General features: G+C 39.0%; 3 protein-coding genes across 3 annotated transcripts; 2 read left to right on the top strand and 1 right to left on the bottom strand.

Annotated features, from left to right (window-relative positions):
• Positions 1–7981: 7981 nt before the first annotated feature.
• LOC127658137 (guanine nucleotide-binding protein-like 1) lies at positions 7982–22574 on the top strand. The gene is made up of 12 exons (XM_052147254.1): positions 7982–8139; positions 11313–11466; positions 11614–11750; positions 14913–15064; positions 17906–17977; positions 18299–18491; positions 18606–18704; positions 18815–18997; positions 19111–19289; positions 19409–19583; positions 19961–20101; positions 21135–22574. Exons 1-12 carry the CDS (start codon positions 8067–8069, stop codon positions 21383–21385), a joined length of 1809 nt encoding a protein of 602 aa, XP_052003214.1. The 5' UTR covers positions 7982–8066; the 3' UTR covers positions 21386–22574.
• A 12464-nt stretch (positions 22575–35038) lies between these two features.
• Positions 35039–96563, top strand: LOC127658470 (epithelial discoidin domain-containing receptor 1-like). The gene is made up of 18 exons (XM_052147793.1): positions 35039–35397; positions 62506–62658; positions 64474–64576; positions 69637–69865; positions 69960–70107; positions 79221–79323; positions 80896–81082; positions 84176–84425; positions 84959–85072; positions 87262–87428; positions 87997–88198; positions 89737–89850; positions 90540–90838; positions 90986–91119; positions 93834–94031; positions 94115–94379; positions 95465–95614; positions 95689–96563. The coding sequence occupies exons 2-18, from the start codon at positions 62562–62564 to the stop codon at positions 95827–95829; spliced, it is 2901 nt and encodes a 966-aa protein (XP_052003753.1). The 5' UTR covers positions 35039–35397; positions 62506–62561; the 3' UTR covers positions 95830–96563.
• A 10644-nt stretch (positions 96564–107207) lies between these two features.
• LOC127658472 (uncharacterized) lies at positions 107208–112759 on the bottom strand. The gene is made up of 9 exons (XM_052147795.1): positions 112699–112759; positions 112239–112559; positions 111826–112128; positions 111229–111267; positions 110624–110686; positions 109042–109125; positions 108714–108757; positions 108423–108439; positions 107208–107640 (listed from the first exon to the last, which is right to left on the bottom strand). The coding sequence occupies exons 1-9, from the start codon at positions 112757–112759 to the stop codon at positions 107619–107621; spliced, it is 954 nt and encodes a 317-aa protein (XP_052003755.1). The 3' UTR covers positions 107208–107618.
• Positions 112760–144179: the final 31420 nt, after the last annotated feature.

Below are 144179 nucleotides of genomic sequence, written 5' to 3'. Positions count from 1 at the left end.
AAACATGCAATGCAGTTTAGATACAGAAAGAAACAATGTGCATTGTCCAAAAAAGTAACTTAAACAAAAAAAACTATTATTGATTCTAAAATGACCCAAAAACATGCATGCATGCATCAGTAACTTGAACAAATTCTTGACACAGTTTCTTCTTGTCAAAGTTATCCATTCTCTCTCTGTGAACATGACAAACAGCCACACTGTTGAGTCGGGTTTGTGACATTGAAGAGCGCAGCCAGGTCTTCAGGCACCTCAAGGCACTGAAGCTTCTCTCTGCTTCAGCAGATGAGGCAGGAACAACGAGCAGCAAACGCAGAAGTGCCTCAACAAGAGACCACGGACCTAGGGAACCATGTTCCTCATGATTTCTGACACTTCTAAGCAGGTTTTGTAGGTGTAATTGGAAGTGAACATGGCCAGCTGCACCTTTAGGGACTGGAACTGCAGCTCTGGATACAGGTCAACCACGTCATCAACTTGACCAGAGAGTAGGAGTTTCTCCAGCTTGACCAGGTTTTGTAGCCCTTCCTGTTCAAACCGCTTTGTCAGCTGTGTTGTTACAATGTCAAGGACTTGGAAGAACTGTACACGGTAGTATTCCTGATCTGTGGATGGAACGTAGGGCTCAGCTGGGCCAGCATGTCTCCTCTGTGGCTTTCGTAAGTATGGCATCTTTATTGGTTCGATGTCCAAAGACGTAACCAGATCAGTTACGCTGGTGTAGACTGTGATGAATGCTTCTTCTGTTCGTTGGCTCTGAAGTGTTTTTTCACACAGTAAACTGCACTTAAGACCGTTCTTGGCCCTCAAGCTGGGAGTTAGCTAACGTTAGTTAGAAATTCCATGGGACTACCGCTCCTTTCCAGCTTCATGGATTTGCGCTCTGGCCTGAGCAGGAATGGATGGACATGCGCTACGTTCAAACCTCGAAGTGTTGGAGAGGAGGTTTTATTCATCCATGTATTAGCCATAGCGCTAACAGCGTTAGTTCTTCAAGTTTTAAAATGTTTCAACTTTAAGAGAAGATGTTGATCAACGGTACAGGTAGGGGAATTTTGATATAGCATATTTGCACTGTGTTTGATTGAGTTAATTGTAGCCGATTAATTAATTTACAGATCAATAAAAAAAATTGTCTTTGTGTGTGTGTGCGTGAGAGGGCCTGCATGCCATCTTATAGTTTTAAAATAGTTTGGATTTTGGTGTGGGTTTTTTGTTGCAAATCCCAAATTTTATCTGGTGTTATTAGATGCAGATATGTTGGGTGCTTATGGTTTATTTTCTTTTACATATGTAATGAATTTCATTGTAATCATTGACTTATCGCGCTGCTGTTTTCTACTGTATGGTGCTTTGGCACTGTTCGGTTGAGCTGGTGTTGCAGGGGTGGATGTGATGACTGTTACACATGTAGTCGACATTGTGGAGCGTTTTATGTTATGAGTATTTTCGTGTTGTTGACTGGCCTACGCTATGCCCATTTTGGATGTGCCGTTATTAAATATGTTTCCCGTCCTGCCGTAATTTTTCTTCATCTGATCTTTTGTCCCCACCACTTTTCAACACAAACTGACGCCCGTGTGCAACAGTAATGTCCTTTGCCAGTCACAGGGCTGTTTAAGTGATGCACTACTTGTGGCTGTTTTCAGAGATGGTAACAGACGTTTTATACTTGTGCTACAATTGTGTGGCCTGTGCTACATTGTCCTGATGACCTGATTGTAGTAAAAATAAATTAGTTAGAGCTATTCAAATACTTTGAATAGTGACTGCTAATATTATTTATAAAATACTTTCTTTATACACTCACCTAAAGGATTATTAGGAACACCTGTTCAATTTCTCATTAATGCAATTATCTAATCAACCAATCACATGGCAGTTGCTTCAATGCATTTAGGGGTGTGGTCCTGGTCAAGACAATCTCCTGAACTCCAAACTGAATGTCAGAATGGGAAAAAAAGGTGATTTAAGCAATTTTGAGTGTAGCATGGTTGTTGGTGCCAGACGGGCCGGTCTGAGTATTTCACAATCTGCTCAGTTACTGGGATTTTCACGCACAACCATTTCTAGGGTTTACAAATAATGGTGTGAAAAGGGAAAAACATCCAGTATGCGGCAGTCCTGTGAGCGAAAATGCCTTGTTGATGCTAGAGGTCAGAGGAGAATGGGCTGACTGATTCAAGCTGATAGAAGAGCAACTTTGCCTGAAATAACGACTCGTTACAACCAAGGTATGCAGCAAAGCATTTGTGAAGCCACAACATGCACAACGTTGAGGCGGATGGGCTACAACAGCAGAAGACCCCACCGGGTACCACTCATCTCCACTACAAATAGGAAAAAGAGGCTACAATTTGCAAGAGCTCACCAAAATTGGACAGTTGAAGAATGGAAAAATGTTGCCTGGTCTGATGAGTCTCGATTTCTGTTGAGACATTCAGATGGTAGAGTCAGAATTTGGCGTAAACAGAATGAGAACATGGATCCATCATGCCTTGTTACCACTGTGCAGGCTGGTGGTGGTGGTGTAATGGTGTGGGGATGTTTTCTTGGCACACTTTAGGCCCCTTAGTGCCAATTGGGCATCGTTTAAATGCCACGGCCTACCTGAGCATTGTTTCTGACCATGTCCATCCCTTTATGGCCACCATGTACCCATCCTCTGATGGCTACTTCCAGCAGGATAATGCACCATGTCACAAAGCTCGAATCATTTCAAATTGGTTTCTTGAACATGACAATGAGTTCACTGTACTAAAATGGCCCCCACAGTCACCAGATCTCAACCCAATAGAGCATCTTTGGGATGTGGTGGAACGGGAGCTTCGTGCCCTGGATGTGCATCCCACATATCTCCATCAACTGCAAGATGCTATCCTATCAATATGGGCCAACATTTCTAAAGAATGCTTTCAGCAGCTTGTTGAATCAATGCCACGTAGAATTAAGGCAGTTCTGAAGGCGAAAGGGGGTCAAACACAGTATTAGTATGGTGTTCCTAATAATCCTTTAGGTGAGTTAGGTCTAGGCCTGTATTTTGCCCATATCTGCTCTATAACTACACACAGAGTGTGAAAGTGCAAACACAAACAAACACAGTCCACGGTTTTCCACTGCAAAACTTCGCGAATCAGCATCAGGGATATATACAACCCTCATATAATCTTTTCATCTTTTCATTGGCTACACGACCCATTGGTCAAAAAAGATCTAGCTTTTCAATGACCTTCTTTATCCAGAGACAAACATGGATAATGCAAATGTTTACGTCACTTGTGTTGACTGTCCTGTTTGGCTATTTTGAATGACTACCCAATCACAACTGCACAGAAAATCGATGGAGGGCTCATTCAGTTCGTAAGACCCTCCAAAATATCATGTTTTGTGTCACCATATCACCATTGTGTCCTTGAGCAAGACACTTAACTCCGGATTGCTCTGCGGGGATTGTCCCTGTAATAAGTGCACTGTAAGTCGCTTTGGATAAAAGCGTCTGCGAAATGCATAAATGTAAATGTAAGCAGACCATTCCGTCCCCCGGTGGAGGGCTGGGAGGAGAACCTTCAGTTAAAGGTATTTTCTTTGCCGCACCCCCTTCGGGCTGCGGTTCACAAATTCTCAATAATAGAGCAATTTCCTCTCTCTCTGGGTCACCTGGCTCGCAAATGCCGTCCTCACAGCAACCCGGTGCCACACTTCAGCAGTCCCCGCACCCTGGACATGGACCCCCCGTCTCCGGACCCACGACGGCTATCCCCGGCCAGCCGGTTCTGACGAGTCCAGAGGACGCCTACACGGGACCTCCTCCTCAGTCACTAAACCATCCCCAGCCGGGTGTGCAGAGCAAGATAAGTGCTTCAAGTCTTCTCTCAGCACCAGAGCCTCGGGACGCGCTTTTGCCTCTACCACTACCCGCTGCGAAGCCTCGCGAAAACGATCGTTCCCTTAGTGCCCCTCGCATGGAGCTTGGATGTGTGGCTTTCACTTCCCAACCAGTCACGCTAGTTGGCCAGGACCATCCGACTCTGCTACGAATTCAGCAGAGGAATTCCCCAACCAGACCCACTATGGGTACTGAAACTACTCTGTACTGGAATAGGTGCTCCACAGGATGGGCCCCTGTGTGGATTAATCCCCCTGTGTGTATTTTCCATGGTACGGTCCACTTAGAGCAGACCCACGTCTCCCTTGTGCAGTCCCCGCTGCCCCCCGGTCGCCGTGTTGTAGCAACTCCTCCCTCGCAGCAAGTAGGATCTACCACTGCGCCATTTTCCATATGTGGCCTGAAAACCCATGTGATGTATTTCACCACTCTTCACATCCCCTAGCCTGGGCAGGTGTGGTCTCCACGGGGTCTTCTCCCCCTGAAAGAATAGGAGTTGGAAAAGAACGCCTTCCCCGATTCGTGTGATAGCGTTAAGATGGCCCAAGCTATTTAACTCTATGCGAGAAACATAGAGAGAGAAAAGGCTCGGCTTGCTCCCATGCTTGGCACATCACCTTGTGAGACAGCTACGGAATCGTGTCACCACCAGTGCAGAGCTTGCTCAATACTGGCAGCAGGTTGTGTGAGTGCATCTACACACACAGTGAGGCGAAGACTTTTGGACAATGGCCTGGTGTCAAGAAGGGCAGCAAAGAAGCCACTTCTCTCCAAGAAAAACTTCAAGGGCAGAATAAAATTCAGCAGGAAGTACAAGGATTGGACAGCAGAAGACTGGTGCAAAGATATTTTCTCTGATGAAGCCCCCTTCTGACTGTTTGGGACATCTGGAAAATCAATAGTCCGGAGAAGAAAAGGTGAATGCTACCATGAGTCCTGTGTCGTGCCAACAGTGAAGCATCCTGAGACCATCCATGTGTGGGGCTCTCTCACAATTCTGCCCAAAAGCACTGCCATTAATAAAGAATGGTATCAAAACATCCTGCAAGAGCAACTTCTCCCAACAATCCAGCAGCAATTTGATGTTGATCTGTGCATTTTCCAGCATGATGGAGCACCATGTCACAAGGCAAGAGTAATAATGATGTGGCTCAGAAATCATTACATTGAAATTAAGGATCCGTGGCCTGGCAACTCCCCAGATCTTAATCCCATAGAGAACCTGTGGTCAATCCTCAAAAGGCGAGTGGACAAGCAGAAGCCCACAAATTGTGATCAACTCCGAGCATTAATAAAGCAAGAATGGATCACCATCAGTCAGGATTTGGCCCAGAAGCTGATATCCAGCATGCCAGAACAATTTGCAGCAGTTAAGATGAACAAGGGTCAGCACTGTAAATATTGACTTTTTGCATATACTGAATGTTTTTGCCAATAAAAGCCTTTAAAACTTATTAAATGCTTATCTTTGTTTTCAGTATACCACAGAAATATGTGAAAAAAATAATCTACAAATACTGAAGCAGCAAACTTTGCAAAAAACAAAATGTATGTCACTGCCAATACTTTTGGCAATAACTGTAGATCTTGTATGAAGGCACTCCCCATATGTGTAGCTACGCAATGTCAAGTGTACTGAGTCGTAAGGGAACTACTGTTGAGCTGTCTTTTTACACAAAATAAATGTAGCTTAAAACTGAAAAAGAGCATTATGTCTGTTTTTCCTTTTAAAATGTTTTTATCCTCCCATTCAATGAGGGCAAAATTTGCCTTCTTTATCTTTTGCACACAGGAGCCAGATACTTGCACAGATAATAATCATTAGAAACGCTGAAAAAATTATTTGATGATGTTCAGGATTGAGAACGATGTAGAACCAAACACTGTCAGGATATATGCATAGGCAAGTTCAATGACAATTCACATAATCTTTTTACCAATAAACGGAGAATAAAAGCAAATTGTCCTATGTATTTTCTTTGAAGGTTAGATTTTCATCATCATTTCATTAAGACTGTGCATATAAGGTGACATCACTTCTGTAACAGCTTCTTTTTTTTTTGGAAGTCTGTAGTTTTGACTACACCCAGCATCTAAGCAATTGAAGCCGCACTTCAAGCACTGGTTAAGAGTACGCCGCTTATACAGTACATGTAAACAGGAATGCAGCTTTCTCTCAATAAGCCGCGTTCTCGCAATAGGCTGCTCTCTGGTGTACATGTAAACACACTCACTGTCTGTAAATATTGTAATGCATCAAGAGTTGTCTGCTTGGTCAGACATCCAAGTAACAGAATATGGATGATAGAATGAATCACGTGTGGTTAACTTTGTGTCCAGACTTGAACAAGTGATTGCAACAATATAGTTGTCCCAATTGGCTGAATCCATTGAATTGATGCTCATGATTAATATCTGTGTCCAACATACCACCCCTGGAGTTGTGAGTTCGAATCCAGGGCATGCTGAGTGACTCCAGTCAGGTCTCCTAAGCAACCAAATTGGCCTGGTTGCTAGGGAGGGTTGAGTCACATGGGGTAACCTCCTCCTGGTCACTTTAATGTGGTTCTCGCTCTTGGTGGGGGCACTTGATGATTTGTGCTTGTATGCTGTGGAGAATAGTGTGAAGCCTCCACAATTGTCTCCGCGGTTGACGATGATGATGATGACCTGGTTGACATTCTAAGAGCGTGGAGGCATCTGAGATTCGTCCTCAGCCACACGGCACTATGCCACTACGAGGAGTTACAGCACATTGGGAATTGGGCATGCCAAATCTTGGAGAAAAAGATACATAGCTATATTTGTGTGTGTCCCACATAATTTAATTTCCATGACAGACAGCACCACTAGTCAAACAATTGGGAAACATATTTATTTAATATGTTATTGTTTTACTTTTGAAGGGGTCACATAAATAACCTAGCAGAGGCAATACAAATAACTAAATAAATAAATTAAAAAATTAGACAGAGGAACTGATCAGTAACATTAAAACCACCTGCTTATTGTTTAAATCCCCCTCGTGCTGCTAAAACAGCTCTGACCCATCGAGGCATGGACTCCACAAGACCTCTGAAGGTGTCCTGTGGTATCTGTCAGCAAGAAGTAAGCAGCAGATCCTTTAAGTCCAGTAAGTGTGGCAGGGGGCATTATCCTGCTGAAAGAGGCCACTGCCATCAGAGAATACCATTGCAATGCTGTATGTGGTCTGCAACAATCGTAAGGTAGGTGGTTCATGTCAAAGTAACATCCACATGAAATGCCAGCACCCAAGGTTTCCCGGTAGAACATTGCCCAGAGCATCACACTGCCTCTGCTGGCCTGCCTTCTTCCCATGGTACATCCTGATGCCTTCTCTTCCACAGGTAAACAACGCACATGCACCCAGCCTTCCACATTATCTAAAAGAAAATGTGATTAATCAGATCAGGCCACCTTCTTCAATGGTCCAGTTCTGACTCGCACGTGCCCATTGTAGGCACTTTTGGTGGTGAACAGGGGTCAGCATGGGCACTCTGACCGGCCCCATACGCAGCAAGCTGTGATGCACTGTGTTTTAACACTTTTATATCATGGCCAGCATTACGTTTTTCAGCAATTTGTTCTACAGAAGCTCTTCTGTGGGATAGGGCCAGATGGGCTAGCCTTCACTCCCCATCATCAATGAGCCTTGGGCACCCATGATCCTGTCGCCATTTCACCGGGTGTCCTTCCTTGGACCACATTTGTTAGGTACTAGCTGCATGCCGGGAACACCCCACAGCTGTTTTGGAGATGCTTTGACCCAATCGTCTAGCCATTACAATTTGGCCCTTGTCAAAGTCGCTCAGATCCTTACGCTTGCCCATTTTTCCTGCTTCCAACACATGAAATTCAAGAACTGACTGTTCAATTGCTATCTAATATATCCCACCCCTTGACAGGTGCCATTGTAACGAGATAATAAATCATCAGTTATTCACTTCACCCGCTGTCACTGGTTTTAGTTTTAGGGTTTAGATCAGTGTATATTTATAACGGCGCCAACAGTGCTCAACATGTTAAGTTTATAATGGTAGAGTCCACCCCTTCAGTGGGCGGCGTCATCGAAAAGTCCACGAGAGTAGCTTCACAAATGTAAATATTGAGCGAACAGAAGATACGTCCTCGCGTTTTTCTTATTTTAGCTAATACAATCATGCCACGCAAAAAGCATTTTAGTATCAAGCAGAAAAAGAAGCAGCTCCAGGTGAAACGCGAAAAAAGGCGAGGTGGGTAACTTGTTTTAGCATAGCTGAGTTAGCGCGCGACGAGCTGAACGCACTGAGAGAAACGAGCGTGTTTCCAGACACGTCTCGCGTTTTACTTTAAGCACGCGACTCAATATTTTATCATTTATATGTGTAATGTGTCTAAACGTGGCTAAGTTCCATGTAACAGCATGGGTCTTACATTATGCAATTACGCAGATTTAAGTACTTTGTTTGCGAAGTTACTGTGGAAGGATGTAGACAAACTTACAGACATCAATGCGTTCTGTCATTTTTGTATGTAGCAAACAAGAATGGTCTCTGAATTTCTCCAACAACAGCACAAATGCGTCGTGTTGAGCTTGGTTGTGGCTGTATACGTCTGCAGCAGACTGTCGTGCACACAACAGCTGACAGGTTGGAATTGAAACACCCGTGCAGTTATTTGCTGGTCTTGAGATGTAACATGCCCTCAGTAATTTTATGGAGAGAGTTAGAGAATATGCAATTTAGCAACTTAGTTTGCGATTGTATTATGCGGTTAAAAAGTTGCGTAACACAAAAACAAAGCGATCATATACACGGACGCAGGTTGAGTTAACTGCGATTCGACTGCAGATCTGTTAGGTCTCGAGTCTAGTATAAAGTAAAAACATTGGGATTGAATGTGAAGTGGTATGTTGTCAAATGAAAAGCAGTAAAGCTTCCAATAGGCCTTCGTGTTTTGATGTGAATCTGAGTTCATTTATACTGACAGAGATGCTGTCATGCTTAGATTGACAGCAGACATGTGACTTTGTAAATCTCCCCACACAAATCACCCCTAGACACATGTTTTTATTGAATATGCGTTGAAAAATATTTTTGTTAACTATCTTTTCACCGTAAAACCCACAGTCATCAATTGTCATAGGAGTTGTAATGAAAAAAGTTTGTTCAATTTGGGAGAACATGGATGGAAGCAAGGGCATAGGTTTGGTTTGAAAGTTGCTATGGACATATTGCAAGGAGGACATTATTCAAAATATTGATATTAAGAATACGAGAGTATAGTGTCTATAGGCACCTTATTTTCCATTTGTCTAGCCCACCATATTAAATATTAGCCTGTTTTTTTAACTAGCACTTTTATGATCCTCTCTACTATGATGTTCATCTCTAATGTGCAAAAGAAAACTTGTATTGGCTAAATGATTGCTATACACTGTGTGCAGAAAATATGAAATATTAGTTAAAAAGGCAAACATCCTTGTGCTGACATAGACCGACTCATTTTGACGAGCTGCTTTCTCGACTCTCTCACACACTACGTCATCTTAGAAACTCACACAGACATTTGGGATGGCAATCAGTTGTCTGTGCATTTAGCATTTTAAAATCCTGCTCCTCTAATCCACCCCCTTACCTGTCGCACATTCAAAGGCGTCTTCCCCAAGAGGGCGTCAAATCAGAATCTTCAATTGGGCTGCATACAAAACTCAGGATGTTTATGACTTAGTCTGAAAGGACTGGACCTACGATACAATTGAAAGTCCTCCCGTGTAATCTTCAAAGAATGATTAAAAAAGCCCTTATACAGCAAACACAAACATCTTTTATTGGTGCATCCCGAACAGCTCTAAGAAAAGTAACAGGTGCCAGGAGACAATGCTTTTTTTGCACCCCTTCTAAAGACGTCGTACAATAAATTACTCATGGATAATTATTTAAATAATAACATATTATAAAGTTTAAGTATTTTCTTGTCATTTGTAAAATTGCCCAAATGTCAGCACATTTTTGGTTTTCTGAAAGATGATAGTGACCAGGGGTGGAAAGAGTACTGAAAAATAATACTCAAGTAAAAGTACTGTTACATCTTAAATGTAGTATGAGTAGAGTAAATACTTATAAATCTTTATAAAGGCCAAGCATAATTATAATTTTTTTTTATCATCTCTACTTTCCTGGTAATTTATTATATCAATTAACAAAAAAAAACAAACAATATTATTATTAAAAATGTCACTGTTTTATTCTATTACATTAATACTTTTAAAGTTACTCAAGTTATTGGGCCAAAAGTAGTGAGTGGTTTTCTCATTTCCTTGTTATCTGTGTTTTATTAATAGTCTTTATATGACATAGCGTACTAGACAGTGCTCAATTCGGATACATGTACACTTCAAGTCTGACATTTTGATGCAAATACGCTTTTTGTCTCACTGTTCACGCTCACTTTAGACCAAACCGACTGCGTTTACATTAATGCCTCATCAAGACGGGCATTGGCGGAATTAAAAAAAATTATTTGACCATTTATGTATATAGCAATTGTGCTCATACATTAGCCACCTGTCAATCAAACAACATGCAGCTACAGACATCAGGAAATACAAATTCAATCATTTATGTTTTATCTAGATCAACCAGTGGTTGTCTTGCTATCGCGACCAATGTAATGAACACCCCTGTTCTAGATAGAACATAGGCTAAGTATAGAAAATGACTCAAAAGCTTATCATTGATATCGATCTCTTTTTTTCAGATAAACATCAAGATTGATTTATCGCCCAGTTAATAACATTGCATTAATCTCTCACATCAACCCAATAATCTCCCAAATTAATAAGCTAAATTAAAGGCTACATTACAGACACAGAATCTAGTAAGTAGAAATATGAAATTTACCTCGATATGTTTCTTCAAATTAGAGGCAGGATCAATGCTAATATCTGGCTTGAGCAAGTTAAACTCACATGACACGATCATGCAATTGGCCTTTTTCACTGCGAAAAGCCCTTTCAGGTGTTGAACTGTGCTTGAGGCATCCCCCACAGTTGGCGCCAGACCTACAGCTGCTGTTCAAGTGTGTGATTTAATTTGACAGGAGCCATGAGACTCTCTCTAGCCAATCACATTGATAGATAAAAATTCAATCAGGACGGGGAAGTAGTAAACACAAACGGTGGGAAAAGAGTGCAGTAAAAGCATAAATATATTATAGCACTTAAAATTAACTCAAGTAAAAGTATAAAAAAAAAATCTTGAAAAAGTACAATTCCTGGGAAAACTACTTAATTACAGTAATGTGATTATTTGTAATTCCTTAATTTACACTCCTGATAGGGACATGTTCCTGTCATCCCTACCTAATTATACATCTTTGGAGGAAGTATAGGATCTTGTTCACAGAAACGTTTGTGTGTGTGTAGGAGAAACAGGTTCAAGTCACAGTAGCCGTAATGCCAGCGTAGAGAGAGGACTTGGCCGAGACAGACAGTCGGATACATCAGACAGCGAGACGACGGATATTAGGAGGATCAACCATCAGCCTGGCACCCGAGACGGTAGATATGACCCCAACAGGTGAGTTGGGACAGGTGAAACAGTCAGTCCAGTGTTGTCTTGTGAATTTAGCATGAGATATTTTGGCAGGCAGGCATGTGTCGTCCAGGTCATTAATCTATTAACGGACCATTTTTTTATTTTTTTTTTTATTCTCCCTTTCTTCAGATTCCGTCTGCACTATGAGAAGGAGAGCAAAGAGGAGGTCGAGAGGAGGAAGAAAATAGCGATGGAGAAAATCCTCAAGCCAGTGGCAGAAAAGGAGCTAGAGATGGATATAAACCATTTCTACCCAGAAGACAAAGGTATTTATATTCCAGAGTATTTTATACGGGGGTAGGGGCGCATGTATCGTAGCTGTACAGTGTAGAACTTGTATTAAATAAACCTTTATTTTGAGGGAATTGTTTTCACAAGTCTGAGCAACTAACCAAAAATGCATATTCATATTATACCATTGGATAATACTGTCAGTCAGTTACATAAACTGTGTCAAACTAATTTCAAAGTACAGTGCATTGTGTGACTTTATCAAAAAGATGAGTGAACAGACTTGTCAAAAATGCTGCGTCTGCCTTCATCTTTCTGATTACATTTTTTTGGGGATCTTTAAAAATTTGAGAACTGCGGGTTTAAAGGTACAGTTCACCCAAAAATGAAAATTCTCTCATTATTTACTCAACACATTTGAAGAAAATCAGTAAAATATATTCGCTCAGTAGGTCTTAAATGCAAGTGGATGGTGACTTGAGATACGCGAGAACTGACGCACGTGCGCCACAGACAGAAGAGCAGCACAGGTTACAAGTGAGGAGGAACAACACAGTACAGTAGTTCAGTTGGTTTTGGTTTAGATCTGTATTTATCTGTTTCTTTACTCACAATGGTGCATTTGTGTGCTTATCCTGATGTCTCAACAGAGTGAAGTACGTGAGATTACGTTGGTTTCATGGCAACGGAATACTTCACTCTAGAGACTGCTTGTACTACACCATCTCAGAAGTGTTGGATTATAGTTAAAAAGTTCTTAAATACTGTTGAAGTCAGAAGTTTACATACACTTGGATTGAAGTCATTAACACATTTTTTAACCACTCCACAGATTTAATATTAGCAAACTAGTTTTGGCAAGTCATTTAAGACATCTACTTTGTGAAGGACACAAGTAATTTTTCCAGCAATTGATAACAGACAGATTGTTTCACTTTTAATTGACTATATCACAATTCCAGTGGGCCAGAAGTTTTCATACACTAGTTATTATTTTCATATATAAGTTAATTGTGCTTTTAACCCTCTGGGGCCGACAGACGCGCTGGCACGTATTGCTGGATGTTTTCGTCATTACAGCGGAAACAACTTAAAATTCTCCGTCATTTTGGGGCATACAGATAAGTGTAAGACATCGTTAGAGACTATAAAAGGTCTACTTTTATTTGTGTACACTCACAATAACAACAGAACCTTGTGCTTTTGTAAAATAAAGAAAAGCTGTCTCTGTGTTTATGAGCATATTTCTGAAACACGTCACAAAATGAACTGAAACTCTGCGAATACTTATCACACAAACATGAAACATATGTCTAAAGAAAGCTTAAGATTTCTACTTTTAAATAAAATAATTGAAATTTAAAACAAATATTCTCCTGCAATGTAATCTGTATGAAACGAAGCACTGTACATTTTTTTTACAGGCTTAGCTCATTATAGGTAATGTGGTCACACCCACCAGCAGAGCGCGCCATTCATACGCTAATGTGCTGAGACGATCATTGCAAATGGAAAACGGCCCAACAGTGTTCAGAGGTTTACAATTGTAACAATTCATTCACTTTACTGCACGTTTGTAAGGATACACATGCGAGAAATCTCCTGGATAGTAAGGAAGAGAAAGAAGAATTCTCCTCAGAATAAGAGCAGGACTCTGATGAACGTTTGTATTTTGAAGAGAGACTTGATCCAGCCGAGGATACAATTTCGGACGAGTAAGTCATTTAGTTTTCTTTAGTTGACATGCTATTTTATATAAACGTACATATTTTACTAGTGGGACTTGCCAGCCAGGATTCAGAGTATTGACATTTGAAATATGTCCTAATAAGCTGACATGACTCCACAGCACAGGGCTCCTGCCCTTTGAGCATCTAATCATTTCATGGAATACAGTTAAGTATGTAAACACTCAGCATCTACAGCATTGTATCATATGACACAAAGATATTTTATATTGTAGAATAATTATAATAATAATTATGCAAACAAACAGGTAAAATATTAATTATTAATATGCTATTTTACCTGTTTGTTTGCATATCTCATATGGACCTGTTTTTCTTCATTTCTACCTTTTTATTTTGATGAATTCTTATGTTTATTGGTGCTCCGTTTCAGTTGCTTGTTTCCCTGCAAAGTGCAAATCTATGCTGTAATGTACTGACTTACTGTACATTGCTTTGCAGGTATATTATTGTAATTGGTCTGGTCACCCTAATGTAGATTCTAAAGTGCAGTACAAAATAATTTCTTTTTTTTTTTTTTTAGACAAATGGGAATGCAAACTATATATACTGTTTATCAAACCTCCGATTAATGGGTTATTAGCTGTCTTCTTTCGGCTTTCTATCTTGTTTCTGAACAGAAATCTAAATCGAGCAATTCTGTGATTTAGCAACTAAAAACATCCATTTGACCCAATGTTTCAGTTTTGGAGCCAATGGCTCCTAAGTAATTTTTTTTTTTTCTGGATCCCTGCTGTCTGTAATTTTTGGAGCTTCAAAAGTTGGATCACCATCCACTTGAATTAAGACCTACTGAGCTAAGATATTTCTCTATTTTTCTTAAAATGTGTTCTGGTGAAGAAAAAGTCATAAACACCTGGGATATCATTGAGGGTGAGTAAATAATGAGATAATTTTCATTTTTGGGTGAACTATACCTTCAAATGTTCTTCAGGTACAATTAAAGTCAAGTTTCCCCACAACCATGGAAATTAGAGAATTGAAAAAAATGTTGTTTACCAGGCCTTGATGAGTCAAGTAAATTAATAAAATCTCAAAAGTCACAGACATTTCTTTAGTGAATATATATAGTTTTTAATTTGCTCTTAAATATTTAATGGGCTAGATATTGCTCTTGTGTAGAGTGTTACATGCTTGCGAGCTATAGTGATGTCTGATTCGTCAATGAATCGCTTTTTGGAGTCGGTCCTTTTCAATTAATTGGTTGAAATGTTTCACAAATTGGTCAAAAAGAGGAATTTGCAAATCAGTCTGAATCAAGATTATTTATTAAAATCTGTGTCCAGTAATCACAAACACCTGGAAAGGTCATGGAAATCAATTGGTCAGAAAGGGTGGGAACCCTGAAAGGTGTATCAGATTAAAATCATGTTCTTGTGTTTATCAGTACAACTACTTGGAAGTAAGTTCTTGAAGTATTTTACTCCATGTCATTTTGTCTAATCACAGGCCTGAATTTCCCTCGGCGGCCCTCATGGAATTATGGTATGCGGAGAGAGGAGCTACTGTGGAAAGAAGAGAAGTCATTTCAGGAGTATCTGGAGGCTCTTCATTCTAAGAACCCCGCTGGTACCCTCAGCCACTTTGAGCACAATTTGGAGGTGAGACAAATTGCATTATAAAAGACAGAACTGAGGCACTCTGAGAAATAGTCATCTTCATCGGCAACCAAAGTGAGTTTGCTGCTGATTATATGCAATGCAATAGTTTTTAATGAGTGTGAGCATCTGTTTGGCCAGATACCCTCAGGAGCAAACAGTGTTCATTTTTCCAATTAAAATGAGGCTTTTGTGATTCCAGTTTGTTTTTATCAGCTTTCAGATACAAGAGACTAAATTGCACAGATCATTTTCAGAGTCAGACAAACATCCTTTGGATTACAACTAATATATATTGATAAATATCATGCAGAGAGAGCCTTGGACAAAAAACCTTCTAAACCTTCCTTTGCTAAAGTGGGCCAAAGAATTTCAAAAATGTTGGCTTATCTGAAAGAATGTAAAGAACAGATTAAGGGATAATAAATTCTGATTCAGAAAGCCTTAACGGGATAGTTCACTGAAAAATTATCTGAACATGTATTCACCCTCATGACATTCCAGATGTGGATGACTTTCTTTCTTCTGTACAAATGAAAATGTTTAGAACAACTTCTCATTTCTGTAGGTCCATACAATACAAGTGAGTTGTGTCCAGAACTTTAAAAGCCTTTGGCTTGACTCACAACTCTCTTTTAGGTGTCATATCAATTCTGTTGTAAAAAAGATTAATTGTAATTTACGAATATTGTATCGCTCTATTAACTGTTTCACTCAAATGATTAGACTAAGAATTGTGTCACAGTTAATATTTCCCATATTAGACTATGCGGACGTTGTCTATCAAAACACATCAGAATCAAATTTGAAGGCATTGAATGTTGCGTTCAATAATATATGTAGATTTGTGCTGAGATGTCCTTTTACTACTCACCACTGTGTAATGTATGACTCACTGAACTTATTATCACCAAAAGCCAGAAGACAGTATCACTGGTATCGGGTCATTTTCAAATGTGTGTATTATAATTATCCTTCTTATTTGAAGGAATATTTACTTCCATATAGACCCAGCTATAGATTGAGACACACTGAATGTCTCTCCTTCACTGTACCAAACATTTTCAAAGAGAGTGGTAGACGTGCTTTTAAATTCAAAGCCCCCTCAGACTGGAATAGCCTGCCCGGGTCTCTGAGATCTGTCACATCATTGTGTTCCTTCAAAATATCTCTCTTTACTTACTTGCAAGCAAACTGTTGCTGCAAATGTTTTCCTCATGTGTGACTGGACTTTGTTTTTTTATACCCCTTATATCTGGATACTTATTTTATTTTTATTATTTTTTATTTTTTTTTATTTTATTTATGTGTACATATGCGAGTATGGGTGTAGGTGTGCGTATACATTATGTATGTATAGACATATGTTTATGTAAGGGCTAAATGTTGTCATGCATCTTAATACTGCAATATGTTTTATATATGGATTTGTTTCCAATAAGGAGTTGGTGGGCCTGGTGGGCTGGGCAGGCAGGGCGAGGCGGGATGAGGTAGAGCTTTAGTGTGAATGAATGGATATGTATTGTATTATCTTTGTCTTTGTCTCGAGGACCCCCTCGAAAACGAGATGTTTCATCTCAAGGGGTTATCCTCAACAATAAAATTCAAATTCAAATAAACAAAGGAAGCTTAAAAGTAATCCATACCACTCCAGTGGATAAATCAATGTCTTATGGAGAAATATGATAGGTTTGGGTGAGAAATGGGTCAATATTTAAGTCTTTTTTTTACTGTAAATCACACTTTAATATTAAGCAACATACTGGTTGGGGCTTGTCAAAGGTGGAGATTTACAGAAATATAATGACTTGAATATTGATCTGTCTCTCACCCACATATATCATAGTGCTTTTGAAGACCACTGGAGTCTTATGGGTTACTTTTATGTTGCCTTTATGTCTGTTATGGTCCTTCTGGATTCTGGCCACCATTCACTTGCATTGTATGGACGTACAGAGCGGAAATATTCTTAAAAAAAATCTTTGTGTTCTGCAGAAGAAAGAAAGTCATACACATCTGGGATAGAATGTGGGTGAGTAAATGATGAGAGAATAACAAATTTTGGCTAAACTATGGCTTTAATTGAACTCTTTCAAATAAATTGCTAGTATGTGCCTTACTTTGAAGCTTATAAGAATGATGATAATTATCTTCAATTGCCTGGTCCAGTTCTGAATGTCAAAACACGCCCGACCAAATAATCTGAAGGAAAATTAATTAAAGCTGCTATAGCAAGCAGCCCCCTCTGTTGGTCAAAATAAACATCACATGGTAGTCTTTGCTTCTCGGGCTTTCTTGCAATGTAATATTTCACTATGAATGCCGTCTCGAATGCTCGGGAAAAATGGGGACAGCTCCAGTTGGAGACAGGCCACCAAAAACCAGGACTGTCCCCGGAAAACATTTATGAGACAAATGGGAATGCAAACTTCTCAGCTATATATACGGTTTATTAAACCTCCGATTAATGGGTTATCAGCTGTCTTCTTTCGGCTTTCTATCTTGTTTCTGAACAGCAATTTAAATCAAGCAATTCTGTGATTTAGTGACTAAAAACAATTTAAACTAAAAGCCATTTGACTCCTTAATGTTTCAGTTTAGTAGCTGATGGCTCCTACGTAATGTTTTTAGTCTTGAGCCTTGCTGTCTGTCATTTTTGGAGCTTCAAATGTTGGATCACCATCCACTTTTAAGACCTACTGAGTTAAGATATTTTTCAGTTTTTCTTTAAATGTGTTCTGGTAAAGAAAAAGTCATTAAAAAAACAATGAAAAGGTTTTGACTATTGACTCTCTCTCTCTTTTTCTCTTGCTCTCTCTCTTTCTCTTGCTCTCTCTCTCTCAGACATGGAGGCAGCTGTGGAGAGTAATGGAGATGTCTGATGTAATTCTGTTCATTGTGGATATCAGACACCCAGTGAGTCTGTGACTGTAAAATCTCTTGAAACTTTTAGTAGTTTTCAAAGGATCATCAAATTTGCATAATGATTACAACAAATGTGAGAAGTCTTAAATAAAAAATTCCTTAAATTACCACTAGATGGGGCCAAAGATTGTATTCAGAACAATATCAGACAACAACACATCTGCTTTACATTATATTTTTTGGGGGGGATATTATGGTATGAGAAGCAACAGTTTAGAGTGCACATGGTTGAGGTGTATTTTAGATGCATTATTAATGGTGTGCAATAAGGCATCCCTGCCATTCAATACAAATCTGTCTTTCTGCCTGTAGGTGCTGCAGTTCTCTCCTGCTATGTATCACTACATCACTGTTGAATTAAAGAAGCACATCATCCTGGTACTCAATAAGATTGACTTGTGTCCGGCACCTCTGGTGTTGGCATGGAAACACTACCTGACGAAACAGTTCCCCTACCTGCACTGTGTCTGCTTCACCTCGCACCCAGGACAACCCTACAGCACTGGTGAGATATTCTTTTCATTTTAGTGCTTTGTGTATGACCTGATAGATATTGAAGATAATGGAATAGATTATATATGTTCCCCTTATTCCTGCTCTGTTTATGCTCTCTCTGCAGTTCTACAGAAGAGGAGGATGAGGAAAAAGACAGGATATGACCTGGCAGGAGGACCAATTCACATCATGAGGGCATGTCAGGAGATCACAGCAGGAAGAGGTAAGACACAACTTTTTCCTGACACTTCTCAAAAGTATTACATATCAGTAACTGAGCATTCTGCACTGGAATACTGGATTGTCTGTGATGATGAGGATTGTTGTTTACAGTGGATTTGAGTAGCTGGGAAAAGAAGATCCAGAGGGATGCTGTTGCTGTGGGAACAAACGAGGATCGGCCTGATGATGAATTGGAATCTGTGTTGGTGGAGCATCATAGTGATGTTGCCATGGAAATGAACAGCCCCACGCAAGAACTTTATAAAGACGGGGTACTAACAATAGGCTGCATAGGTAAAACATCTACTAGATTAAGTTTAGTTGTTCAAGATCAATGACAGTTAACTGCCATGTTAGCATGAGTTCAGGCTTTAAGTATATCGTCTTTGATGTTTGCACTTTTACAGGTTTTCCTAATGTAGGCAAATCTTCAGTACTGAATAGTCTGGTTGGCAGGAAGGTTGTGAGTGTGTGTCGGACACCTGGCCACACAAAATATTTCCAAACATACTACCTCACTCCCACTGTTAAACTGTGTGACTGCCCTGGGCTTGTCTTGCCCTCCCAAGTGAACAAGCAACTACAGGTGAAACATCCCATTTACACTAAGGATTGATGTATAATACTGCTTTATTTATGAAAGGTAATTAAACCTGGTTTGTGTTAATGCATGTGTGTGTGTGTGTGTGTGTCTGCTCAAATCAGATCCTGGCTGGTATATATCCTGTGTCTCAGCTGCAGGAGCCTTACAGTTCAGTAGGGTACTTGTGTGAACGGACCAACTTCCTCTCTGTATTAAAGCTGAGACATCCTGACCAGAGCCCAGGAACACACCATGAGCCCAAAACACAGGACTGGACGGCATGGGATGTGTGTGAAGGTGTGTGTGCTGTTTTGATGTCACAATAAATTGTGTATTAAAAAAAATATTTCTGTAGACTGTTAAAATATTCCCATTTGTTTTGCAAGTGGCACAGATCCATTGTGTTGAATATTGTAAAATACTTGGGATTATTATAACAGAAAGAAAGTTATTTCTTTCATTTATTGTGCTGCTTTATACTTCGATTAGACACCTGTTTTAATGTTGTTGGATGTGCATACATTCTCATCTTGCTGTTCTGATGTTTTGAACCATTCTTTTCAGATTTAATGTTCGACTGAAGGAAGGAGCTTAGGCAATTTAAATGATATAGTTTTTAGTGTTTTCATGGTTCAGTGAAGTGCATGCTCAAGTGTCATTTTTCCTTTATTCAGCCTGGGCTGAGAGGAGAGGGTATAAGACTGCTAAGGCAGCCCGTAACGATGTCTATCGAGCAGCCAACAGTCTCCTGCGGTTAGCCATTGATGGACGACACTGTCTATGTCTGCAGCCACCGGGATACACTCAGAGCAAAGGTCAGTGGTCAAATCACCACAGATATGTTTTGGTCATCTTACAAGTCTGCGTCCACATTGAACATATGGGATTCAAAATCGAATTTGAACTTAATTTGACTTTATTGTAAATTAAATTTTACAGTTAAACCTTTACTGTAAGATTCAGCACTATTTCTAGGGCAGTAAACAAATGAGGTATTTTGTGGCATTGCTTTTGTTAATGAAAAGTCTGATTTCCTTGTTCTCTTTGGAACACTCAAATCATGCTGGGATAGCATGGATCATCCGGTTTTGCACAAACTTGTGGAGTTCATGCCAGCTTAACGGAAGATTCCGGGATCAATACAAGTTAAGCTGAATCGACAGCATTTGTGGCATATTGTTGATTACAACAAAAATGTATTTAGACTCGTACCTCCTTTTCTTTAAAAAAAAGAAAACCAAGGTTACAGTGAGACACTTACAATTGAAGGGAATGGGGACAATTTTTGGAAGGTTTAAAGGCAGAAATATGAAGTTTATAATTTTATAAAAGCACTTTAATTCTTCAGTTAAAATTTGTGTAATATTTGAGTTGTCAAGTTGTATAATTGGACATTTTTACAGTAATTTTAGGGTTTGTTGACATTGCATCATCATGGCAGTGAAGTTGTAAAATTGGCTATAACTTAACACAAATATAATGGCTATACTTTTGAAAAAGTTAATATTTTACCATTCAAAAATGGGTCCCCATTCACTTCCATTGTAAGTGCCTCGCTGTAACACTTTTATATATAAGTCAAAATGTATTTTTGTGGTAATCAATGTTATGCCACAAAAGCAGTCAATTGAGCTTAACTTGTATTGAACCCAGAACATTAATTTAAGTGCATGCTGGTACTAAAGGAAAACATCAAATATTAAGAAAGATTGTTATGCTGATAAAATAAATTCGAATTAATAAAACTGGATTAAATTAGAAAAGGAAAAAATGGTTTGAAAGACTTTTGAATGGTACTGTATTTGAAAACATGTCCATGATTTAAGGTGCATTAACACTTGCCTCCAGATGACTGGGAGTCACACCCTGACCTGTCTGAGATCATCGCTCTACAAGGAACAACGGAAGAAGAGGAGGAGTGTGGTGAGAGGGAAGACGAGGAGGGTGAATCCAGCTCAGAGCTGGAGGAGGAGCATGATCGAGATGCAGATGATGATGAGGACGCTGATGGAGATGATGAAGATGATACTGTGAAAGCTGACAGGAAGGGCCTCACTATCAACATGTTCAGTGTGCTAGGAGAGAAAAAATGTGTGTGAGGATGGGTTCTGTCATTCCCCCCTCATACATTCCTGTTGTCATTATCATTCAGAATTGCCGCTGATCACTGACTAGCAGTATCTTTTCTTTATACCCCTCTTATTTCAGTCTGCGATGTGTCAGTCAAGTGACTGTATAATGTTTTGATTTTAAATGCTACACATTTATTTCTTGATTGACACTCCTATTGCACTTATACAGCAACACAACATGTCCCCCATCTTTGCATAACAATGCCTGTTTTTGCTGCAGTATAAAGCAAAACAAGTTTTTTTCCAGCATCCCTGTGCCTCTAGCCTCTCTGTTTTTCAGCTGAGCATTATTATCAGAATGCTTTGAAAACATTTTTTCTCTCCTGCATGCAGCCAATTTTTCTTTCTGAGAGGGCAGAGGGATTGTCCGTTCAACCAGTGATTGTACAATCAGTGTAACTAAGCAGGCATTGATTCAATACAATCACTTATTTATAATAAATCTGATTTATTATATGGCAGTAAAGCAGCCAGACACAGACTATTGAATACAGAGGGAATTATTGAGATCGAAAAGAAGTTATGGACATTTATAGCACTTTACAAGCAAAAGATATCCAGCACTCTTTTGCTATTGAAAACTTTAATTTCTGAGATGATGCAGTGGCCCCCAAAAATATTTGGACACTTAAGGCACACTTAAGGTCAATGGACTAGATACAAAATATCAAACCAAGTGGCATCTGTAAGCAAATGATGCTCTAGCTTTTCTCAGATTTAACTTTTTTGTATGTGTGAAGCCAGCTCTATTTAAGTTTACACAGATGTTCTTCCTAAGTATCACCAGGTGTAGTACATCACATTTACTATGGACATGTTCCACAAAGTTTCACAACCAGAAAGTGTACAAATACTCGGTCTTAATTTAATTTGAAACCTAACAAACTTATTTTTGTTAAATGTTTTGCTTGAAGAGTATCCTTTTGCATTATTTATTTAAAATAAATGCCACTTGGTTTGATTTTGGTTTTGTTATATGATGGCATTCATACAGTAAGTGCTACTGTAATTACTATGTGGGTAATGAAGTGAGGTTGTCATTCAGGGTTGCAGTGGGAGTGATTTTGTGCCACAAAATGTTCTAGACTATGCAAAGTTTATAGAGATATCAGAAAGCCTTTTATGTTTGTTTTATTTATGAGACCGAAGAGATTGTGTGTGTATGTATGTATGTATATATATGTATATGTATATATGTATATGTATATGTATATGTATATATATATATATATATATATATATATATATATATATGTATATATATATATATATGTATATGTGTATATATATATGTATGTATATATATATATATATGTATGTGTATATATATATATATATATATATATATATATATATATGTATGTGTATATATATATATATATGTATGTATATATATATGTATATATATATATATATGTGTGTATATATATGTATGTGTATATATGTATATGTATATATATATATATGTATATATGTATATGTATATGTATATATATATGTATGTATATGTGTATATATATATGTATGTATATATATATATGTATGTATATGTATATATGTATGTATATGTATATATATATATGTATGTATATGTATATATATATATATGTATGTATATATGTATATGTGTGTGTATATATATATATGTATATATGTATATGTGTATGTGTATATGTATATATATATGTATATGTATATATATATGTATATGTATATATATATGTATATATACACAAACACACGCTACTCAATTGTGCAAAACTGAAGCTGGAAGATCGGTACTGAAGACAGATAGATTGTGGACTCGGGTAAAGGTGATGATGTGTGCAGAAATACCAATACAAGGCTGCAGGCGTTCAGTTTTTTAGCCTCTTGTCCTAAATGCCCCAGCTTAGGGATTTCTTGCGGGTGTTTTTGTTTGTGGGGGTGTAATAGTGTGTGAATCATCATTCTTTCTTTATTGAGAAGTTATTAAGCTTGACCGAAGCCACTGCAATAAAATGTAACCCTGATGACCCTATTCACCTGACTTGTTGCTGTCATAAAAGTACACAAGAGGACACTGCTACCAACATCTTTACATAGCACTATGTTGGCAGAGTAAACTGATGATAGTGTTTGCATAATAGAAGTTAAACTCTAAGAGCAGAGTATTCATTTAACATTAGGAAAGACTTGACTGTATGTTCCACTATGTATGTGACACTTTGAGCTAAAGTCTTAATATATGATGCTCATGTTGTGGTCCAGAAATATTTCGAAAATAAGAAATGCATTTAAACTTCAATTTACAAAAAATGGTTGCTTAATGAATACACTTCTCGTATGATGAACATGTTATTTTCTGACATCAAAGTCACTTTGATGTTCTTTATGTAGTACAAGCCTAACATGTCTAAGTGGTGTAATCATCCAGAGACAGTAAAAAAAAAAAAGTCATTACAAGTTGAAATTCTTGAACAAATAAATATTTTTCATAAGTATTTCTATTATATATATATATATATATATATATATATATATATATATATATATATATATATATATATATATACATACACATACTTTATTTGGAACACTATGGTTCTAATGAACTGTCCAATTGTGCATTCTGATATGATATTCTGTTCACTACATTGTACAGAGTGTTTATCTGAGTCACCGTAGACTTTCTGTCAGCTCAAACCAGTCTGGCCATTCTCCGTTGACCTCTCTTATCAACAAGGCATTTCCGTCGCAGAATTGCCACTCAGTGGATGTTTTTTGCAACATTCGGAGTAAATTCTGGAGACTGCTGTGTGTGAAAATCTTAATGGAGCTCATATGGGAGATCCTGTAAGACTATTTGAAAAGCATGCCTCATTAAGTTGTGATTGAAAGAATGTCAAGAGTGTTAAAGCTGCTATCAAGGGAAATGTGAAATCTTAGAGACTGCATGATTCCCACATTTCCATTTGTGTTATTTCATAGTTTTGATAACTCATAGTTTGAGTATTCTTATCTAAAATGGTCATTCTAAAGAATGAGTTGGTGTATCCAAACTTTGAACTTGTACTATAAATGAGCTTTACATTAACATGCTTCAGAAATATATTTGACAATCACAGGCGAAATGACTTAAGAGATGAGGTCCCAACGCACTTCATTAGATCAACTAATATATTGTTAATAATGTTTCTCAGTTTAAATCACAGCACCATTATCATATCTAATTTGACTATTTTGCCACAATCAAAAACATGTCAAGCACATGTAAGGTCCTGCAAGAGGATTACATTATAATCCAGTTCTAAATAAACTAGAAAAACTATGGAAGCAGTCTTGTGGTTTCGGGTGTTACTTTGAGAGCAACAGTGTCTCGCAATCATAATCTGCTCATAATAACCAACACAAATGATCGTTCCCCTCTGCGAAACAGAAAAACATAACTAATTAATTTCTGAAGTTTGTGTAAAACTATTTCGGTTAAAAAATGCTGTTAACTTTGCATTACTCTCATATTTCACTCAACCGTGACCTCATAAATTATCCAAATTAAATTCTGTGGTCTCTTAACAGGAGTCATCGGTCATGCTTGTGCTGCCCATATGTGTTGCATTAGTGTAGAGCAGCCTACTTTTCACATTACGTACATAACAAATCTGCAACAGCCTTCAAGCCACTAACCAACAAACGGTAAATTAATTAGTCCTAATGAACCAGTGTGGCTTTGAATAAAGTCATGAATCAAAGATCTTCCATTGTTAAAGTCTGAGTTCTTATCAATGTGAGTCACTGTGACAGTAAACACACCACAGGTCACATAAAGGTTAATCAGAAACAGACACAAATCTCTTCTGCTTGCTAGTATGAATCAGTCACATTTGCATGTGTGGACATCTGGTGATACTGGCAGACTCTGGGAGCCTACTACTCACACCACCGAAAGTCAACATAAAGTAACTCTTATAAAACTGAAAAACACTTGATCTTCTCTCAATCACTTGAAAGGATAACATGCCCAGTTGATTTCATATCACTCCCAGTAAAATGCCACTTGAGGTAATAATGCCAATTAAAGGGATAGTTCTGTCATCATTTACTTACTCCTATGTCATTCGAAACCCATATTTCAGCTGTTTGGCAGAATGTTAGGGACAGTCTCGGTTACCATTTTTTTTTCGTGGTATGGCTAAAAGATGCAACAAAGTGAATGTAGAAGTATGGACTAGTTTGCTTCTGCATTTGGAGGAAGTGCAGAAGTGGTAGTTTGTCTTGACCTCACAGGCTCTGAATCATCTTGCTTAGGTATGAAGAAGAAACTCTGGTCTGGAGGAATGCTGGGTGTTAATACGGGCACTGAAGATCTGAGGAATGCCACTGGTCCTATAGCGCCGTAATATTAATAGTCAACTAATGACTAAATTGATTTGATAAAATTAGGTTACACCAACAAAAGTCATTTTTATAGGTTAGATCAAATAGAATAGAAACAATCTTGACAGCTTGACTTAACAATTGAAGGTGACCATTTAAAAAAAAAAAAACTGTATCAGCAAATTATTTTTTTGTTTTAGTTGGGGGCTGGATATGGCAATAGAGGGTATTAGGTGTCCTGTTTTCTGCCCAAATTGAATCTGTTTTCTCTACAGCAAGCCAGGGAGCCCAAACTATATGCTTGCACACAATAGGATAAACATAGTCTAATAACTTCAGACAGCAGTGGCAAATATACTATCATAGGAACTATAGAGTTCACCATTATGGCCTTTGGTTATGTGTAGGACCTTATGTAGCTTTTGCAGCTTAAAAATGTGTAGATTACAGCACAGACATATTGCAAATCACTTTCTGGCAGGGCAAAATGTTCTGAGGAACTGGAGTGTGTGAGTGTGTGTATAAATTTTAGTCTAAATATGCCTACTTCCCAACTAAAAAGTATGTCAGAATTCTCAGTATTCATAAAAAAAAGTAGGTGAAAAATACCCGGATGATCTATACATACCCTGAGATTTTGAAGTGTGCATCCAGTGGACGCAGCTATAGATTCGAACAAACTTGTTGAAATGATTATGTTGACAAATGGAAAACTGAATTTTTAATACATTTGAAGTGCACCTTATTTTTTAAAAGGCACATTAATTGGACAAATCATGTTTTAATCTAATAATGTCAACTGTGTGTGTGTGTGTGTGTGTGTGTGTGTGTGTGTGTGTGTGTGTGTGTGTGTGTGTGTGTGTGTGTGTGTGTGTGTGTGTGTGGTAATTGCATATGTGTTTTGGGTGGTGTGACTGTTTGCGTCTCACCATGTTTGTTGGAGTATATGTGTCAATAGATATTTTTAGTCTGGGCTGTCTCTACATTGCAATGACACCCCCATTCCACACTCACTCTCACTGTGGAGCCAGATAGAACAGGACAGTTATGCTGTCACTTATACAGTCTATGCAGAATTAGAACCTCACTGCTCATTATCCATGGAGATAGATTGAAATAGGTCTACAATGTGTTGTTGAAATGTACCTATCTGATCGTCATGCCCTGAATGAACCATTATTACCAGCAGACACTACATTGTTAAGCACTCATAGACTCCAGGCAGAGACAGAGAATAACAGTAATTTGCAGAGAATAAAGTTCTGTCTGATGTGGAGAGGGAGGGAGAGAGGGAGAAAGGGAGGGAAGGAGACAGACAGATTGAGAATGAGAACCCATAATTAGGAAAGACAATGAGATTCTAACAAGGAAACTAATGAATTAGGCCACAGACTTTCCCAAATCACTGCTGTTGGCATGGCATGCATACAAGACAAACATGTTTATTCACAGACCCAAAACAATGAGAGAGGCGATGGAAGAGAGGCAAAGGATGTGATGTGAAACTGAAAATGATAGTTGACTCAACAATGACAATTCTGTCATGATTTACTCAACTTAATGTTGTTCCTAACCTGTATGACATTTTAACATCCATGGAATTATCAGAATGTTAGTCTCGGACACTATTCACATTCATTGCATCTTTTTATATACAATGAAAATTCATTGTGACTGAAGCAAACATTCTGCCAAGCATGAAGAAATACAGCATGAAGAAACGTCATGCAGGTTCACATGAGGCAAATGATGACAGAATTTACATTTTTGGGTGAACCATCCCTTAAATTTGTGCTGTATTTGCAGCCTGAACTCTAGCAACAGATTTAAACAGACACCCAAATACTAGATCCTCTCTCTGAAGGTGTCTCTTCACCTTCCTCTTTCCATGTAAAGAGAATCAGAAACCCTGAAGGCTTATGCAGAGAAACAGCAGAATAGTGAGCAGAATAATAGAAGAGTATGTGGGACATTAAATCCCCTACAGAGTCTTTATGAAGCATATACTGTGAGTGGTCAACCAAAGTACAAACATTTAGCCACGTGACACAAACTCAAGACAGACAGAGACAGACACAAACACAATTACCGTCTGCTAAATAACACTGGCGGTCACACTCACATTTTTGTTGTATTTAGTCATAGAGATATTCCTTAAAAAGAGCACATAACTATTTAGAAACATTTCAGAATTAAAATATACAACATAAACATTATATTCTCAGTTTTTTGTATACTTTGTTTCTTCCCATTTACTACATTTCTAATTATACATTCCACTCCTTTCCATTGACACCATTTTTTTTTCTTATTTTTCTTTCTCTTATTTTTTTTGTTGCATTTGTTTTTCTTCCAGCTGCCACACATATATGAAAACTGTTTTTTAAAAAAAAAAAAAAAAAAAAGTAGATATACATAAACACATTGCATATGCATAGTTAAACAGAGATTGTAGGACTGACACCCTTTCTGACCCCCACCCAGAAACCTGCCTGTGGCTGCAGCCTGCTCCCATGACCTCTGACACTTTTACTTCTCTAAAAAGTTTGAAGAAAGTAACCTAAAATGGTCAGTATATTCAAATGCACATAGTAATTTCTCTGAAATTCATGTATATTAATAATGCTACCTTAATCACTGGCTGCACAGAATTACTGTACCTTTAAGATTATTGCCATGGACCATATATTATGCAACCCTTGGATAATTAAGAATTCCATGACAGAGTATGTGACACATAGTACTAAGTATATACTATATATAAATGTGGTATTACCATCTGATACATTCTCTGAACCATTGTACTTCGAACACCATCAAACATACTATGGTATTCATACGGGGGCGTAGCAGCCAAGGGGGACATTGAGGACATGTCCCCCACATTCTTTAAAAAGGTGATTTTGGACCCCCACACTTTTCCAAGCTAAACTCAAACCGAGTCCATATGGTGGATTTGTATACAGTATTCTTTTGCATTTTTGTTACTTTGAGCTGATTAAGCAACAATTCAGCCAATCACAGGTGAGTTTCATGAGCTGAAAACAACCCTTACATAATAGGCCATCAGTCAGACAGTCTAATCAACATGGCCCCGTTCATTTCTACAAAGATGGTTTCAACAATACTAATTTATCCATGTTTTTTTATCTACATTGATGTTGATCTAAATTAATAATCTAGAGATGAGGAACACACAAATGAGAGTTATTTATCTGTATATCATTTTTTATTGGCAGCATTACATCAAATGCACTGCAGAAAATAACAAAGGACAATCCTTCTTTTAAGCACACATTGTAAGTGGATTTTATATCAGCACCTGAGTCTTTATTAAGTTATTCTTTTAACATTATATTTGTGAGGTAATAGTTTCATCAGTTGTTTTTACCAATTTAAGCAGATTACCAGATCTGTGTTAAATATGTAAAGCTATTTAGAATATCAGCTCCTGTTTTTCACCTCTATGTTGGTGTGCAGTCGACAAACTGTAGGTAAAAAGATCTGCTGTGCTCTTAGAACACAAGACTATTATTGTTGTCTTTTGATAAAGGTCATTCTCAGCAGCTCACAAACCGTGGGGAAATGATAGATTTTCTTTGTTCGTAAAATGCTTAAAACCTCTATAGATACAAATTTTAAAGATTAAAATGTTCTTTTGATCTTTGATTAATTGACTAATTTATTTCACACAAAACACTTTTTTGGAATCATCACCAGAAACGGTCACTCACTGAATCATTAAATGGATCTGAACTCATTTTGGTGAACATAGTAAAAACACTCAAGCCATTTGGATACATTTATCCCACAATGCACAATGAGTAAAGGTTTTACTGTGCACATGCTCAATTGTCATTATTGTAACTGATTAAATAATGAATTCAGAACCAGCTTGTGCTCAGTCTTTTAATGTCATGTGTGAAACAGATGCAAACGTCTCCACAAGATGCCCTTTATTTTTGCAGCTAATTTTGCTAAATTTTGCAATACTTTAATTTTTGAAATACTACAACTATATTTAATTGAACTATATTTAAAGTAAATAATATGTATATATTAATATAATGCTTTTTTCCTACTTATATATTAATAGATACTGTAATATATTAATACTGCACTGTAAGTGTTGGGTCTATGCAAGCCACCTACTGACAGCTGTGCCCCCCCCCCCCCTTTTAAAATGACTGCTACGCCCCTGTGTTCATACACATACAAAAAGTGGTAACCTGCAATTTATAGATCAGGGATCAATTTCTTCTTGATTTAACCCATAAAAATGACTTTTGTTGGTGTAATCAAATTGTCATGTTCAGACAGATTAAATAAAATTTTTGACTTGAAATAAACCAGATAATTTAGAAGTTCCCATATTTTTAATTTACTTGACAAAAGGTTTTTTTACAGTGTACCACATAAGATTTTCATGCTATGACTGTCATTTAGCCAATTCATCTGCTGTATTAGATGTGATTATAAAATAACACCGGGGGAATCTCCTGTCATTGTCATTGTCTGTCATACACATGAGACAGAGAGACAGAGAGAAAGAAACACACACACACACACAGAACAAAGTCCAAAATCTCAAAAACACTCACACACACTCCCTCAGTCACTCTCTCTCACCCTTTACACTGTCTCCGTGAATCATCTCTGTCTTTTATTCTTTATGACACTTTAGAGAAGCTTTGTGTAAACCCAGGGCCCCTGATACTGCCATTTTTAAAGAGGACACCACACAGGGCAGAACAGGTTTGTGTTTGTGTGTGTGTGTGGAGGTGAGAGAAGATTTATGTGTGTGACATTGAGAACTCATTGATAAGAGAGGTAGCATGAGGCATGCAGTGAGAGAGGGAGAAATGAAAAGATTAGGTGCTTTAGTAAGGGAACGAGAGGAATGCCAGTTTCTGTCACTTCCCTAAATTCTGCGGGCCTGACATTGTGAGATTGATCAGTCCGCTCTGCCCCTCAACAACTGTGGTGTGTGTTTTGTGTGTGTATTGGCGGAGAGGGGTGCATATATGGATGCATGGATGTACATATGTTCTGAGCTTCCTCCCTTCGTCTTTGAGAATCTACATTTAAATACATCAATCATAGAGATTAACTCTGTTTTTATTTAATTCAAATATATGATAATATGATGCATTACAGGCTTATCTCGGGGTGAAACTTTAGTTAACAGGAACTTATTGTCTCTGTTTTGCTATCCAGCTTCAAAGGATAGCCCACTCAAAATTTTAATTCTGTAATTTACCCCAGATGTTGTACCAAACCTATATGACTTTCTGTGTGAAAACAATATCCTGGCCATTCTTTACCATATGATGAAAGTGAGTGGACTGGGACTGGTAAGGTTAAAAAAAAAACATTGCAAAAGAATCCTAAAAGTATTCCATAAGACTCATTCATAATTTTTCAAATAATCTGAAGCATACAATTAATTTTTTTAATGAACTATTCCTTTAACAAAGATATCTCTGGTCAGATTTACCTCCTATTCCTCTCTCTCTATCCCTCTATATCCTTCACAGTGAATTCCACACAGGATCAGGCCTGCTTTTCATGCTTTGCTGCATCAAGGGATGGTGGGTGGTGGAGAGAAGGAACGAGAAAGAAAATGTGGCTGTAGAAGAGATCTGTTGAAAAAAAAAGTAATTCGCAACACACAAAGCTAGGCCAGTAGGATAGTGGTTAATAAAAAAGGGAGGGAGTAAAAAACAGAGAGGAAGAAGTGATAGCTTGCCAAGAGCCATTTCACAAGTTAAGCCTGTGGCAAAGCAACCCCTGTTTCTTACACTGTAGAAACGTTATAGATCCTGTTTTCCTGTGGCATCCTGGTAAAATGAGCTCTGCCCAAGGACATGCACTCTGTGTTTTATTGTGCTGTGGTAAAAATGGCCTGCAAAGTATTGATTTTCATTATAAAACATGAAAGATAATTTGCATCACTTGAAACATCTCCCCTTCAGTCAATTAAATTTCACATTGAAATATGAGTTGATGCTTCTCAACTTAATTAACCACAGAATTGCAGAAATTGAATCCATCAGCAAAACAAACTAAATGAAATGGGAGCGAGAAGAACCAAGCGGTTGGCATAACCATTACATGTGCGTGTGTGTGTTTGGGTGGTTTACAAGGACTTTTTTTAAGGTTACAAACTGATAAATACAAGGGTATTATGCTGTAAATGTTGTTTATGAGGACATTTCTAGTGTCCCCATAATTCAAATCTCTTAAAAACATACTAAACAATGTATTTTGAAAATATAGGTTTAGGGGTAGGGTTAGGAGATAGAATCTATACTTCATACAGTATAAAAATCATTATGTCTATGGAGAGTCCTCATAAGGATAGCTGCACCAACATGTGTGTGTGTGTGTGTGTGTGTGTGTGTGTGTGTGTGTGTGTGTGTGTGTGTGTGTGTGTGTGTGTGTGTGTGTGTGTGTGTGTGTGTGTGTGTTCAAGAGCTATAGTTAATCATATGCACAGTCAAACCAGGCCATGCACCGTTGTTCTTTCGGAGCAAAGAGGACAAAAGAAAGAGTTGAGAAAAGTGAGTTTCCCTCTTATAAAACAAAATGGCAAGTCACAGCAAAATTTCAAACAGGACCCTTTTGACAATTTTACTCTCCACACTCTTTCTACTGTATCTTTCTCACCACACCTTTAGCTCCATGCCTAAGGTGTTAAATTATCTCTTTTTCTTGTTGTCTTAAATGCGTTCTTTTGCTCTCGCTCTCACTCTGCAAATACTTTCTGTGCCATAAAAAGCAATAACTTTGCACAAACACACACACACACAAGCTCATACACAATGCTTGCGGTCAATGCACTTTGAGAGATAATATTGACATTCTAGTTAGACTGCTGTCTAACTCAGTCCACTATATACCTAAGTGTTACTGAATAACTGCCAACAAGTTTCCAATTCCCATCTCCTTCAAGGGATGGGCAAATAGCAGCACATAGCTGTGGAATAGTTCTCTCTTTCATTCATCCACCCTCGTGTACCTGTCCTATTTACCTTTAATATCACTTTGCACTGACATTAAAGCAGCACACCCATTTAAATCTCCTGTGTATGAGTATAATCTAACCTTGTACTTGATCTTTCTGATGCTAAAGACATTTCTTTTTCTTTAATCTTCCCTCTTATTTGACCTCATTGTCTCAGATAGCTCAGGTTTTTAGTCTGTTAAAACACTGTATTTACTGTCTGGCCTGAGGACATAATGGTATATTGTTGGAATCTTACTCTGTAATAATGCAATCTTTTAAAACTACAAAAAGAGAAGTATCTTGACACACACATCTAGGGTATTTGCATCAATATGACCCGTAACATCAAATTATTGAATTTATAGGAAAACTGCTAAAATAACTTTTTTTATGTTAATCAAACTCCTTTAATAATAAATGTCTTCTTTCACCCAAAAATGAAAATTCTCTCATCATTTACTCACCATCATGCCATCTCAGATGTGTGTGCATTTCTTTCTTTTGCAGAACACAAAGGAAGATTTTTAGAACATTTCAGCTCTGGAGGTCCATGCAATGCAAGTGAATGGTGACCAAAACTTTGAAGCTCAAAAAGCACATAAAGGCAGCATAAAAGTAATTAATACAACCTTATTGGTTAAATCCATGTCTTCAGAAACACAATTATAGGTGTGGGTGAGAGATCAATATTTAAGTCCTTTTTTACCATAAATTCTCCCCCCTGAAAGTGGAGATTGATAGTATATGGACTTAAATATTGATTGGTTTCTCACCCACACCTATAATTTTGTTTTTGAAGACATTGATATAACCACTGTGATCTTATGTATTACTTTTATGCTGCCTTTATGTCTTTTTGGTGCTTCAAAGTTCTGGCACCATTCAGTTGCATTGTATGGACCTACAAAGCTTCTAAAAACCTTTGTTTGTGTTTCGAAATAGCTTATAAGAAAAGTTTAAATGGATTAAAATGGCGATGAAATGCTGTCTTGTCACAGCACCTAAAATACACACTTTCCCTTATAACTCGTCAACATTTTAACCTAGCATCTTCATATAGGACAAACAAATCCTTGGACACATTATGAGCTATAGATACTTATTTTTCAGTTTTATTTGTGGCAATAGACCTTAGGCCGCTACAAGGACAGTGTAAATATAGTACGGCACACAATCACGCCAAAGACTGCGCCATCCTGGGAATTTCACCCAGGGAACTAAAGGACCAAATCTCTTACTCAATGAAAGGTCGGAGATATGAAAAACATTACAAAAATATTCATCTTTATTTACAAAATTTAAGACAAAACTTTAAAATGAAAAAGGACTTAGCCAAGGTGCCACTGGAGTTTATAAAATAATTATAAACCTACAACAATTAAAGAACCTGGGGCTTTCCGGCAGGGGCGGGCTACCAGAGATTATATCACACAATAGAGAATCACAGCATTCACAAGTGCACACTCACACCCAAAATCAGAATTTCAGTGACTAGCACTGCACACAGTCACCACCCCCACTGTGAAAGTATAAAGCCGGCCTTCCTGCCTTTGGCACCCAAGTCCTGTGAACACATAAAATTAACACATTAGTGTTCAAAGTTTAACACTACAAAACATTGGCACAACTTGGCTAAATTCACATTAAATGTACCAAAAAAACAAAAGAAACAATTAAACAAGAAATTACCTACAAAAATACTACATGCAAACAGTGTCACCACTCCAGTGGTTCTTTAAATGTTTAAGGTTATTTACACGATTTTTCCTAAGGCCCCACGAACCTACAGGCCAACGACCCTGCTCACAGCCTCATTTCAATTGCCATTAAAAGTCAAATATGGCGCTAATCTGAATATGGTCTATACAAGTGTTCCAGTGGATTTTTACTGTACTGTTTTTTAAATAAAATAAAACAAAAAGTTTTACAGTGGACACCGGGAAGGGTTAACAATATAAATCCTGTTGTTTCCTTTCCAGTAATATTACATTTCATATTCCCCGGCCCAAATCTTCGCGTTCCTGTATCACTTAAAAAAAAAGGTCTCTCAGAGGTCCGCGTCAAGTATCGTCTACTGCCAGGTCACGTGTTCTTTCCATTACTCGCTGCGGATTGGTCAATTACCTCATGCAATATTCAAACAGGCACCTGATAGAGGCCAGCCATTGGACGCAGCTAGTGCAGTAATGTAAATGAGCACATGGTAACTTTTGCAAGCCCTGAGGGGAAGAGAAACAGAGGGCTAAAACCAAGAGAGGAGTTGTGATTGAGAAATAAATACGGTCGTCCATGTAGTTTGCGCTTGTTTTTCCCCCTGCGTAATAGAGTGGAAGGATCTAACAGAACATTGTTAAAACTTGTCGAGTGTGGGACGTACAACTTGCCTCCTTTAAAAAAACTTTCTGCCTGTCTTTCGCATTCTTGATTCAGTTTATCCATTTGGTGCTTTACTGGGTAAAAGCATAACTCATTAGGCTATGCCGGACTATATTTGCCCCCTAGTGGAAAAACAACCTGCCAAAATTAACCACTTGGATTAAAAAGAAGACCAGGAGAAAAAAGGGGGATATATTTTCACGTGTAGAAACTTTGAGGCTTGCTGACATACTTCTAGGTAAGTTATCAATAAATACATGGAATACTTGTTTGCTCACAGGCTGCGTGTATATAGATATATATACACACGTATACATGTGTAGTGTATTTATCCGGAACATGCTGTCATGCATGTTTGGTGTGTAAATGCACCGTGGATTCTCGGATTACGATTGTCCATGTTGTATCGACCACCGCGTGAAAACTCCATTTAATTCCAGTAGTTTTTAAGATATGCTGAAATGTGTCATGTCGTCGCTCGAATTAACTTCACCGTCTTTGTCTCGTATATGGCAGCCAGAAGTCCCGGTGTGTGAATGCATGAGGACAGTTTGGATGCCTGCCACGGTACCGGGGAATGAGCTCGGTCTGTCGCGAGGTGCTGTTTGTTTGTGGTCACCGTGAAGTTGTTATTAATATTCACACCCGCTCGCTTAATTTAAAGGGTTCCTGGTTATGATTCCTGGCTGAAAGTATGGTTTAATGACAGCATTAGTTAGAGTAGATACTGTGAAATCGCTTTTAAACTGATGTTGTTCATTCTGGTGGTTTATTTACCCACCTGTGGCCCTGGCATTACACGTCAGATAGTATTTATCAGTTGCCGCGATCTCGCTTTTAGCTGTAATTACATAGCGGTCTCAAAAAACACGCTAGACAGACGTGTAAAAACGTGTAATAAGTAAAAAAAATAAAAAATAAAAAATAAAAATAATAATTATATATATAGGCTATATATATATATATATATATATATATATATATATATATATATATATATATATATGTAAAAAATGATCAGACCTGCACGTGATAGCGCACTACAACTACTTTACTATTGCTCATGGTATCTGATTTGCAACTTGCAAATGTAAATAACGGTCAACCACATTAAGCCACCTGTCATTTCATATTTCTTTAACAGCCTCTTAAAAGTAGCGTATTAGAATTATAGGGTAGTAATGTTGCGCGAAGTTGAAATAATCAGATGTGGATGCATAAAAAAAAGCCCCTGTATGAGCCCAATAAAACTACAATTTTAAAGATTCAAGCGCCCATGTGGTTTCTGTAATTCTGCGAACCTTCCGCGCGAGAGGTGACCTTAGACAGCGCGAGACCCAATGGACGGACCTGCTGCGTCATTAGAGTGAGATAATACTGTGTGACTAGAGACCACGAACCCACAAAAGTTATTAAAGGGGTGGTTCACCCCAAAAATGAAAAAATCTCTAATTTACTCGTCTTCAAGCCGTATGACTTTCTTTCTTTTGACTTCCAGCAAACAAAGGTTTTTAGAAGAACATTTCAGCTCTTTTGGTTCATACAAGGCAAGTGAATGGTGACCAGAAATTTGAAGCTCTAAAAAGGAAATAAAGGCAGTGTAAATAAAGCATTATGATAGTGGGTGGGTTAGAAACAAATCAATATAAATGTTTTTTTTTTACAAAAAATTCTCCTCACTTCCCAGTAGGTGGCGATATGCAGGAAGAATGTGAATAGCCATAAACAAAAGAATGTGAAGTGGAGATTGATAGTAAAATGACTTAAATATTGTTTCTCATCTACACTTGTCGCATTGCTTCAGAAGACATCGATTTAACCATTTAAGTCTTATGGATTACATTTATGCTGCCTTTATTTCCTTTTTGGTGCTTCAATGTTCTTGACACTTCACTTGCGTTGTGTGGACCTCCAGAGCTGAAATATTCTTCTAAAAATCTTTATTTGTGTTCTGCAGAAGAAATAAATTCATACACATCTGGGATAGCATTGTGTAAATGATGAGAGAATTTTCAGTTTTGGGTGAACTAATCCTTTAAGGCTGTGAAATCATAATAAGTTAATATGGGATCTCATTTAAACGTGTCCGAAGCTTTCAGTCACTTTGTGTTTTATATTATTTATTTTATTTTTGCCTTCTTGTGACTGCAATGGCAAACAGGGACGTGCACAGGCATTTTTGGGGGCAGGGGCTCAAGTGGAAAAAAAGGGCACTTTGCATAATTATTTAGTAAAAAAAAAAAAATTTAAACAAAACATAAAAAATATTAACACAACTCTGACTTCCTTACCAATTTATTTGAATTCCCTCACACGCACACAATATATATTAACAGATTTCGTTTGACTTGGTGGCTGTATAGATTCCTAAAATAATTCCCACTGGTTAAATGCTGTTTAAATAAGGCTAATATCATTAATAATTTAACAATTACATTTACCAAATAAATCCAATTAGAATAGAAAAACCAACATACACGTTCAGTAAGACACTGACTAATTGTGATATTACAAGTGACCTAAATAGGCTATGTATTTTTTTTAAAAACATCCTCACCATCAGCATTGGTGTGTTCCACCTCAACATGTCCGATGAGGATGTTTGTGGGCTGTCCATCAAGCAGGATGCGGACATACACCATCACACACACTACTTGACAGGCATTTCGGTGTCTCCATCATTGATGATTGAGATGTACTGAGCTGACGATACTTTATCTGCGGTGTTCTCGCGGATGGTATCTGCTATCACGCCGATGATGTTGGCACATGACTTGTCATTTGCATACATCATGTAGATTTCAACACTGTTCATTTTCATGAGCTGCAACATGGGTTTAAATTTAGTAAAGGTGAGCTCTTCTATGGCGGTGTTAAATTTCACGTTCAGCTCTGCCAATTGAGCGGAATGTCCGGCAGCATCCTGGTGATTAAAAGCTTCAACAATCGAACCTGATCCTGAATTCTTTGGCACACACTGATTTTGGCATTTCTTGTGCTTGGCACACTCTGAGTGTTTAATTAAGCTCTTGCGCTTAAAATGTGTGGATTCAGTGGCGAAGGCAGTGTTACCTGCAACCTCTGTCACACAGACAGAGAGCCTTTTTTATAGTGGAGCCACTCGAAGTCTTTCAGCCACTCACTCCGAAAACTGTAAGCCTTCTTTTCTGCTGGTGGATCCAGATTCACCACATGATCGCCATCACCAACTTCAGGCGTTACATTAGCTGTAACTTTAGGCGGCTTACAAAAGAAATCTCTCAGTGTTCTCTATTCATCTTCTCTCTTCAGCTCTTAACATTTTGCATGCTAGTTAGGTCCCTGTCACGTGACATGGAGCACGGTGAAAAGGAATGATTGACGGCTAATATTAACCAATCCAAAATCTGCATTAGATTTAAGAATGTAAAGATCAAGAATGTAAAGTTAAATTGGTTATGTAATGTTGAATGTAGCGGATGACTGGTCACTGTATCAGCTCACAGCAGGCACATAGTGCAGTAATTAGCGAATATTTTGTAGAGAAATGAAAACCGGTTGTGTCCCAACAATTATTTGCTTTCGCACAGATGCTCCCAAATATATTTTGAGGATGCCCAGATGACATTTCGGGAGCATATGCGACCAAAATGGTTGCAATTTCGAGACTTGTATCCTATTCACCTGCAGTGTCTTGACAAATAAAGCAAATTATCTAATTTTAATTAGTTAACACCTAATTTGCATATCAATGTGGCGATTGTGATGACGTTATTAAACACAAATTTGACTGTATTCACCTGTAATGTCTCCAATAAGTACAGTATATCGGCCTGTATGGCCATGATATATTGCCTTAGCTAGACTTTAGCTAACCTATTACATTAGCTAGTAGCTCATGAGTCATGAATGTTAGCAAGACACAAGTTAACTATATTTGCTTTTGGCTAATTAGCTGTAAAGTCGAAGCACTGTACATGATGCGGAGGGAAAAAAAAAACACTCCAGAAAAAAGGGCACTTTCTCTCGAGGAAGAAAAAGGGCAGGTGCTCAAGCCCCCTTTGATGTCTATGTGTGCGCGTGCCTGATGGCAAATACAAAGTTATAACTGTTGTAAACATTTGCTAACAATAATTATAATAACTATGGTCTTTATTGGAGAAACAATGTTTATGGAAAATGTATTAAGGGGTATTTCTCTAAACAGAGGTTTTGGAACTGAGGAGAAAAAAAGAAAATGCTCAAAAGTATGCTCAAATGCATGTTCTGAAGAGATGATGATAAATGCACCATGTAGCTGAAAATTCCCCCCTTCCCCATTTTCCATCTCCCATTTCTCCTCTCTGCTCTCCCCGTGTTTGGAAGGTTTTTTTTGGAGACTTGTGCATAAAGGCACAAAGAAAAGTGCAGTGAGTTGTGCTGTGTCACCAGAGGAGGGGACCAAGTGTCAATTTGATGTACAGAGGAGTGTGTGTGTGTGTGTGTGTGTGTGTAAGCAAGCACACATTGAGCAAACATCTCTGAGGGGACGAATGTCTTGATTTGGGCAGTGTGGGCTTTATCATAGCCCAGAGCTCTGTGTGCTGGGGCCTTATTACAGGGAGGTTTGTCTTTTCTATAAATCACTTTTTTCTATTCACCTGCCTTTATCTCATCTTGGCAGTTCTCCCCAGCCTCATCTTCATCCTTTAACCTCACAATGAGTTGTTCTTCACCGGTACTGTATCTACGCTATTTTGTCCTCACGCTCATATCGCTGTAAACGGAAGAATAATCTGTGAGCTCCCCAGTAGCGTGTGATGTGAAGTAATAGTGTGATTGAAGGAGAACTGAAAGTGATAGGGAGCGACATGAGTGGCATACCAAATGGAAACATCCTCTGAGTTGGAACTAACGTCTTATTTCATCTATTAAATTTCCTTTTGACACGCCCTATACCATTCTCTCTCTCTTTTTACTTCTCATACCTTAAATGTGCACTTCATTCTCCTGAGCAATCTGTCTTCTTTCATATCACACTATGTTTGTCTCGTCTCTTCCAGCCCTGTCTCCAAGCTGTCGCATCTTCATGTTGAAATAACTTGTTTGTCCAGCCAGCCATCACTACATCTTTCAGTTCCGTCTCACTTTCTCTATCTTCATTTTCCTATATTTGCACCCCTTCCAGATTTGCTTCTTTTGTACAAGACTTAAACACTTTCATCAGGAGTTTTTTTTTAATCTCTTTGTGTCCAGTTCTTAAGCCTAATTCTTTAATAGTGCTTATGCATTCATAATGCTTCCATAGACCTTTAGATATTATTTTTTTGTGTGTGTGATTCACCTTTTTAGCTATAGTTGTTACTCTTCATGTATTTAGAGATGCTGATTACCCCTGTGTTGTAGCTTGGATTAATGAGGAAATCAATGTTGATGGCTTGTTTATATGAACCCTGCCGGCAGTGCTGTTTACTTTCTGAGAAGCTTCTTGAATCATTCTTGCATAAGGGTTCGGCATTCATTAATGACTTACTTCAAGGAGTAATCGCAAAGTGAAACATTACAGCCAGTTCTGCTCACAGCAGCCAGCTTTAAACAAACTTGCTGTCTCAGAACTGCAGTGAGATGGACAAACTAAACTCTTGAGTGTTTTTCTGAATGATTCACCCATGCTGGAAGAAATTATACATTACCAAACACAAAGTGGACAGACTGTTTTGAAACATAATTAGATGAATCGATAACAGAAGTAGCTCCTATATGTAAATGGCTTGATGCAGTCTTTAACAATTATCTTAAGCCACGTTATGTAATTTAAGTACTGAGGGAAACTCATTTGCATCCCTATTCTTTGTAATGTAATAGTGTTTTAACAGTGAAAAAAGATTTGCATTGAGAATCTGTACCATATCCTACCCAGCAGTGGCGGATTATGACTAGCAAGGGCCCCGGGCCAATTTTCTTTTTAAGTTGAGATCTAAGCAATCAACTTTTTTATTGATTTAAGTTTCTTTTAATACCTGTTCTGTTATTTACAGTCAGATTAATTTAAACACACGGCACAGATGTGGTAAAGAAGCCACTCAACCGAAACACAAGCCACTGTTCTTAAAGAGACAGTACGTTTGTCATTCATAATGTAAACTCAATGTAAATACTACCAATTATGCATACAAAATGCTTATATTTAAAGGGGCCATATTAATGATTAAATATTTTAACTTCCATCAAACACTTTAAATATTGATGAATTTAACAAATACAGTAGGTTCTATGCAGTGACGTGCGGTGATGTCTTAAAGAGGCTAGGCACTGAGTTATGAAAGCCAGATTACCTGATTTATTGTTTAAGCTAATAATACGTAATAACAGTGAACGTTACGCACAAGCGCGGCATATCAAGAAATTTAAAAATCAGGATGAATTATTTGTCAATAAAAAAAAAAAAAATCAGGATGTATATCGTGTACTCTCTCTCTCTCTCTCTCTCTCTCTCTCTCTCTCTCTCACAGACACACACACACACACACACACAGTGAACGTTAAGCACAAGCGTGGCATATGAAGAAATGTATGTATTTTATATATGTGTTATATATAATATATACGATTTTGTTATTATATCCTCATTAGATATTATTATACAAAATTCAGTAGTCAAAACACAGAACATATAACAGAACATAAGTTGTTTATTTTTTACAACATTATGTGCTTATTTGTTTATGTGCAATCTTCATCTTTATAACAGAAGATACAATACAACAATCCTTTACCTTTTCATTGTGGTAGGTTATATTCAGCTTCCTTTGCTCGTCAAGTGCAAGGTCGATCCGAGATTTTCCAAAGATTTTCAGTGTAATTTGACACTGGATGTGAGCTGACGACTTTTCATGCTTGGTTAAAGCTGCGGGCAGTTTGTTCAAATCACAATATCCCGCTAAAGTCCAAACAGTCTGACTGGTTGAAAAAAGCAGGCAGGGATAGCAGTACAGCCGCTGATTGTTAGCACAGCCACATAGCCAATCTTTTCTTACATACCAATCAGTTTGAAATGATCGGATACTTTTTGGGCCCTTTTGCTGTACTAGTCCATCTAAGGCTGGCGTAGACCTCCCTCTTGCAATTAACTCATATTTGGAATTAAAATCGAGCTTGGAAAAAATTCTTAATTCCGTGATTACAGCCGGTGCTGTCATTTTGATTTTGAATTTGGCGGGGATTAGGCATGTACTCTAGCTGTGGTGTAGTGACGTTAGCTACGCAAATGTCCAGGAATATCTCGATTTTAATTGGTCCATGTCTGATACGTAATGGAGATGATTACGGGCATAACATATTTACGTCAAAAGGCACAGCAGATTTGTGCTTTTTGCCGTACATGTTAAAGAATACAGGATCGAAGTGCGCATGCGCAACATGGGTTTTCCGCGTGTCGTCTGCAATGAATGGACCGTAAAAGCACTGCTTATTCTACCATTTGTTTTTAGTTGATTATGCGTGTTACGCCCCCGTGGCTCAAAAGGGACACAACAAAATTGGGACACACGAGAAAGCCGAACTTTTAAAGAAAGTTATTTATTAACACAAGGAAAATTATACAAAAACTGTGTAATGTAACAGTCAGGAGTCAGTAGTGTCATGCTAGGTGACTGTGTGGAAATGTAATGTGCTGCAGTGTCGTAATGCATGCAAAAGAAACATAACCAAACGAATATCAAATCAAATCAAATAGGTCGTTTTCGTCTGCCATCCATCTTGCTTCTCTTAAAAGGGGAAAAGGGAAGTTGGCAACAGGTGTCACCGATACAATCAGGTAGAGGGCGGAGAAATCAATCCAATACTGGGGAAAACCCCATTAAAGACACAGGTCGTCACACTCCTCCCCTTAAAACAGGGGTCTGTCAAGAATCCCTGTAAACAGACAAGACAATTGAGCCAAAAAGACCCATAACTTCCAAGAAGCTAAGGACCAAGAACAGCAGCCAGGGCAAAACAAAAACAAATAAATAAGTTACACTACACATTAAACATCAATCATAGGGCACGTGACAGGGCATCTGCCACAACATTTTCAGACCCTCTGAGGTGCCGAATGTCAAGGCAATAGGCCTGGAGAAACAAGGACCAACGTATGAGCCTTTGGTTTGGGCAGTGAAGAGAATTCAAAAACGTCAGTGGGTTATGGTCGGTATAAATGACAACGGGTTGACTTGATCCAACATAGATGTCAAAATGCTGTAATGCCCAAATCAAAGCCAAAGCCTCTTTTTCCACCACAGAATAATTCAGTTGGTATGAATTAAACTTGCGCGAAAAGAAACTGACAGGCCGAACCACCCCGTGCTCATCAGCCTGTTGGAGGACAGCTCCAGCTCCAACCTGACTCGCATCAACCTGCAAAGAGAATGACCTTTCAAAGCAAGGAGCAGCAAGAACAGAAGATGAACACAATAGAGATTTAACATTTTCAAACGCTAGCACACAATTTGAAGACCATATTTGAAGACATACCAGTTACGACAAAAAGAACGGTAGTAACCCACTAAACCCAAAAAGCGCATAAGCTCTTTTTTGGTAGTAGGCGCAGGATACTCTTGAACAGCTTGGATTTTTGCATTCAACGGTCGGACTTCACCATTTCCGACCACTTTACCAAGGTATGTCACAGTGGCCTGAGCAAAGTTACACTTTGCCAAATTCACAGTCAAGCTGGCTTCCGACAGACGACTCAAAACTGCATGCAAACGTTTTAAATGCAAGTCCCAACTGTCACTGAACACAACAAGATCGTCCAAATACACAGCACACCCGTCAAGGCCTGATACCACACGGTTCATCAGACGTTGAAAGGTGGCAGGAGCATTTCGCAGTCCAAAACTCATGACTTTGTAAGAATAAAGGCCTGATGGAGTGACAAAGGAGGAGACTTCTTGAGCTCGCCGTGTCAAAGGCACTTGCCAGTAACCTCTTAGCAAGTCAAGTTTAGTCACATACTTAGCCGAACCTACCTGGTCAACGCAGTCTTCCACCCGAGGGAGTGGAAAACAATCAGGTCTTGTCACAGTATTGACTTTTCGAAAATCTGTACAAAACCTTACTGACCCATCAGGTTTTCCGACTAACAGACAAGGAGATGCCCATTCTGAACATGAAGGAACAGCAATCTCATTTTCCTGCATATACTTAATTTCTGCTTCCATCAACTCTCGTTTTTCTGGTGACACACGATAATAACGCTGCTTGATAGGGGAAGCATCACCCACATCAATATCGTGCTCAGCCCAGTCCGTTCGAGATGGCGTATCTCCAAATAACTCAGGGAATCTCTGCAAAAGGGTACTCAACTCTGCTATCTGCAAAGGAGACAAATGGGCAAGAGTAACATTTAGTTTTTCCAGAGATTCAGAATTATTTAAACGTCCACGTAAAATACCATCATCTGGTTCTTTACCCTCACTCTCCCTTTGCCCGGAACAAAGGCCATCTTTAACATCTGAAACAGCAAAGAGAGCAGAATGAACAGAATTGACTTCAACACTAGACTTCTCATAATATGGTTTCAGTAAGTTCACATGATATAACTGGGTTGACTTTCTCCGATGTGGAGTTGCAACCTCATAATTTTCGTCACTCAGTTTACGTTTTACGACATAAGGGCCTTCAAATTTAGCTTCGAAAGGAGAAGCAAGCAAAAGACGCGACACAAGAACCTGGTCTCCTGGCTCAAAAATACGACGTTCCACTTTGCGGTCATACAACCGTTTCATGCCTTCCTGTTGTTTTTCAAGTTTATTTCTGGCCAGTGTTCTAGCCTGAATCAACCTCTGTCTAAATCCATAGACGTACGACAACAAATTTTTTGGCGAGTCAGAAACTTTGACCTCATTTTGTAGCACAGCCAAAAGCCCACGAACTTTGTGACCAAAAACTAAATCATTAGGACTAAATCCAGTGCTTTCTTGCACAACCTCACGTGCAGCCAGTAGTAACCAGGGCAAACCCTCCTCCCAATCTCTATCCAACTGTACACAATAAGCACGAAGGAGAGACTTCAAAGTTTGATGAAATCTCTCTAATGCTCCTTGGCTTTGTGGATGATACGCACTAGCAAGATTATGTTTGATTTTTAGCTGTTTTAGAACTTGTTGGAAGAGATGAGAGGTAAGATTAGTACCCTGATCACTCTGAACGATTTTTGGAATGCCGAAAAGTGACATGAATTGTGACAAAGCTCTTACAATTGAGCGTGATGTAATTGTACGCAACGGATAGGCCGAAGGGAAACGTGTGGCCAAACACATTACAGTAAGCAAGTATTTGCTTCCCGACTTTGAACACGGCAGAGGACCCACGCAATCCACAATAATGTGTTCAAAGGGGTCGCAATTTGCAGAAATCGGATGTAACGGAGCCGGTTTCAGTTTTTGATTCGGCTTACTAGTTACCTGACAAACGTGACATGATTTTATGTATGCTGAAACGTCACGTTTTAAACGTGGCCAAAAAAAATATTGCAAAACACGATCATAGGTCTTACGCACCCCAGAATGACCCGACTTTTCGTGTGCGACTTCCAACACAACATGCCGAAATTTTGTGGGAACCACTACCTGAACAATAGGATCCCCAACAAAATTCTCACCATGAGGACTCCATTTCCTCAACAACAAACCATCTTGTACGAAATAGCCTCTAGCCATATCTGGTACATCACTATCATGAAGTGCAGAGGTAATCAGCTCAACCAAGGAGGAATCTGAGTGTTGTTCTTTACTCAGCTCATCTGCAGACAGAGGAAAAGACAGAGCAGACAAATCAGGTATAGGCAAAAAAGTACCTAAAGTATTTAACTCTTTTCCTTGAGCCTCCAAATGCTCAACATTTTTAGTCATAGCGCGAGTTACAACACCCACAGGGTCTACAACCATTTTCTGCTGAATCAGCTCTCCACTAGATGAAACCATAGGAGCTGGAGATGCATTTGCCCACACCCGGTCACCTGCTAATTTATTTCCCAAGATTAGATGAACACCCTCAATTGGTAAAGCAGGACGCAATCCCACTACTACTTCACCAGTCACTAAATCAGAGTGAAGATTGACTTTATGAATAGGAACTGTTAACGTATTTAAGCCCATTCCTCGAACTAAAACACTATCACCCGTTTCAGATTGCGCTGAAAACGGTAAAATGGATTCCAGAATGAAAGAATCCATAGCTCCCGTATCACGCAGAATTCTAACTGGAACTTCAACTCCATCCGACAATGACACTCGGCCTTCTGTAATGAAAGGAGCATAAGTGGACAAATAATCATTAAACAGTTGAATTTCATTAGTCTCAGCATCACTCAAACTAACAGAATTTGCAACTGCAGCAGGCTTAAACTTATTCACATCAGTACGTTTATTTTTATCCTTAAGTATAGGGCAGTCCGCTTTCCAATGCCCTTTTCCCCGACAGTAGTTACACGTTTTAGACGGATCAAACTTCCCTAAAGAAATGCGACCACTCTGTGTAGTATCTGTAAAGCGATTTGTGCTCACTTCACGTGCTCTCCAACCAATAGCGATATTTTTGTGAGTGAGCACAAAATCATCCGCCAACGACGCTGCCTCCTCCGGAGACTGAACTTTATGCTCACTAATATACGTCGCAATTTGATCAGAAACGGAAACTTTAAACTGTTCAACTATGATCAATTCAAGCAAATCCTCAAATGTTCTAGCATCAAGCGAAGCACACCAACGTGTAACATGTCGTCTTAAATCTCGCACAAACTCTAAATGAGTCTGCCCCTGACTCTTTTTACACAACCTAAAGCGTTGTCGATATGTTTCAGGTACACACTCGTATACTTTCAACACTGCGGACTTAACAGTTTCATAGTCTCTACACTCCTCTGTACTTAAAGCAGTAAAAGCTAACTGCGCTTTACCAACTAATACACTCTGCAACAACAAAACACAGTTTGCTTTAGACCAACCTTGTATCTCAGCGACACGTTCAAGCATAGTAAAAAAAACATCCGGATCAGCCTCATTAAATTTAGGAACAAGCTTTAGACTTTGATTCAGCGGAAAATTCCCACACGCACCAACAGTTGAATCGCTATCAACGATACCTTCATTAATGAGCTTCAGTTTTAAATACCCCCAGTCCACTTTTGCTTTTTCCAATTCAATTCTACCCTGATCAGACCTTTGCTTTATTTTCTCGTGTTCCATTTGTAACAATAATAACTCTTTTTGTTGGTCAAAAGTTAAAGCAGACTGTACAGTCAAACTTTGTTCGTGCTCATCACGTTCACTCATTTCAGCGATCAAAATTCTCTTGTCAATCAATTTATTTTTCAACTCAATTCTAATACTACTTTCTTTTATTCTCTTATCACTAAGTTTTATTTCGTAATATTCCGCGATTTTTAAAAGTTGATCTTTTGTGCATTTATTTATCAGAACGTGACAAGGCGATTCAACAAATTTTTCAACATTAGCCATAAGCAAATAACCCACAGACTGAAAGAAACCAGATGTGCAATAAAAATACTTGGAATTTTACCCACTATCTAACTTTTCAGAATAAGTCTATCTACCTACCTAAAGCCTAGTCTTCATGCGGATACTGGCGGGGGGAAATTAAGCACGCAAGCCCAGTGGGTGGAACTGCAACTGGTTAAATCAGCGACAATTCTCAACACCATGGAAGTGCTCCCGAGACAACCGCTACTACCCACGTTCACCACAACACTACAAAAATAACAAAACCGACATGTCTCAAAGGAAACACATCGCTAATCCTAGCAGGACAAAACTCCAAGTCAAAACAAACAATATTGCACAAAGGCAACTTACCAGTCGATGAATTCAAACGACGACCAAACAACCGCACCAAATGCTTTCAGGTGTCCCAAAACGCACTTTTTGTGACGTCTAATTATTCAAATTGGGTTTCCCCAAAACGTCACGACTAAACAACCAATCAAATCGTGTTCAAAGGAATCGGAAACAAAACACGATGAAACAAACAAAATCAAATGTTTTCAAACCACCGACGAAATATCAAACAAAGGCAAACATAGCTATGTCAAGGACACGAACGAGGACGAGCCCCCATTTGTTACGCCCCCGTGGCTCAAAAGGGACGCAACAAAATTGGGACACACGAGAAAGCCGAACTTTTAAAGAAAGTTATTTATTAACACAAGGAAAATTATACAAAAACTGTGTAATGTAACAGTCAGGAGTCAGTAGTGTCATGCTAGGTGACTGTGTGGAAATGTAATGTGCTGCAGTGTCGTGATGCATGCAAAAGAAACATAACCAAACGAATATCAAATCAAATCAAATAGGTCGTTTTCGTCTGCCATCCATCTTGCTTCTCTTAAAAGGGGAAAAGGGAAGTTGGCAACAGGTGTCACCGATACAATCAGGTAGAGGGCGGAGAAATCAATCCAATACTGGGGAAAACCCCATTAAAGACACAGGTCGTCACAATGCGTAACTGCTACATTTGTCATCATAACGTCTAAACAATTGGAATAACACACATATTGCATATATAAATCACAAGAATAAAAAGTAAAAATACAAATACAAGTTTATTATTTAATAAACATTTTATTTTTGAATTTTGGCAGGGTAGGCAGTGCCTAGTTTGCCTACCCAGACCGCACGTCAGTGGTTCTATGTAAGGGTGAAATTCTGCAATATGTTTTCAAAATCATCTGAATGTTGAGGTGCGTTCCATTCAGAAGTGATTATCCTTATACCCTTTTTCCTTCAAAGACTTTACCCTCCATTTTGAGAGCTATGAAGGGCTAAAAGTTGTGAGGCTCAAAAATAGTGGTCATTTTTGGTGAAATTCAGTTTGGAACAATCCTTCAGCTTGGCTACTATTATTATTCTTCCATCAAAAAGCCCTGCGAATGCATCATTTAAGCCTTTTCAAAGTGTCCCCTAGATTACATTACAGTGACAGAATATTTAATTGAGCTACGAGTTTTGTAACGTTCGTAATTTCAAACTTCAACTGTCAAAACTTTAAAGCCCTGTTAAGCGATTTTAGCATTCTGAAAGCTGATTTATATTTCTCGATCGATCGATCAATCGAGATATATCAGTGAACAGGATTGCTCGTGACATCAAATCAGTGAAGCCACTGTGCCTTCATATTGCTATGCCCAATCATTCCAATGTTCCTATTGAAATCATCTCATTTCAGCATGTAAACATTAATCATTCAATCACGTTATATCTGAAATCGGCATACACATACCTAGAATGCAAATGTCCCACATATGTAATTATTTATTTATTTAAAGACTGAAATGTTTCCTGTTTCTTGAATGCCTGACCGAGTTATGTATATCTACTGTATATCAAACAGTATCCACCTCTAACAAACTTAATCGGTGAACAAATCAGCTGAATGTAAACAACTTCACTGAAACTGAGGTAAGATACAAACAGACATTTTCAGACTTAGTTTTTGTGATAATCGAAGTGTTTGTTCAGAGTTACTTGTCTTATGTTTTTTTTATCAAAAAGTGCCTTGTTCTCGCTGTCACTTGAATAAGAGCACGCACTCTCTCCCTCTATCAAACACGCAGCGGATGCACAGAGAGGGAGACATGCAAAGCAAAGTTGGTTCAAATTAAACTGATACGCTAGATTTAAATGGCATACGAACACGTATTTATAACACGAATAACTACAGAGAGCACTTCAATATGAAAACAAGCAAATCCCAGGCATTTAAGCCGATTTAGAAATCCTGGTCTGACTTGTGGACAGTTTTCCAACTTTCTGTGGTTCTAGTTGTTCTGCACTGATAGACTGAACACCGGGGCAGGTGAATGCTCCGACTTCACGACCGGCATATATCTTCTCCCTCTTAACGAATATTATCCATAACAAGCAAATCAAACATTAAGCTTGATTGTCACTAGTGGGCGAAATGGAACAGTCGTATTTCAGGTCGGAGAAGGTGAAACGGGTGTTTTCGCATATCAGTCATTGACGCTTTATAAGAGTTTCAGCTTACTAAGATGGTCGCTCGAACAATTCCAGTTGCTTCACCTCCTGCTGGCAGTTTAATGCCTCCTACATACTACACGACTTTCAAAAACGTTGGATCGTGGTACCATTCATATTACACAACTGTCTGTTTTGTCATGGAAGTTGTGGGGTTTTCAAATTACATGATGAATCCGCGATAGGTGTGAACACATTACAAGACATTTCACTGTTGACGAATCCCCGATGACTCTGCCTAGACTCCAAATGACGTTTTATAACAGAGTACAAAAGAAGTGATACGAGATACGAAAACAAATGCATGATCACATGTTATGCATTTCAGAATATGATGTGTATGTTTTTAATCGCCTAAAGGCATCAAATATTTTATTGGTTACAATGAGCTCCAATGTGCCAATGATTTCAGGCTTTTGTCGCAAGCAAAAAAAATCATGTAGTGTAAACTCGGCATAACGCTGCATCAGCGATCCAGTTCTATTTATATATCAGTGGTTCTGAAGCTTTCACGTGATTGAGCCGTTGAATTATCCACGCCCCCTCATTCCAAAACCCCAGCCTCCAAAGAAAATTGAGACCAAAACCAAGCAAAAGAGCAGCATTGTTTGTTCCTGTGGCTGTCAAATTCAACAGTGCCACAATAGTGCCCTCAAATGAATCATAGCCTCAGTGATCTGCTTCAAATACAACACTATGAGAACAAGCAAAATGATCGACAGATGAAATGCGTCAATGTCCGCGGCCAGCAGACACATTTTTGTTTGCTGTTTACAAAGTCTACAGCTGTCACAGAGTCCGGTGAGTTATCTCAGGACACTTATTTCATTAATATCTTCAAGGGAGTATAGGAACATGTTTTGCATACTTTTCCATAAACTTTTAATCTGGTTTAAGATGCTTTCTTTCTTTGCTGTTCATTGTGCTTAGCTTTGCAATATGCTTTCCCATTTGAGCTGTTCTCTCCATTTCTTACTTTCCCTCACTTTATGCTTTTCTCTTTTTTTTCTAATGCCTTTCTCTTCTTTTCACCTGTTTTAAATTATTTGACTTCTATGCCATTTTCTAAAGTTTGTGCGCATCTTTTATTGTTTCTTGTCGAATTTGTTCTCCGTGGTCTAAAGCCAAAGTGTTCTAACACTTTATAAGCAGTTGGACAATGGAGCAGTAAAGCATCCATTTCTGGGTTATTTTTTACAACACATTTCTCTCTCAGCTCCTTTCTCTACTTGACATTTCACACACAGGTAGTTTCTGCAATGGTTAAAGTGTGTGGATTCACTTTGCTGTTTGTGTGTTTGTACTCGTGTGATGTGCGTCAACTGGTCATTGCAAGATATACACAGATCTGTCACATACTGCAGTTTCTCTCAAACTCTGTTACAGTTTATTTAAACTGTTATATTGTGTTGCAAAACTAAATCTATCCCTGAATGTTTTGGCTCCCTGTTCAAATGGCCTGGGTGTACTATGGGAACTATGTACTATGTCAGCTATGGAGTGAGTGTTTGTAACTAGAAGAATTCAATTAGACAGAGCAGAAGTGTACCTGGAAGGTCAAATCCATGTAAAGTCTGTTGAGTGTGTGTTTTTATGTAGATGAGGTGCAAAAGGGAAGGTTTCATTTGGCCCTCTCCAGACAATTCCAGTAAAAGTTACTCCTCTTGTAAAGTGACTAAACATTCCTGCCATTATTCAACCTTCATTAGCTTTTGTTCATTTTCTGTTCTCTCTTTTTTTTTTTTTTTTATCTGGTTCCCACTAGGGCTTAGTGATCTTGTTAAATAATTAAATCTCTTACATCTATAACCTTTCAGCCTTTTTGCACTATTACAAAAATATATCAATATGTATTTACTCTTAATAGGGGCTTAATAGGGGATGTTTTTATTTTATTTATTTATTTATTTCAAATAAGAGGAACCATCAAATTTAACAAACATCTACTAATGTCAAGATGAATTGTTTAATACAAGTAAAATACTGTAAAAAATCTATTTGAAAAAACAAATGCATGTTTTCCATATATTGTTTTCTCAAATTGAGCACGAGAAAAAAGATTGAATAATTTACATAACAATATATACTGTTGTTAGATATTTAAGCTATAATACATTTCAATACATAAATGCCACGTTGAGACTTCTGCAAACATTTTGCTAGAGATGAAGCAAAAGACCTGCCGACTGTAACGCCGTTTTTTATAATGATGTTTAAATAAGCAGCACATTTACAATGTTGCTTATTTGAAATCGTCAGTAAAAGCGTGTGTTTGTTCAATATTTCGCTCTGTCCTAGTTGCTACTCATTTCACTCTGGCTCACTCTCCCTCATTTGCCCTCTCTCTGATCTCTGACTCTTCTCCTGTTCATTGACTAAGTCATTCATTCTTATATCCCCTTCTTTCCAGCCACAAGTTTTTCACTAGTTAACGTCATCTTGGCTGGACTGCCAGAGGAACAGCTCATCTGTGCGGCTGACGCACTCCGGCAACTGACGCACACCCGAGTCATGATTTGAAAATCGTGTGCCCAAGTGTAAAAATGCTGCCTTCAAACACCACTCACAGATTAAAATGGTCAAATTCAGCAGTGTTGTGATTTTGTGAGGTCAGACTCTTTGATCCAAAGACTCATAGTGGGCACTGAGTAAATCCCTCTTATCTGATGTTTAAAGGAAAACATCAAAACAATGGCGCTGAGGCCTCAGTCTTCTCAGAGCGGCTGTTACTCACCACTTCTTTCTTATGCCAGTGTGAACTCAAACACTGTTTCAGTCATTCTCTGTAGATTTGGACAGAGTGGCTGGAAACTTTGCATCTGCTTGGCAGATTTAGCAGGACCCACTCATAATAACACACTCACATGTGCACAAAGGCGTGAAGTATGATACAATCAGTGCTGTAATTTAAAACTGGCTGAATACAGTTTTTGTGGTGATGAAATGCCAGAAAATGCTAAAATAAAAGCATTTATGATAACAGTAACACACACACACACACATATATATATATTAGGTACCTTGGAAGTACTCTATACAGTTATTAAATACAAGGTTTTACATAATACATCCAGCATTTAGAGTTTTCACGTTGTGTTCAATAAAGATGAAAACTAATATTTTTTTGTGTGTGTTATATAAGCAGACCGTGTTTGTCTTTGTTGCGACTTACAGTAGTTTATGATCAGATTAAAATATTCGACCAATAGAAATCCATAGTAAAAGCAAGGGTTCACATACATTTTCCTACAACTGTTTTTTGGAAATGTTTGCAGGGATTTGTCGGAATCTTGGCTTAATGGCTAGAGCATAATAAAGAGCATGTTCGTTAGGGCTGAAACGATTCGTCAACGTTATCGGCAACAGCGAAATTCTTTTAATTGTTGAATAGTCGTTTGATTTCATTTAACGTAACATGGTATCACATTAAACTCCAATGATGACGCACAAGAGAGCAGCACTGCAGTTCGCTCACAGTCCAGATGCACTCTAAACTTTCCAAACAGCTTCAGGTGATGTAGATCGCAAAGTATGAAGGAATTATACAAAAATACTAAATATGTAAATACAGAAGCACTCTCGTTGTCGAATAAGTTTAGTAAAGAGCTCCGAAAGGAAACACCCTAGTGTTACATCTTAAATGCAGTTTTAATGCGTTATAGCTTTAATAAAGTTCAAATAATACGGAAACAGGTCATGTAATTAACAACAAACTCAGAAACTGGCAATTCTCTGTGTCAGTGCCTCTTCTCTGAGCTATGCAATGTGTCCCGATCTGAGGGGGAGAGACTGAAATTGCATCCGGCTGATACACACTCGGTCACGTGGACGCTCATCCCTCGAGCGCACACACTTAAAGCAGCTAGATTATAATGTGATGGCTCGTGACTTAATTGAATCATAATATTTGTCACTGTCCATTTCTTATTGTGAAGAAAATTCACAGCTTTATTAATAAGAGAGAGTTTGTTTTTTTTATGTTAAAGATGGATTTAACAGAAACTTAACAGAAGTGAACAGAAAGGTGGGAGATGGTGGTCTTCGCCCCATTATACACGGCAACAAAATACGTTTATGATTTGTTTTGGCTTGTTTTCCAATAAAACATATCTAAAACTCATTTAAAACCATGTACATTTACTTTAGAAACTATACTGCAGAAGAAAAAATTTTTTGAATATAATATTAAAAACACTAAAATCCTTAAATTATGCATTTACCTGAGAAGCAGCATATAAGATATTTAAACTTGCTTTTAGAGAATAGAGCTTGAATATACGTATATTTTGTCTTTACTGCACTCGCAGAAGTATAACCAAGTAAAAAAAACACTTATATTTCAGATACATTCTCTTAAACCAAGTCTAAATATCTTATATGTTGCTTCTCAAGTAAATGTATTGGTTTTAAAGATTTTTATTGAATTTTAAATGGAAAACAAGACAAAAACACTTTAGCAATAGATTTTTTTGAAGTGATTTGCTTTACTGAATTTAAATTAATAAAAAGTATTTTTCCCTTTAATTCAGTTAATGTCATTTATAGGCATTTTTAAAAGATGATTTTGTCCTCTTTATTGTTAGTAAGCATGTTTAATACAACCTTTTAAGTTGGGGCACAAGCTGAATAATTGATTAAGAGCTAAATATTAATCATTGCAATAATAGTTGAATAGTCATTCTAATAATCGTCAGATTAATCGATTATCAAAATAATCATTAGTTGCAGCCCTTATGTACTCTGCCCATGTTGAGCTGTGGTGTACATGCAAGTGGCCCAGGTTTGAATCCTTTCCCAGTGCTTTGTGTCCCTATAATTTTCTTTCTTCTGTCTTTTTACTTTGTGAGTGCAAATTGGTAGGAATCCATAAAATTAAACGGCATTCAGAAATTTTCTCTTTTTATCTCTAACAAAATGAAATGGATAATTTATAGATGACTACACAGCATAGCTAGTGATAGTGATATATTTGGGTGATAAATTATCATTAAAACTGTTAAGCAATTTCCAAGTCATGTTTCACCCCAAGAGAGAGAGAGCGAGAGAGAGAGAGCGAGAGAGAGAGAGCGAGAGAGAGAGAGAGAGAGAGAGAGAATTTAATAATCAAAAAGAGACCTATTTTTAGGACCATTAAAAAGTATACATAAAGTTTACATCATGATAATATTATTGTATTTTCTTTGCTTATTTTAATAAAAACATAACATTGTCTGTAAACAAAGTTTACTGATGGAGTACTAAACATTGAGTACACTAATGCATTACAGTAATTAGATTGCATTATTTTGCCTGTGGTGGTTGAAACGGTGCGGATGCAGTCATGATGGTAATTGTCAATGGGTGATGGTGTGTTGCTTAAGTTGATGTGATAGCTCCTATGGGGTTGTGTGACGGGTATAAGGGAGTCACGTACACTTTTGCCTTATCAACAAGTGTAACACTGACAGATCATGGTGTGTGTGTGTGTGTGTGTGTGTGTGTGTGTGTGTGTGTGTGTGTGTGAGAGAGAGAGAGAGAGAGAGAGTAAGAATTTGCTTCAGGCAAGTCAGTTAGACCCTTTTTGTTTAGAGGGTTTTTGTCAAATTGAGCTGAGCTGACAAATTTGCTGTGTGAAATTCCCCAGAGCAGTATCACACAAAACGAATGAAGCCCTGAGCTGGTCTGACCTCAACTGTGTCATCCTGAGTTATGAGTTTCATTGTTAATTAAGAAGGAATGAGGGGCTCTGATTGAGTTTTGATGTATGTAAGTGTGATGAGTCTTTTGAGTGTTTTTAAGGTCTGTTTTAACTGAACGCAGTACATATGGGCTTCATTTCACACTAGTTCCCTCCCACTGGACTGAATTAGCTTTTTTCACTGGTGAGGTTTAGCCCATTCACTCAGTCCTACAGGAAGATTAGAAGATAATACAGTTGCATACATGACCAAAAATATGTAGATGCCTCAAACACCACTCTATATGTGCTAGTTAAACATTTAATTTTCAAACCTTTGCTGCTATAACGGCTTCCAATCTTCTGTGAAGTCTTTCCACTACATGTTGGAACACAACTGTGGAGCTTTGCTCTCATTAGCCACGTTTACACTATTGGGCCAAATGAGGGCATGCTTGTGCATGGCAGGGTCCGTTGCTTTCCCTCTGTCACTTCCAGGGCTTTATTGTGTCTCCTTGGGGCCAATGGCCAATAGCCTTTTGCCTGCCAATTACTCTTTTGGCCACAAAAGGCCAGCTGGGCATTGAGGTGGTGTCAATTTCAAAGGCGGTCAGAGTCAGGGGTATCAGCAACAAGATCACAGAACGTGCAGGTTGTGTGTCCAAGTGCACAACGGTACAAGTTTAGGAAAATGTTAAAAAACTGGCACAGTACAAATCCATTAAAATGCACAATGGACAAAGCGGTACCCAAAGGAAGAACTTTCCAGGGTTCGAGATCATGGACTGTATGCTGGGACATCATCTTGCTGTTAGTGGAGAAACCACTCGGGATATCATGGCAGTTACATTTGGTGAGTTGTCAACACCAACTTATCTTGCCAGCTAGCTTATGTTTACATATGATATAAACTTGATATTCTAGATAACTAAATAACAACATGATACTTCAGCTTGAGCTTTCTTCTTGCTTGTGAAATGGGCTGGGTCATTGGTTGTTGACACCAGGGCAGCGTATTAAAGGGTAACTAAACCCCTGCTCAGAGTCTGACTCCACCCACTAGCAATATTTGAAAAATGCTGGAAAAGTGGGCAGACCCCAGCGGGGATAGAGGGGATGAAACGAGGGCGGGGCTGAGCGGGGGGGCGTGCACCTGAGACCCGTAGTGACAGCTGCTGTCAGACTCTAAAATGGAGAGTGACTGGAGTGACGCAAGTAGCTTTGCCACGGAGCGGTCTTTTGAAGTCGAGGACTTTTCTCCCCCACCTTCACCTGAAGTGGAGGAGGGTGAATTGTATTACTAATGTTATTATTATTCCTCACACGGTCGCAAGACGACATGTACATGAATCTGATGAGTTTTATCGAGTTGATGTCAATAGCGTGTGCTCTGTAGGCATATTCATATTTTGCCGCTATGTGAAAAAATCCAGCAAAATGCGCCGGTGCGTTTGTCGACCCCAAAGGATTAACTTTAGCCTAACCATAAATTGTGATTCAAATATATATGATCACTCACCTCAAGACCTCAAGCAATCCCGCGTAAAATGCAGTTTGCCCACTCCTCCAGCTCTAGGCGGGAACTCGCGGTCTTCCAGCCCAAGGACATGCAACCACTGGCGCCTAATTTCCAAGTCTGCTGGAAAGCTATACAGTCCAGCAGTGCTGTTGCAACCAGCAACACTACACCTACGTACCATCCTGACCACTGTACTAAATACAGATAATCTATGCTAACTTGAAGCTATCCTAACTGACGCAATACTATGCTACTAACTAACTATGCTTCTAACAATACTACACTAACAAATATGCTAATTAACTACCTAGGCTACACGAAATAATCTAAATAACTATATAAATGCTATGCTAAATAGATGCTAAAATACTCTATCCTGATCGTTTTCAATACTCGCAATTCCAACTCCTGACTCGCTACAGTGGTTTTGACGAAACAAGATGGTTTTTATACTGCCATGGGCGTGGTAGCTCGTACCAAGGGCGTGGTGAGTTGGAACCTGCTTACGTCAGCTCTCACCGCTTACGTCACGAAGTACCGCAAACAGCCAATAGGAAAATTCAACTGCAGTAGCCACCGTTCAACCTGAAGAGGGCAGCACTCAGACGTTTTTACACCATATATTGTAGAATTAAAACACTTTATACACAAATGTCAAAAAAATTACTTGAATCAATGACCAGTACTAATAAAGCCCCATTCTTACAGATCATTAACTAAAAAAAGTTGGTTTAGGGTTTATTTACCCTTTAAGGATGGGTTTTTGGGCAACACTGCAGGATTTTGGCCCGATGTGTAAACGCAGATAGATTTTGGTCTCACAACTCAAGGTTTGTGGCTGTTGGCTCCTGCTCGGTTGATAGCCCTGTCTCACTATTCAGACACAAGACCTTCATCAAGGTCATGTACTGATGTTGAGCAATGGGGTCTTGCTCACAGTTGCAATTCCTTTTCATCCTAAAGGTTTTTAAAGGAATTTAAATTGTGGACCCTTGTTGCAAGAGTTAAGAAAACCCATTGTTATAATTCTAAGGCCAGTAAGGGTTTTCTTAGCTTAAGGGGTGTCTTTTATTGAGCTCAATTTGTGCACAGAGAGATTGTCATGCTGGAGCAGAAAAGGGCCACAAAGAATGTTCATTGTGCGCTATAGCAAGGTTTGTCTGCACTAAAATTATTGGAATAACCAAACCTGTAAAATAGAAAGGGGGTTCCATATACACTTTTGGCCATGTAATGCACACAGCAGATGTCCTTCAAGAAACTGACACAGGAGTTTTTAGGGAAAATAATCTGATCAAACTGAACAGAGACATTTCACCACCTTTGAATTTACAGCAATACTAATTTCCTGATTTGTACATTATACTGCCCCCCCCCCCCCCCTTTTTTTCTTTTGCAATGTTTGATGATTTGATTAATTGAAATTGTTGATGTTGTAATGTTACGCTACCATAATTGCCCATATTGTCAACAGACGTGAGAGGGATTGTAATGCCAACTGTAATAAAACCAAAACTTGAGTTACAATACCATATTATTTGGCACACACAGATTCCCTTCCCTTCTGTTTCCATTGGTTTTATAAACACTTGCACCCTGTATGTGTTAGCCACTGCCTGCCTCGGTCTCAGAACAGCTGCACTGTCTGCTGCTTTCTCTCTCTCTCTCTCTCTCTCTCTCTCTCTCTCTCTCTCTCTCTCTCTCTCTCTCTCTCTCTCTCTCTCTCTCTCTCTCTCTCTCTCTCTCACACACACACACACACACACACACACACACACACAGCACTATGTAAAATATTGCATGCACACAGTCCATTAAGCTGGCTCTTTTACATGGCTGCTTCGTCTATACCTTTTTTCCACACCTCCTTTCAGATTTTCGATCTCTGTTAAACTTTCTTTGTCCTTGTGTCTGCACAGCTGTGCATCAGCTGTCTATCTCTCTCTCAGACTTCAGAACTAGCCCTGTCACTGCATGGGGACAGCTGCCGCCACCACACACACACACACACACACACACACACACACACACACACACACACACACACACACACAGACAGACAGATATCCCCTCATTCCATGCCTTCCATATGCACATGTAGGTACATGTAGCTGTTGGAATGGCAGTATGTTGTGTTTGGGAAAGTTTTTAGACTGATGGACCACAGTGTAAGTGAAGTGTGGTGGTATCAAGGGTTTATATCTATTCCATCCAAATGGCTTCATCAGTGGAGATTCCCCTCATCACATATTATGATATCATCATAGGGTGAATTTAGCAAAAACTTGCCTAGGTTAATGTTTCGTGGCAAATTCAAAAGAAAAATGTATAAATTACATTTTGCTTAGAGAAAATGAATTTTAAGGATCATTAAGTTTTTTTGGATCTACATTATTTTCATGATAATTAATCACATTTCCACCATTCTCATTGCTGTATGCATCTGGATGTTTTACTTTTGAGTTGATAGTAATTCTCATTATTCTCAATGATGATTCTTATTCAATTCTAATTACTGTTCTACAGTAAAGAAAAACATCCTTATTACATTTTAAGTAATCATCATTCTGATTAAAATCAAAGGCAGTACAACAGATGCTACCATGATGTGTAAATACTATAATGATAAAGTTTTAAATTAATTACAATACTGTAACATCACTTGGAGGCCATATTTTCATATGCTTGATTGTCATGAAAATAAAGTCACAGTGCCAATAGTTTTCATGGCACAAAAAAAAATCTTTATTTATGCAATACACACACACACACACACACACACACACACACACACACACACACACACACACAATTGAAGTCAGAGGTTTACATACACCTTGGCCAAATACATTTAAACAATTCCTGACATTTAATCATATAAAACAATCAATCCATGTCATAGGTCAGTTACTAATTCACTAATTTAATAATGTGAAATGTCAGAATAATAGTAGAGAGAATTATTTATTTCAGCTTTTATTTCTTTCATCATATATCCAGTGGGTCAGAAGTTTATATACACTTTGTTAATATTTGGTAGCATTGCCTTTAAATTGTTTAACTTGGGTCAAACATTTTCGGTAGCTTTCCACAAGCTTCTCACATGCTTTTTCAGTTCGGCCCACAAATTTTCCATCGGATTGAGGTCAGGACTTTGTGATGGCCACTCCAATAACTTGAATTTGTTGTCCTTAAGCCATTTTGCCACAACTTTGGAGGTATACTTGGGGTCATTGTCCATTTGAAGACCCATTTGTGACCGAGCTTTAACTTCCTGGCTGATGTCTTGAGATGTTGTTTCAAAATATTCACATAATTTTCCTTCGTCTTGATGCCATCTATTTTGTGAAGTGCACCAGTCCCTCAAGCAAAGCACCCCCACAACATGATGCTGCCACCCCCATGCTTCATGGTTGGTGTGGTGTTTTGCGACGTGCAAGCCTCACCCTTTTTCCTCCAAACATAACAATGGTCATTATGGCCAAAAGTTCAACATTTACAATTAGACCAGAGGACATTTTTCCAAAAGGTAAGATCTTTGTCCCCATGTGCACTTGCAAAGTGTAGTCTGGCTTTTTTTATGGCAGTTTTGGAGCAGTGGCTTCTTCCTTGCTGAGCAGCCTTTCAAGTTGCGTCGATTTAGGACTCCGTTTACTGTTGATATAGATACTTGTCTGCTTGTTTCCTCCAGCATCTTCACAATGTCCTTTGCTGTTGTTCTGGGATTGATTTTCACTTTTCACACCAAACTACATTCATTTCTAGGAGACAGAATGTGACTCCTTCCTGAGCGGTAGGATGGCTGCGTGGTACCATGGTGTTTATACTTGCATTCTATTGTTTGTGCAGATGAACGTGGTACATTAGATGTCCTAAACGACTTGCCAAACCTATAGTTTGCTAATATTAAATTTGTGGAGTGGTTAAAAATTAGTTTTAATGGCTTCAACTTAAGTCTGACTTCAACTGTGTGTGTGTGTGTGTGTGTGTGTGTGTGTGTGTGTGTGTGTGTGTATTTTTTAATATATATATATATATATATATATATATATATATATATAATAATTATTATTTTGCTTTTTGTAAAAAAAGTATTAACTGGACAGCCTTGATGGCGAGATTCATCTTGTGTTGCAGCCTGTTGATGTGGTCTAACATTAATGATATTACCCTTTACTTTTCTTCATATTTTGGTTGCAGCCTGCAATTGTTCACACCCTATATAAAAATGAACCTTACACATGTATAGTGGCTAATTGAAAAATATTGGACTCATTTTACAGATGCTCAGCATAGCTGTACATAAAACATCAAATATCTTCTGATTGTCAGAGATTGCATCATGTCATGCAGTAGTTTTGCATTTATTTTGGACAAATTTCTTGTTGCTGTAAACTTGCCACATCATGCCTGTGTTACAGTGCCATGTTCTGTCCTCACAGTGTTAAAATTAGTACTGGGGGTCTGGGTAACTTAGCAAGTATTGACGCTGACTACCACCCCTGGAGTCACGAGTTACATTTACATTTATGCATTTGGCAGACGTTTTTATCTAAAGCGATTTTAAAGTGCACTTATTACAGGGACAATCCCCCCGGAGCAACCTAGAGTTAAGTGCTTTGCTCAAGGACACAATGGTGGTGGCTGTGGGGATCGAACCAGCGACCTTCTGATTAACAGTTATGTGCGTTAGCCCACTACGCCACCACCACTCCAGTTAGAATCCAGGTTGTGCTGAGTGACTCCAGCCACATCTCCTATCTAAATTGTCCCGGTTGCTAGGGAGGATAGAATCGCATGGGGTAACCTTTTCTTGGTAATGATTAGTGGTTCTCGCTCTCAATGGGGCGTGTGGTAAGTTGTGCGTGGATCGCGGAGAATAGCAGAGAGTCTCCGTGGTGCCATACACCACGAGACATGTGATAAGATGCGCAGGCTGACTATCTCAGAAGTGGAGGCAACTGAGACTTGTCCTCCGCCAGCCGGATTGAGGCGAGTAACCACGTGACCTAGAAGCAATGGAAATTGGGCATGCCAAATTGGAGAGAAGCGGGGATAAAATAAAAAATTGTAGTGAATAATAAATGTTATACTATACTAGTATAATGGATTTGGTCTTACAAAGAAATTAAGTAAATCTAATTTAATTTATCTCTCTCTTACTCTCATTCTCAGTTATGTCTGTTGAAGATAGTCCAACTCCGGACAGGTAACCAGGTGTCACTGTTGCTATGGCAATACAGATGCTGCCATTATTGCCTGCCCTCCTCACTGTCCTCCTCACTTCCTGGACAATGGCCCAGGATTTGGATTGGCATTTTGACTCTGGTAAGAATATCTGGTATTCTGTTTATTGCAGCTGCCATACATAACAGCAAGTGTGAAAAACACACATTTGAAGTATATTTTATGTGTAGATTTTTGGTCAAATCCTGAAGTCTACAGTCAGTCCTACAGTCAGACTTCCTTTTATCAGTCTTCTTTTGTTCATGTCTTAACCCCTCTCTATCCATTTCCTCTTTCTCTCTGCTGTTTGTTGAGGGTTTTAATGAGTTTTTAATGTCTGTGAAATGGTTCTGTGGTCATTAAAAGCCATTAAATTCAAGCCCAGTCTTTGAATGAAATATCATGATCCATGTGTTTGTGCTACAGTGTTTTTTGCCATGTCCAGTTACTAATAGTTAATCATGTAATAAGCTGGAACTGAGACAAGTCTGGTAAAAAGAGGGGGAGGGGGGAGACATAGGACACTTATACACTGTAAAGTGTTGGAAGTGACAACCACATTTTAAGGGATAGTTAATGCAAAAATTTGAATTCTGATTTTACTCACCCTCATGTCATTCCAAACTGTATGACTTTCTCCTGCAGAACACAAAAGAAGATGCAACTAATATCTCTTATTATATGTCTTTTAAAGCTTAAAAATGCACCTAAAGTGTCATAAATGTAGTCCATGTGATTCGTGCATCATATTCCAAGTCTTCAGAAGACATACAATAGGTTTTGAGAAACAACCCAAAATGTAAGTAATTTTTCAGGGAATCTTCACGTCCAATGCATGTTCATGAGTGCATGTGAGAAGCTCTTTGATGTGGCTTGCATGTTCATTCGAGACCTTGCATTGTTTTTAAAGAATTAGTCTGATGACATAATCATTATGAAACATACTGGCCAAATATCTTGTAGGTTTTAATGCACTTTTTATTAACAACGTTGCTTCGTTTTGTATCGCAAATATGTTATAAATACTCAGTATCTTACCTAGCTCTAGTGGAGACATAGTGATAATTTGATAATTTAGTGAGACTTATGTGTTTTCTGAGGGGAGAGTGATGACTAGTGTGAGCAATTAGGGTTTGTTTTTCAGCCATAACATTCTTATCTCATGACTCACTTTAAAGCAACTATTTAAGTCCCCCAAAATCTCACCCATCACCCCCATCTTTAACACATCTTTAAAAGTTTAAAAAGCAAATAAAGGCAGCATAAAAGTAATCCATATGACTCCAGTAGTTAAGTCTGTGTCTTCTGAAACAATATGATAGCTGGGGGAGAGAAACGGATCAATATTTATGTCCTTTTTTATTTAGCTATTTTTTTTTTAACATTTTGGACCTTCAAAGATCTGGCCACCATTCACTTGCATTGAATGGACCAACAGAGCTTAGATATTCATCTAAAAATCTGTGTTTGTGTTCTATAGAAGAGTGACCGTCATACACGCATGAGATGGCATGAGGGTTATGAAATGTTTACAGAATTTTCATTTCTGGGTGAACCATCCCTTTAATGATGTTATGCAGGGGCAGAGTAATGGCTTCAGCAGAGATCAATTAGATATCAAATTATAATAACTAATTTACATGAACACCATAATGCTGTTTAATGCATCCCAGGGTGATGGGAGACCAGTTAAGACCAGCAAACCATATTGGGCTGAATTTTTAGCAAGGCTTTTAGGGTAAGGTTAGGGATGTTCTGTAATCATTATGATTAGCTCTATTTAAAACATTAGATTTTTGTGGAATATCCTCATTTATATAGCCCAGTAAACATGTTTATTTGTGCAAGTGTCTCATAAAGCTTGTTCTGGAGGGTGCTGTCAGAGCCAGTCTGATGTTTTTCATCTGTATCACACAGCCAGGTGTCGCTACGCTCTAGGGATGGAGGATGGCACCATACTGGACTCTGACATCACCGCGTCCAGTGCCTGGTCCGACTCCACTGAAGCCAAACACGGCAGGTATGAACATGAGTATGCTTTCTTTTGAGACTTCTCCTGAATGTTGTGCATAATAAAGTATATTTTCACTCTGATTTGGTGTTGGTGATCTTTGGGTGGGTGTTTGTGTTTGTGGACCCTGTTACTCTCATGAAGGGCCACGATTAAGTTACGTTAGATGTCAGTAATTGAGCGTATCCTGATATTGAGCATTAGGTAATGACATTACAGCACTGTCTGCCGGGACTAGACTTGCATACTGCTGAATAAAGGCCAATAACACACACACACACACACACACACACACACACACACACACACACACACACACACACACACACACACACACACACACACACACACACACGTTGTGTTTCCATGTTTTATGGGGACTTTCCATAGACATAATGGTTTTTATACTGAACAAACTCTATATTCTATCCCCTAAACCTAACCCTACCCCTAAACCTAACCCTCACAGAAAACTTTCTGCATTTTTACATTTTCAAAAAACATAATTTAGTATGATTTATAAGCTGTTTTCCTCATGGGGACCGACAAAATGTCCCCACAAGGTCAAAAATTTCGGGTTTTACTATCCTTATGGGGACATTTGGTCCCCACAAAGTGATAAATACACGCTCACACACACACACACACACACACACACACACACACACACACACACACACACACACACACACACACACACACACAATAAACAAAAAGGCAGATAAACACACACTGACAAATAAGCACATTCCGTCCTGAATCAATGAGATCAATCAATGAGATATATCCACCTGAGGGTGGATATATCTCACCCTCAGGTGAGATATATCCACACGCCATCCAAGACATATCTGGGGTTTTTTCTTCATCTAAACAGAATTTTAGACTAAATAAGACTTTTAGGATTTCATGTCAGGCCTCCTCCTTTAAACAATGCAAGTGAATGTACTCCATTTTTTGACGGTATTTAAGGTGCATCAAAATAATCCACATGACTCAAGTCGATAAATAAAGTTCTTCTGAACGCAAACGATTGATTATTTTGAGAAAAATACTTGCTCACAGTAATGATAGACTGTCAAAAAATAAAATGGATTTCACAACATCTTCACATGCAATGTTGCTTTTTGGAAATAATTAAAACATCTATAGCCTCCTTTTCACCATGTGGCTGAATGGTTACCGATGCTGAATCATGCTGTTTCGTACAGATTCGGACGTGTCAATAAGGGTGTGTTCACACTTGGCAGGTTTGGTTCAATTAAAATAAACTTGATTGCTCTGCTTGTGCGTTTGAACGATGCCATCCGAACCTTGGTGCGCACCAAACAAACGAAATCTGGTGCGGTTGGATTGATATATGAACACAACATGGGCCAAAGACGTCTAAATGGACCAAAAACTGGAAGTAATTTGCCTAATACTGACCTCAAGCATACCTAGTTGTTCTCATCATAGGAGCTATGTTGACCATTAAAGTTTGTTACAAGCATCGGAACTGCCGTCAGCTCTCATTGCAGCATATCTTCGTTTGTGTGTGCAACAGAGGAATTCCTGCCACTGTTGTGACTCCTCTACACATTTTATTATCTCCTTGTTTGTACTCAGCTGGTAGAAATACAGGCATATGCAAAAGTTTAGGCACCCCTGACAATTCCCATGATTTTCATTTATAAATAATTGGGTGTTTGGATCAGCGATTTCATTTTGAACTATCAAATAACTGAAGGACACAGTAATATTTCAGTAGTGAAGTGAGGTTCATTGGATTAACAGAAAATGTGCAGTATGCATCAAAATGAAATTAGACAGGTGCATAAATTTGGGCACCCCAACAGAAATATCACATCAATATTTAGTTGAGCCTCCTTTAGCAGAAATCTCTAGACACTCCTTATAGCCTGTAATGAGTGTCTGGATTCTGGATGAAGGTATTTTGGACCATTCCTCCTTGCAAAACATCTCCAGTTCAGTTAGGTTTGATGGTTGCCGAGCATGGACAGCCCGCTTCAAATCACCCCACAGATTTTCAATAATACTCAGGTCTGGGAAATGGGATGGTCATTCCAGAGCATTGTACTTGTTCCTCTGCATAAATGCCAGAGTAGATTTTGAGCAGTGTTTTGGGTCGTTGTCTTGTTGAAATATCCAGCCCCGGCATAACTTCGACTTTGTGACCGATACCTCTACATTATTCTCAAGTATCTGCTGATATTGAGTGGAATCCATGCGACCCTCAACTTTAACAAGATTCCCAGTACGGGCACTGGCCACACAGCCCCACAGCATGATGGAACCTCCACCAAATTTTACTGTGGGTAGCAAGTGTTTGTCTTGAAACGCTGTGCTCTTTTGCCGCCGTGCATAACGCCCCTTGTTATGACCAAGTAACTCCATCTTTGTTTCATCATACCACAGCACCTTCTTACAAAATGAAGCTGGCTTGTCCAAATGTGCTTTTGCATACCTCAAGCGACTCTGTTTGTGGCGTGTGTGCAGAAAAGTCTTCTCCCACATCACTCTCCCGTACAGCTTCTCCTTGTGCAAAGTGCGCTGAATTGTTGAACGATGCACAGTGACACCATCTGCAGCAAGATGATGTTGTAGGTCTTTGGAGGTGGTCTGTGGGCTGTTTTTGACCATTCTCATGATCCTTCGCCTTTGCCTCTCCAATATTTTACTTGTCCTGCCAATTCTGGCCTTAACAAGAACTGTGCCTGTGGTCTTCCATTTCCTCACTATGTTCCTCACAGTGGACACTGACAGCTTAAATCTCTGTGATAGCTTTTTGTAACCTTTCCCTAAACCATAATGTTGAACAATCTTTGTTTTCAGATCATTTGAGAGTTGTTTTGAGGCCCCCATGTTGCCACTCTTCAGAGGAGAGTGAAAGAGAACAACAACTTACAATTGGCCACCTTAAATACCTTTTCTCATGATTGGATGCACCTGTCTATGAAGTTCAAGGCTTAATGAGCTCCCCAAACCAATTGTGTGTTTTAATTATTCAGTGCTAGGTAGTTACAGGTATTCAAATCAACAAAATGACAAGGGTGCCCAAATTTATGCACCTGTCTAATTTCGTTTTGATGCATATTGCACAGTTTCTGTTAATCCGAAATATTACTGTGTCCTTCAGTTATTTGATAGATCAAAATGAAATTGCTGATCCAAACACCCAATTATTTATAAATGAAAATCATAACGCATTTATCCCAGCAGCCAGTATGGTTTTGGATGTTCGTCTTAAAATCTGTCCAATCAGGTTGTGACTTTTTCCTGATGCCTTTGGTTTCGTATTATTTGGTTCGGTGTTAAAAATGCCCGTGTGAACATTAAGCGAACCAGGACTAAATGTGTCATTTCCTTTTTTTTTTTTTTTTTTTTTTTAGACCAAGAGAACCGAACTACAAGTGTGAACACACCCTAAAGTCATTAAAGCCGTTCCACTTGCCAGGTTTTCTGTCCTGAGTACAGTTATCTAGTGATGCTGAGGAATCCGTTTTCAGGAATCTGACTATACTGGTAGTGCTGTTTTTTGCAAACTGTAGATTCAAAAGAACCGGCTCATTTGTTCAGAAATTGGACATGTGCTCTGTTTTGCGCTGCAGGTTTAATAGCAGGACAGCGTTGCTGCTGATTTGCGGTGCGTGAAACACTGTCAGAGTATTTCATTGCCGTGTTCCATCTGCATCATCGGAAAATTGCATGTATGGGAACTGATACCGGAAACTAAATTCATGAAAATCATTAGGTACTGGTTACGCATCATAGCTAGGACACCGCACAGGTATCAAACACGGGGCATGTTGAATGAACAACACATGAGTAAATAATCTATGTCCGTTGATAATTATTTGGGTCAAAATTAGTGGAAAATATGCAAGTTGAGCTCCGTGGCATGGCAGGAAATTGAGCAGCTTCTCCGGAAGCTGCTCAATTTCCTGCTATGTGATCAATTTCCTACGGCTGGGTGATGCCGAGCGGCAGCAGCGGTGTGCGTGCAATCATAGAAAACAATTCTTTAGAATTTTAGAACACGCATGTTGTCCGCCAGACACGTCCGGTGTGCGACCCCCTCCTTTAAGTGTGTTGTTTTTGGCCAGAAGAAGCTGCAAATTGGACCAGACTTTATGCCGACACTAGTAGCACGATTTGGAAAAAGTCATATTGCAAATATTTTGAAAAATATTGCGAGTACGATATAAACTGCAATATAATAAAATAGTAAATGATTAAGTGATTACTTTTAACTGAAATTTGTGAATTTTTTGATCATGTTCTTTTGCCAATAAAACACTTGCACTATTCTTTGAGGGTTCACTTAGTGTTTTCTTCATGTTCAGATTGTCCCTGTCAACTGTATGCTACCTGTTTTTGTCTTAGCTATGGTCTCAGCCCACTATTCATCATAGTGCGTGTGTTTGTGTGTGTTTGACATTTTAAAAGTAGAAAAGGCTTAAACTGTCTCACATGTGTTATATCATTGAACAATAGAGATTTTGTGTGTGTGTGTGTGTGTGTGTGTGTGTGTGTGTGTGTGTGTGTGTGTGTGTTAGAACTATGTGGGAGAGTGGAACCATGTGAACTCGGTATGCAGTGTTAACATGCGCACACAAATACACACATACCTCACCTCTCACATATCACCTCATTGCACACAGGTTTGTTGCCAGGAAATTGCGTTGTGCACTTACAGTTTTTGTCTTTATGTACACTTTTCTAGCAGACGTGACAGAACCCACAGTGCCTCTAGTGTTTTATGCAATTATTTATATATTTTTGCATACTGTGCCTTAAGTAATGAATGTTTTTATATGTGCGTGTGTGTATATGTATATATATATATATATATATATATATATATATATATATATATATATATATATATATATATATATATATATATAAATCCTTTTAAGATTTTATCCATTTGTGTTTAGGTATATGCATACAGTGCATTTACTAAGTACTCACTGAATGTTTTTAAATATTGTCCTTTTATGCCTGCAATTATTATTATTATTATTATTATTATTATTATTATTTTGTTTTATGATCTCTCCTAGGCTAAGCACTGGAGATGGGGACGGGGCATGGTGTCCAGCTGGTCCGGTGTTCCCCAGTGGTTCTGAGTATCTGCAGGTAGACCTGCACACACTGCACGTCCTGTCTCTGGTGGGCACGCAGGGGCGGCATGCAGAAGGGCTCGGGCGGGAGTTTGCACGCAGTTATCGGCTCCTTTACTCCCGTGATGGGCGACACTGGATAACATGGAAGGACCGCTGGGGGCAGGAGGTCTCATCATTAAACATTTGTTTAGAATAATGTCATGAATGGCATGTAGTAGAAATGGCACTAGTAGTGCGTGTTGTTTTTTTGTTCGTCTCAGGTGGTGTCAGGGAACAAGAACACATATGATATAGTCCTAAAGGACCTGGGACCTCCTATTATAGCACGCATGGTGCGGTTCTTCCCGCTGGCGGACCGCGTGATGAGTGTGTGCCTGAGAGTTGAACTCTACGGTTGTGTCTGGAAGGGTGAGTTCAACACATTAAATGCAATCCATCATCAGTAACAATCTCACACACACTCAAAACATTTACTACTGGCACATTTTGCATTCAAAAGACAAAATGTGTGTCACTGTCACGTCGATTGTTGCTTCCTTTTTTAAAGAAAAGGGGGGATGTGCAGGGGCGTGTCTAGAGCTTTTTCAGTGGGGGGGCCATGCTGGGGCACTGCCTCCAAACGGGGTGGCCGCCAGTGACCAAAAAAAAAAAAGCTAAATTCTACAGTATATTACGTAAATCCTATTGATTTTATTGTTTTTTTACTTGAATAAAGTTACTTGTAAACAAATGTAGTAATAAAGCACATTTTTTATTAATTTAGTTCTCTTACGAGAGGTTCTCTCGTATTGCTTAAGCTAGCTTACGCTACGGGAAAGATTCATCTTTTCTGAGATATTGAAGCCAAAAAATTATCCTTAATTTTGTATCCATTGTCAACGCAGTGCGGCAGCTGCAGACCTTGAGCGGGCTAGCTAGCGAGCTCATTGGTTGCTCTGCGGCAACTGCTGCAGCCTATAGACGAGCTTGGGCGAACTCGCATCCAATGAGAGGCGTCTGCGCGCTCACTGCATCAAAGCCCACCAAAAAGGCCGTGACTAGAGTGCATATAAGCGTAGTTCGTAGGCTGGAACCCTGATTTTCATCTCTTCAGCGAAGCTCTTCGCATCTCTGAACTGGAAGCCGCGTCGCCGTTCGAGGGGCATCTAGCAAGCGTGGACAGCGCTCGAAGAAGCCGGCCGTCTTCGCCACCTTCAGCCATCCTGCGAGCTACGCCATCCGGCGAAGTATCCTTTTTTAGAGCAAGCTAAGTTCCTCAGCGAACTTCACAAAAGAGTATCGAGCGTCTTTTTAAAGATGCCTCGCACTTCCTGCGGCTCATGCCGCGCTCCTCTCAGCGCCGGAGACCGATACATCATCTGCGCTCTCTGCCTGGGACTGGGGCATGCAGGGCTCGCCCTCGCTGACGGCGGATGCGACCTCTGCGAGGAGCTTCCGATGTCGACCCTGCGGGCTCGACTCGAAGTATGCAAAACCGGAGCTGCCACGCCGCCTTCTGTTTCGCCGCGCCGGAAGAAGCGCCGCTCCCAAAGGCTGCCGGAACCGGTTTTAGAAGCGACTGTCTCGCCGGAGCCCCTCCCTCGAGCATCGCGTTCACCCTCCTCGCCCACCCGGGACGCGCAGTTGCCGCCAAGCGGCCGCACTGCTGCCACCTCGGAGAGCGAGGCGGAGGACAAAGGCTGCTGTTCCATCATGGCTTCGGACAGCGAGGAGTGGTCACAAGCCTCCTCAACGGCCCAGGAATCCAGCAGGACCCGCGCCGGAGTCGAAGGGGGAACTGATACGCCTCCTCACACAGGCCGTCGACCGCCTCGGGCTCGAGTGGTCACCGCCCCCTGAGCAGGCTCCCAACAGACTCGACGGCTGTTTTCTTCAAAGCAGTCACCGCTCGGCGCCCACGGCCCGGGCCGCTCCCTTCCTGCCGGAACTCCACGCCGAGCTCTTTAAATCGTGGAACGCGCCTCTCTCGGCCAGGACTCGATCCCACGTCTCCACCGTTCTCGCTTCAGTGGACGGCGCCGCCGAGAAGGGCTACTCTTCCATCCCCCCGGTCGAGGATTCGGTAGCAGCACACCTTTGCCCGCCCTCCGCGAGATGGCGGTCTGAACCAGTGCTCCCGTCTAAGGCCTGCAGAACTACTTCCGCCTGTGTTGGCCGCGCCTATTCCGCCGCCGGCCAAGCCGCATCTGCTCTGCATTCCATGGCCGTCTTGCAGATCCTCCAAGCGGACCTTCTTCGGGAGTGGGATGAGAGAGGCAGGCACCCAGAGGCTGTTACAGATCTAAGGAGCGCGACGGACCTCACCCTTCGCGCCACCAAAGCTGCAGCCCAAGCTATAGGGAAGTGCATGGCCTCGCTGACTGTAACCGAGAGACACCTGTGGCTAACGCTAGCCGACATGGGAGAAACTGAGCGCTCCACGTTCCTCAACGCGCCGCTCTCTCCATCCGGTCTCTTTGGTAAGTGGCATTGTTGACCGTTTTTCAGAAGTCCAGAAAGCCACCCAAGCCATGAATCTCTTCCTGCCTCGCCGCGCTAGCTCCTCTGCAGGCCGCCCAATTAACCAGCCTCCTGCACGAGCATCTTCACAGCGCCCTGCTCAACAAAGCCAGACTTCCCAGCGCCGACAGGGCGGCCGCCCCAGATCGCGCTCAGACAGCCGCCGTAGACCACCGCCCCCCCGCGGGCCTCGGCCTAAGATTGCGCTGAAACCTGAACAACCGAAGTCCTCCTAGCTTTGTTGAACAAACGACGGCTCAGTCCCGCCGCGGCCGGACCACCGTCAAAGCTTCGCCCCCTGTCAGTCCCCTTCTCTCAGGCTACTGCAGTGGTGAATTTAGCAGCCAACAAGCCGGTGACACTGCCCTCTTGCCTGCACTCAAACGCCGTTTTCACGGCGACCCAAATAAATCTTGTAAAGAGCAAACATGTCTTATGTGTAGAAAATGTGACCACAACCCTGTGTTCGCCCCTATACACAAGCATAACACATCCCGTGCCCCTATCAGAGCACGCTCTCATAAAGCGGTTACTGAACCGCTCGAGCGTCAGAGTCAATGAAGGCGCCACAAATGCGTCGTGCGCGCCCATTCTCTGGCCGCTCTGTCACACGACCAGCCCTATGTGTAGAAAACGTGCCCACAATCCAGTGTTCACTTCTGCACACAAGCACTGCATGTCTCGTGTCCCCACCAGAGCACGCTCACATAAAGCGGTTACTGAACCGCTCGAGCGCTAGAGTCAATAAATGCGCCCACGAATATGTGCGCGTGCCCATTCTCTGCCCGCTCTGTTACACGGCCAGCAAACATTCCTCTGTGTGTAAGTCCCGTGCCCATGACTATGCTTACGCATCACGTAACAGATGTGACTCTTTCCCCATTCATTCCAATCGGAAGTCACTCACAAAACAGCCTGTTCATGCTGTCTGCGAGCAATCATGCATAAACACACTAAACGCGCTCACACATTTTGTTCAGCGCTTTGTGTGCGGCAATCAGAGCTGAATTGGCCATTCACCCTCTAGCGTTACGCTTCAAAGCGTGGGAAGCTATTCCAGGGATATCCAAGTGGGTGTTAAGCACAATACAACAGGGCTATTTGCTACAGTTCGATCGCCGCCCTCCTCGCTTCAGAGCGGCTCAAAACCACTGTGAACACGGAAGCAGCGTGCATGCTTCGTTCAGAAATAGCAAGCCTTCTGTGCAAAAGGGCCATAGAGAAAGTGCCACCCTCTCTGAGCGAGTCGGGGCTTTACAGCCGTTATTTTCTTGTTCCCAAGAAAGACGGCGGCCTCAGACCCATATTAGATCTCAGGGTTTTGAACAAGGTGCTTGCAAAAGACCCTTCAAAATGCTTACAATCAGGAAACTCCTCGCGCATGTGCGCCGGGGGACTGGTTTATTTCTCTCGATCTGAAAGATGCATACTTTCAGATTCAGATAAATCCCCGTCACAGGCCATTCTTGAGATTCGCCTTCGACGGCCAGGTTTATCAATACACCATCCTTCCGTTCGGCCTGTCCTTAGCACCCCGTACTTTCACGAAGTGCATGGATGCGGCGCTCGCGCCCCTGCGGAGTCAGGGTTTGCGAATTCTGAACTATTTGGATGACTGGCTGATTATGGCTCAGTCACATATGGAGCTTCTGTCTCACAGAGCAGTTCTCCTCAGCCATCTGAACAGTTTGGGTCTTGCAGTCAATTGGACCAAGAGCTCACTACAGCCCAGTCAGACAATTTCCTTCCTTGGGATAGAACTAGACTCCGTGGCAATGACGGCTCGCTTATCTACACAGCGCGCCATGTTCAGCGACTAGCCGCATCTTTTCAGATGAACAGCCTCACGCCTCTGAAGAAATTCCAGAGAGTGCTAGGTTACATGGCCTCAGCCGCAGCAGTACTTCAGCTGGGTTTACTGCACATGCGCCCGCTTCAGCATTGGCTAAGCACCCGCGCATCTTGCCGGGCTTGCCGCCAGCCCATCAAGGTGACTCAGACCTGTATTTCAGCTCTGCAGCCTTGGACAGTGGCCGAGTGGTATCAGCGAGGAGTGGCAATGGGAGCTGTATCTCGCCGAAAAGTCATCTCGACAGACGCGTCCAACACGGGTTGGGGCGCGGTCTGCGAGGGCTCTCCGGTTTTCGGCCTATGGTCAGTTCAGGAAAAGCTCCTTCACATAAATTGTCTGGAAATGATAGCGGTTGAGTACGCGCTCGTGCGCTTTCTCCCGGTCATTCAGGGTCACCACGTCCTGGTCCGTTCGGACAACAGATCTGTGGTATCCTACCTAAACCGTCAGGGCGGTGTCAGATCCAGGAACCTTTTCCATCTGACGGAACGCATACTGAGTTGGTCCAAGTGCCACCTGCGCTCGCTGAGGGTGACGCACGTGCCAGGCCACCTGAACGACGGCCCGGACAGACTGTCCAGAGACAATATTCCCCCAGGGGAATGGTCCCTGCACGCTCAAACAGTCCAGACGTTATGGCACATATTCGGCAGAGCAGAGATAGACCTCTTTGCGTCAGAAGAGAACTCTCACTGCCCGATACTTTTCTCGAAAAGCGAGGACGCGCTGGCCCAGGACTGGCCCAGGCGCCCGCTTTACGCCTTCCCCCCCGTCTCGCTATTGCCACAGGTAATGCAGAGGATCAGGGAAACGCGTCACTCGGTGCTCCTCATAGCCGCGTTGGGAGAATCAGACATGGTTCCCGGAGCTTACGCAGCTGTCTCTGACAGCGCCGTGGCCCATCCCAGTGAGAAATACGAGATTGTATACCGCGTGCTCCGCCGCTTTCAGACGCTCTGAGCAGCTTTTCGTTTCATTCGGAGGGCGCACCAAAGGTCTCGCCGCCTCGAAACAGACACTATCTAGATGGATAGTGGACGCTATTGCTGCTGCATACGCGTCAAAAGACCTGCCATGCCCGTTGGGCATTAGGGCTCACTCCACTAGAGGCATGGCATCCTCGTGGGCATGGTCCAGCGGGATTCCCATTCACGACATATGTGTGGCAGCGGGATGGACTTCCCCCTCCACATTTGTCAGATTTTACAATATGGAAGTGCCCGCTCTGCAGGCAAAACTACTAGCGGTTTAATACGCTACAGCTCCCCTGGTGAGCTGGACTGATGGGACACATTCCACACAGACCGGCACCGCCGCTCTATCGTTCCCTTCCCACTATGTGCTTATATATTACACAAACACTGACCCGCATTCTTGCCGGCCAAATCTTATTTCCCCACTCGTAAGGGCTCCCCCGGGTTCCGCCTTAATTCCCTGGGGCTCATACAGTGGATGCTTGGCGCGCACGGCGTTGACAATGGGTTCCCTTAGCGTAAGCTAGCTTACGCAATACGAGAGAACCTCTCGTAAGAGAACGTATCGGTTACCTAACGTAACCTCGGTTCTCTCTAGATGAGGGAACGAGTATTGCGTAGCCGGCCGTGCTCGCGCCACGAGCGACTTTTCGCTTCAGTCAATTAAAACCAGGGTTCCAGCCTACGAACTACGCTTATATGCACTCTAGTCACACCCTTTTTGGCGGGCTTTGATGCAGTGAGCGCGCGGACGCCTCTCATTGGATGCGAGTTCGCCCAAGCTCGTCTATAGGCTGCAGCAGTTGCCGCAGAGCAACCAATGAGCTCGCTAGCTAGCCCGCTCAAGGTCTGCAGCTGCCGCACTGCGTTGACAATGGATACAAAATTAAGGATAATTTTTTGGCTTCAATATCTCAGAAAAGATTAATCTTTCCCGTAGCGTAAGCTAGGTTACGCAATACTCGTTCCCTCATCTAGAGAGAACCGAGGTTACGTTAGGTAACCGATACGTTTTTTGTCATCCCTGTATATATCCATTAAGTTAAATTTGAGAGCCAGTGTTTATTATTTTTAGTGTTTTCATAAAACTAACAAGTTTATAAAATAAAAGCAATTTTAATAATGAGCAATTTTAAAAACCCAGAAGCAGAAACGATGTCAACTGTTTTCTTTTAATTAGTTTGGCCATTACAATATACAGTAGTTTTATTCACAATCTCTTTCAAATAATAATAATAATAAAAATAATTCAAATGGGTTGGCCAAAACATCATAGTGTTTCATTCAACATTTCTTTCAGATTAATTTACCATAAAGCTGAGTAACACAGAGTTAAAGTTTTAGCACTGTAACAGTTCAAATGAAAACACCACAGTTTAAAAATAAAATATGGAATCATTACATTGTGCTCTGCTAATATATTAAAGAACAGTCTTTAGTTTAGAAACAATAAAAACAGTAGCAGAAAGAGAGGAAAACGGTCGAAAAAGAAAGAAGGCAGACCTCAACTAAAACAGCTGGATTCTTCTGTTTCGGTGGTGACTGGCAAGCTCACCATTATTATTTATAATGGTTGCAGAGTTATTATCTATATTGATTAAAAATAATGGTATTGAAGGTCTTTCAGTGTTGGATAGACATATACTTATAAGTCAGTTTGCTGACGATACAACATTGTTTCTAAAGAATGAATATCAAATTCCATGAGCTTTACATTCTATTAACCAGTTTTCTAAAGCTTCGGGGCTATATTTAAACCTAAACAAATGTGTAATGTTAACACTGCATGAGTTTCCTTTGCAGTCATTATCTAATATACAAATTAAAAGGGAAGTTAAATATTTGGAGATTATTATTTCTAAAGAAAAAGGTTCTGGAGGTTAATAAAAATGTGTTGATAAATGATAAATGCCATAGATAAATGTAAGTCCATATTGAATAGATGGCTGCAGAGGGATCTTACAATTTTTGGAAGGGTTCTTTTATCTCAAATGGATAGTTTGTCCAGACTCATCTATCAAGCCTTCTCATTGCCCATATCGACACGAATGATTAAATTAATAAATAAGGTGAATTTTAAATTTATTTGGAGAAATAAGTGTCAGTACATTAGAAAGGAGGACATGATTAAAAAATATGAAGACGGTGGGGTGAATGCTATCGATTTTGACATTATGAATGGTGTTTTGAAATTGAAATGGTTAAAATCCTTCATTCAAAATAGCCACTCCTTTTGGTTTATTGTCCCCATTGCTAACTTTAACAAACTGGGGGGAATACACTTTCTGTTATGTTGTGACTTTGAGTGCACCTCGTTACCAGTTAAACTTTCAGCCTTTCATCAGCAAGTGCTGCTCTATTGGAAACTATTGTTCAAACATAGCTTCACTCCTCACAACACTCCAGTTTGGAATAGTAGATATATAAAGTTTGGCAGAAAATCTGTATATCTTGAGGAATGGATATCTAAAGGGATTTGGGCTATTGCCCATTTCTTGGATGATAATGGAAATTTGTTACTGTATAGAGAGTTTTGTGAGAAATTCCAAGTACAGTGTACCGTTAATATTTTTAATACAATGATTAGAGCTATACCAATTCCGTTAAGATTAATGGTTAAAGAAGACATGTTGTACTCCAAAATCTCCCCAGTACTGAGACAGCTCTCCTTAGAAGGTTATGATTTTTGTGATAAAAAATGTACAAATAGAGTCATTAGAATTTTTTTTTTACAGGCTTATTACCCAAACCCAATTAGACGGGAATACGTGCTTAAAGATTTTGATATGGTTGAAATAAAAAAAATTTGGAAAAATTATTTGTCTTTTCCTCTCCCTCCTAAAGCTAAGGAGGTGAACTTCAAAATTTTAAATGAGATTTATCCTACTAAGGAATTTTTAAGATTGAAATTTAATTTTGATGTGAATAATTGTGTTTTTTGTGAAACAAATATTGAAAATCTAGAGCATGTCTTCTTTGATTGTGATCTGGTGCAACCCTTTTGGAGTGAGGTGCAGAATTGGTTAAGGTCTAGGAGGGTTGAACTCCCACCTCTCACGTGGAAGTTAATTAGGTTTGGTGTTTGTCTGGAAAACAAAGATTGTGATTTTGTTATTAATTTCTTGTTATGTTTTGGAAAGTTTTTCATTCATAAATGCAGATGGTTTAAATCTAAACTCAACTTTAATCACTGGATGAATGAGGTTAAACTCTTGTGCAAATCTTTAAAAAATTTTAAAAATCAGAAAGCCCTTAAACTGATTTCTCTTTTGGATACGTTTAAATTAATTAAAAAGTCCCTTTTTATTTATTTTTTCATTTAGTTTTTTCTATTTAATTATTGGTTTGTTCATAGTGTGTTTTCTGTTCTTTGTACTAGCTATGCTCAACCTATGGCTGAACAATTGTGGTTATATTCAGAGATTTGTTGATGTACCTTGTTTGTTTGTGTTGTTGAAGGTTAACAGTAGTTATTTGAGAAAATTGTTATGTATATTTTGATAAGTCACTTGTGATTTGTATCCTTTTTTTTGGCAATAAAGATGACTTTATTAAGCTTTAAAAAAAAAAAAAAAACTTCTTTGAATCACGAACTTCAGTAGAGTCTATAAACTGATTGGCCGTAAAATGAACCAATCACAAGACGTCTTATGGGGGGGCACCTGGGGTGGCCAATTGAATTTCCCGCCCCTGGGGATGTGTCAAAAATATACAAATAAAATTATACAGTATCTGATTTAGTTTTGCTTCTCAACTAAATGTGTTTTGATGGAATGATTAGTTATTTGTACAGGAAAACAAGATAAAAATTCAGAGTAAGAAAAATTTTTTTTTCAGTGCGCACAAGAATTGTAAAACCAGAAATCATCTGCCAATGGTACCCACAAGGAAAAATGGCTTAGTAAACTGAATAATGTCAATGAACAAAATGCAAAAAGGTTTCTGTGAAGGTTAGGTTTAGGGGTAGGCAATAGAAAATATCACTTGCTCCGTATAAAAACAGTGCAAGTCATTTAAATGTCCACACTATTATAGGAAAACAAACGTGTGTGTGTGTGTGTGTGTGTGTGTGTGTGTGTGTGTGTGTGTGTGTGTGTGTGTGTGTGTGCGTGTGCATGTTGATTTAACAAGGTGTCATCGTGATAGCTTTGACCTTTTATTTTCCTTTTAAGTAATGTGCTTGTACTCTCTGATAGATGGACTGAAGGCGTACACCGCTCCTGTGGGTCATGTGATGAACTTGTCAAGCTCACCTGTCTATCTTAATGACTCTGTATATGATGGCAGTACAGAGGCAGGGTAATATACAGTAAACACGCACACGTTTACTTACTAAATTGAGACACACTGTACCATAGACTTCTAATGTTTTATAAAAAACTAATTATAAGTACTAGAGACTTACCTTAACAACTAACCTTTTTAATTTTTAGAATAATAAAAAAACATTTCATTTATGAACAGGCACCACTTTTTTCACCACTTTTTTCCAAATGAGGAGGTCTGAAAGGGTGGTTTTGTAAGATAAACCTTTCCCCAAATTATAGCTAATAAGCATGTGCACACACACACACACACACACACACACACACACACACACACACACACACACACACACACACACACACACACTCCCAATCGTATTTCAAATTTCTTAAAGGGATCATTCACCAAAAATGAATTTCTCTCATCATTACATCCCTCATGCCATCCCAGATGTGTATGTGTTTATTTCTTCAACAGAACATAATCAAGGATTTTTAGAAGAATATCTCAACTCTGTAGGTCCGTACAATGCAAGTGAATGGTAATCAGGCATTTGTAGCTCCAAAAATCACATAATGAAAACCGCAAACAAAAATAAAAAATCCATGTATTAAGAAGCGATATGATAGGTTGGGCGAGAAAGAGAAGTCCTTTTTTCCTCTATATCTCCACTTTCACTTTCACATCTGAAAGTCACATGTGGTGCCTGTTAAGTTTCACATTCACATCTGAAAGTGAAAGTTAAAGTGGAGATTTAGAGTAAAATGGGACATAAACATTGTTCTGTCTTTTCATTTTTGGGTGAACTATCCCTAAGTTTGTTCACCCAAAAACTATCCTTGTCATCTTGATCTGCTGCCAAGTTTTCCTTCTCTGCATTTTTGTCTGACATGTGCCTCACGAGTGCTACACATTGCAAATTAAGGCAGAGAAAATGTGATATTGATACTGCCAAATAACCGTCTAGTTCATTTCTCTCTCTCTCTCTCTCTCTCTCTCTCTCTCTCTCTCTCTCTCTCTCTCTCTCACACTCTCTCTCTCTCTCTCCCTCTCTCCGTGTGTTTGGTTTACGAGGACATTTTTAAAGTTACAAGCTGGTAACTGCAAGGGCATTATGCTATAAATGTGGTTTATGAGGACATTTCTAGTGCCCCCATAATTCAAATCTCTTAAAAATGCAGATTTGTTTTTTGTTGTTGTTGTGAGTGTTAGGTTTAAGGGTAGTTAAGGTTAGAATCTATAGTTCGTACAGTATACAAATCATTATTCATATGGAGATCCTCATAAGGATAGTTGCAAGTGTGTGTATGTGTGAGCGTGTGTGTGTGTGTGTGTGTGTCGGGGGAGGTTGGTGAATGTCTTGTAGAAACACTCCCAGATGTGCTTGTAATAGGGCAGAAATGTTTGTAATAGCAGAGCCAATGTTTTTGACACTAGCTAGATGTGACTCTCACAGATGTGTTTGTGCGTGGGAAATGCCAACATTAATTTGAGCACTTAGATCTCTGTATATGTGTGCACATGCCCAATGACATGATCAATTTAACTTGACTTCAGTTCTGTAATGTGTATCTCTCTCTGTCTCTCTCTCTCTCTTCTCTGTAGGGTGATGTTTGGAGGCTTAGGCCAGTTGTGTGATGGTGTTTTAGGTGGGAATGATTTTGTGGAGAGTAAAGAGTTAAGAGTGTGGCCAGGATATGATTATGTGGGATGGAGTCAAGAAGCATTGGGTCAACCCACTGTCGACATTGAGTTCCACTTTGAAAAAACACGGGTTTTTCACACCATGCAGGTAAGTATTTTTGTGTGTATTAGTGTTAGAAATGTACTTTCCCATTAAGGGGCAACATTAGCCCCTTGATTTCATTTCCAGGGCATTTTTTACGCTTTTTAAGGGCATATTATTTTCCAACAATACTTCAATTTAATCATTTCATTGACAAATTCTCTATTTAAATAATAAATGTACTACCTCTCAGAGTATGTTCAGACCAGATGCAGCGTATCAAATAGAACAGAACGCAGGTGTCTGGAGACCCATTTTTAAAGTTGAAGTTCTTTTCAACTTGACAAGTCATCTAACCATGCAACACTCCTGCGCAAGACCTGGTGCAACGTTAAAAGACATCCATCAAGCACATGATTACATAAAAAAAACAACTGAAAAGCAGTGCAGGTAAACGCATTCAGTGCGAATGCCCCCTTACTCATAAAGTTAAATCTACATCTACTATTTTAGGCAAATAATTTGTGTAACCAGGCCTAGAATAGAATATTTAAAACTATATCAGTTGTTACAAATACAAAACATAGGAATGCATTACGAGGGCATTTTATCTCCCCCTGTATTTTGAATTTCATGGGAATTTTTGTTACTTTCTGTCATTTTGCTTCCCTTAATTTCAGAGTCTGGTGTGTGAATATATGTGACATATATCATCTTTCTACCATTCATCTTCAACCCTACTGAATTACGCACTTTGCCTGACAGCAAAAGCTATCTGAGAATTTGGCTCAGTCAGTAAGGCAGTAATGATAATTCTCCAGCTCAGTAAATCCTCCCATTTCCGCCCTCAGGAGCCTGTCATTACCTTTCAACCCTTTAATGAACATTTGATTTGTTTGTGTTTGTCTCTATGCCTGTGGGTCTGATTCTGTGGTGTGTGTGATTGTGAAGGCAATCCGAGTGTTTGTTGGACAATTTGCAGAACCGTAATTATTTTTCTTTTGTCTGTGGTGTGCGTGTGTATTGTAATTTCTAACCAGGAATGCTGGTTTGTTTTTCCCACCTCTGACAGTCTCCATCTGTATGTGACTTTACAGTTTTGAGAGGGAATTCTTTACATGATTTCTGTCATCACAGCACACATAAACACTTCCCATATTGTTCATGTTTTTCCGGTGGCTTCCCACTGTTCATACACTTCCTCTCCTCACTCTCTGTATGCCTTGCTGTAAATTCCAAAAAGATACAGAGAAACAGGACCAGAGGGACTATTAACATTTCCCATTAAAAAAACTTCACATGTTCAAGTGCCGTTGTGAGATGATTTATGACACCTCCCTCTGCTCTCTTCCTCCCTTTAAATAATCTCCATATCCCAGACCTTTGTTTAGAGAAATTCCAGTTACAGAATACCTGCAGCCTCTGCGGGCAGTTTTCCCCTACAAATCATCTACCCTATGGTGAACAGGAACACCAGCACAATGTTTGCCACAGTTCACCAAGGGGGGAGTGGAGGAGCTCACTCAATGTTGTGTGTGTGTCAGGTTTTACCTACGTTATGGGGACCAGATGTCTACACTGCAAAAAATATTTTTACTCACTAATTTTGTTTTGATTTAGTAATTTTGTATGTTTTACTAGGTAACCTTGTTTTCTTGTAATAATATACATTTTACAAATACATTCACTTGAGAAGCAACATGACATAACATATAAAGACTTGTTTTAAAAATCTAATAAAATGTAGTGCAGCTTATGCTTAAAACTTTAGATTCTCTAAAAAGAAGAATCTATGTGCCAATGAGGAATGAAAACCAGCTTAATTTTCTTACCCAATTAGGAGATATTTTGTATTTATTTATTTTATGAACTTTTTACCAAATAAGACTTAAAGGAATATTCTGAGTTCAATACAAGTTAAGCTCAATCGACAGCATTGTGGCATAATGTTGATTACCACAAAAATTTATTTTTGGTTGTCTCTTAAAAATCTGGGTCACTGTCACCTTGATTTTTGTTTCCTTTTTTTTAAAGAAAAGGAGGGATGATCAAAAATATACAAATAAAATAATTTAAAAATTATACAGTATCTGATTTAGTTTTGCTTCTCAACTAAATGTGTTTTGATGGAATGATTAGTTATTTTTACAGGAAAACAAGATCAAAATAATTTTTTGCAGTGCCCACAAGAATTGTAAAACCAGAAATCATCTGCCAATGGTACCCACAAGGAAAAATGACTTGGTAAACTGAATAATGTCATGAATGTGTGTGTGTGTGTGTGTGTGTGTGTGTGTGTGTGTGTGTGTGTGTGTGTATTTTAACAAGGTGTCATGATAGCTTTGACTATCTTTTAACCTCCCCTCCAGGTCACCACTGTTGTAGCTGTTAGTTTTTAAACACATATTTCATGTGTCAGTGAGTGTTTGCACACGTGTGCAGTTAGTCAGTGACCTAACAGGACCGTTAATGTCAATCCTGTCATATATACATCCTCTCCTTATTCACTCCCTCTGTTTTTTCTCTCTCTTTCCTCTTCACTCATCTCCCATTTGTGGAGTAATAACTTCTGTTGATGTCTCCCTTTGTCCTTTGTTTCCACCGCAGTGATTTGTATAACATTCTCGGGACAGATTGCTCCCAAGCACATGCCTCTACATTATGCCAACCTCCTGCCAAACTCCTGCCCCCCTATCTTTCTATTTTCCAATAGTTTCTAATTGTAAATGAAGTGGGGACCAAAAGACCACATTTAAAATATAGAATTAAAATTTTATTTTAAACTGCAAATAAACACAACAGAAATATCATGACATAAAATAATGCAATATCACATATTTTTAGATCACTGATCAAATGAGCTTATTTGTGACATTCGCAGTGTTAAATTCTTATTACAAAAAGTCAGATTTCCCTACTTCCATTAAAGCACACAAAATGAACATTCTCAAATTGTGCTGGAATAACACTGTATGTACCATCAGATTTTGCACAAACATGTGGAGTCCATGCCAGCTTGAGTGAATGCTGCCATTAAAGCAAAAGGGGAACACACCAAATACTAAGGAATGTTTAATTTTCCACTCAGACCCAGCTGCAATCGGATGTATTGGATTTTGTTTTAACATTTTTCTTTCTCTGTCTCTTTGTGTGTCTCAGGTGCACAGTAATAACAGGCATAGTCAGGGTGTGCGGGTGTTCAGTGAGGTGGTGTGTGAGTTTAAGGCCAGTCTGTTGAGTCCGTGGGCAGAGCCAGTGCTCAGCCTTAAGGTGCCACTGGATGACCTGCATGACCCCTCATCCCGCACCATCTCACTGCCTCTCGGAGGACGACCGGCGCAAATCCTACGCTGCCGCTTCGCCTTCACCGACCGTTGGCTCCTCATAAGCGAGATAAGCTTCTACTCTGGTACACAAACACACAAACCTGAACCTCTCACAGCAACACACACCAAATCATTATCTTACAGCAGCGATAATCAACCATAGCCAGTTCAGCAGTAAAGTGAACAAGTTTAATTTAACTACAAGCCCCACATTTTACAAACGTAATCTTTTAATATGTCTACTTTTAGTCATTTAGTACATCATCACACTTACTATATGGCTATTTACAAAATATAAAATAAAATAGACATGAAGTATTGTGTGCGGTCAGCTATACACAAATACACCGAATGCCGCAATCGACCAATCAGAATCAAGTGTTCCAGAGAGTTTTGTTGTAAGAAAGCAGGCATTCCCACATTCAACACTGATAAAAGTTCCCACTTCTCTCTGAATGTTTGGCATTCTTCCTCAAACCGCTGCTTAATTTTCTCTCTATTGCCCGTTCATGAAAGTTTACCCAAATGTGCCAGACAACAATCTATTTCTTATTGAGTTTTTTTTAGTGATCTAATTCTCACTCTGTTTGTTATCAATTATCTTTATCATTTCCAGTGTCATTTGATGATGGATCTCTCCTTCCAACTCCCTCTTCCTCCTGCACTCGTCCCCTCAGTGTCACCTCTCCAAACACTCCCAACTCTGCAAATGGAACCAGAAGCCCCACCGGTGAGTCAAATGCACGTTAGAGCCCAAAGAATTCACTGACCGTCTGATGCATAATGCACACAAAAATGCCAAGTGCTGTCTGAATTTGACAGGTCCAATCTGATTGGCTGGCTTTAGACAACTTCTGGGAGTAAGGGTAAACAATTTTTTTTTTAATCTGTCCACAAAAACATGTTATGTTAACAAGGTACCCGGTTGAGACAACAAGCACTTATGAGGAAACAAAACTGGATTTTCCAAAGCTTGCAAGGATGGCGACACTGTATGAATGCCCATTTATTCAGTATGGTTCAGAAAAACAATATGTGTGATTATAAAGAAATGTTGTTTGCAAAAAAAATAATATTATATTGTCATTGTACTAAAGATTTTGTAGAGAAACAAACTACAATAATTATTGCTATTGTGAACAGTAATGTAAATGTTTTATGTATATTTCTTTAGGGTGTAACAATTCACAAATCTCACGATTCGGTAAAATTCATAATAATTTCTCAGAAATGTTCCGCAGGCCCCCTAGTTCCCTTTTGTGGCCCCCTCAGAGTCCCCAGACCCCAGTTTGAAGACCCCTGACTTACAGTAAATCTGTGGTAATAAGTTTATACTGTATTTTATCAGTATGTGTGTTGATTGGGAATCAAACCTATGATCTTGGTGTTGCTAGCACCATGCTGTACCATATGAGCTACAGTAACGTTATTATTGTGTTCTAATCAATTTCCAGAAACCCGCTCCTAAGTGTCATTTAAAATAAAAATAAACTGTGGTTGGGCGATTTTTATTTCAGTCGGACAGTCTTTTCCTGCCTAAGTGGGCGCTTCTTGGTTAAAATTGGCTGCAATGAAGACCAGATTGTATGTCCAAAAGTCTAGCTGTGCTAGACTAGGTGCACGTCAACACCACTGCATTATATGTGTGAATGCCAAAGCATTGGCATTTCACATATGTTCGTCAGTAGCGACTCATTAAGTTTAACGGTGAGGCTGTTGATTGTTGTCTGTTCATTGAATGTTGGATAATTCATTATTTTTGGCAGGGGCTAATACTACCACACCCTCTCAGATTGCTCTCCCTCATCTTTCAGATCTTCTCTTTCTGCCCCTCATCCACCCCCACCCCAATTTCTCTAATTCTCGCTCTTCTGACCTGTACACCCTCATTTTTCCAGACCTCTTCATGAGCACAGCCCCACTGTTGCCCAGCAGCATGCCAACATGTGAGAGAGAGAGAGAGAGAGAGAGAGAGAGAGAGAGAGGGACGAGGGAAAGAAAAGAGCATTGCCTCCATGATCCATTTTTACAGCATGTTTTCCTCAGTACAACTCCTTTCATGTTGTTCCCTTCCAATTAGAATATCCAGCCCTCACATAAAATGCCTTGAGAATGTGGTTGTTGGTTGTACGTGTATGAGTGCATGTGTGTCTATCTTCCCTGTTGAAAACACCAGTGTTGCTGGTCACCAGCTTTGTTTGGCTGGTTTACTGGTATCCGTATCAGGCATCTTGACTAGCTTAACCAGCAAGCCTACCTTGGTCAACCAGTAAAAAAAAGACCATGCTGGTTGAGTAGTATTTTTTGGTTGTGAACTACATGGCAATGCTGTTCCACCAGCTAGACCAGCATAAACCAGCGTGGACCATCATGGACATTCATGCTGGCCTAAGTTGGTCTTTTCAGCAGGGTTGAAGCCTGGAGATGTTTTTTGTTTTGTTTTTTACTCTAATAATGCGCTATTGCTTTAAGTTAGTGTTTCATATTTACCCGACTCATAAAGTCTCTTTATTGTGATATTTTTTCGGTTACTGGTCCTTAGCCTCTTTGAATTAACTCTCGTTCTCTCAACTTTAGGCCCGTGCCCACTCTCACAGCTCATTTACTTGCATCAAAGCTCATTACAACCCCCCAAAACAACAGCTGCCTCCTAAATGTACAGACTTAAGCACACACACACTTGCGAAGAGAGAGAGAGAGGTAGTGTATAAGGAATAAAGCAAGTCGTATCACAGAAAGCGTGTCAATGACCACAAAGGCATGTGGTCATTTACTGCCCCACTCATCATATTGTAGATTAGAAGGTGGCTGTTAAGGACAGATAAGCTTTGCTTTTCAATGTAAACACACTGTGAAATCCCTCTGGTAATAATTGAAATGTCAGGTCAGCGATAATCAAAGAGTTGCTGTCTTTCACAGGGGTGGTGTTCCCTGCCATCACTCTGAGGGCGGGATTACCTGTGGCCAAAGATGACAGCAGCAACACAGCCATCCTGATTGGTTGCCTGGTTGGAATTATCCTGCTCCTATTGGCCATTATATCTGTCATACTGTGGAGGCAGTACTGGAAGAAGTTACTTGGCAAGGTGGGGAGGGATGGGCTTGTTTTTAACTGCTAAATTTACATTGTATTTCTTGACTATCTTAATAAAAAGTATGTGTTTCAGTTCCATTTAATGACCCTACAAAAAGGTTAGACAAACACAATTTTATTACTTCGTTAAACAGAAAGTGGTGGTCGGACATATTCAAGAGCAGATAATGATAATACATTTTATTTGTAGTTGAATTGCTTCACATATCAGAAAAGCATAAATATAAATAAAACATAAAGTGATTGCATAAAAATAATTTTACATTTAAAGTGTTAATCAAAAAGAGTTATGTTAGTATAATGTATTAGTATAGTTTTAGTAAATTTGTGGGAGAGGACATTTCCATTCTAGAGAACATTTTATTTATAGTTTATGCCCTTGCAGACAAAGGGGAGTCATCAATATTGTCAATCAGTGTTTTGGTTCATATTTTTTTGGATGATAAAGACTTTTTAGGAGTACACTGGAATATCAATGAACTTCGAGCTAACATACATGGATAAAAGCCACAAGACTCCAATTTTGGTTTTGTGGGTTTTGATTTTGTGTATATCTCCAGGCCCAGGGCAGTCTCTCCAGTGACGATCTACGAGTTCATCTTTCAGTTCCATTGGATAATGTTGTGATCAACAATACAAACACACACACATACTCCAGCCGCTATCAGCGCATACACACTTTTCCAGATGACAGAGACCGAGAGGGAGAGTACCAGGAGCCCAGCACTGTACTGCAGCCCCGAGAGCAGTGTGACAGCACAGGTGACACACACACACACTTCAGTGCATCCTTCTCTGTAAGTGCACAGAAACCCAAGTCACCACAGAGAAGGAACAGCACTGCCAAAACAGCATCAGAAAAAGTACTTTAGGACAATCCACTACCCAGATACAAAGGCCCACTGTCCTATCTGACAGAGAGAGTGAGGGGTAGGGGAGAAGATAAAAGCACAGAGATTTTACTCCAGCAAACTCCACATTTCCTATATTACAGTGGCCCCAAAAGGTGTTTAGATACTTTTAGAAACTCAAGTCTCATATAAAAATGTGTGAATGTCATTGCATTAGATAGAAAATATCAAAGTGGCATTTGCAAACAAAAAATGCTAGATCTGTTCTCAGAGTTGCAGTAGCTTTATTTTTATAAGCCATTTTTAAAATTACTTTGACAAAGTCTCAAGACATCCAGTGTCAATGACTTTAAGTTAGTCACCCTCAAGTTCACACGTGAAGGTCATCACATTAAATATGTTGCATTAAGTTTGACAGCCAGAAAGTGTCAAAATACTTTTTTAATTTTTCTCCCCTTTTCTCCCTGATTTGGAATACCCGATGTTCTCCAAGTCCTTGTGGTGGCATAGTGACTTACCTCAATCCAGGTGGCAGAGGACGAATCTCAGTTGCCTCTGCATCTGAGACCGTCAATCCGCGCATCCTATCACATGCTTTGTTGAGCACGTTACCGCGGTGATGTAGCGCATGGAGGCTTCAGGCTATTCTCCGTGGCATCCACGCATAACTCACCACGCGCCCCTCCGAGAGCAAGAACCACATTATATCGACCACAAGGAGGTTACCCCAAGTGACTCTACCCTCCCTAGCAACCAGGCCAATTTGGTCGCTTAGGAGACCTGGCTGGTGTCACTCAGCACACCCTGGATTCAAACTCGCGACTCCAGGGGTGGTAGTCAGCGTCAATACTCACCGAGCTACCCAGGTCCCGCATCAAAATACTTTGTTAATTTTTTAAAATGTAGCTTGTGTTTTATTTTTTTAAACCTAAAAAACTTTTATTTGTGTCCGTTGCAAATGCCATTGGATTGATATTATTATATCATGTAAGGACATTCATACATTGAAGTGTGGCATAATAAAGCTCCAAATTTGGTGCCCCAAAACCTTCCTCTTTGAAACAAATGAAGGCGTTTTTTTCAATCGTTGTGTGATTGTATTCATACATTAATCAACTTAAAAGAATGCCCCAAAACACACTGACCAATGAAAATAATTAACAGCCTGCATAATTATCAACGATAACACTGCCTGCTGTGTTTGTGCATCTCACATGTAACTGTATGCTATGTTCCACTAACGGCCCTGTTGTATTTGTTGTTGTCGTCTCATGTTGTGATGCTTCTTTTTGTATCATGTTGTGGTTGTGCTGTTTTGTGTTGTTTTTATGCCTTATTACTTGTTTTGTCACCCCTCACTATGTGTTGTCATTTTGTGGTATGTCTTGTGGTGTTGTGCCTTTGTTTGTGGACTTGTGTGTGTTGGTGGGATCCATGTATTTCTCCTAGCACTGCTGTTAAACAACCCAGCATATCATCTCCTCCTGTCTGACCTGACACATGGCCCCAACAGGCTGACAATCTGCCACAGCCAGCAAGAAAAGCCCCAAATCCTGCCCCAGGGTAAGATAAAGGGGAAAAGAAAGTGCAAAGGGATGGTGTCCTCCCTAGGGAGCAGTTAAAGTCCCCTGACCTTTTCTAGGATGCCTATATCTAGAACTGTATCTAGGAATTTTCTCCAGAACTGGGCATGCTCAAGTGGAATTTTCCTCACATTAAGCCAGCAAAGCATATATATGTGGAATTAAATCTTGATGTGTTTTGAATTTGTTTTTTATTTTAGTTTTTTGTCAGTTGCAGTTTTGCTAAGAGATGGAAACTAGCTTGTAGATTAGATGCTGCAATGACACAATGACCTGTGCTGTATAGTAAATCCTATGACAATGGGATTATTTAGCTGTTTTTCCTTGCATATTAGTAATACAGTTTCATGTCTGTTAAGAAAAAAACTGTGAACTGTACATTTTCTCAGTTTACTCTCCAATGGAATTTGCAAAAATATCGTTTTAGGTCCTGGATTTGGTGCCATATGAGCCCAATGGGGAGTGAGGGGTGTGTTAGTGCTTTCTGAGTCTTACTGTCATAAAACCATACATTTAACAGCATGCATGTATGTAATGTGTCCTCTCCAGTATATGTTTTAGTGTTTAAGTGCATGTTTGCAGTTCATAATTACTCATTAATGTATAATATGGGTCATTAGCTCTCTATTATAACTTTTTCCTGTCACCTTTTTTCTTTTTATCTATCAGCTTGTGCTATTGATAAAGTTGATAAAGGCCTGCCCATTCAGGAAGGACCACCTCCTTACCCTGGAGCCCCGCCCCCTGGTCTATCAGGCGTACATTATGGAGAAGCATCGGGAGGCAGGGGGAGTGTTCCTCATTATGCAGAAGCTGACATCATCAGTCTGCAAGGCGTTAGTGGTAACAATACATATGCATTTCCCGCCCTCTCAGCTTCCATGCCCACAGACTGCCCACCACTGCCAGAGTTGCCACGGGAACGACTTATATTCAAAGAAAAGCTTGGAGAAGGCCAATTCGGAGAGGTACTTTGGCTTACACAAACATGTATATTTTCAGACCTCTCTTACCAATATAAAATTCTTAAGTCAGAAATGATATTGTGCAGCTGAAAGAGAACTTGAGACAACTGATGTTGTTCCTTGTATACCTGCCTATTCATTTCGTTTTAGGTTCATTTGTGTGAGATTGAAAACCTGCAGGACCTTCCGAACCTGGAGTTCACATTTAATGTAACTCCAGGAAAAGAACGCCCTCTGCTGGTAGCTGTGAAGATTTTACGGCCAGATGCTTCTAAAAATGCCAGGTAACTGAACTGAATTAGGAGAACATAAGAAGGGAGGTGATTTCCACTTTCAAAGGTTTGTTGTGAAATCCTAAAAGACGTTTCCAGAAAACATGATAATTCGTTCACATGTGGGGAGAAAATCTAAATGTCAGTAATACAGACATACATATATATATACTGTATATCTATTTCTCCCCTATAAAATATTTTGAATAATCATATCAACATTGTAATCTAACGCATCACAATCTTAACTGTAAGCTATTATGTCCCGCATTAAATAGAATTAAACTTTCAATGACCTAAAACACCATCTAAACTAATCAATATGTTAATATTGCGTAGTTTGACTTTAATCGATTGCCATCTAAATGTATTTTAGTGCCGTAGGCTAATTTATGTGTTATACATTTGCAGATGAATACCTTACTGATGGTGCGAGGACCCTATTGTCCCTATTGTTCTTCTAGGCATTTTTTCCCCCAAAAATAATTGCATTTTTGAGGGCCTAAACCTACTCCAAAACACATGAAACTTTGCACACGCATCAGAAGTGACGAAAATGTACATCTGTTATGGGATTCAGAATTAGGTGTGGCAAAATGGCTCGATAGTGTCACCTAAAAACTTACAATGATGTGCATTTTATGCTACGTTTCACCTACACATATGAAAATTGGTACACATGTGTAACATGCCAATACCCAGACCTGCCAACCTGTGTGCATTTTGACTTCAAAGTACGCTGGTACGATTTGTCACTAAACTACGCAAAAACTTGGTGACGCCTCTCTGCACGCAATCAAATAGCAATCGGTAGGATTCACAAATGCGCCTCATTAATAAGAGACTGCAAATCGACAGCAACACAGAATCCTGCTCAATCTCCACTCCTGCCGTCTTACTGATTTCTTAAGCGAGGACAGAACAGTAGTCACTGTAGGTCTACTTCTAACTCCTTCAGGTAAACAGGATGTGGTGGATGTGGAAAGTTGAAATTTTGAATTGAGTTAACTTAATCCTCTGGAGTCGACGTGATCGCATGAATTAATTTAAAATACTCCGTCATTCATGGTCACTCAGATAAGAGGAAAACAAAATTCAGCCATGCAAATTATAAAATGCTCAAGTAATGTTGAAAAATGAATACAAAAATTTACCACGGTTTTACTGTACTGTAGTATGTGTTTTTTTTCTTTTTTTGGTTTTGGCAGAATGAAGAAATTAAAGACAGACATACAGTAAATATGAGTATTGTTCTAGTTTTGGTTAGATTATGACCAGTGTCTCCTCTAAAATACTGCCTTAACAGAGATAGCACAAAGGTATAGACCTGCTAAACTTTGGAAAATATTTAACATTAATAACGTTATCCTAACGCTACGTAATTTACAAGCTAGCTTTCTTGTTCACTTGGGGCCAGTTGCACCAGTTTTGCGCAAGTTACAACTTAGCCTAGTTGTGGCGTAAATGGGCACTAAGTCACAATTGACGCACTACTAAATGACGGTCTGACAAAGTTTGATGTTTCGCCATGAAACAGGAAGTTGTTATAACTCTACATATATAAATATACATATATTGTCCAAACTGCCCCAAACTTCACATGCTTGATAATAGTCCCAGCCTGAATACATCTACGTGCCAATATTCAGTTATAGTCATAGCACCACCTACTGGCAACAGCTAGTCTTGTAGGTCTTGTACTTAAATAAATTCCTCCCAGAGATTTAATCAGATCAACATTATATTTAGTCAGTCTTAATCTAAAGGCCTTGGTGATGTTCAATTGTTTAGCTTTTAAAGGGTTGTGTCCGTGGCAGTCTGACAAATTTCGATATTCAACTTGCGATACAATTCATCCCTATTATGATGTAGTGCGATCCGATTTCGATTCAACACAACACAATGCAATACGATGCAATGGGGAAAAATATGATGCTGTGCAATTCAATATGGTATTCTACAGATAGTTTGCTTTTATTTCTTTGGTTCAGACAGACAGCAAATCTTAAATTAACTTAAGTGCCTTCTGACTTCTAACGCATGGACCTTTCACAAAAAGGCCTTTGTAGTAATGTTCCATAACTTGCCATCAGATGAATGTGCTTTCGTGTCTGTGCTTCAAGTGTGTTGTTAAATTTGTCGTACTGCCTGTATATTTTATAGCAGCATGACATATTTTACAAACTGCATGGTTTTATCAAAATCTCCATCTCCCTTATAAAACCCAAAGTGTTTCCAAACATAGAATTTGTAATTATTTGGTGGAAGATGCATCTCTTTCTCTGCCATGTTAATCTATATTCTATGTCAGGGGTGCCCACACTTTTTTGCCTTATGATCTACTTATAAATGACCAATTCAATAAGATCTACCAACTAAAAAAACACAGTTTTGTTTAAAAACAAAATGCTGATGATGTTTTAAATCTGCATCTGAAATGTTCTGCTCCATGTAGAGAGTAGTCTCACGTGTCAAAACAAACACCACAAGGCATCAGTGAAGTGATAATTTTCATTTTAATTTCGCCTCTAGAGGTCGCTCTTGTACTGTATAACTACAGCTGACCCTTCCCAGCTGCTCCAGCACTGGACACAACGGGTGAAAACTATCAGTGTGGATTTTTGCCAATAACCAATAGTTCTGGAAATCTGTTGTGTGTGCAGATTAAACCTCAAGTTTTCACTTTTGTGTGTCCCCTCATTGTTTTCCCACTCGTCTTTCAACAGGAATGATTTTCTGAAGGAGGTGAAGATCTTATCTCGCCTGAAGGACACAAACATCATCCAACTGCTGGGTGTGTGTGTGAGCAGTGATCCGTTGTGTATGGTCACGGAGTACATGGAGAGTGGAGACCTGAATCAGTACCTCTCCCAGAGAGTGTTACTGGACAAGACTGGACCTCTACATAATACACCAACCATCAGGTACACACGCATACACACATTTGTCATGGTTAGGAAGAATGATCAAAATACAGAAAAGAAAAATCTGTCTCTTTCTGTCTCAGCTACCCAGCTTTGATCTCCATGGCGAGTCAGATTGCATCAGGTATGAAGTTCTTGTCATCTCTGAACTTTGTGCATCGAGACTTGGCCACACGAAACTGCCTGGTGGGTGGAGATAGAGGAGAGGGGGAGGACAGAGGTGAAGAGCGTCAAATAAAGATAGCTGACTTTGGCATGAGCAGGAACCTCTATGCTGGCGATTACTACAGGATCCAGGGCAGAGCTGTGCTGCCTATTCGCTGGATGGCATGGGAGTGCATACTCATGGTGAGAGAACATACTCAAAATTAGTCATTGAAACTTTTTTATGTAGTATGAATATTTTGTATTGCAGTTCTTCTACAATTTTAGAAACTTCACTATTCACATAAAATATTTTTGGGAAGTTGACATGTTCTGCAGTATAACATGCTATACTTTATTTAAACTATTATAGACAGCTTTTTGCAAGTTCTTTTATTATAAATGTACAGTATGCGGTTTTCATGAGCTCAGCAAGTTAAAGCAGCTCCGTCTTACACAAAAATAGCTGGTTAATTTCTACCGGGCCGCCATTTAGAGTCTCCTGACATACTGTTGTACAGTGTGGTATGGCAGCTACACTGCAGAAAACGGGAGGGACCTACAACGGATGGTGAAGGTAGCACAGCGAGAGATTGGGACCCAGCTCACACCAGTGACAGACTTATACACTGACTTATAAAGAAAGCCAGCTGTAATATAAAAGACCCATCCCACCCTGGACATTGCCTGTTCTTCCCCGCTCAATTCTGTGAGAAGATACAGAAACAAACACAAACAGGTTAATGAACAGCTTCTTTCCTAGAGCTGTTATTTCTATTAGCTCCTCACTTCCCCTACCACATATACATACACACACATACACACACACACACACACACACACACACGCTGACTGATGTTTCAGTGGAAGAACCTGACCGCATATATGCATTAACTATTGGTTATTGTTTTTATTTTTATTTTTATGTGCAGACATTTTAGAGCTTTTTAATGTTTTTAAGTTGTTCTTTAACTGTTGCTAATTTATTGGACGTTGTTTTTTTAGGAGCTGCTTAATTAAATTTTGTTGTTTTTACTAACAATGACAATAAACAAATCCATCCATCCATCCATCCATGGACTACATTCACAATTTGTAATTTAAAAAAATTAGTTGTCACACTGTAGATCATTTAAAATGAACTAATGAAGGCAAAAAGATGCTTAAAATGGTGAAAATGAAATTAAATGGTGACCAGTCACAGCACTTAAAATGAAAAACATTTACATTAATATAAATATACATGTTATACTGGTGCATGCAAGTCATTTTTCTATGTTTGTGTGTAGGGGAAGTTCACTGCAGCAAGTGACGTATGGGCATTTGGTGTGATGCTGTGGGAGATGTTCAGTGTGTGTCAGGAGCAGCCGTACAGTCACATGACCGATGAACAGGTCATTGACAATGCAGGAGAGTTCTTCAGAGACCAGGGCAGACAGGTATGAGTGCTTTCAACACACACATCAACACTCAACATAGATAGAGTCTCACTCTCTCTCTCTCTCTGTATCAGGTGTACCTGGCTCGCCCGGCGGTGTGCCCACAGGGTTTGTATGAGTTGATGCTTAGCTGCTGGAACAGAGACTGTAAACTACGGCCTTCCTTTGCATACATTCACTCCTTCCTCACTGAAGACGCCATGAACATGGTTTAGAGAGAGACAGACTAAGAGATGAAAAGGACTGCTCTTTTAATTTCTCTCATGTTTTAACAGGAGACAGAAAAGGGATATAAGAAAGTGTGTGTGTTTGGACCACAGACTGGTGGTGTGTTTCTAAGCAGACACGATGGCTAAGCACTCTTATGTAAATTAGTGTATTTTATGATTGGTGGGACAGGGCCCACCGCAGGTTCGGTGACCCTAAATGACCTGCTTCTCACCCCCATCCTAAAATGCAAAACTCAGTAAGCAACATTTCACCCCAAAATCAGTTTTTAAGCTCAAATCTCACAGAATGCGTCATGGACATGGTCAAGTCCATCTTTCCTAAACATTACATGGGACATTTCTTTGACTCACATTTTCTTTAAAGGGCAAGTTCACCCCAAATTAAAATTCTGTCTGTAGTTACTCACCCTCATGTCATTCTAAACCCATATCCATATTTTGAAAAATCCTATTGGGGTAGTTCCCCAAAAAATGAAAATTCTCTTCTTATTTTCTCTCCCTCATTCCGTCCCAGATGTGTATGACTTTTGTTTCTTCTGCTGAACACAAACAAAGATTTTTACAAGAATATTTCAGCTCTGTAGGTCTATTCATTGCAATTGAATGGTGGCCAGAACTTTTATGGTCCAAAAAGCGCATAAAGAAAACATAAAATGAATCCATAAGACTCCAGTGGTTTAATTCATATCTTCAGAAGTGATATGATAGGAGTGGTTGAGAAACAGATCAATATTTAAATCCTTTTTTACTATAAATTTCCAATTTCACATTCTTCTTTTGTATTTGGTGATTCGCATTCTTCGTGCATTTCACCACCTACTGGTTAAGTTCCTGCTCGGCTACTGTTCGGACGCTCTTGCTTACTGCTCCGCGCTTTGCTCTATCGCTTTTATATTTTTATATTTTATCTCCTTTTATCAACTAATTTTAACTTAAGCAAATCAGCACAGTGCTCAAAAGCTTGGACTACTACAAAAAAAAAAGCTGAATTATTTTATCCGACCAGCCTCCCACTGAAACTTTTCATTCCAGGGAAGGGAAAACACAACTGCCTACATTCAAAAGGATAAGAGAAAATGCCTCTACTACTTGCTGCACTAACTGCCACAGATTTTTACAAAGGATTGCAGTTCTTGAAACAAAGTTACTTACGGGACCACCAAACCAGACGGAACACACAACAGAGCTTTGTCATGGACGCCCTCAGCATACAGCTGGTGAGTCCCATGAATCTAGTGCTCCTCGACAGGCCATACTGAGTGTAGAGAAACATGCCGATCGACTTACAAATCGATGGCACTAACAGGGAGAGACCATAAGTCTGAGTGGACATCCATGACATGCGGAGTCCCTCATGGCTCAATTCTTGCGCCACTCCCGTTCAACCTGCATATGCTCCCAATGAGCCAAATAATGAGAAAGAACCAAATTGCTTACCACGGCTATGCAGACGACACACAGATCTACTTAACCCTATCTCCTAACGATTACAGTCCCATTGACTCCCTGTGCCAATGCACTGATGAAGTAAACAGTTGGATGTGCCAAAACTTTTTCAGTTAAAGACAAAACTGAAGTCATTGCGTTTGGAAACAAAGATGAAGTTCTCAAGGTGAATGCATACCTTGACGCTAGGGGTCAAAAAACAAAAAATCAAGTCAGGAATCTTGGTGTGTCTCTAGAGTCAGATCTTAGTTTCAGTAGTCATGTCAAAGCAATAACTAAATCAGCATACTATCATCTGAAAAATATTGCAAGAATTAGATGCTTTGTTTCCAGTCAAGACCTAGAGAAACTTGTGCATGCTTTCATCACCAGCAGGGTGGATTATTGTAATGGACTCCTCACTGGCCTTCCCAAAAAGACCATAAGACAGTTGCAGCTCATACAGAACGCTGCTGCCAGGATTCTGAGCAGAACCAGAAAACATGAACATATCATACCAGTCCTCAGGTCTTTACACTGGCTCCCAGTTACATTTAGGATTGATTTTAAAGTATTATTACTGGTATATAAATCACTCAATGGGCTAGAACCTCAATATATTGCAGATATGCTCACTGAATATAAACCCAACAGATCACTCAGATCATTAGGATCACATCAGCTAGAAATACCAAGGGTTCACTGTAATCAAGGAGAGTCTGCTTTTAGCTATTATGCCAGCCGCAGCTGGAACCAGCTTCCAGAAGAGATCAGATGTGCTCCTACATTAGTCACATTCAAATCCAGACTCAAAACACATCTGTTTAGCTGTGCATTTACTGAATGAGCACTGTGCCACTGTGTGTCCGACTGTTTGTACTGTATTTTATTTTATTTTATTCTAAACTGTTTCAATTATTCTTATTTTAATCTCTTCTATGTAAAGCACTTTGAATTACCATTGTGTATGAAATGTGCTATATAAATAAACTTGCCTTGCCTACTGGGCAGAAAGGAGAATTTATAGTAAAAAGGACTTAAATATTGATCTGTTTCTCACCCACACTCATCAAATCCCTTCTAAAGATAGACCACTGGAGTCTTATGGGTTAATTTTATGCTGCCTTTATGTGCTTTCTTTAAGTTGTCTTTCTCACCTGCATTGAATGGACCTACACAGCTGAGATATTCTTCTAAAAATCTAAGTTTGTGTTCAGCAGAAGACAGAAAGTCGTACACATCTGGGATGGCATGAGGGTGAGTAAATGATGACAGAATTTTCATTTTCAGGAGAACCTTTAATGCAATAATTTCCCATAAAACAACAAGGCTCCAAAATGACAAGAAAACACCAAAACCATCACAAAAGTAGTTCGTACAACTTGTGCAATATATTCCAAGTCTCCTGAAGATATACGATAACTTTATGTGAGGAAGAGACTGAAAGTCCTTATTCAGTGGCACTCTTCTCAGATCTCAAAAACTGGATTAGTCCAATTCATGAAAGAATCATCTATTCGGTTTGTGAATTTGTTAATTGAAAAGAACCGTCTCAAAAGAATGCCCTGTTCACAAATGAAACTAATTCAGTTCTTAAGTTCAAATCACTGAACTTTATATCCTGGTCCTCTAACTTGTATCGTATCCTTAAACCCTGAACCTACAGCTAACAAAACTGTCTCTTCATTCCCTGAACAATGAATATATCTCGAAACATAATCCTAATAACTGGTGGAGGGTTTTGTAGCTAGATGACAGGCAGCACCAAAGTAGACGATTCTAAAAACTCTTTAGTCATAGTTCTCTGTGGACAAAATTTGACAAATTATCAATTAAATGTATTAAAACATACTATATCAAAAATACAGCAATTATGCTTTTTTCTACTTGCATATTAAATAACAAAAGTTAATAATATTTCAAATTAATTTAGCAGTAAATTCAGTCTAACTCTGCTAGCATTTGTGGTCATTTAGAGAATTTGAGGTTGTTTCAGTGTTTCACAGACTTTACTGTGGTGGAGGGTAAAATAAATACTAGGAAATCTGACATTGAGATCATACAGATCATTAAACATCCACATGGTGGGGGACTTTGTCATCTCAATAAATATCAAATTGTTGTTTTGAATCATGTCCTAAACAGCCGTGACGCAACAAAAGACGAGCGTCAGGACATTTCTGTGGCGTTGTTGCTTCACTCACTGTGACACTTAAGTGGTCCAAAATCCCGCTCCACTTTAATTGTCACGCTGCACGATTACATATGTAACGTGTTCTGTGTTGACTAATTGTTGTTGCTGGTAATTTGTCTGGTTCGGACATAATGAGTGTGTAAACTTGCACACCAATTTGCTGATAACTACCAAAAATCAGCTTATTCCAAAAAATCAGACAGGGCAAGAAAAACACATTTACTTGAAATCATCTGATTATTCTCTGCATTTGATGTCAAAACATGAAAACACTTATGCATGTTTGATAAGAACACTGGTAAAATGGGCAAAAATGTATGTGTAATTTCCCTCTGCATGTATCCACATTTTCTGGCATTCTTACCATCTTATCCAATGTGCTCAAGTGTTGTGCGCATAACTGTTTAAGTTTTGATGTCAAAAGCAGATTATTATTCCATATTTCCCATTTCATGTGAACCAATTTTACTTGTATTGTCTGATTTTTTTAATATGCAGATTTTCTGTAGTTATCTGCATTTTGGTTCAATGTTGTGAGGCATCATAATCATTCTGACACAGCAGTTAATACGGAGTTAGTGCAGCCAATCTGAGAAATGAAAGGCAGTGAAACTTCTGAAGACCCATGTGAAGTTTGGATGAATTTTTCTGTGAAGATCATGAACAAGTACAATATGACTTCAAGTGTATGTGTTGTTGCATATGATAAAGTACTATAATTACGTAAAACTATGTGCTTTATCTATCAGGAAAACAGACATATGGCATTTTATTTCCAGTTTGAGCATAATCAGAGGATTGATATTTGTGGCTTCACTCCTGTCTGTTCCCGTCACTCCTCCCTTCATTGACTGTAAACGTGGTTTATTGTGTTTCATTTGATATGAAATGACTGCAGATAGTTTTGTAATTTTTGTGGCAAAAAAATTATCACTGCGTAAGAGACACTCTGACTCAAACAGTCTTTTAAAATAATTTATTCTTGCAAGAAGGACCCAGTCATTGCACAGGAATCAATCTGTGTTATGAGTGTGACGAGAAGGGGAGGGCTGACTTGTATTTTATACTCTTTTATCCCAAGTTTTGTAACAGAAGCAGATCCTCCTCCTCTGCATTCCTCAGACACAGGGGCATTCCCTTGCAATGACTATCACTGATCAATGAGTATCAAAATTTCTACAACATAATTGACCTGGTATGACATGGGATGACTTGAACTAAGCAGAATTTCCTGATCAGCACTTGTGGGTTCAGCTGGGCTTTTGGAAATCATTGTTGCTTTGGACTATATTGTTTTATACTCCTAATGTACTATTTGAAAGGACTCAATGTGTCTGGACTTACCAGAATTGTAACAAAGATGCCTGGAAAGTATGGAGAGAGGAAAACAGCAGAAAGGCAACAGTACAGAAATGATGAACATTTATATCAGTAAGAGTGTCAGAAATGTGATGAACAATTTTCTGTGTTTACAAAGAGCAATTGAAAGTTTCACTGCAGTACCAAAAAATCCAGCAGCTGTTTTACAGTATCAATCACTTTTGAATCTGTCAATCACTCTCATTAACACTTTATTCCTCAACAAACCTGACAGGCATAAGATATCAGAAAATGTATTTCTTATAGAAAAACTTTCATTTATAAAGTTAGAGAAGTAATAGTTTTACATTTTAAAAAAGTAATCACATTAACTATTTAAACCCATGGGGAACTTGCAGAGAAAGTGATGACTGTTACAGTATGTAATTGCTGCAACTGGACGGTTGTCAGTGCCACAACAGCCGCCTTTAGGGGCTACAAGGTAAAGGGGATTGATGTTGCCTCTGTGTAAATGTTGTCCATGCACTTTGTAACCGGAAGTTAGTTTTTGTTTGCCATAAAGATAAGTTAACTCTTGAACTTCTGTGCCACTGTTTTAAAAGCTGCAGATTGCACATTTAATACGACTTAAAACTGGTTTGTGGACATTCATCCTTGATGTGTATGAAGGGGTGGAAAGTAACAAAGCCACATAAGTAGCCCTACACTATAATATACACAATAATGTGAGTCATAAATGGTTATGTTGCTATGGCGACTATGCTTATTGAATGATCTTCAACCTTTTTTGGGACACTGAACTCCTGAACTAAACTTTTATTGTATTTTAATTTCCTCAGCTATTTCATCTATTCATGTTTTATAAAAAATGAAAAATGTAAATAATTAATAGAACATTTTTTTCTTCATTAATATTTGGTATCTGTTATTAATCAGGTCTGTCTGTCTATGTTTTACACTCTCTGACTGTGTTAGTCTTTGTCATTGCATGTTGTCTAATTTTGTAGATGTTTTAATAAAGTAACCTTTTCAAAAAAAGTTTAAACCAGGTGCTTAATTTTGGTTGCCTTCAGCCTCTATATATCCCTCATATAAGGCTGTGCATATAAATACATCTATTCTTTAACTACAAACTCTTCAGACGTGTTTTGTAAGTTTTGTTCCCTGTCTGTCGCTCACTTCGACGTTGTGTCGAAGAAGAGACACTAGGGGTCTCTCTTGAGGGCCTTTTGCATCTCTGATCTATAAGAAAAGGCCAATGAGAAATTGGCAGACAGAATTTGCATGTACTGCCCCCCGGACATACGGGTATAAAGGGAGGGAAATGCGTCTGTTTCATTCAGAAAGTTTCTTCTTCGGAGCGACCGGTTGTGTATGCAGCGAGCTGTGAGTATCAGCGGCTTTCTCCTTCTCTGCACGGCAGTGCAGATTTGCCTCTGGGTGCTTCGACAGCAGAGTTAAGAGTTATTTCTCTAAAAGATTCATTTTCTCTAAAAGAGCATATACACTGCTGGCCGCATCTTTATAAAGATGCCCTTCCGCCCCGTAGTTCCTGGATGCAGTAGAGTGCTCTCCGCTCCTGACGGCCACAGGCGCTGTCTCGTGTGTCTGGGCAATGATCACAACGAGGCAGCATTTGTGGATGGCTCAAGTTCTCATTGTGAGAACATGACCATGTCAACGTTGCGGTCACGGCTTTCCTTCCTCAGAAGGAACACTACTCCAGCAGCCCCCTGTGTAGCTCCTTCTTCCATGGGATTGAGGATGACCCAGCTGGCTGATTTCCGTCCGGGCTCGAGGTAACAGCGGCTCGCCTCACGGCCAGCCTGCCTATCCTCTTGAGCCCCCCGATCCTCCCGCTGCATTGGAGAGTGGTCCGGCATCTGATGCGGATGACTCGACTGGGCTGCCGCCTTCAGGCCAGCACGCCCAGTCTGAGGCTGATGCCCAGATGTGTGACATGCTTGCCCAGGCCGCCGTTAGCATGGGGCTGGACTGGAACCCTCCGTCCTCCCCACAGCCTTCGCGGCTGGATGATTGGGTCCTTGGCACTGCTCACAGCCGCCCCGGTTCCTTTCTTCACGGAAGTGCATGATGAGCTGACGTGTTCGTGGAGAACACCCTTCTCCACCAGTCACCAGGCCTGTAGGATGACATATTCAGCGGTAGACCTGAAGAAAGCGTACTTCCACGTCTCAATATTGCCTTAACATCGACACTTTCTACGGTTCGCGTTCGACGGCCAGGCGTATCATTACAAGGTCCTCCCCTTCGACATGTCCCTGTCCCCTCGCGTCTTCACAAAGGTCGCAGAGGCAGCCCTTGCCCCACTTTGGGAAGCAGGCATCTGCATTCTCAACTACCTCGAACTACATTCTGGCCCACTCCATCGTAGACACGATCAACCAAGCCAGAGCCCCTTCTACCAGGTATCTTTACGCCCTGAAGTGGTGCTTGTTTGCAAATTGGTGTTCTTCCCGGACTGAAGACCGACAGAGGTGCGCAGTTAGGTCAGTACTTTCATTCCTGCAGGAGAGGTTGGAGGGGAGGCGGTCCCCCTCCACCTTGAAGGTGTATGTAGCTGCTATCGTGGCCCACCACGACACAGTATATGGCAAGTCTTTTGGTAAGCACGACTTAGTTATCAGGTTCCTAAGAGGCGCCCGGAGGTTGAAACCCTCCCGGCTGAGCCTGTTCCCCCCACCCCTTGCGGGTCCAAGCACACTCAACAAGAAGTGTTGCTTCCTCATGGGCACTGGCCAGGGGCACCTCTCTAGCAGACATATGTAGAGCAGCGGGTTGGGCAGCACCCAATACCTTTGCGAGATTTTACAATCTCAGGGTTGAGTCGGTTTCATCCCGTATTTTCTCAGGTTCGAGCCGGTAGAACTCTGTACATGCTGACAAACTGACTGGGTGGACCGCTTGCACATAGCGCCCTTTCCCTCCACTGAGGTAATACCGTGCGATTTTACCCCAGGAGATCCCACGAACCCGGCTCCCTGGATGACTCCTCCCTAGCCCTCTGGTCCGCGAATTCAGCGGAGGAATTTGCCGACCAAGACCAATGCGGGTACTCAATTTACCCTGTACTGGAATAGGTGCTCCACAGGACGGGCTCCCACGTGGACTTTTCCCCCTGTGTTTGTTTTCTGCAGTACGGTCCCCATGCGAGCGGACCCGCGTCACCCTTGGGCAGTCCTCACGGACTGAGAGAGAAAAGAGAGAAAAGGCGCGGCTGGCACGGCCTGCTCCGATGCTTGGCATGTCGCCTTGTTCCCCCCTGTCGAGGGTAAAGAACCAGAAGGCTTTGACGATTTTATGGGGCATTGGGGAAGGGTACATGCAGCCTGGCACAGCTGGTCGCTTTGGCATGTAAAATACCTGCCTGCTCTTGTGTCAGCAGAACACGTACATGGCTCAACGCATGGCGTGATTTAAATTGGACCCCTAGTATCGCTTCTTCGACAAAACGTCAACGTGAGCAACAGGCGGGGGAACGTCTAGGGAGACGTTGCTGAACCGAGCCACTGTTGCGGCCAAACCTCATTGTCGGCTCCTCAGAAAAATCCTGAATGAAACAGATGCATTTCCCTCCCTTTATAGCCGTATGTCGGGGGCGGGACATGCAAATTCTGTCTGCCAATTTCTCATTGGCCTTTTCTCATAGATCAGAGATGCAAAAGACTCTTAAGAGAGACCCCTAGTGTCGCTTCTTCGACACAACGTCTCGTTCCCTCCATCAGGGAACGGAGGTTACATCCGTAACCTAGACATTCTCTAGTTTGTGTGCAGCTGTGTTGTGTTCTGGTTAGTATCGGTGAGGGGGACTTGTTTTTAGATAAACAAAGTGAGTTTTCACTTGAACGCCCTATCTCGTGAGCAGGGCTGCATGAAATGTTGATCTCTTGCAGTCTCATGAACGTGCAGAGGAGAGCAACAGTCGGTCAACATTTTAACTAAATAATATTTTTGATTTTGGTTTGTTTCTCACTAAACCTCATCATATACTTTTATAACAATCATGAGTCTCATTGAATAATTTATTAGACTTTTACATTATTTTGAAGCTTGAAGAGGTGGTAACCATAAACTGCCATTCTATGACATCAGTGAGCACAAAAGTTATTTGTGTTATGAAAAAGAAAGTCATATGGGTTTATAACACAGTTGTGATTATATGATTGAATTATTATTTTAATATTTATTTGAATTTATTTTAACACAAACAGATTTAATTTTCTTAATCTGAAGAAGTTTATAATTTCACATGTGTATCCATACACAAATCAAACAACATTTAGAAACCACTAGATACATGCATATGTACTTTAAGTGCATAAAATAAGATATGAGAAAAGAAAATGAAATAAAATTCAGGACACTATAAAAGAAAAAGCGTTAGGTCCACAAGTTCATTTGCAACCTGTTATTGTTGACGTCTGTCTTTGAAATTATGGGGAACATTCTGTCATCTGTAAACTTTCTCAATTAATTGATTTTGATTCAGTTATAAACATGTAATTTTCATGTAAGTGTTGTGCAATAACTCCCTTATAGGATTTACATCTTGGTTATGGGTGATGTTAACAACAGTGGACCTCAAAGGGCTCCTGGTCTGGATGATGGAGGAAGAGGCCCTCCAAATAATTTTGCTGAGGTTAGTGACGAAACTACAGGTTTCTCCACGGTGTTTAGGTTTTTAAGAGGGGGCGCTTGTGATTCATACGAGATCATGAAACAAAAATAGAAGTTCAGGGGCTCATGTGATCTTCCAGGAAAGTGGTTACATTGCACTAAAGTGTATGAATATATACATGCAAGGGGTTTCTTTTGTATTACCCTGTCAGATGAAATTAGCAAGCAAGTGCCCTCTCATTAGATCGTGTGAACGTCAAACATTTTAACTGGTATTTAATATTAGTATTTATTTTAAATGAGAGCAATAATTTGATTCAATATTTAGTTAAAAAATCTAATCATATTCAACTTGTTGTTTTAGCAGAAATGGAATAAAATTTTGCTACAGAATTCTTGTACACTTTATAATAATGTCATTAATCTGTCATTAATAGGTAATTATGCAGGAATTAATGCAGGAAACATGAGTATTACTAAGGCTTAATCAAGGTTACAGTGTTTGGTAGAGTATCACAGTCAACTTATCTTACAGAAATATAGGGATGTTTGTGCCCAACCTGTGTTTTCCTTGGGATATCTCTTTTGTTCGTTACAAATTATTAACTTATTTTAATAATTTTAGTAACCCATAAGTAATGAGTCAAGTGTTTCCACATAAACATGAAGGAATTACTAATGATCTGGACAATTATTATAAAGTGTGGATCATGGTAACGCATTATTAATGAATGAGATCTCACTGTTCCTTCATTGGGAGTTAAAGGGTATCTGGACCATTATTATGAAGTGAAAACACATTATAAACCATTAATAATAACTGTGGTGTTACTTGTCAGTTAGTAATGAATATTCAAGTGTTTGTTCCTACAAATCACGCTCTGTCTTCTTTCAGTTTCAGTGCGAGCATCGAATATGGTGAATCCTGATTAGGTTAGAAGCTTGATGGACGAGACACTCGTTCTTTTTTCAATGGATCCATAAATTTTTTTTTGTAATGAACTTCACATAAAATTAAACACTTCTTGTAAGATTAACCTACAGTATCTATGGCTAAAAAGTTAATTGTAAAAATATAAATAAAATATAAATATATTAAAATATATAAGTGTTTTTTCATTCATTACTAATGTGTTATCATGACCATCACTTTAAAATAATGATCATTAGTAATTCCTTAATGTTTACGTGCGAACACTTGATTCATTACATATGGGTTACCAAAATTATAAAATAAATAAATAAATAAAAAAAGAATAAATAAAGAATAAATAAAAAATAAAAAAAGAATGATACTCTATATTTCTGTAAGGTAATCTGACTATGATACTCTACCAAACACTGTAACCTTGATTTAGAGAACTGTTACTTTCATCAATTAATGTCCACAACGAACACGTGAGACGCATGTTTCTCTGAAGACGCATTTCATGATCTTGTTCGCAATAAAAACATAATCATTCACATTTTAGAAATGTTAATGTTTTGATTAGTACTTAATTAGTTATTTTTAATAATTTATAGTTGGTTAATAGTTCTCAATGAGGCAAATCAAATTCAGTAATTATTGATTACCCAACAGTGAACTACCTCAGACATCAGTTCACTATTACTTACTGATTAGTTAATCATGTTTCCATATTAGTTAATAGTAGTAACTAAAGTGTTAATGTAGTACTACTCATTTGTCCTGCATTAATTCCTGCATAATTACATATTAATGATGGACCATTATTATAAAGAGTTTCTGAATTCTTATCTAAAATCTTTGTTAATGTCTGTAAATCATTAAATTATCATTGTAAATATTTGTTTTAGACATCTGTATTTTAATAACAAAATGCTAATTTGATATTAATTCTAAATAATGAAGCCAGTAAAACATTATTTACAAAAAGACATAAAAACCTCGAAACAAACATGCCGAAACTCCCCAGACATCAACCAAAATGCCAGATAAACATTTGAAATACAATATTATAATGACATTGAATTAAACTGTTTGGAATACATTTTACCAGGTTTATATTCCAGTATTTTTTATTTGATATATTTTAGGGTCATGTGGTGTTGCTTTGTGTAATTACTAACTGTTTGTTTGTTTGATTTATTTGCAAACAATCTTGTTCACTGTGGTATAAAGTTCACTGCAGTCCTCCATGGGGTCCAGCTGTTGCTCCTCTGATGGAAGCGTAAGTCACGTTATCATCAGAATGAACCTGAAACAACATCATAGATGTCAAACAACGTGATTCAAATCACTGATATTATTGCTGCATGTTGTTAGTGATTAATTCTTTTGAGATACAAATTGAAAAGAAATGCATTTCAGCATAAAACTTCTGTAGAGACAGGATATAACTCTACTTGGTTTGGGAAATGTGCAGGTCAGGTCTGTTTTCTCTGAATGGGAAAGGTCAGTGGATGAACAGCGGATGTGGCCGTATCTACTCACATTGATCTTTGACACCTGCTTTTTTCCAGAAACTGTAACCAGTGAATAAGTCACATCATCTCTCTGCTCCAGTGTTGGGTGTAATACATTACTAATTAATTCATTACTGTAATTAAATTAATCTTTCATCAAAAAAATTAAATTAAGGGATTACTCTTAATTTTCAGTAGTTTAATTACATTAATTGTGTTAAATACTGTACAGACTATAGAACAATTCTATATAAATAATAGTGAATTTAACATCAAAATTGAACATCTAATGTTAAAATATATGTTTTCTAATTTAATGCTGCCCCCCAAATATTCTTTGGCCAGTTCATAAAAATAAATTATTTGATTTTATATGATTTATTTGAAAGAATTAAAAGAACAATTTCATGTCATTGTATTTTTCATCTGGTCGATGTTGAAAAGGGTTTAAGACAGTCATTAGTAATAAGTAATGGATTACTTTTCAGACATTGTAATTAGTACAGTAATCTAATTAAACTGTAGAAGATGTAATTAGCAGTTAGTAATTCATTACTTTTTTAGAGTAACTTACTCAACAGTGGTCTGCTCCTACAGATGGAAGAAAAAAGAAAACCTTGAAAGTCTCGAACAAATGACTCTTATAAACTCAAATCCATCTTCATGCAGTAAACATTTCCTTTTAAAGTTTGTATATGCAAATGAGAGAAACTATATACTGTGTTATATGACAGTCAGAAAATATATTATGCAGACAAACTCAAGTGTGTCACAATATGAGCCACAGGAAAATTACAACCGTAACTGTCAAATTATAAATATTAATATTTAAGCTTAATAAAGTTTAATCATTTTGTTGACTTACATTTGCACCTGAGGTAGAATTGGAGTGAATCTCTCTTCTATTACCTGAAAAATAGTTGTGAAATGGCCTCTTGTAATCTTTATGATAAAAATGTAAAACATGTCCCAATTCCAACTGCAAATACAAAAGTTCTTGCGTGTATCATGAATGGGCAGAAACTGTCTGGACTACTTTTATACTTTTCAAATCATTTTTTCAACTCAAACTTCTTCATGATTCACTGTTTCCATGATACAACCTGATTTGAAATGTGAAAATTATATGTGAAAACAATGTGAAAATGAGAAATGCTGGACAACTTTAATTGAAGGTTTTTATAAAGATTTACCAGCTCTCTTTTTAAGGATCACACATAGAAGAACAGCAGGAAGGAGAACAGCTAATGCAGCAATCACAACAACAATCACAATCACTAAGAGAGAGAACAAAGAGTGAAACATTCAGATGTATAATACAGAAGATCATGTGTTACATTATTTTTATCAATAATAGATTCAGTGAAAGTGAGTTACTGATGAGATCAGTGTCCCCATAGAAGTGTAAAACTAATCTGAGCTACTGTGTCCACTTTTAATTGTTTTATATAAACCGTCTGTTCTGAATGTTGTGATCTAGGAGAATTCCAGTATGTGAGAACCAGGGGTGTAAAGTAACAAATTACAAATACTCACATTATTGTAATTAACTACTCTTTCCCAAGAATTATACTTTTATAAGTAGTTTAAAAATTGTACACTTTTGCTTTTTCTTGAATACATTTAAAGTGCTGTAACTGTACTTTTACTGGGCTATTTACTTAAAAAAAAACGGCACCTGCAGATCTAGCGCCAACTGTTATGGATGTGGAGAATGCCTCAAGCACAGTTTAGAGCTGAACATAACCGGCCGCACCTGGAAGTGCTTTTCACAGTGAAAAAGGTCAATTGCTTGAATGTGTCGTGTGAGTTTAATTTATATCAGCATTAATCCTGCCTCTAATTTGAAGAAATCAATCACTGAGATTATGGGGCTGCTGTGAGAGATTAATGCAATGTTATCAATAGGGCTGGGCAATAAAATAATCTAGATCGGGAAAAAAGAGACTCAATCCAACTTTTGAGTAGTTTTCTATATTTAGCCTGCGTTCAACATCAGGGGTGTTCATTACATAAATCGCAAGAGCACCACTGGTTGGTTGATCTAGAATCTAGATGAAATATAAAAGATTGCAACTTTTATGCCAATGGCCATCTTGGTGAGGATTTAATGTAAATGCAGTCGTTTATGTCTAAAGTGAATTTAAACAGCGGGACAAAAAGCATTTGCATCAAAATGTCAGGCTTGAAGTGCACATTACCCTGTACCAAACAACTTCTCTCATGCCTGCTCTACCTCCTCTATTGTGCAGGACATGACGTACCAAGTGATTCTGCTTATTTAGCATTTTTCTGCATTCCTTGCATAGTTTGAACATGTTTTATGCACAACAATAACGCTCTGTCGGCATTAAGGGAGATTTAATGTAATTGTTTCATACATTGTGATTTTAAAATGGTGATCGGTGTATTGAAAATAACTTTTTAATCTTTTCATTTCTGTTATCATGTCTCCCTTTTATGTTTTGGAATCAGGTTCATGTTGTTTATCACAGATAAGTGATGTATTAGTTGACATACAGTGTTCATTATAATGGGGCATAGGTTTTGCAACTCACTACTCAATACTCACTACTCATGAGTACTTTTAAATGAGCAACTCTTACTTGAGTAGTTTTTAGGACAGCTATTTTTACTCACACTATATTTTTTGGGAAGTAACAGTACTTCTACTGGAGTATGATTTTTCAGTACTCTTTCCACCCCTGGTTATAACACTACAAAAACCACTGAAATGAGACAATCATCCATTACATACAGTATATTTACATGTACCTTGTTGTGATGGAGGTACTGGTGCTTTGGAAGTCGAGGTCCTTTCAGAGATTGGGGTGGAGACTGAAGATAGACAGATGATGTATTTTAGTTCATGCGGACCATGTGTAGAAAAACAAAAAATCTAACTGAATACAAAACATCTATTTATAAACAAGAAAACAACATCAAGGAATGCATATTTGTATTTCTCTTCCAATTCTTTTTCTTATCATTGTCTTCTTTAATTCATCAGCTGTTGTTGACTCTGTATCAGTGCAACTATAGTGTAACAGAACAGTCACATGACTGTATTGAAGATCTTCATCAGAAAACAGACTGTATCAGATATATTGTCACGCACGCTGTATCATTGTAAGAGCAGGAAGAAAACAATCCAGATCACTGACATCTTTGATTTTCATTAAGAAAGAGTTACTTTGCACACAACAATCTGAGTAGATTTTCATTCTTAATTCCTTCATAGAGAAATCACTTATATTTGAAATATATACGTGAAAACATGGACATGTATTTTCTGTATGTAGAAGAACACGGCAAACCACTAAAGTGACATCAGTTCAGTATCTTGTGTAGGAGTTACTGTGTGTTTGACAATGACTCACTGTTGGTGACTGAACGCACAGGTGTTGTATCAGCTGGAGCTGTAGAAGATACATTGTTATATAGTTAGTTAGCTCTATATTTTAGAATATGAACATTATAGTTCATTACATTATAATCATTTCATAAATATTTGCATTTTTTCTGGTCACAAAGTGTATCAAGATATCGAAATAAAAAAACAGTGGTTCTCAAACAGGGGGTCAGGACACACTAGGGGGCCTCAGCACACTTCCAGATCTCTTCAAATTATTAAAATTATGAAAGATTATTAGAATTTGTATATAATTATTATAATTAATCTTCCTGAAAATGCTCAAATGTAAAAACTCCCTTCAACTTCAGACATTGCACTCAATGATCTCATGGATCAGGGACGTTTTTAGTGACAAACAGGTTTAAAAGTGTAAAAGTACTGAGGTAGTTTTGTTGCTGTTCAGTGTTTTAGTAGAAAATTAAATATTTACTTTTGAACAGTAACTTGTTTCATGACAAGTACTTTGTGTAACTTACTTTAGTGTTTATGTTATGTGTCCTAGTTTAATGTTATGCATGTGTAACAGAGACTTCAAAAACTGATAACAAGATTGTTTTCTCACCTGAATACTTGACAGAATAGCTGAATGAGGTCTCCACTTTAGTTCCCTTTTTAACTTGACATGTCCACTTTCTGTTGTCTTCATTCAGGAGTTTTGTAGTCAGAGTGCTGATACAGTGTCCTGATGATATCTGATATCTGGAGTCTGTCTGCAGATCAACACTAGCCTGATTCACCCACGACAGCTGAATTCCCTCAGTATGGACCAAAGTATCACACAAAACTCCATCATATGAAATCAACTGACAGGAGAGAGTCACAGAACTGTCTGGTCTTATCTCAGTCTGTGTGGATGATGGAGAGACTGAAACAGAAAATAAAACAGAGATGACATTGAAAGATTTCAGTAAAATGACTGTAAAGAGAGAATGGTGTCCTGTATAAATCAATCATAAAATGAACAAAAATACTGACCATGAAGAAAATGCAGATCAACACGTGCATCATTTCCTTGATGATGATCATTAATAAATTGCCGACAGGTGTAAGATCCATAATCTTCTTTTGAGGCTTTATAGATGTTCAGAGAGCAGTCAGACCCCAGACTCAGTCTCTCGTGTCTCTCTATGTTCTTCTTCTTCTTCCCATAAGCAAACAGTTCAATTATCTCTGAATTTCTATTATTATTATAGATCCATGTAGTTGTGCTGCAGTCAGAACCGGCATTATTACAGGGCAGATTGACATTTTCACCAGAACTGAAGATCACATGAGTGTCTTTCACTCCACTGGTACCTGAAACACACAGTAAAGATGGACGTTCATATTGTAATCTATTTTGACATTTTGATTTCATTAAAATCATTTTTAATAGATACATATTCACATTATCTCATGTACAAACATGTTTAAGAGCATATACAGATTCATTTACCTTTTAGAAGTGAGCAGATCATTTTCAGCACCAGCAGAAATATGAGACACTTATTAGCCATTTTCAGTCTCTGTCCGTCTTTCTCTTCATGATGTAGTTACTGTTCTTCATTTAAACATGATCAGCTCTTCCTGTGGTTTTATAACTTCCTCTGACCTGACCAACAGTGTTACAGAAGTGATGCAGATGTCAGGTCTGTGCCAGCTTTATTTTTCTGTTGTCTGATCCATAAAATGTTACCAATGAAATAAGTTCTCCTGAATCTTACCATTTGGACCGTCAGAGTGTTGGCACCCGTGTACCTGCATTTTAAGGTCCTGACAGAGCTCAATTTTCAAAAAATCTTCATTTGTGTTCTGCTGAAGATAGACAGTCATGGACATCTGGGATGGCATCAGGGTAAATGAATAATGAGAGAATTACAATTTTTGGGTTAACTATTCCTTCAAGATGCACATGGTAAGTGAAGTGTTTAAAAAAAATTATGATCATTTTTCCACCCTCTTTTTAATTGTTGTTTCACACAGTATACATAAGTGCTTTATTGTAACATAACTGTTAGAGCAGTCTTGTGTGATGTCAGCTTTTATTTGCAGCTCTTTAGAGTAAATAAAGTGAATTACAGAATAGAAAACACTGAAATAAATACATATTGTTGACATGTGCGGGTTAAAATAGGTCAGACAGAAATGATAAGGTACAGTACCTTGTTAAAAATAAAATATATGATAACAGTATAACGGCATGCCTGCAATGTGAGTCCCACAGACACCCTACACCAACCACTACCCCTAAACCTAACCGTTACCTTACCTTACAAAAAATTAACGGGTAGCTCAGCTAGTAAAGACAGTGACTAACACCACTGGAGTCACGAGCTTGACTCTTGGGTGTGCTGAGTGGCTCCAGACAGGTCTCTTAAGCAACCAAATTGTCCCAGTACAACAGAAGAATGGTAGAGTCACATGGGGTAACCTCCTCATGGTCACTATAATGTGGTTTGCTCTCAGTGGGGCACTTGGTAATTTGTGTGTGGATGCAGCGGAGAGTAGCGTGAGGCCTCCACATGCGCCATGTCTCCATGGTAACATGCTCAACAAGCCACAGGATAAGATGTTTTGAAGTGTCTCAGACATGGAGGCAACTGAGATCCGGCACCCGGATTGAGGCGAGTCACAATGCCACCACCAGCACTTACAGCACAATGGGAATTGGGCATTTCAAATTGGGTAGAAAAAAGGGCAGAAAAAAAACTGTGGTTTTACTACAGTAACAGTATTAACATGGTATTTTGTATAAAATCATAGTAAACACAAATTAAACATAGTTGTTACTATATTAACATCATGTTCATGTGGTACCACTATGGTTCATTGATTTACTCAGATCAAACCTTTCTTTCAACTCCCCAACCATCGAGGCAATTAACTAATTATTAAGTAGGATTAAATTAACTTTCAACGTTTTATTTTATTGAACCACCACTTTAAAAAGTCAGGAGCACTGAAATATTACCAAATCCCAGGAATAATCCTAACTGGAATGGGGCCTTCTTGCATTATTGATGTGTAAATGTGTAAAAAATCAGAAAGTTGTGCAAATATGGAATTACTCAACTCAACTTTATTTCTATGGGCCATTCTACCGAATTGGTGCAAACTGCGGTCCCACAATCAAAAGAAATATTAAAAATATTGATGAAGTCCAATATTAGATATGTCATGAGAATGTTATGATCTATTAAACCCAAGGCATTAATTAAGATAATAATATTATCTTAACAGTTTTTCTATTAGGAGTTGTCTGTCACAAACCTCACCCTTAATTTACAACATCAAAATAATAAATAATAATATTTATATTTTCTTTTATGTTTTTGTTTTTTTAAAGATCATTTTTATTTCTTTCAAAGTTAAAGGAAATTATTTATATTCTATTGTTGGTTTAACTTTTAAATAATTAAACTTTATTTACAAAATGCTGTCAGTTTTTTTTTGTGTCACTACCGAACACAAATGTCATTGCAGAGAATATTTCTATAATGACTTTCTTAACGTTGCACACTGATTTTTTCAGACTTTGGAGCACATTTACTTCAAAATGATGGGATCTGACTATTCACCATACCGCCATGATGGACAGGGATGCAGTCTCACATCCTGGTTGTATTTTTCTTTGAGATGTTGGATCTGTTTTGCTTTTTATAGGATCAATTTGTGAACAAAGAGCTCAAAATCATACAGAAAGGTTTAATACTAATATTATAGTTGAGCCTTTTATTTTTAATCTGAAACCACTTGATTTATTATATTAAATGAGATTTCATGTGAATGGAAAACCAGCTGTATGACCAAGAGTCCTTAACTTCAATGACAATTCAAAAGTAGTGTTTGTCCTTCCAAATAAGGATGATAGAAACAATTTTTATGTATTATCATAACATTTGGTTTAATTTGAATATTTATTATTTGTCTATAAAAATCTTAAAATTCATTAAAATTATATTTCGAGTGGGAATTGAAGCAAAATCTTTATAGATCAATATAATCCTTTATATTTTGGTATATTTCTATGTTTCGGTAGTTACATATTTTGGGAAAAGAAAAACACATATATTTATATGAAAACCGACTGTTCTTTTCCTAGATATTTGTACCTTAGATATGATACAATATATGAATGTGGACAAAGTTTTGGGGTAAAAACGTTTCCACCTTTGAGTTTGCACTAATTCGGTAGAATGGTCCATATTGCACATTTAAAACAACAGAGTTTACCAAAGTAATTCACAATTATAAAATGTAAAACACAGCATTGTAAAATTACCACAAACACAAACACACCAGTAATCTAAAACACAATTTGTTTGTATTTCTACATCTAGATGCTGACAATAATGTTTCATATAAAATATTGACTATATTAGTGCATAAAAAAATTAAATCACCACAAATTGGGATATTCAGTTATACTGTAAAAAATCCATAATGATGAAACAATATTTGCATGAAATTTCCAATGTTAATTACAATCAGAAAGAGCTTTATTGATAAGTATGTTCACACACACAAATCATTTGTCATGGTGACAAATGAAACCATATATACAAAAATATATACATTTAAACATATAGTGACATAAAAATTAAAAATATAAATATAGTACAGATGAAAAAAAGAAATATACAATAAAGCAATAATGTTGTTTGAATATTTTATATACCTATGTTTAGGTGATGTAAAGTACTGAAGAAGAGGTAGAACATTTACATTTACATTTATGCATTTTGCAGACGCTTTTATCCAAAGTGACTTACAGTGCACTTATTACAGGGACAATCGCCCCGGAGCAACCTGGAATTAAGTGCCTTGCTCAAGGACACAATGGTGGCAGCTGTGGGGATCGAACCAGCAACCTCCTGATTAACAGTTATGTGCTTTAGCCCACTACACCACCACCGGATGGAACGGATGGATTGAATATTGCACATAGTTGTATTGACAAAAGGAAAGTCTTTTAGGGGCAGTTTTATCAGTTCATGAGGTGTTCAGTGCTCTGTAGTGCCGGGCAGAGGGCAACCGTTCGAAGACAAAGTGTGCTGGGTAATAACTGAATAGTTCTCATACATCTGTAATGAGCATAAAATGTGATTTTCAGTTATAATGTAAAAATTAATAATGATGAAACAATATACTTGCATTACATTTCCAATATAAATGAACACTTTAGACTTAATATTGTTTAATTCTACCTGTTTGAGTGTTGGAACATTACTAAACAACTGAACTTATTGACATCTAACAACTTGCCAAACGAGAAGTGACATCATGTTGAAACTGATGAATTTGTTTTCAGAGTCTAAACTGGGCAAAGAAAAAAAGCTCTGAACTGTGGCTTCAGCAGTGCGGTCAAAATAAATGTGTTCTCACACTCAGCACATCTGCTTTAAATACATTTTAAGTATGAGCTCTGCTCCGAGAACAAAAACTACAACAACTTCTTTTTCAGGTTTGAGAGAGATTCTGCAGAATAAGGGTGCATTGCTATTATTAAAACTTTATATCATGCAATCATAAAAAAAGCTTGTATGTAATTTGAAAATGGTCTCACATTCACCAATTTCAAAGCTCAACTATATGCATGTATGAGTATTGACCATGAAACAATATTCAGTTTTATGGTTATTAAAAAATTCATCCCAAATAAAAACAGTCAGTGAAACTTGAATAGCTTATGTAAAATGTATCACAAACTCCTCCAGAATGTGTTTTTCCCAATGTGGAAAACTTTGAGAGGAATGACATGCAGTACCTTGCACACATCACACAAACGTTCTGCACTCAGCTGAAACAAAGGGGTTTCCTTTCGTACTGTATGAAACATTTGATTGACCAAATGTTAAATATGACTCTGTGGTTGTGCACAGGACAGATTAAACCCCAAAGTGAGTCAGAGCTTCTTTTGCAGGTGAATTTGAGGTTTAGTATTAAAAAACGTCTAGGTTACGGATGTAACCTCCGTTCCCTGATGGAGGGAACGAGACGTTGTGTCAGAGAAGCGACACTAGGGGTCTCTCTTGAGCGCCGAATATACCTCTGAACTATTAAAAAAGGCCAATGAGAAGTTGGCAGACAGAATTTGCATGTCCCGCCCCGGACATACGAGTATAAAGGCGGAGAAATGCGTCTGTTTCATTCAGGTTTTTTCTGAAGAGCCGGAAATGGTCAGCTCAACGATGTGGCCAGGAGGACACAACGTCTCGTTCCCTCCATCAGGGAACAGAGGTTACATCCGTAACCTAGACGTTCCCCATCTGTCTCTCACTTCGACGTTGTGTCGAAGAAGCGACACTAGGGGTCCAATTTAAATCACACCATGCGCTGAGCCGTGTATGTGTACTGCTGACACAGGAGCGGGCAGGTACTTGACGTGCCAAAACGAACAGCTGTATCAGACTGCACGTACCCTTCCCCAATGCCCCATAAAGTCGTCGGAAACCCTTATATTTACCCTAGACAGGGGAACAAGGCGAGGCTTGCCAACATGGGAACGGGCCGAGCCTAGCCGGGCCTCTTTTCTCTCTATGTTTCTCATAGAGAATGATGTGGCATCCACTCTTGGTACATATGTGTAAACAATGTCTCCCTTTTGAAAATAAATCAATAGAAAAAATAAGAAAGCAAACAGAATTATAATAAACAGAATTATAAACATGATAAAAAATATCATGTATAACTATAACATGTTATATAACTAAAGCATGTTAGTTTACATGTTATCATAGCATGCTAAATTAACTACTAAATGAAAAATAACATCAGCTGTGTGAGCTTTTAAAGTAATGTCCTATGATTATTAACAGTTAACATATACTGTAGGTGCGTGACAGCACAGCCAGACTGCTCCTGTCTGTACCTTTAACTCCGTGCTTCTCAACTGGTTTTGCTTCAGGATAGATTTTACATCGGACATCAAGTGTCGACCTGCCATAGATTAAACATAACCTGTATTTAATGTATCCTGGGTTGCATTTCCTTTTATGTTGCATAGTTTTGTTCATGGTTTTCCAGTACAATGATATCAACAACAAAATCTACAGGAAGCCCCCCCCCCCCAATTTTTTTTAAAAATTGAAGAGCATATTTAAATATATGAGCCCATTATTATCCCGTTTGTTATCTAATATTACATATTTATACACATGTTACACAGAAGGAAAGGCTCCTCATTACCATGGTTAGGTCACTGTACTAGTCTTAAATAATAGTAATAATAATAATAAATTCATGTATTTATGAAAAATAAATACTAGCTAAAACACATCTTGAGACTTTAACTACAGCTGCCACTGTTGATATAAAATGAGGTCAAATAGATTCTACTTTTAGATTATTTCATATGAAAATGAAACATTTTGTCAAAATATAACAGTTTCTTTTACTCATGTAAAATCCTGAAACAAATTTGTAAAGGTGATGTGTGTAATTATTAATATTTATAACTATTTTGGTAAAGGGGCCCCATCGGGCTGTAAGTAGTAAGGGGGCCAAATTGTATTGCTTTTGAGATACAGTGTTCTGCATTGATTTGGTTTTTGTATCTTTTAAGCCCAGAAATAGTTGTGTACTCAATTTTCTGAAGTGTATCTGTGACTAATGGGACTATTCTGCAATTGCCTAAAGTATTGTATTGCTCTACATATGTAGATACTTTTCTATCAGGCATTAAAAAACTGAATAAAGGCGGAGATTATACATTTATTTTGCCATGTCTACTTCCCTGTTAATTTATTATTCAGTTTTAATAATAATTAAAAAAAAAAAGAAATGTATAGAACGTTTAATGTTTGTCGCAAAGCGGGCGAGTTTTTTTTCTAAAACTTTACCTGTTTACATGCTAAAAGAGTCATGATGGGCGTCTCCTCGATGGATTGACTTTCAGCACACAACGCAATAACACAACTGCATGACTATGATAAATGAATACTGCAAGAGTTAGAATAACATACAGGTGCGAAGGGACTTGACAATGATTACCTCTCCCTGTGTCAATGATGCCGAGATCTACTTTTATATTTAATTGAATCACTGAGAAGGTTTACCTGCAAAATTAGTAGCACCAAACATTACAAGCAGCCTCAAGAATGGACACAGAGTCGTATAAAACTTATAACGTATAAAAGCAGAATATTGCACTACAGATCGCTGAGTTTGTCCAAAGGGGAAAGTGAGACGTGCATGGTTGCCAGATTGCACAAAATAAGTATAATATTAGGCGGAATATTTCCCATTTGCGCAAGTATAAATCTCAAACTGGGGTGTTTCGTTTCTTATCTGGCGGTATGTTAAACGCTTGTGGAGACGCGTGATGTCCCAATGCAAGTTAACTGAAATATCCCATGAAAAATAAAAACGCTTAGGCCTACGATAAATGAGCTGCGGGCCACATTAAACCATCTGGAGTGCCTGATCCAGCCCGCGGGATGTATGTTGGCCATGTCTGCTTTAGCTGTTGGCCAGATTATCATTAAATCTACGTCGGCAGTCCCAAATAACCTATACCTTGGGTGGCCACCGAAATATCTTCAATGGGAAAACTATGACACTGCTTTACCCACACACACACACACACACACACACACACACACACACACACACACACACACACATGTCTATGGAACGCCAGACAGTTCAAATATACGCGAATTTTAACACGTAGACAACGCGTAGACAACACGTTGTTTGCACGTTGTTAACGTGTGGTCTACGCGTTGTCTACGTGTTAACTTTTCACGCGTTGTTAACGTGTTGTTTACGTGTTGTTAACGCGTCGACAACGTGTTGTTAACGCGTCGACAACGTGTTGATTTCATGTGATTCTGAGCCATTTGGCCACTTGTCCAGTTTGAAGGGGTGAGTGTTGCACTTTTCCATTGGCTGCTGAGTAGTAGGGTTAAACCATTTCTGTAAGCCTGGGGGGTTTGCCTACCACTATTTAACATACTAAGGATCCCAGACAGCACGTTCAGTCTTACCAACGTTGGCAATTGGAGGGCACCAGCGGCAAAGGATCGGGAGGTATTTTCCCCCGTCACACCAAACAAACTTAGGTCGGTAAACCATCGGCGGGGTGAATCTGCAGCCACTCCATTCATGCACAACTTCGGAGATCGGCGGAGGAACCGCGAGGATCCATTTTGCCGATCCCGCTTCTTTTTTTCGCACAAATATGCCAGCTGCAATATCTACGCAACCGTTGGTCCACATCTATGGTCCACAAGCCGCACAAATTACGTGACCAGCAACATATTTCTGTTTCAAATACTGTGCATAGTTAACAGTGAGTGGTGGTTTCAGACATTATTTTATTAAAGTGCATTTGTCAGTGCCGCACTCGTACTGACTCTTATTCTGCCTGACAGAAAGAAAAGCTCGTACTGAAGGCGGAGCGGTTTGACCAATCAAGGGGTGTTTCAGCACCGCCCACGTGTGCAAATGAAACCCATAAACCGATTTGTAAACCAAAAATGAAAAATCGAGCCAAAATCTCATTTTTTGTTTTTTAAACTAAAGTAAAAAACGAATAAACGAGATGGTTTTCATTTCTCGTTATTCCATTCCAAACAGGAAATGAAATGATCAAAAAGTACACGGACCCCGGTGCTTGTGTATGTGTAAAATCCGTATGCCACAATTTATTTGATGATACCCAACAAACAGACGTTTCTAAACAAACTAAACAGTTTCAGAAAAAAAGATATAAAAATGTATGCAAAAAAAAAGAGAGAGTTCTGATAAAAAATAAATACATTTAAAAAAAAACCGTTAAAGTTATTCCCGTATTTTTTATGATAATTTTTTTAGGTTTAATATTATTTTTTTATAAATGAATCTTCAAGCGCGGTTCAAAATATATATTGCAATTTTTTAACTGGGCGTTTAGGTGGCTCGTGCACTTATGCGCGTGAGCTATGCTCGTGAGTGATCAAGTCTTCAGCGTCGTGATCAAGTGTCTACACAGCATCGCCTCGATACAATTAACGGACTCTGTGAGTATTTATCCTTTTCAAACACACAATTTTCAGGCCACTATGTGTTTATTTTGTTTTGTGTACTTATTTTTTATTGAAAAATATAATTTTGTTATAAAAACGTCGAGTTTTCTGAGAAATGTTTTCGATAAACGGTTGACAGAAATTGGCACCGGAGGATTAAGTTAACGTTATTAACTTACGTGTTTCTGGACTTGGTTAGTTGTTATTAACTAACTGTTGACTACGTTATTATTAACTGACTGTTAATATTTTTGTGTATTAAATATTTTCAGTGAGTTATTTTAGACAGTATTTTCGAGGGAAACTCGTTTTTCTTCAGTCAGAGGAGAGGTAAAACAGCCAGTTTAAACAAATAAAATTAACGGACTGACTTTTTTTCCACATAAAAATGACATCTGTCCTTTTATAATATTAACCCCTTACACTCAAGGCATTTTTAATGATTTTTTTTCATAAGTGACATGCTTAAAATTAAAGCAGCTCTTTTGTTGTGCGTTTCTATGGTAACGTTAAAAGTAGACCTGTCAATCAAAGAGCTCAGTTTAGTACAAGCGCGCAGCCACTAGACAGTCAGACAAATAAGTGGTTATTTAGTAAAGTGATAGTAAGTGAAGTGGACTTTTTTGGACACATGCCTATTCATAAAATAGAGCCTTTATTAACCTTTGTAATTGAAACAAAATAGAATAATTGTCTTTTCTGTTTTTTTTCAGTGATCGATTTTCATCTGATTTTTGTAAGTGATCATTCTAGAAGTCATCCTACAGTTCTGATTTGCCATGTTCTTAACATACTGTTTTAGTCAATAAAGATAAATTGAGTGCACATTATTTCACAAAGGCATTTTCAATATATTTGACTCCTTTTCATGTTTCTTCTTTTTCTCAACAGGAGCTACATACACCCCAAAGGCTCTTTTCAGAGCCAAGGCCCATATTACACAGCGTCTTTGCCTTTGTACAGTAAGTATGTGTTTTAATTAACCTCAAAGACAACTGAAACGCTATCTTACCGTGAAATAAAATTAGTCATACCGTGAAACAGAATTTTGGTCATACCGCCCACCCCTACCCTGGTCGGTAACACTTTACGGTAAGGGTACATGAATTATCATGAATTCATGTATAAATTCATGCATGAATTATGCATTAATTCATTCATTAATATCTCATGAATCATCATGGAACTAAGACGAGTTCAACGGTTTTCATTCATGACTTCATGGATGAACAAGATCTTAATTAAAACATTAACTAAGATGAGTACATCATCATGAATTATGATTTATTACACTTGATTATTATGTTTTCTTTGTTCAAAGTTATGCCACCATTAATAGCACATTGTTCATCAGTGTTTCAAAGGACCTAGTCACCACTTTAGTTGAGGGGCTAATAGTAGATAGAGTAGATAATGCTTAGTTAATGATGACTACTGTATTTGAATGTCAACAGAATTTGTGTACTATAAGCTTTGATTGGTCAGTTTTGGGGTCTGTCCAATACAGTACTCATTGTTAACTAAGCATATCTATCAATGACTTCATCATGTGTGTGGCCCCTCAACTAAAGTGGTGACTAGGTCCTTTTAAACACTGATGAACAATGTGCTATTAAAGGTGGCATAACTGTGAACAAAGAAAACATAATGATCATGCTTAATAAATGTTTTTGTGCCTTTTGTGGGGCTTAACAATAACACATAATAGTATACCCACAATATCGGATTTGGATCGGCCTCGTCTGATCGATGTCTGATCGATACCCGATCCCGCAAAAATGGCAGTATCGGAGCCGATACCGATCCTGAGTAACGGATCGGGACATCCCTAGTAATAATAACAGCCATTAAGCTCCTGGACAATTGACCGTTCCCAAAGATCCCCCCTCCCCCCTTAGTTACTATCGCTATGTCCGACAAGCTACGCTGCTCTCACACACACCATGTTCTCACACAGTAAAAAATACATCGCTGACAGACAAAATTTGAAATTTGATCTTTTTTTCTTTTCAAACAATAAATACAGTTTTGTGGCTCTTTAATGTGTCGTGACAGATCGCTGTAGAGCATCAGTTAAAGCTGCTCGTGATCCGATCATCTCTTCCTTCTAGTTCATTTATAGCATCAAATAAACATGAATGAACATAGAATGAATGTTGTTTTAACCACGGAAAGGCGTCAGTACATTCCGTTTTTCAAGTTCAAATCCTCCAATGTTAATCTGCTAACCCTGACTGCTTTGTCGGACAAAATGGCAGATGGCGAAGTATGATTGGTCAGATCACCTGTCAATCAAGCTCCTTCGCGAAGGGTCAATTGTTTCTCTATATGTTATCATTATAATAGTCCTAATTATGGTGTTCATAACAAAACCGGCATGAAGAAACTTGTTCGCCTATTAAACTAAAATAAATATTTACTCACACATGTGCAAGTTAATGCAAGTCTGTTAGGTAAAAGGAAATTAGGCTACTATTTATGTTTTAAATAAAAATGATACATTTTGATGTCTTTGTAGAGGAGAGGAGAACGCTCGTGCTGCTGGAGAAGAGCCACTTCACTGGCAGAGTCATAGCAGAGGTGAAGTTCGACACTTGTCAATATGGCTGGTTTTCTTTTGAATCTGAGGGACCAGTGGTTACATATTAGATCACAGCCTGGTCTAATACATATTGATTGCAGGGTCGTCAAATTGTCTATAAATTATCTGTTCCACAGGCAATGTTCAGCCCCACTCATAATCCAGATCCTGTCGAGTTTACAGCTCCAACTCAGGTACACAGTGACCATCATCACCCTAACATTTAATCTATAATTTGGTTCTTAGCTGAGGTTCACTTGGGACGCATTCATGTAAAGTTTTTCTCAGGAACACAATATATGAGCAGATGGATCTAACTAGCCTACTACTCAAACATTACCTTACATACTGAAATCCACTGCTTCATCAATCCCTTATTTAATCAAAATGTATATCCCTGTTAGTTCCCTACATTTACTATGTGTGTCTGTTTCACAGCAATGTAATAATTCATGTTTGTTGAGATTCCCCGTTTGTGTCCTATGTCTTCTGTGATGCGCTCTCCCACGCACACTGCTGCCTAAGTAGTTTATGGTTACTGCTACGACCCTGAGGGTCATTTCTGTGTATTTTTTGGGTTTCTGTTCCCTTGGCGTGTGTCTTATAGGCCGATTGGTGCAGCTGATTGGTGTGGTGATCCAATTGGACATAACGACAGCCTGCCCCTTTAAAAGTCGCTGCTGGCGTCATTCAAGAGCTTTGCTCTTGCTCGTTTTAGGGATAAGCTTTTCATTGTCATCAAGCTTTTGATCCTGCGAAAAAAACTGATTGATGCACAACAAGCTGCCTTTATTTGCCAAAGTGAATGACATTGAAACCTGTGATCTCGTGCATTGTTATTTGGTTAGAGATGGTGTTCCAATGTGTAAATGCCCACTGGGCAGTGGACTTTCTGATGAACGTGTCTTGCAGGTGGTAGTGCCATCGTCACTGCGCAAAATGGTGTAGACAACCGCCCATAATGATGCAGGTCATGTGGGAGTTAAAAGATGCATCACAAAATTGACCGTTCGCAGGCCCCTCCCACAAAACGGCCATTGTCCAATCACACATCATAGCAACCGTTACTATGTGAGCAGGTCTGTCAAACATTGACTCCAAGCAAGATGGTGAAGCGGTGCGCCACGGCGTTTGTAAATCGGACACTAGATACCCTGAGATACCCTGAGAGATTGTCTGGAGGAGTTGTGTTCTTTCCATTTCCAAAGCCGAAAACACAACGTGGCGGTGCCTACAATGGATAAAACAGTGTGGACAGCCCCACTCCCAGTTAAATGTGTAGAACATGGTTAACTCGCGTGCAGCGTGCGTGAGACTGAGACACTGAGATTAACGTTAGTCAAAGAAAAATTACGTTTTCTAAAGGGTTGTTGTTAACATGATATTCTCGGGGGAAAATGAGCCGCAGTCACTAGCAGTGCAGCACCCGTAGGCTAACGTTACAGTTTAGAGGAGTGCACGTTCGCAACGGGGAAAGCATGAAGCTTACTTGACAACATCAGTTCATATATCAATATCGTAACGAATAGAAATAACCTTCAATAATGTATGGTTATCTGCATCTTTCCGTCTCTTATGTATAGTTACTTTTTAAACACGAAAATAGCATTCAGCATGACACGCAAGCGGTTGCCGTGGTAATGAACAACCTGCTTGTTAAAGCGAATGTATCTGAGGCAAAATTACTAAATATGCAGTGCAAGTTATATATTTCTAACTCCAAACATTAGCCACTGAACCAGGTTACAAAATCTTCTTCAAGGCTGAAATTTGGTCTCTGCATTTATCCCATCCATGATTAGTGAAACACACAGAGCACACAGTGAACACTTACTCAAGGGCACTTCAGCCATGGATGTGGGCATGGGAGAGCAGTGCTTCAAAGACAATGTAATACAGCAGGTTGTGAAATGGGATTAGTCAAATTTGTCTTTTACTTCACAGATAACTAAACTGTCATTGTCTGGTGGCAAGAATTTAAAGGAAACAGTTTGGAGAGTCTGCACTAAAATATTTGAACAGAATCTTTCAACTCAGCTGAACTGGTGCGGTAGGGGTCAGAAGACAGGCCTTAAATCACGGCCTATTCATCAGGTACTCCTGAGTAAGTCCTACAATGTGTTGAAGCAACATTCTGTCACTATTCAACCCATATATAAATATATATAAATATTTAAAACAACTGATATAAATACAGACACCACCTGTATTTATATCAGTTGTTTTCGATATTTATATACTAATTCACAGTATTCTCAACCAAATGTCTTTTAAGGTTTTTTTTTTTTTTTATAAAATGCTCTAACTTTTCTTAATTGTCTTTATAGAAACAATCAAACGAAGATATAGACTTTTGTGCTACTGTCTTATTTTTTCCCCCTGTTGCTTTTTTTATTTTTTTGTTTAGGTGCTGTGTTAAGAAATCCTGCCCAACAAAATTCCACTGAGGCAGATGTAGAGATGGCTGTAAGAAACTGGCTGCGGCTGAGCAGGGACAGGAATGGGGGGCGGCAAAGGCAGGGCGAGCAAGCATTTTAAAGTGAAAAAAATTGATTGGGCTGATTTTTCTTGATTAACTATTTTGGAGGGGATTTCTTTTTCTTTTCTTTTTTTCTTGTGTACCTTTCTGTGTGATTTGTTGAGTGTTAAAATAAATGATACTGCTTTTGCAAAAACAAATTAAAAAATAAATTTTCAAGGTCATCTTCCGGTGCCCTCCTATTTTGTTATTTCTCCCAGAAAACTCCTGTAGCCTAATTTGCATGACCATCAAACTTAATTTTAATATCACTGATCCATTAATTTTTTCTGTTAGACTGACATTTCCCAGGTAGTCAGATTGTGTGTGAAATAGGCTACCCTACACATAAACAATCACTTACTTTCAATTTAACTTTCACTTCAATTTCATTTCGATTTACTTTCAATTTACAAATTGTTAGGGAAGAAATATTATGATTAACACATCACATAAACTGTTATTGAGTGTTGATAGACAATAGGAAACTTGTGTCCTTGGAACAATCTGACAGCAGTTAACGTTAGCTTAAACAAATAAATAAAACATAACGGTGGGATCCTACTAGAGCGGCGAAAAGCATTCAGACGCCTCGCTCCTTTTGACTTAACACTGGAACAGCTGATTTTCAAGCATGCTGTGTCGTTTCCAGCGATGCAGCCGAAAATCAGTTGTTCCGGTGTTAAGTCAAAAGGAGCGAGGCGTCTGAATGCTTTTCTCGCTCTAGTGGGATCGCGCCGAATAGGTCATAATAATTATATCGTGTTTACGTTGGCTCACGGTCGGCGATCATTCTAATGCCACCGTCTTCCCGACATCTTGCCGATTAGCTACCGATCTCCATAAGACATCTTACCGAGGCACTTTATGTCGGGCAGGCACACGCTCCCCAACGTCGGCACGATCTAATTTGTTGTCTGGGATCCTCTAATTTCTTGGTCCTTTTCTTCCTTTTGTGTGTAGCCTATACAAATGTAATATTTGGATTGCAGTTTTAGGACTTAAAATAAATTATTATTATTATTTTCATCAAGATAAATTGCCCCCTTTTGCTCCTTTACTACCTATTTTGGTAAACAAACACATTAGAGGGAATTCATGCTTTTTACACCATTCATAAACTTTAGTTTTATATCTAAAAAAATCATTAACAGTTGTGCGGGGAAAAACTAACAGCAGTGGTACTCATTTAATGTTGGTGTAGGATACAGACCATTGTAATAAATACTTTATATGTCTTTTGAAAACAACATGAAACTTTTTCAGCATTTTAATTTAATGTAGGTCTTTGACCAGCAGAGGGCACATTGTGACTAATTATGGGGCTTGTTAAAACCTAAACGGACCTCTTATTTTTAGACATTAAGCACTCAGACATATGTAGGCCTACACAGGTGATATTACCCATTTTGATGAAATATACAGCCTTCCAAAGACTGTCAGGATTAGAATGAAAGTTTGTAATTAGGTCAGATAGTAACTGATTTGACTTTCCTGACAGCAGATGTACAATACTGTGCCAAACTCCTAGGTCATCCTTAAAATTCTTATTAAAGCCTAAAACCTGAGAACTAAGTGTTTAGCCAGTTTATTATTCCCATCTTTTAGAGGAGCTAAAATATTCTGTTTAGAACCTGCCTTAATGTTAGGCCTGCACCAGATTGTTGCATAAATTAGGACCTCTTCTATAGACAAAGAGGGGAAGATCATTAAAATGCTGGGTATGCTAATGCTTATGCCGGATCAGAGGCCAAAATAGGCCAGTGTTTAAGAATAAGAGTAATTTTTCCCTATTTGACACTTTTCATCACTCGCTCACTCATCACTCACTATATCTTTCAGTCACTCACTCACTCACTATCTCTTTCAGTCACTCATCACTCACTCACTCACTCACTCACTCACTCACTCACTCACTCACTCACTCACTCACTATATCATTCAGTCACTCATCACTCACTATATCTTTCAGTCACTCACTCACTCACTATCTCTTTCAGTCACTCATCACTCACTCACTCACTCACTCACTCACTCACTCACTCACTCACTCACTCACTATATCATTCAGTCACTCATCACTCACTCATCACTCACTATCTCTTTCAGTCACTCATCACTCACTCATTCACTATTTCTTTCAGTCAGTCAGTCACTCATCACTCACTCACTCACTCACTCACTATATCTTTCAGTCACTCATCACTCACTCACTCACTCATTCACTATATCTTTCAGTCAGTCAGTCACTCATCACTCACTCACTCACTCACTCACTCACTCACTCACTCACTATATCATTCAGTCACTCACTCATCACTCACTCACTCACTATATCTTTCAGTCAGTCAGTCACTCATCACTCACTCACTCACTCACTCACTCACTCACTATATCTTTCAGTCAGTCTCTCACTCACTCACTCATTCACTATATCTTTCAGTCACTCACTCACTCACTCACTCACTCACTCACTATCTCTTTCAGTCACTCATCACTCACTCACTCACTATATATTTCAGTCACTCACTCACTCATCACTCACTCACTCACTATATCTTTCAGTCACTCATCACTCACTCACTTACTCACTCACTATATCTTTCAGTCACTCATCACTCACTCACTTACTATATCTTTCAGTCACTCATCACTCACTCACTCACTATATCTTTCAGTCAGTCACTCACTCACTCACTCACTCACTCACTACATCTTTCAGTCACTCACTCACTCACTCATCACTCACTCACTATATTTTTCAGTCACTCACTCACTCACTCACTATCTCTTTCAGTCACTCATCACTCACTCACTCACTATATCTTTCAATCACTCATCACTCATCACTCACTCACTCACTCACTCACTATATCTTTCAGTCACTCATCACTCACTCAATATATCTTTCAGTCAGTCACTCACTCACTCACTCACTCATCACTCACTATATCTTTCAGTCACTCACTCACTCACTCACTCACTATCTCTTTCAGTCACTCATCACTCACTCACTCATCACTCACTATCTCTTTCAGTCACTCATCACTCACTATATCTTTCAGTCACTCATCACTCACTCACTCACTCACTCACTCACTATCTCTTTCAGTCACTCATCACTCACTCACTCATCACTCACTATCTCTTTCAGTCACTCATCACTCACTATATCTTTCAGTCACTCATCACTCACTCACTCACTCACTCACTCACTATATCTTTCAGTCACTCACTCACTCACTCACTCACTCACTCACTCACTCACTCTCTCTTTCAGTCACTCACTCAGTCACTATATCTTTCAGTCAGTCACTCACTCACTCATCACTCCCTATATCTTTCAGTCACTCACTCACTCACTCACTCACTCACTCACTCACTCACTCACTATATCTTTCAGTCAGTCACTCACTCACTCACTCATTCACTATATCTTTCAGTCAGTCACTCACTCACTCACTCATTCACTATATCTTTCAGTCACTCATCACTCACTCACTCACTATATATTTCAGTCACTCACTCACTCATCACTCACTCACTCACTATATCTTTCAGTCACTCATCACTCACTCACTTACTCACTATATCTTTCAGTCACTCATCACTCACTCACTCACTATATCTTTCAGTCAGTCACTCACTCACTCACTCATTCACTATATCTTTCAGTCACTCACTCACTCACTCACTCATCACTCACTCACTATATTTTTCAGTCACTCACTCACTCACTCACTCACTCACTCACTATCTCTTTCAGTCACTCATCACTCACTCACTCACTATATCTTTCAGTCACTCATCACTCACTCATCACTCACTATATCTTTCAGTCACTCACTGACTCACTCACTCACTATCTCTTTCAGTCACTCATCACTCACTCACTCACTATCTCTTTCAATCACTCATCACTCACTCACTCACTCACTCACTCACTATATCTTTCAGTCACTCATCACTCACTCAATATATCTTTCAGTCAGTCACTCACTCACTCACTCACTCATCACTCCCTATATCTTTCAGTAACTCACTCACTCACTCACTCACTCACTCACTCACTCACTCACTATCTCTTTCAGTCACTCATCACTCACTCACTCATCACTCACTATCTCTTTCAGTCACTCATCACTCACTATATCTTTCAGTCACTCATCACTCACTCACTCACTCACTCACTCACTCACTCACTCACTCACTATATCTTTCAGTCACTCACTCACTCACTCACTCACTCACTCACTCACTCACTATCTCTTTCAGTCACTCACTCACTCACTATATCTTTCAGTCAGTCACTCACTCACTCATCACTCCCTATATCTTTCAGTCACTCACTCACACACTCACTATATCTTTCAGTCATTCACTCACTCACTCACTCATTCACTATATCTTTCAGTCACTCACTCACTCACTCACTCACTCATCACTCACTCACTATATTTTTCAGTCACTCACTCACTCACTCACTCACTATCTCTTTCATTCACTCATCACTCACTCACTCACTATATCTTTCAGTCACTCATCACTCACTCATCACTCACTATATCTTTCAGTCACTCACTCACTCACTCACTATCTCTTTCAGTCACTCATCACTCACTCACTCACTATCTCTTTCAATCACTCATTACTCACTCACTCACTCACTATATCTTTCAGTCACTCATCACTCACTCAATATATCTTTCAGTCAGTCACTCACTCACTCACTCACTCATCACTCCCTATATCTTTCAGTCACTCACTCACTCACTCACTCACTCACTCACTCACTCACTCACTCACTCACTATCTCTTTCAGTCACTCATCACTCACTCACTCATCACTCACTATCTCTTTCAGTCACTCATCACTCACTATATCTTTCAGTCACTCATCACTCACTCACTCACTCACTCACTCACTCACTATATCTTTCAGTCACTCACTCACTCACTCACTCACTCACTCACTCACTCACTATCTTTTTCAGTCACTCACTCACTCACTATATCTTTCAGTCAGTCACTCACTCACTCATCACTCCCTATATCTTTCAGTCACTCACTCACTCACTATCTCTTTCAGTCACTCATCACTCACTCACTCACTCACTATATCTTTCAGTCACTCATCACTCACTCACTCACTCACTATATCTTTCAGTCACTCATCACTCACTCACTCACTCACTATCTATTTCAGTCACTCACTCACTCACTATATCTTTCAGTCACTCATCACTCACTCACTCACTCACTATCTCTTTCAGTCACTCATCACTCACTCACTCACTCACTCACTCACTCACTCACTCACTCACTCACTCACTCACTCACTATCTCTTTCAGTCACTCACTATCTCTTTCAGTCACTCACTCACTCACTCACTCACTATATCTTTCAGTCACTCACTCACTCACTCACTCACTATCTCTTTCAGTCACTCACTATCTCTTTCAGTCACTCATCACTCACTCACTATCTCTTTCAGTCACTCATCATTTATATTTTTTATTTACTGTACAACTTCCTTTATACAGTTGAATGCAATGTATTGTGATGTATATGATCAAAGTCTAGAAAATGTTCTTTCATTATTACAAGGAATAAATTGTTCAAAAATTGTTTGTTAATAATTTTATTGTAAAATGTTCAAAATATCATTGGTTCTAAAGTTTGCATCCCCATTTCTGAATGTAATAGCAATGTTCTCAAATAATATCTTTGTATCTTTTTCCATTAAATGTTCATCCAACCTCTTTGGGTACTTTTGAGCAGCTTTTTTTGAAGTTTAGAGGGATATGTGGATGTGAATCTCCCATACACTGTTATGATGCTCTTTTCAGGTATTCAGAGCATGACCAAAGTTTTCCATTACATCTCCAATTTTAATGTTTCCCATCCGCCAGTTTTATAAAGATTAAAACCAGCAGATCATATAGAGAAATACTTTGTCCATACCACCCTGTAACAGTGAACCACCCCGCCACATCAGTTACCACCCCGTCACAGGGTCATTTTGTTAAAATTGTATGGAAAGGAAATGAAATGTTACATAAATGAATGTTGAATGATGTTCTTGTTGTGTGGACTAATCAGATAAATGTAGAAACTGTTGCTATACATCTGGATATAAGATCAGTGAGATTTGTCAGAAAGTTTCTGAACAAACTGGACTTGAAATTAAACCCCAAGGAAAGAACTCTACTCGGGAGATACAGTATGGGCGACATTTCCCCTGACGCTAATTACTTTTTTCCAGACATCAGAATTACACCTGATCTTGAAAACACCTCATATAACAGTCCACTGTTGTGTTTGAATAAAAATGAAAATGTTGATTTTTGTTCAGTTAAAGGAAAGATGATATACAGATGTATGGTGAAGATAATAAATAAACATACGTTAAAAGACAGAGTTGACACAGTATGGAGAGACAAGCTGGGAATGGTAGAGGAAATAAAACCAGAGTGGAGAGTACTATACAAATCACCTTTGACTAAAAGAGCAGAAGATCTCCAGTGGAGGATCTTACATGGTGCAATCGCTGTTAACGCTTTTGTGACGAAACTGAATCCCACTGTAAATGATTATTGTCCTTTCTGTTCAGAGAGAGAAACAATATTCCATTGTTTTATGAATTGTGACAGACTTTCTCCTCTCTTTGATCTTTTAGAATTTTTATTTTCTTTATTAGGGATTTTTTTTTACAAAGCAATGTTTTTATACTTGGCTTTAAGTATAGTAGACTACAGAAATATAAGTGTCAGTTAATGAATTTTATTGTTGGTCAAGACAAATTAGCGATTTATATCTCCAGAAGAAATGAAATAGAACAGAGAAATGCACAACACATTGTATCAGTTTTTAAGAATATGTTTAAATCAAGAATTCTTGTTGATTTTAATTATTACAAGATGATGAATGCAATCAATGTTTTTGAGATTGAATGGTGTTGTGATGTTGGTATGTGTTCCGTACTAAATGATGAGTTATTTTTTATACGTGAATTAAGGTAGCTAAAATCATGTAGTGTATTATGTTTTTTGTTTGTTTTCTTGTTTGTTGTTTGGCTTTGAAATAACTGTTTTTTTAATAAAGTGTTTAAAACTCAACTCTCTCTCGCTCTGCTCTCGCTCTCTCTCTCTCTCTCTCTCTCTCTCTCTCTCTCTCTCTCTCTCTCAATTTCAATTTTCAATTTCAAATTTGCTTTATTAGCATGACTGTGTAACACAATGTTGCCAAAGCATCAACATATTATATATAAATAATAAAACAAACAGACAAACAAACAAAACATATATGTATAAATCATGTCACATGTAGCACTGTATATAGATGGATAAATAAATATACACATACTGCATAAATAAATACATTGGGTCATTCTAGAGAATTAGCTGTCTGGCGTTGTGAATAGCTAGCACATATTTAGCCGCTAGTGCAGCTGTATTATCATCTTCTCCGAGTAAGAAGGACATTTTTTCAGTGTCACTCAGTTCATAGAATGATGGGATCAAGGCTTCAAATTTGGGCAGAAACGTTTCTCTTATATTGTTATATTTAGAGCAAAAGAACAGAAAGTGTTCCTCATCCTCTATGTGCTGTAGATCACAGTGTCTACAGATCCTCTGCTCTCTCTCTGTCCATGTTTGTCTACGTCTTCCTCTCTCTATCTCTAGGTCATGGTCACTTAATCTGTATTTGGAGAGGATTTGTCTTTCTTTAAAATGTTTAATAAATAGATAACTGGCCAATTTAGTGGTTCTATTGAGGGTCGAGTAACATTGGAGTTTATTCTGGAGGTCAAAATGTGCTTTTAATGATTTATCATGAGTGTCTTTTAGATTTGTGTGGATTTCTTTAATAATAATTTTGGGGCTGTAGCTGTGGTCAATAGGGAGTATAGTCTGATGGACGAGTTGAAGACCGAGTGTGTTCAGAGGATGAGGTTCTGCTGAGGATTCATTGGCGAGGAGGGCTTTATATTGCACTGACTCTGGATCAGACTGATGGAGGTGATGCCAGAACTGAACACATCTCTTCTGGATCTCAATGTTCAGCGGGTACAGGCCTAGCTTCGGCCCTGCAGGCGCGGTGGACGTGTTTCTGTGGACCCCTAAAATATTTTTGGCAATTTCCAATTGTAATTTTTCTACTGGTGTTTTATCCCAATTTTTAAAATTTAGTACTGGTCCCCAAATTTCACATCCATATAAAATAATTGGTTTTATTATTGAATTATATAATTTGATCCAGGTTTTAATGGGTAATTTTAAGTGTCCGCATCGTGATTTTATGGCATAGAAAGCCCTCCGTGCCTTTTCACTCAGAGTTTTAACAGCCAGACCGAGGCGTCGAGGCGCTGATGTCGATACCCAGATAGCTATAGCTCGTGCTGTGCTGCAGGACCTGGCCTTTATACAGGAACTGGTGTTTGTGTGCCTGAGATCGGGCCTTCTTCTGGAACACCATGACTCTGGTTTTGTCCAGGTTGACTGTCAGGGCCCAGTCTTGACAGTACTGTTCCAGCAGGGACAGGCTCTGCTGAAGGCCCTCAGGTGTGCGGGACAGCAGGACCAGATCATCCGCGTGCAGCAGACATCTGACCTCTGACCCCTGACCCCTGGCCTGTGTGTGGTGTAGAGTGAGACCGGGTACAGTCGAGCTCTCCAGCTGATGCCAGATCATTGATGTAGATGTTGAATAGAGTCGGGCTCAGACTGCAGCCCTGCCTCACTCCACGGCCCTGCTGGAAGAACGCTTCTGTGGTCACTGATTTTCACAGCACTTTTGCTGTTGCTGTACAGAGATTTTATAATATCAAATGTTTTTCGCACGATGCCAATTTGTAGGATTTTGTATAGTAGACCATCATGCCAAATTGAGTCGAATGCTTTTTAAAGTCTACAAAACATGCAAATATTTTTCTTTGTTTGTCCTTGATGTTTTTGTTGATGAGAGTGTGAAGGGAATAGATGTGGTTGGATGTGCGGTGTTTTGGTAAAAAGCCAATTTGTGCTTTATTTAAAATGTTGTGGGATGAAATGTGTGAAGCGATGCGTCTGTTTATGATGCTGCAGAACAGTTTTCCTAAAGCACTGCCCACACTGATGCCGTGATAACTATTGGGGTCGAATCGATCACCTTTCTTGAATATGGGTGTGATGAGTCCCTCAGACCAGCTCTCAGGGACGCTTCCGGACCACAACACCAAATTAAATAATTTGGCTAAAGTTTGAATCATGCTGGGACTGCTGAGTTTAAGCATTTCGTTACTAATGTGATCTTGTCCACATGCTTTCTTTAATTTAAGATTTTTAATATGTTCTAATATTTCAGATATTGTTATATATTTATCTAATGGATTTTCTCCAAGTCTTCTAATGTTTTCTTTATTTTACTCTGAGGTTGGTTAAGGTCGGCTGGTGCAATTTTCGATACAAATTTTCAAAGTAAGATTTCCAAATTGTGCCATTCTGGAGTGACATCTCTAGTTTGGGTTTTTCTAGTTTTTTATAAAGGTTCCAGAATGTATTTTGATCTACCGAATCATCAATTTCATCGATTTTGGCTTTAAAATATTTTTCTCTTTTGTTCCTCAAAATTCTTTTGTAATTTTGCAGACAGTCTGAATAAGAGAGCCGTAATGTCTGGCTGGATGGATCTTTGTGCTTTTTGTTAGAGAGTCTCCTCAGTTCTTTTCTGAGACCGGCACATTCATCATCGAACCAGACATCCTTTCTCATTCTCTGTTGATGCGTTTTATGTTTGCTTTGCGGTTTAATGTTAGATAGAGTTATCAATGTTTTGAATATGTAATTTACGTTTTTTGTTGCTAAATTTATTCCATTAATATCTAAAGTGAAATCAATGGACATAAATTCATCCAGCATTTTTGATATAGTAGGACTGTTCATAATTTCTTTGAACTGATCCAAGTTGGATTGATTCCATTTAAGTTTAGGTTTCAGAGGAAACAGTTTTCCAGATTCAAGTGGAGAAGTTTGAGTTATTTCATACAGGGGTTTCAAATAAAGCACAGTTTGGCAGTGATCGGAGATCGGGAGCTGAGGTCTGACTGTGAAGGCATTAATAACGCTTGGGTCAATATCTGTTATTGAATAATCTACCACACTGGCTCCTAATCTGGAGCAGTAAGTGAATCTACCTAATGTATCTCCACGAGTTCTGCCGTTGATGATGTAGATTCCTAAACCTTTACAGAGTTTTAACATTTGTTTTCCATTAATGTTCACTGAATTATCGTAGCTGTTTCTCGGTGTGATATTCAATGAGGAATGAAACGTGGTGTCATTGAGGATGTGGTCATTATCTACAATATTTACATAATCAATTTCTCGCCCTGTTCTGGCGTTTAAGTCTCCGCAGATGAGGATATCTCCTCTGGACTGAAAGTGTAAGATATCAGCCTGTAATGTTGGAAAGCTTTGCTCTTCGTAATAGGGAGAGTCATGGGGGGGGGATATAGATGGCACAAAGGTAAAGATTGGACTGTGATATGATGGATTTCACTTCAAGCCAAATAGATGATTTTCCACTTTTAGCAATTTTAATCGAATGTTTTAAATCGTCTTTGTGCCATATAAGTATTCCACCTGAGTCTCGGCCACATTTTATTTTAGAATTCTTTGATGAAGGAACCATAATTTCCTTGTATCCTATTGGACAGTGTAAAGTCTCATTACTATGACACCACGTCTCATGAAAGATACAGATGTCCATATCTGTTACACTGCTGAGTAAGTCTTGGTCTGCAGTCTTATTACCAAAAGCAGAAGAGTGCAGACCTTGTATATTCCAACTACTGATTTTAAAAGATTTCATGGGTTCTTCTATAATGTGTGTGTGATGTGTGTGTGATGCAGGTTATGTCCTCAGTCTGGAGCAGATGATGTTCAGCAGATGTCTTATCTGGTTGAGTTCAGCCGCTGCAGGGTTCTGTGGTTGTTGAGCGGCTGCTGCGTAGCTCTTGTGTTGTGATGGAGGGCCGGTGGCCGGTCTGGGCTCTGCTGGAGGATGAGGGCTTCTCGATGGCTGAGAGCTTCTCTTGTTATCGAAGTTTCTGTTGTTTCTTGCTGTGTTTCCAAGGGCTGTGCTTTTCAGCACTCTGGCGAAGACTTTCACTCCTTGCTTATTGAGATGTATGTGGTCATACATATGATGAGGCTGTATGTCTTTGTGATGGGCTAGATGAACATTAGGGATGAGTGCGCAGCTTCTGGAGAGTTCCACATTATTCCCGTGGATCACGTGGAAGGGCACGTCGGCGCGTGGCAGCAGTGTGGACAGAGTTATTCTGGCCTCTGGGAAACGCTGTGTGGCTCTGATCGCCACCTCTCTCATCACAGGAGCCACACGGCCCTTCATGGCCCTTAAGTCATTTGTCCCTGTGTGGATTATTATGTGCTTGTAGTTTTCATGTTTACTCTCAGTCAGGATCTGAAAAGCACTTCTTGTGTTTGGACACCAGATTTTCTTGGCTCTCATGTTTGGTAAAAGAAGTTTCTCACTGACATATTCCCATTGGAGTCAGTCAGGATAAGAGCGTGTGTTTCTCCTGGGTCCTGTGCAGCGGAGCTGTGAATCTGGGATGCTGGATCAGTCGAGCAGTGAGGCTCTTCCACTGGTATCTGTTCAGGGTGAGGATTCTCCATGAGCATCTCTGGACGAGTCAAGGGTTTAGCAGAAGACTCTGGTGCTGAAACAGAATTGAGTCTTTCTTTTAGGTCAGTGATGAGTTCATCTTTGGTGTGGAGAACTGACTTCAAGGCAGAGAACTCCTCCTGCATTTCTTTTCTAACGTCTGCTAGTTGTCTTCCTAAAGTGGATTTTACTTCCCTCAGTTCATCTTTAGTTTGTTGAAGTTCTGTTGACATTTCTTCTCTGTGTCTCTGCAGATATTCAACTTCTTGTTTTAAGTTCTTTATGTCAATTGTAACTTGTTCCATGTTGATGTCTTTTAGGTGGGACAGTATTAACTCTTTTATCTCCACTACTTCTACTTCCAGAAGTGAAAAATTGTCTTTCATTCTTGACATTGGAGATGGGATCGCAGTTGCTGAAGTCACTGTCATCTTTTGGCCTGATTTTCCAGGGGAGGCATCAATGTTCAAATTTTTGTCAGCTTCATCAGACAGTGCCAGTGTTTTTATTAGTTCAAAATCCTTAATGAAGACCTTGAGAGCAGACTCTGATCCCTGGATCATGACAGTGCCATTTTGATATAAGTTCAGGGTCAAAAATCTTGTTTCATCATTTTTTTCAGCATCTTCAAATGCTAAGATCTGTCTGCCTTTACAGATGCCTCTTTTCTTGATAAAGGTGAGATGTTGACAGAAGGCAGTGTGCCATAAAGGGCTGTGTTCGGTGTAAAAGAGCAGGTTGTTCATGGCACTGTTGTCCTGTATTTCAGCAAACAGTGTGTCAGGGCTCTCTCTCTCTCTCTCTCTCTCTCTCTCTCTCTCTCTCTCTCTCTCTCTCTCTCTCTCTCTCTCTCTCTCTCTCTCTCTCTCTCTCTCTCTCTCTCTCTCTCTCTCTCTCTCTCTCTGTGTGCGCATGTGCGAGTGTGGTTGGAAGAGTGGAGCGTGTTGTTGAGTGAGCGGAAAAAAATTTTCTTTTTTCAATTTCTCTTTTCTTTTTTCCCCTTTTTGGTTAAATTATTATTATATAGTAAAAGTAACTTGTACTTCTAGCCGCTCGCGGCTTTGTCGCGTGACGGTATGGCGTCTGACCCTGCACAGGTAAACCCAAACATGTCGATGCGAAATGGGTGCAGGTGTGTGCCCGAGCTCGGCGTTAGCGTGGAGGATGTACTCGTGGTGGTGGGAGAATTGATCGGTTTTCAGAATATTCTCTCAGCATCACGAATGAACAAGGCGATTGTAGTGTTTTTAAAATCGGAGCAGTTAGTAAACCAGCTGACAGAGAGCGGGATTTGGATTAGTGAAAGTTTTGTGCCTGTGACTCCTTTAGCGGCTCCGGCCACTAAAATAACAATCTCAAATGTGCCTCCTTTCATCTCAAATGACGCCATTACTAAAGAGTTAATTAGATATGGAAAAATTGCAAGTCCAGTTAGAATGATCCCGCTGGGATGTAAAAACATGGCATTGAAACACGTTCTTTCGTTCAGGCGGCAGGTTTTGATGTTTCTCACTGCTCCTGAGCGTACGTTAGAGATCTCGTTCCGTGTGAGTCATGGAACAAGTTCATATATGCTGTATGCTAGTACCGACAGCCTGAAGTGCTTCGAATGTGGAAATTTAGGCCACAAACGTTTCTCTTGCCCGTACAAGAAAGAGGATAATGAACAGCGTTTGCCTGTCGATTCAACGGAGATCGGATCGTCTAAAGATAACAACAGTTCAGATATCGTGGAAATTACAACTACACGACAACAAGTGACAGAGAAAAGGCCTGTTGAGCGAGTCATCGGGCACAATGAGGTGAGTGAAAGCGATGGTGATGGTGAGCAAGCTGGATGTAGTGATGCTGTTGTAAGGCATTCAAGTTATGAAGTTGAAGATGTGGTTAATAGTGAGAATGTGACTCAGACAGATGTACAAGCAGAGGAAGGCTCAGTAGATGAGTTGGATGGAATGTCTCAATACTGATGATAGCATGAAAGATGTTGACCAATGGTTGGAAGGAGCAGAGATGTCAAAAGCGTTGAAAGAAGATTTGTATACTGTGGCTCAAATCAACGAATTTCTTGACGATACGAAGGGTAGAAAAATTGAAGTTAGTGATTTTTTTCCAGACTTGGAGAAGTTTATAACATCTGTCATGTGGGCAAGAAGACATAGTAATCATGAAGAGCTTTCACAGCAGAAGCGTTTTAGATTAAAAAAACACATCACTTCTATCCGGCAAAAAAGTACAACTGGAAAAAATAGGCCAAAGAGGGGAAAAAAATCTAATTAATCACTATGGGTAATAAGTTTTTTTCTTTTTTCGTGTCTGCTTTCTTTCTCTCTCTCCTTATGGACACTTTACGGGTGGGATCCTTAAATGTTAATGGGATGAGGGATAGGAGGAAAGCAGAAATTATCATAGAATTTAGCAGGTTGAAAAACTTAGATGTGATTTTCCTGCAGGAAACTCATAGTGATGTGAATAATGAGGTTGACTGGCAACTGTGGTGGGGTAATGAGTATGCTCTTACTCATGGGACTAACCTGAGTGCAGGAGCTGCGATTATTTTCTCTCCTAGCACTAAAGGTAGAATTCTGTCAAAAGAAGAAATTGAGCCAGGTATTGGCAGTTAGAGCTGAGATTAATGGACTGTTTTTTGTTTTTGTTAATATATATGCACCTAATATTGGATCTGATAGGATAAAATCTTTTGATAAATTGAAGATCTTTTTAAAACAACAGCAGGTTAATGATTTGATCATTTTAGGGGGGGATTGGAATTGTACACTTGATCCTTCTTTTGATAGAAATGGAGAAGAACCTAATTTTCTGTCACCTACTGTTTTAGCTAATATTATTAAAACTTTTAATTTCACTGATAGTTGGAGAGAAAATAATCCCTTGGTTAAACAATATACTTGGGTAAAGGCGAATGAGGGGAGAATTTCAGCTGCACGTTTAGATAGATTGTATTTATCAAATAATATGAAAAACAGAATTGTACATACAGCTATTGTCCCCACTTTTTTTCTGATCACAAACTTATTACTGTTGACTGTACTTTGATACATAGAAGAAATAAGAGTTCAGTATTGGCATTTTAATGTAAAGTTACTGCAAGACAAGTTTTTTTGTGAATCCTTTAAATACTTTTGGGAAATTTGGAAAAGTGAAAAAAGTAGATATGAAAATGTAACTCTTTGGTGGGAAATTGGTAAAACACATATAAGGGAATTCTGTCAACAATATACATCTTACTCAACTTTGTGTTTGAAATCGACTTTAGAATGGATTGAGAAAGAAATTCTAGTCATTGAAGAGAACATGATGAGAGATCTTGCTGCTAATTTACAAGAGTGGACTGACAAGAAATTAAAGTTGAGTTCTATTCTAAATGAGAAAGTCAAGGGTGCTCTTGTGAGGAGCAGGTTTTTATCTTTGAAAGATATGGATGGACCTACTTCATTTTTTTTAAACTTGGAACATAAAAGTATACAAGAAAAAAAAATGTATAGTTTGAAAAACAGTAATGGTCACAATACAAGTGATCCCGTAGAAATGCGGAGATTGGCAGTGGACTTTTATTCTAAGTTATATTCTGCTGAGAACACAGATGAGAAGAGCCAAAATGAACTTTTACAGAACCTTCCCTGTTTAAACGCTGAAGATAAACAAACTTTGGAATCAGAACTTACCTTTGAGGAATTAAGTGCTGCAGTATCAGGACTTGCCTCAGGTCGTACCCCAGGTATAGATGGCCTTCCTGGCGAGTTTTACAAGCACTTCTGGACCTTAATTGGAACTGATTTCTATGAAGTACTACAAGAAGTTTTTCGTATAGGTTTGATGCCTAAAAGTTGTCAACGAGCAGTTTTAACTCTACTTCCCAAGAAAGGTGATCTTACTTTAATAAAGAACTGGAGACCTGTTGCAGTTTTATGTTCCGAGTATAAACTAATATCAAAGTGTTTGGCTAACAGGTTAAACAAAGTAATGTACAGAATTATACACAAAGATCAATCCTATTGTATTAAAGATAGATATATCACTGACAATTTGCATTTAATACGTGATGTTATTGATTATGCTTTGAGAAATAATGTTGATATAGGAATCTTATCATTAGATCAGGAAAAGGCATTTGATCGAAGTTGATCACCAGTTTCTTTTCAAAGTTTTAAAGGCTTTTGGTTTTGGAGACAATTTTGTTGCAATGATAAAATTGTTGTACAAGAATGCCACATGTATGATAAAAATGGCGGGTGGACTAAGTGTTCCTGTTAAAGTACAAAGAGGCATAAGGCAGGGATGCCCACTCTCAGGTCAACTATATAGTTTGGTCATTGAACCTTTCCTTTGCAAATTGAGAGAAAAGTTAACGGGATTACAGACAAATGTTTTAAATTGTAATGATTGTGTAAAAATTTCAGCATATGCTGATGATATTACTGTGGTTTTAAGAAATGGTCATGATGTTCAGGTTTTAACAGATATTTTAGAGAGTTATAGGAAAGCTTCATCCGCCAAAGTAAATTGGGAAAAAAGTGATGCCCTATGGTGTGGTGTAGATTGTAATGGTCCGAAACTTCCAGCTAGATTACAGTGGGGAAGGGCTGGGTTAAAGTATTTAGGGGTATGTTTAGGAAGAGAGGAATATAAGAAACAGAATTGGGAGGGCCTGATGGAAAAGGTGTGTGCTCGGTTGTCTCACTGGCATTGGCTGCTACCCCAGCTATCGTATAGGGGAAGAGTTTTGGTCTGCAACAATCTAGTAGCTGACTGTCTTAGAACCCCCCGAGGAATTGGTGGAAAGTGTCCAAAAACATCTGGTGAATTTTTTCTGGTCTGGTCAGCATTGGCTAAAAGCAGCTGTGTTATATCTGCCCAAACAAGAAGGAGGCCAAGGATTGGTGGATATTAAAAGCAGACTAAAAACTTTTAGACTTCAGACAGCAAAAAGACTACTTTATGGGAAAAACGTAAGCTGGGCTGGAGTAGCCTGTGCCCTCCTAAGAAAAGCGGGCAGTATGGGGCTAGACCGACATCTCTTTCTAATGGACACTCAAGGAGTTGATTTGTCTGGATTAACACCTTTTTATCGATCCATGTTGAAAGCCTGGCAAATATTACATATATCAAGGAATCTCCAGGATGTGCGAGGCTTTTGGATGAGAGAAGAACCCCTGTTGTACAATCCTGTTGTGGATTTAGACATTTTGAAGTCATCGACAATGAGGTCTGGTTTAAGGAATGCTGGAATTACAAAGATTGGACATTTAATAACAACAAATGAATGGATGTCTGCTGAGATGCTGGCCGCTAAGCTGGGTGTGAGGTCAATTCGCTTGACACAGAGACTGCTGAATGAGCTTTTTGAATGTTTGCCAATGGATTTTAAACATGGGTTGGAGACATCAAATGAAGATATAAATGACTTTTTCCCAGAGTTAAAAATTGCACCAGCTTTTAATGCCTTTCAAGAAAGGGAAGGGTCTTTGCTTACCTTCAAGACTCCGAAATGGAACTTTTCAGTGAAACGGGGAAAAAAGCACTGTATGTCACATGTGTTAAAGTCTCACATATGAACTCTTTAGAGGGAATAAAAGAATCTAAATGGCAGGAGAATTTTGGATCAGGCACTTCTCCTAAAGGTAGCTGGAGGTCCTTGTACAAACCTCCCATTGAGAAAAGGTCCGGGGACCTTCAGTGGAGAATTGTGCATGGTATAATAGCTACAAACAGATACAGAGCACACATTGATCCACAGGAAGGGAGGGGTGTCTATTTTGTGGGCAAACAGAAACTGTTTTACATTTATTTTTTACTGTGGCAGACTTGAAGCTTTGCTATCTCAAATAGAAGATTGGTGTAGAAATTTAGGAGAAGTGTTCTCACCTGTACTTTTTATTTATGGACCCAAATATAACAAAAATAGGAAGCAGATCCATGTGATGCTTAATTTTTTGTTTGGGCAGGCCAAAATGGCAATATGGCTGTCACGTAAAAGTAAATTAAATGGTGTGGGGTCAACTGATGCAGTGGCTATTTTAAAGGGGTTAATCAAATCAAGGATAAAGGTGGAATATGCGTACTATCAGCTAATTAAAGACATGGGAACCTTTAACTATACTCGGGGAGTGGAAAAGTGTTTATGTGAAATTTGCAT

The sequence above is a fragment of the Xyrauchen texanus genome, chromosome 17 (assembly GCF_025860055.1).
Source record: "Xyrauchen texanus isolate HMW12.3.18 chromosome 17, RBS_HiC_50CHRs, whole genome shotgun sequence".
In the NCBI taxonomy this organism is placed as follows: Eukaryota; Metazoa; Chordata; class Actinopteri; order Cypriniformes; family Catostomidae; genus Xyrauchen; species Xyrauchen texanus.
Note: the sequence above shows the minus strand (reverse complement) of the source record. Positions and strands in the feature narration are given on the sequence as shown.

Bases quoted from the DNA above. Each gene is read 5' to 3' on its own strand.
- LOC127658137 (XM_052147254.1), top strand. From the start codon at position 8,067: ATGCCACGCAAAAAGCATTTTAGTATCAAGCAGAAAAAGAAGCAGCTC. The intron at 15,065-17,905 runs GTGAGACAAATT...TCTCTCTCTCAG, and splicing joins ACTTTGAGCACAATTTGGAG to ACATGGAGGCAGCTGTGGAG. The intron at 20,102-21,134 runs GTCAGTGGTCAA...ACTTGCCTCCAG, and splicing joins GGGATACACTCAGAGCAAAG to ATGACTGGGAGTCACACCCT.
- LOC127658472 (XM_052147795.1), bottom strand. From the start codon at position 112,759: ATGGCTAATAAGTGTCTCATATTTCTGCTGGTGCTGAAAATGATCTGC. The intron at 112,560-112,698 runs GTAAATGAATCT...TGTGTGTTTCAG, and splicing joins GATCTGCTCACTTCTAAAAG to GTACCAGTGGAGTGAAAGAC. The intron at 112,129-112,238 runs GTCAGTATTTTT...TTTCTGTTTCAG, and splicing joins TGATCTGCATTTTCTTCATG to TCTCTCCATCATCCACACAG.
- LOC127658470 (XM_052147793.1), top strand. From the start codon at position 62,562: ATGGCAATACAGATGCTGCCATTATTGCCTGCCCTCCTCACTGTCCTC. The intron at 79,324-80,895 runs GTAATATACAGT...TCTTCTCTGTAG, and splicing joins GATGGCAGTACAGAGGCAGG to GGTGATGTTTGGAGGCTTAG. The intron at 81,083-84,175 runs GTAAGTATTTTT...TGTGTGTCTCAG, and splicing joins GGGTTTTTCACACCATGCAG to GTGCACAGTAATAACAGGCA.